Source organism: Sus scrofa, chromosome 2 (genome assembly GCF_000003025.6).
Source record: "Sus scrofa isolate TJ Tabasco breed Duroc chromosome 2, Sscrofa11.1, whole genome shotgun sequence".
Taxonomy (NCBI): domain Eukaryota; kingdom Metazoa; phylum Chordata; class Mammalia; order Artiodactyla; family Suidae; genus Sus; species Sus scrofa.
The window spans coordinates 9,565,763-9,705,928 of record NC_010444.4 but is presented as its reverse complement, the minus strand read 5'-3'; the positions used below and the strand labels follow the sequence as shown (position 1 = coordinate 9,705,928).

At 53.8% G+C, this 140,166-nt stretch overlaps 3 protein-coding genes and 3 long non-coding RNA genes across 8 annotated transcripts; 2 read left to right on the top strand and 4 right to left on the bottom strand.

Moving 5' to 3' along the window:
• On the bottom strand, nucleotides 34,137–42,038 carry LOC100739565. The gene is made up of 3 exons (XR_135127.4): nucleotides 39,357–42,038; nucleotides 35,937–36,073; nucleotides 34,137–35,268 (listed from the first exon to the last, which is right to left on the bottom strand). It is a non-coding gene; the product is annotated as an uncharacterized LOC100739565 (long non-coding RNA).
• FADS2 (fatty acid desaturase 2) lies at nucleotides 39,263–71,988 on the top strand. Its single transcript, NM_001171750.1, is given in 12 exon segments — nucleotides 39,263–39,504; nucleotides 48,798–48,908; nucleotides 50,846–51,043; nucleotides 51,160–51,261; nucleotides 58,557–58,682; nucleotides 63,874–63,934; nucleotides 64,300–64,376; nucleotides 70,133–70,230; nucleotides 70,452–70,548; nucleotides 70,885–70,964; nucleotides 71,412–71,537; nucleotides 71,818–71,988. Coding segments are annotated over 12 exon segments (1,335 nt in total). The 5' UTR covers nucleotides 39,263–39,297; the 3' UTR covers nucleotides 71,870–71,988.
• On the bottom strand, nucleotides 60,763–67,441 carry LOC106509334. Its single transcript, XR_001306776.2, has 3 exons — nucleotides 67,140–67,441; nucleotides 66,322–66,327; nucleotides 60,763–60,775 (listed from the first exon to the last, which is right to left on the bottom strand). It is a non-coding gene; the product is annotated as an uncharacterized LOC106509334 (long non-coding RNA).
• On the bottom strand, nucleotides 78,577–98,302 carry FADS3 (fatty acid desaturase 3). Of its 2 annotated transcripts, XM_021079073.1 has the most exons (13): nucleotides 97,872–98,302; nucleotides 84,885–84,995; nucleotides 84,034–84,231; nucleotides 83,653–83,754; nucleotides 83,420–83,542; nucleotides 83,105–83,165; nucleotides 82,770–82,991; nucleotides 81,943–82,019; nucleotides 81,385–81,482; nucleotides 80,940–81,036; nucleotides 80,739–80,818; nucleotides 80,445–80,570; nucleotides 78,602–78,904 (listed from the first exon to the last, which is right to left on the bottom strand). In XM_021079073.1, the coding sequence occupies exons 1-13, from the start codon at nucleotides 98,076–98,078 to the stop codon at nucleotides 78,853–78,855; spliced, it is 1,554 nt and encodes a 517-aa protein (XP_020934732.1). In that variant the 5' UTR covers nucleotides 98,079–98,302; the 3' UTR covers nucleotides 78,602–78,852.
• Nucleotides 79,886–85,315, top strand: LOC110259247. The gene is made up of 2 exons (XR_002341468.1): nucleotides 79,886–80,280; nucleotides 82,598–85,315. It is a non-coding gene; the product is annotated as an uncharacterized LOC110259247 (long non-coding RNA).
• Nucleotides 105,941–128,595, bottom strand: RAB3IL1 (RAB3A interacting protein like 1). Of its 2 annotated transcripts, none has more exons than XM_021082922.1 (11): nucleotides 128,370–128,595; nucleotides 114,070–114,304; nucleotides 113,203–113,298; nucleotides 113,028–113,105; nucleotides 112,148–112,366; nucleotides 110,898–111,026; nucleotides 110,654–110,766; nucleotides 110,354–110,377; nucleotides 109,223–109,322; nucleotides 107,663–107,729; nucleotides 105,941–107,010 (listed from the first exon to the last, which is right to left on the bottom strand). In XM_021082922.1, the coding sequence occupies exons 1-11, from the start codon at nucleotides 128,519–128,521 to the stop codon at nucleotides 106,928–106,930; spliced, it is 1,296 nt and encodes a 431-aa protein (XP_020938581.1). In that variant the 5' UTR covers nucleotides 128,522–128,595; the 3' UTR covers nucleotides 105,941–106,927. The 2 variants fall into 2 exon arrangements, with proteins under 2 accessions (XP_020938581.1, XP_020938582.1); XM_021082923.1 differs by lacking the exon at nucleotides 128,370–128,595 and adding an exon at nucleotides 125,650–125,878.

Sequence of the window (140,166 nt, the reverse complement as noted above, 5' to 3'; positions counted from 1 at the left end):
CGGCCTACGCCAGAGCCACAGCCACACCAGACCTGAGCCTTGTCTGCGACCCACACCACAGCTCACGGCAACGCCGGATCCTTAACCCACTGAATGAGGCCAGGGATCGAACCCACAACCTCATGGTTCCTGGTCGAGACTTTATTCTTTAGGGCAGTTTTAGATTCAGAGCAAACAAAAATGAGCAGGAAGTCTAGGGAGTTCCCACATGGCCCCCCATCAGGTCCACACACACAGAGCCTCCCCCAGTGGTACATTTGTTACAACTGATTAACCCATATTGACACACTGAGTGGGGCTAGGGATCGAACCCACATCCTCATGGATACTAGTCAGGTTCTTAGCCCACGAGCCACAACGGGAACTCCCAAGCAGTACTGTTAACTGTAGTCACCACATGTGTATGAGACCCCAGGACTTCCTCATCACTGGGTCACCATCTCTCTTCCCCCACCCTCACCACCTCTCTGGCCACCATCCCTTTCCTCCATTTCTATGAGGTCAGATTTTTAAATTTTTTTTTTTTAATTTAAAAAAAATTTTTTTCCCCAAGAAACAAAATGAATTTATTTCCATATAGAAGAAGCAAAATTAAGACATTAAGAATACTATTCAAATAGGAACAAATACATCAAACCGTTAAACGTCATTATAATTTACAAACAACTGCAGGAAGTCTCCAGTAAATCAGAAAATAATCTGAGAGCAATTTAAAGTAAAGAAGCACACAGATTGCTACAACATGTTCATGTAATAGAAAACTCAGTATTGAAAAGATGTCATTTTTTCCTGATATGAATGAATTCAATGAAATATAAATTCAATAAAATAGAATAAAATTCCATCAGTGTGAGACAGGGTGAGGTGGAGGCTGAGAAAGTGTGTGTGTTATGGAGGCAGATTCCCAAATTCCTGTAAAAATAAATAAAGTAATTATAGCCAAGGCACCCTTGAAGAAAAGGAAAGTGATAGAACCTGCTTTATAGACAACATGGCTCACTCTAAGAGTGCAAAATTCAAACAGTGAGATATAATGCAACAACCGATAGGGACATGAGTGCCTTATAGAGGTCAGATTTTTTAGATTCCACACATAAGTGAGATCATACAGTGTTTGTCTTTCCCTGACTGCCCTCGAGGTCCATCTGTATCACAAATGGCAAGATTTCCTGCCTTTTTTTATGACCGAACGGTATTACCTTGTGTCTATGGCCCACATTTTTCAAAATCCACGCATCCATCAGTGAACACGTAGCTGTTTCCATGTCTTGGCCGTTGTGAATAAAGCTGCTGTGAACGTGGAAGTGCAGATGTCTCTTTGACGGCGTGATTTCATTTCCTTGGGAGAAATACCCACAAGTGCGATGGCTGGACTGTTCCATTTGTAATTTTTTGAGGAACCGCCGTGGTGACTCTACCAATTTACATGCCTACCAGCTGTGCCCAGGGCTCACCATTCTCTACAACCCTACCCACATTTGTTATCTCTCATCATCTTTTTTTCTTTTTTTCCCTTTTGATGGCCTCCCTGAGGCATTTGGAGTTCCTGGGCCAGGGGTCATATCCCAGCCACAGCTGTGACCTATGCCACAGCTGTGGCAGCACTGGATCCTTAACCCATGGTGCCGGGGCCAGGAATCAAACTTGCAACTCAGATCTACAAAGATGCTGCCAATCCCATTGCGCCATAGCAGGAACTCCTGTTATTGCTCATCTTTTGGAACACACGCATCCTCTCATGTGCTCTCGCATGGCAGGTTTTGGTTTCATTTCCCTTGATGAAAGGTGTTTGGCAAATCTTCACCTGTTGGCCACTTGTATGCCTTCTCTGGAAAAATGTCTATTCAGGTCTGTATTTTATTTTATTTTATTTTTTTTTGTCTTTTTGCTGTTTCTTTGGGGCCGCTCCCGCGGCATATGGAGGTTCCCAGGCTAGGGGTCCAATCGGAGCTGTAGCCACCGGCCTACGCCAGAGCCACAGCAACGCGGGATCCGAGCTGCATCTGCAACCTACACCACAGCTCACGGCAACGCCGGATCCTTAACCCACTGAGCAAGGGCAGGGACCGAACCCGCAACCTCATGGTTCCCAGTCGGATTCGTTAACCATTGCGCCACGACGGGAACTCCAAGGTCTGTATTTTTAAAACCCAGGGGTCTTTTCTTCCGATGTGTCTCCTTTGTTTTTACATGGAACACTTGGCTTCTGACACTCTGGTCACCAAAGACGACAGGGGTTTCCCCACTCCGAGCAATTCTGTGCTGTCAGCAATTTAACTCAATTCTGATGCCACCTCCCTGGAGATAGTGTCGGATCCTAAATGTCAGGGGTTCAGCGTCACAAGACTGTCCCCTACCCCCGCCACCCCCATCACCACCTCACTTGACAATAGAAAGATCAGGCGGTTGCCTATGCTTCTGACCCAGTGGCTATAAATCACAGGTTCCCACAATGACTTCCTTGGATTCAGTTAATTTGCTAGAATGGTTCACAGGACGCAGGAGAACAGTTTCCTCACTGTATGCCAGTTTATAAAAGGATGGGACAAAGGATACTGATGAACATCCAGATGGAAGAGAAGTATAGGGCAGAGCATCTGTGCCCTGGCCAGGTGCCCCATACCACTCTGGAAGCTTTCCAAACCCTGTACTTTTAGGCTACTTATGGAGGCTTCTCACGTAGGCAAGATCAATCATTAACTCCATTTCCTGCTCCTCTCTCCTCTCTGGAGGATGGGGCAGTGGAGCTGAAAACTCCAAGCCTCTGATTACGGCTTGGTCGTTTGGGCGACCGGTCCCCATCCAGGAGCCCACCCAGTTAGAACAAAAGACACTCTCATCACCCAGGAAATGGCAAGGGTTTCAGAAACTAGGGAAAGAGACTAAGATATATTTTTCTTTTTTTTTTTAAATTTTCCCACTGTACAGCAAGGGGATCAAGTTATCCTTACATGTATACATTACAATTACATTTTTTCCCCCACCCTTTGTTCTGTGGCAACATGAGTATCTAGACAAAGTTCTCAATGCTATTCAGCAGGATCTCCTTGTTATTTTTCTATAATTTTACAATATACTTTGTCTATTTTCAAATTGGATTATTTGTGAGTTTTTTTTTTTTTTTTTTTTTTTTTTTGCTATTGAGTTGTATGAGTTCCTTATCAGATATATGCCTGGCAAATATTTTCTTCCATTTGTTTTCTTATTTTTGAGTTTTAAGTGTTCTCTGTATACTTTAGATAACTGTCCTGTATCAGATATGCCTTTTGCAAAATTTGCTTCCCAGTCTGTGCCTGGTTTTCTCACTCTTTTGACAAGATCTTTCACAGAGCATAAGTTTTTCTTTTGTTGTTGTTGTTGTTGTTGTCGTCTTTTTTGTTCTTTTTTTAGGGCCGCACCAGCGGCATATGGAGGTTCCCAGGCTAAGGGTCTAACTGGAGTTTCAGCTGCCAGCCCACACCACAGCCACAGCAACGTAAGATCCCAGCCATGTCTGTGACTTACACCACAGCTCATGGCAATGACGGATCCCTGACCCACTGATCGAGGCCAGGGATCAAACCCGAAACCTCATGATTCCTAGTTGGATTCGTTTCTGCTGTGCCACGACGGGAACACCCATAAGTTTTTCATTTTAATGAAGTCCAGCTTATCAATGATCTCTTTCATGGATCACGGCTTTAGTGTGGTATATAAAAAGCCAGTGATGGAGTTCCCGTTGTGGCTCAGCGCAAACGAATCTGACTAGTATCCATGAGGATGCAGGGTCGATCCCTGACCTTGCTCAGTAGGTTAACGATCCGTCATTGCCTTGAGCTGTGGTATAGGTCGCAGGTGCAGCTCATATCTGGTGTTGCTATGGCTGTGGTATAGGCAGGCAGCTACAGCTCTAATTCAACCCCTAGCCTGAGAACCTCCATGTGCCTAGGATACGGCCCTAAAAAGACCCAAAAAAAGCCATTGCTGAGGAGTTCTGTTGTGGCTCAGCAGGTTAAGAACTTGACTAGTATACATGAGAATGCGGGTTTGGTCCCTGGCCTCGCTCAGGGGATTAGGATCTGGCATTGCCACAGCTTTGAGCTGCGGTGTAGGTTGCAGATGTGGCTCAGATCTGTCTTTGCTGTATCTGTGGTATAGGGCAGCAGCTGCAGCTCTGAAAAAGGAACAAAAAAGTTATTGCTGAGTTCCCACTGTGGCAAAATGGGATTGGAGGCATCCTGGGAGCACTGGATCATAGGTTCAATCCGCAGCCTGGCACAGTGGATTAAGGGTCCCGTGTTGCTGTAGCTGCAGTTTAGGTAGCAACTACTGCTCAGGTCTGATCCCTGGCCAGGGGAACTCCATATACCTTGGGTAGGCCAAAAGAGAGGGAGAGGAAAAAAAAAAAAGCCATTGCCAAACTCAAGATCATCTAGATTTTCTCCCATGTTATTTTCTAGGAGTTTTATTGTTTTGTGTTTTACATTTAATTCTACAATTCATTTTAATTTTTTTTTTTTTTTTTTGTCTCTTTAGGACTGCACCCATAGCATATGGAGGTTCCCAACCTAGGGGTCTAATCAGAGCTGTAGCTACCGGCCTACACCACAGCTGCAGCAATGCAGGATCCGAGCCGTGTCTGTGACCTACACCACAGCTTGGGGCAATGCCAGATCCTTAACCCACTGAGCGAGGACAGGGATCGAACCCGCGTCCTCATGAATGTTAGTTGGGTTCGTTAACCGCTGAGCCACGACAGGATACTCCGTTTTAAGTTAATATTTGTGAGGGGTCTAGAGTCTGTGTCTAGGTCATTCTCTTGCATATGGCTCTCAGGTTTTACCAACGTCACGTGTTGAAAACACTCTCTTTTCTCCATTCGACTGCCCCTGCTCCTCTGTCAAATTTCAGTTGACTGTATCTGTGTGGGTCCGTCCCTAGACTCTACTCTGTTCCATTGATCTGTTTGTTCTTTTGTCACAACCACTCTGTTACGATTTCTTATAGCTTTATAATGTCTTGAACTTGTGTTATTGGCTGGAAACCAAAAGGCGAGAGTCTTCGTCCCAACGATGTTATCTGATGTTAGTCATGGGACGGAATGAGGTCAGCGAGAGGGTGAAAGGAGATTTAAGTGGGAGAAAGAGAACCCAGGACTGAGCCCTGGGGACCCTCCAACATTATGAAAGAATCCAGATTTTGGAGTTCCCGTCGTGGCTCAGTGGTTAAGGAATCTGACTAGGAACCATGAGGTTGCGGGTTCGATCCCTGGCCTTGCTCAGTGGGTTAAGGATCCTGCGGTGCCATGAGCTGTGGTGTAGGTCACAGACGTGGCTCGGGATCCCTTGTTGCTGTGGCTCTGGCGTAGGCCGGTGGCTACGGCTCCGATTCAACCCCTAGCCTGGGAACCTCCGTATGCCGCGGGAGCAGCCCAAGAAATGGCAAAAAGACAAAAAAAAAAAAAAAAAAAGAATCCAGGTTTTGTTCACCGATACATCTTAGACCGCAACAGGTGCTTCATATATATTCATTGATTCAATTATATAAAGCGGGTCGGGGGGGAGTCCAAGATGGAAAAGAGATTCAAAAATCATATCATGCATTGGGGAGGAATAATTATGGTACAGACTGAGTGTGTGCCTCCTTGAAAATTCGCCTGTTGAAGCCCTAACCCCCTTTGTTCCAGTCTTTGGAGATGGGGCTTTGGGGAGGTTACTAGGTCAAGAGAGTAGGGCCCTGGTCAATGAGCATAGCACCCTTTTCCTTCTTTGTTTTTTTGGCCGCCCTGAGGCATATGGAATTCCCAGGCCAGGGATGAGATGCAAGCCACAGTTGCAACCTATGCCACAGCTATGGCAGTATTGGATCCCTAACCCACTGTACCAGGCCAGGGATCAAACTTGCATTCCAGCCCTCCAGAGACACTGATCCCATTGCATCCCAGTGGGAACTCTAAGAATACTGCCCCTTTAAGACACACTGGAGTTCCCATCGTGCAGCAGCAGAAACAATCCAACTAGGAACCATGAAGTTGCGGGTTTGGTCCCTGGCCTCGCTCAGTGGGTTAAGGATCTGGCGTTGCCGTGAGCTGTGGTGTAGGTTGCAGATGGGGTTTGAATCTGGTGTTGCTGTGGCTGTGGTGTAGGCCGGCAGCTGTAGGTCCGATTCAACCTCTAGCCTGGCAATTTCATACACCGCAGGTGCAGCCCTTAAAAAAAAAAGAAAGAAAGAAAGAAAAAGGAAAAGAAGACACACCAGAGGAGTTCCTGCTCTGTGGTGCAATGGGATTGGCCGGGCGTGTCTCTGGAGCTCTGGGATGCAGGTTCTATCCCCAGCCAGGTACAGTGGGTTAAGGATCTGGCATTGCCACAGCTGCAGCACAGGTTGCAACTACAGCTCGGGTCTGATCTCTGGTTCAGGAACTCCATATGCTGAGGGGGAGCCAAAGAAAAAAAGAAGAAGTAGAAGAAGAAGATGAAGAAGAAGAAGAGACACCAGGGAGCTTATCCTCCTTCTCTCTGTGCACAAGCATCACCAAGGAAATGCCTAGTACAGAAGCACAGAGCAAGAAGGCAGCCCTCTGCAAGCTAGGAAGGGCATTATCACCAGAAGCCCACCGCACAGCTCACTGATCTCAGACTTCCAGTCCAGAACTGTGGGAAAACACATTTCTACTGTTTAAGCCACCCTGTCTATGGCATTTTGTTATGGCAGTCTAAGCTGATTAAATGTTCGGAAAGATGCCCTGGACTTCTGCCAAGAAAATCTCAGTAAGAAACACAAATAAAATTCTTAGCAACCAAGGGCATTCTTTTCTTTCTTTTTTTCTTTTTCTTTTTGGCCACACGTGTGGCATGAGAACGTTCCCAGGCCAGGGATCAAACCTGCACCATAGCAGAGACCCATTGCAGTGACAATGCCGTATCCTTAACCTGCTGCACCACAAGGGAACTTTTGGCCAGGTCTTGTCCAAAGAAAATAGCAAAGAACGAGACAAGGATGACCAGAGGGCTGATGACCAGCCCTGCTGTCATCTCAGGCAAAGCACCCCACCCTGGCCATACATTCACTTCCGACCAACTGAGAAAGTTGGACTGCAGGAGTTTTGTGATTATGTACTTTTATTATTTTTAAATATAGAGTAATTCACGTGCATTTAAAAACCTCAGAAATTCCTGTTACGGCTCAGTGGAAACCAATCAGACTAGCATCCATGAGGATTCGGGTTCGATCCCTGGCCTCGATCAGTGGGTTAAGGATCTGGCATGGCTGTGAGCTGCAGCATAAGTCACAGATGTGGCTTGGGTCCCAAGTTTCTGTGGCTGAGGTGTAGGCAGGCAGCTGCAGCCCCGATTTGACCCCCAGCCTGGGAATGCTTGTATCCTGCAGGTGTGACCCTAAAAAGAAAAAGGAAAAAAAAAAAAAAGATGGAATCACACAGAATGTTGTAGTTCATGTCTGCTTTCTTTCACTCATATATCTGTGAGAGTCTCAGTACTCAGCTTTTTCATAGCTGAGTAGTATTCCGTGGTGTGCCAACATCACAACTTCTTTTTCCTTTCCACTGTGGCCAGGCCTTTGGCTTGCTTCCAGTGAATAAAGCTGCCCTGATCATTCTTGTCTGTTTTCTCATGGTCTTCCACACTTGTGTGTGTATGTGTGTTTGTGTGTGTCTCTCTCTCTTTTTTTTTTTTCTTTTTTTAGGGCCACACTCGCAGCATACGGAGGTTCCCAGGCTAGAGGTCGAATCAGAGCAGCAGCTGCCAGCCTACACCACGGCCTCAGCAACGCTGGATCCAAGCCGTGTCTGCAACCTACACCACAGCTCACGGCAATGCTGAATCCTTAACCCACTGAGCGAGGCCAGGGATTGAACCTGCGTTCATTAGCGCTGAGCCATGACGGGAACTCCCCTCTTGTGTCTCTTGTGGCTCCATCTAGGAGTGTGTTTGCCAGCTCTCGACTTGCCGCTTAAGGGCATTTTAGACGGTTTTGCAGGGAGCCCTGGCCGTGAATGCTGAGGCCCCAGAAGGTGCTGTAAGACTATTTGTGACATGGTGAGACGAGCACGTGTCTGACAAGGTGGTCCCTCTCTGGAAGGGGAAGCTGCCAAGGAATGGCCTTCAAAGCCAGAGAATGAGCTTCAGAACCACAAGACTGCAGAGAGGTCATCATGCCCACTCCCTTCAGCCTGAAGCAAGGCTGAGCGGCTCTTTCCAAGGTCGGCATTTCGCTGACCTTCCTGGCTGTTTATCTGGGCCTGTGACTTGGCCCCGCAGCTTAATGAGTGACTTGGGGAGAAATTCACCTCCTCCGAGCTGCAGACCGGCTGGCTCACCTCAGGCCGTTTTGACCCAGAGGAGGACTTTGAGATTTTGGGCATCGGCCCCAAAGAACGGGAAGCCAAGGGACAAATCAGCAGGCCCACTCGCATTGGGACCAGAGCTCCAGAGGCACTCAGCTTGTGGCGCCACCGGGGCCGGCAAATCAGAGCCTGGAGGTGTAGGGGGCGGTGACGCCTGTGGAGTCCGGTGGGGACAGCCTTGCCCGCGGGATGCAGCTCAATTTCCACTGCACCTGAAGCCAGGGAGCCCTTTATATAACAGACACGCCACAGCATCATTGGAATCGGACTGAAATGATTCAGAGACCGTTTTCCTTGCTGTCATGGGTCTGATGGCACCCAGGCTGAGCAGCCCCGCTGTGCAGACAAAAGCAGCGGGCGCAGGTGGAAAACAATCACAACCAGCCATGCCCCCTAAGCCCCAACCCTACCAGTGGCTTCTTGGTGACATTTTTCCCTGGAACACAGTTTGCGCCTGAGTATCACAGGCTAACGGAACTGCTCCTGTGCGTACCACCCAGAGCGACTTAGAGAATCGCCTCATCCCTGCTCGCCACAAAGAGAAAACACAGCTCCGTAGAATATAAAACACTGTATTAGGGGAGTTCCCCTGGTGTCACTGCAGTAATGAACCCGACTAGCATCCATAAGGATTCGGGTTCCATCCTGGCCTCAGTCAATGGGTTAAGGATCAGGCATGGCTGTGAGCTGTGGTGAAGGTTGCAGATGTGGCTTGGATCCCGTGTTGCTGTGGCTGTGGGGTAGGCTGGCGGCTGCAGCTCTGATTTGACCCCTAACCTGGGGTCCTCCATATGCCGAGGGTGTGGCACACCTGACCCCCACCCTAAAAAAAGACAAAATACTGCCCAGCCAGAGCCAGTCCCTCCCTCGGGCCTCGTGTGTCACCCCCTCTTCCAGGCAGAGAGCAGAGGCCATGGCCCAGAGCACAGGTGGGATCAGAATTGTGGGGAATTAGCACAGGAAAGCATGTCTCTTTGGGGACCATGGAGTCAGTGGGTCACCAATTCCACCACTATTATTATCATCTTTATTTGTCGATGAAAGAGGTTCAGAGGTTAAGAAATGTACGCAGGGAGTTCCCTGGTGGCTCAGCAAGTTAAGGACCTGGCATCATCACAGCTGTGCCTCAAGTTCAATACCTGGCCATGTGCTGTAGGCATGGCCAAAAATTTTAAAACTTTTTTAAAAATAAAAAGAAATATACTCAGGATCATGCAGTGCTGGAGCCAGGACCCCACCACTCTCCCATGACGTCTGACCCCTGATGGAGGCTGACTTGGGCAGATCACTTGAGGCCTTGGGAATGGGGTCAGAGATCCCTGAGCCATTGTCGGCTGAAAGAGATTCTCAGCCTGGCCTACTAGCTCCCTGTTCCGGTCCAAGCCTTCCCTTGACCTGCTTCCATCCTCTATGCCAGCCCGTCTTCTCAACATTCACCCCCTTCTCAAATGCTGCCGCCTCCAAGATGTCCTCCTTTTTAGGGCTGTGTAATATTCCATTATATGTCATGTACTACCTTTTGCTTATCTGCTCATCTGTCCATGGACACTGGGTTGCTGCCATGTGTTAGCTACTGTGGACAATGCTACTATGAACCTGGGTATAAAATATATCTTCAAAACTCTGCTTTCAGTTCTTTTGGCTATAAACCCAGAAGTGGAATTTCTGGGTCATATAGGAATTCTGTTGTCATTTTTTTTTGGGGGGGGCCGCAATGCTCTATTCCACAGCAAAGGCACCTTTTTATATCCCCAGCAAGGATTTCAATTTTCCCACATCCTGGCCAACGCTTTGTTGGGTGTCTGCGTGTCATAGGCGGTGTAGGGGAAAGAGCAGGAAAGTGGAAATCTGGAGAGCTGAGTCTGTTCCTGGCTCTCCCACCAGCTGGGCGAGTCGCTTCACCTCTTGGTTTTTTTGGGGTTTTTTGAAAACAGGTATAAAGTTTATCATTAGAGTCACAGTACAATATGCTGGGTGGCACACTGAGAAGTAGTTTATTTAAGTCAGAAGCAAAAAAGAAAAGAGGAGTGCAGGTGTCGCTGTCCCCACCGCCCCCATCTTGTTTGTCCATGTTTAGAATGAGGGAAATCAGGCCAGGTCATCTGGAATTTTCCATCTAGAGATAAAACTCCATAATCCTCAATTACTTGTTTTCCCTTTATTTCCCTGCCAGACTGGAGAGACTAATTTATTCTTTGATCACCATCCCCCAGCGTCCACCCTAGAGCTTTCCATGTAGTGGGCACACGGGATGTGACCATGAAATAACTGATTTTTTCTTTCTTTCTTTTTTTTTAAAAAAATCTTAGGGCCACACCTGCAGCATATGGAAGTCCCCAGGCCAGGGGTCCAATGGGAGCTGCAGCTGCCAGCCTACACCAAAGCCATGGCAACACCAGATCGGAGCCATGCGACCAGATTGCTGCAGCGTGTGGCAATGCGGGAGCCTTAACCCACTGAGCGAGGCCAGGGATCAAACCCGAATGCTCATGGATACTAGTTGCCTTCTTAGCCCACTGAGCCACAACAGGAACCACACCGGTGAAAGAATTTTCTAAGGGATGTTCGCCTCCCTCAAGCCTCCCTCTGTGGGCCTCCTGATGTTTTCCTGTGCCTTGCTCACCACGTGCATGCCCTCTGCTTGGGATGGTGCCCTTCCTCCCACGTTTTGGCCAATAGACTCCTTGTCCTCAAAGGGTCAGCACATGTCATCTCGGAAGCCTCCTGCCCTCCTCTGATAGCGGGCCTTCCCTGAGCTCCTCCAGCTCCGTGGTGCTATCACTTTATGCCACAGTCGACAGCATTTTCTCTTCTTCGCTGGACCGTGAGAAGCACGGTCATCCCTTTCTTGTCGTTGTCACGGACACTCCAGTGCACTTGCCAGCTGTTTGCAGACAGGAAGTGGCGTCGGTGGGACAGAGCATAAGGGAAGCATCGTGTTGGTGGGGGGTTTGGGACGTCCCGCTTCTGTTCTGGCTTCGCAGGGTCTCAGGATGCAGCCTGGCAGAGCCCAGGCCCAGTATGGTCCATGCCCTCTCTCCTTGTTCTCCTGGACGAGGCTATGGCCCTCCAGGACCCCTGGGGGTTCCCAGCGAGGGTGGTAGCGGCCTTCCCTGTGCCTGGCCCTTGGAAGGGGCAGCAAATCAGAGTGGGTAAGGGCCAGCCAGCAGAGCGGAGCAGAGCCGCTGGCGCATTGATTCCTCCACTCAAGGGTCTGTACCACCCAGCGGAGCTTCCTCCCCCCCCCCCCCGCCCCGCGCCGCCCGGCCTCCTCCGGGGGCAGAGGGAACCAGGACCACCGACTGGATGACCTGGCTGTGCAAGCAGACATCCGAGAACAAGCAAAACCATTCAGCCTGCCACGGGAGGGTCCCGGGCTTCGGGAACGCGGAAAGCAGAAAGGGCGGGGCAGAGAGACACCAGGAGGGGCTTCGGGAACGCGGAAAGCAGAAAGGGCGGGGCAGAGAGACACCAGGAGGCCACGGGGAAGGAGGAGCTGGGGCAGGGGTCTGGGACCTGAGCTCCCGCATCAAACCATGGCACTCCGGGGCCTCCCTAAATAAAGAGCCCTACCTGAATGATACAGTTTATTAATCCCGATGAGCTCAGAGTGTGATGGATCTGGGCAGTACGGGCAAGACCGGGAGCCGCGATTGGAAGTGCGTTTGGGAAGAACCCCACGTCGGCGTCTCAGGAGACCACGGGGAGTGCAGCCTGCGGCGTAAGACTACCACGTGGGACCGAATTCAGCGGGAGTCCCCACTGATAATGGCCGAAGGAGGGGGCTGAGTATCGGGAGCAGAGTTCTGGGGCATCCTGCTGGAGGAGTAGAAGACAGAAGCCTTTGTTCGCTTCAACCACAGGCTCCTATGCTCTGGAATCAGCATCTCTGGAAGCATAGCCTTGATTCCTGCCTAGCCGACCCCTGGTGCAAATGCAAGTGTCCTCGAACACAGGGTTACACCCGGAGTGCTGATAGGGGATTAAGGGCTAAGCCGTGGGGCTACAGAGCACTAGCTGTGTGCTTAGTTCCTACTTCTCTCTCTCTCTGATTCTGCATGTGATCAAAATTGATACAATGACACCTCCTACAGAGGGCTTGTGTTTTGTTTTTTGGGTTTTTTTGTTTTTGTTTTTGTTTTTTGTCTTTCTTTAGGGCCCCACTCCTGGCATATGGAAGTTCCCAGGCTAGGGGTCCAATCAGAGCTATAGCTGCCGGCCTATACCTCAGCCACAGCAACACGGGATCTGAGCTGCATCTGTAACCCACACCCTTGCTCACAGCAAAGCCGGATCCTTAACTCACTAAGTGAGGCCAGGGACCGAACCCGCATCCTCATGGGTACGAGTGGGTTCATGACTGCTAAGCCACAACGGGAACTCCTCATATCGTGTTTTGATGGGGGGGGGGGTGAAGCGATTGTGGACGGGCTGCCCTTGGCATGTGGATGCTCTGAGAATCATTAGATCTCAGGGTGAGATTTGTGTCTTTGTGATTTGCAGGGTGTGAGGTGGTGGCCCAGGTCTTGAGGCCAGATGCCCAGGTGACGCTGGCCAAGTCCACCTGGTTTGGGTCCTCTGGGCCATCAGTTGCATGTCTGCTGCCCTCCCATGGTGTCTACAGGACAGAGGAAGAGGTATGAACGGCCAGGCACGGCCACAACCTTGCTGCAGGATGTGAGGAACTGACAGTTTCCAGGGCTCCAAGCCTGGCGGATGACCCCATGCTGGCTGCCCAGAAGCATGAAGCTGAAGCTTTGCAAAAGCGAAGAGGATGTTAGGGACCTCATTGCTCAGATAAGGACTAGAGGTTCATGGAGGGAAGGGCTCGCTCAAGGTCACACGGCAGGTGCATATCTGACTGTGGCCGCCAGAATCCCCTTTGCTGAACTCAGGTCTGGCTGAGGGTCTGCACAGGTTAGCATTGGGGAGAGGGAGAATACTCTTCCCTGGAGGCTCTGTGCCCCGAAGTAGAAGGGAGATGTCCCCAGAGATGGGAAATCTGTCACACCTTACCTCAGGAACCCTCAATCCCTTTAGTGCCACGAGGTAAATTGAGGGAACACTCAGACAAGCAAACAGTGGGGCCAGGAGGTGCTCTTTCCAGGTTGGCACTTTCTGTGCCAGGTAAGGGCAGGGACAAAGGCCCAGATACAGGGTTCATGCCCAGGGATGCGAGGGACATCTCAGGTCAAAGATTGTGTTTGTTTCCCTGGCATCATTCGGCCGCCCTCTGTGTTGTCCTCCTGGACCCCAGCGACCTTGGGAGAACCGATACGCTTGCTCTGTCTGCAGCTTTGCATTTCGAGCCACAGGAAACGGTCCAGATCTGACAGCAGCCTGGGGCCTCTCAGCAGAATCAACCACCACTGGCCTGGTCGAGAACACAGGTGGGTACCATGGAGACAAGAGACAGCCCAGCCAAGGCCTGGTTGTTGGCTCTGAAAGAGTCAACCAAGAAGCATCTGTGTCCAGAGGACTTTGACATTTTGTCTTTCCAAGGCCAAATACAACCTTGTTTATCTAGGAAACTTCCAGAATCGAAGAGGGTCTTCCTGCCCATTGTCGTCCCCTGGCCGCCCCCCAAAGCCCTAGTGCTCTGAATATTCCTGTACCAGTATTTGTTTGAATACCTATTTTCAATTATTTGGGACATATACCTAGGAGTGAATTGCTGGACCATATGGGAATTCTATGTTTAACTTAAAAAAAATTTTTTTTAACTGACATATAGTTTTTTTACAATGTTCTGTTAGTTTCAAGTGTACAGCAAAGTCATTTCACTAATTAATTGCTTTTTTTTTAAGGGCTGCACCTGCAGCATACGGAAGTTCCCAGACTAGGGGTCAAATTAGAGCTGCAGCTGCCAGCTTACACCACAGCCACAGTAACACGGGATCCAAGGCGAGTCTGTGACCTACCTTGCAGCTTATGGCCATGCTGGATCATTAACTCATTGAGCGAGGCCAGGGATGGAACCCGCATTCTCATGGATACGAGTCGGGTTTGTTGTCACTGAGCCACAGCAGGAACTCCAGTTTAGTTGTGTGTGTGTGTGTGTGTGTGTGTGTGTGTGTGTGTGTGCATGTACATATATTCTTTTTTCAGATTCTTTTCCACTATGGGTTATTAGAAGATATTTAATATAGTTCCCTGTGCTTTACAGTAGGTCCTTGTTGGTTATGTCTTATGTTTATTTATTTATTTTTTTTAGAGGTAGGAACAGGCTCGGGGAGTGAAATACAACACCCAGTGTCAAAGAGCGAGTACAGATCCTGGCCCTGGCCCCTCCTACTCTCCCATTCTCACCCACAGTGACTCCTGAGTCATTTGGACAGAATAGTGCATAAGCAGCCTGGAAGCTGGAAAATACCAGAGGCAGCGGAAAAATCATTCTGGTTCTGGTAGAGTCAGGGCTTGCTTTTTTTTTTGGCTGCCCCCAAGTCATATGGAAGTTCCTGAGCCAGAGATCAATACTGACCTATGCCACAGGTGCAAGAACGCCAGATCCTTAACCCACTGCACCAGGCTGGGGATTAAACCTCCACAGAGACAAGCTGGATCATTAACCTACTGCATCACAGCAGGAACTCCATATTTAACTTTTTAAAGAATCTCTCTCTCTCTCTTTTTTTTTTTTTTTTTTTTTTCTTTTATCTTTTTGTCTTTTCTAGGGCTGCACCTGCGGCATATGGAGGTTCCCAGGCTAGGGGTCGAATCGGAGCTGTAGCCACTGGCCTATGCCAGAGCCACAGCAACGCAGGATCCGAGCCGCGTCTGCAACGTACACCACAGCTCACGGCAATGCCAGATCGTTAACCCACTGAGCGAGGCCAGGGACCGAACCCGCAACCTCATGGTTCCTAGTGGAATTCGTTAACCGTTGATCCACAACGGGAGCTCCCCATTCATTTATTTTTGATGTTTTCCTTACTCCTAGATGTCTAGACCTACACCGCCCAATACAGTAGTCACCAACCCCACGTAGTTATTTAAATTTAGTTAAAATTAAGTAAAATTAAAGATGCCGATCCTCAGTCACATTAGCTACATTTCAAGCGCTTAGTAGCCACATGTGATGAGTAGCTCCTGTGTTTCCATCAGCCTAGGGTCCATGAGGGTGTTGGTTCCATCCCGTGCTACGGCATGGTGACACAGCCTCCTCTTCCCTCTTCTCCAGCCTTGGGGACATGTTCACTGAATCAGGCAGAAAAGGAATCACCCTTCCTATCAGCTCATTGACCCGGTCTCCAGGGAGGAGGCAAGAGTTTGACTTTTATCTCCTGGATTAATTATCAATAGGCTTTGTGGCCGAGCAACGAAGTGACATTCCCCAGGGTCACCTGGGTCCTATCCCTCGGAGAATATGGGGCAGCATCCTCTCTGGCTTCAGCCCCTTCTTGTCACCTGCCCGCTCCGATCCTTAATAGCAGTGCCGGGCTCGAATGTGGGTAAGGAGACAGTCTTTCAGTGCGGGGTCATTTGCATGTGTATTCATGCCAGCCTGCTCCTTCTTACAGGGAGGTGTTCGACCGTGCCTGCCTTTCCTCACGTAGCAAATGACCCCCAAAGCCTATTGCGCGCCAGGCACTCTGCTAAGAATAGGGTACGCAGGTGTGGGCAAAAGTTCCTGGTCCCTGCCCTCAGGAATTTTCCAGTCTATTGGGAAGTAAGGCAATGAGCCAGTAAACAAAGAGGAACAGCTGCTACGAAAGATAAAGGGCAGAAGAGGTGAAGGTGTAGCCGGAAGTGGTGGTGGTGATGGTTAGGGGAAAACTCCTCTGAGGTATGACTTTGGAAACAGACAGGGGCAGGGGGAGAGGAGGAAAATCTGGGAGCAAAGACAGCAGTTTGGGCAAAGGCCATGAAAGAGAAAAGAACTTGACTTTTCAGACTCAGAAAGCAGTCTTGGATCGAGGAGTTAGAACTATTCCAAGGGCACTGGCAAAGGTTTCAAGCAGGGGGCATGACAGGTGTATTTTTGCAGACGGCACACGCTGAGTGGAGCAGGGCGGGAGTGGGACCTGGGAGCCACCGGGAACCCTGCTGGGGTGGGAGAAGAAGCTTTTGTCCCGAAGCCGATCTAAAAGGGGGACTTGTCTTCTTAACGCGACTGTCTACACCAGACCTCTCAGATCATCTCATGCAGTGCCCGGGGTGAGTGGGTAGCTTCTCTTGCCAGCTCAGAGGTCACAGTGAGCCAAGGAGTGACAAGTGGTTAAATCAGGGCTTCCCAAGAGGCCAGCCTGCTGCTGAAGAGCGGTGGGGTTGGGTGGGAACAGAAAAGGGCTATTTGCCGGGTGCTCAGGAGTTTGGGGTTTGTCGTTACTACAACAACGTAACCTGGATTTAAGTGAATATAAGTGGCTCCCACTGGCTTATTGTGTCTACGTAATGGTAGGACTTGGGCCTTCTCGGTCAGCGCGTATAAACACATTTTTCATTCTCATGCCCCTACGGAGCCTTTTTTTTTTTAAGTTTAATCCCATAGACGACTCTTTACTTTATCATATGTATCTGTGTGTTGTTATGGGTTTAAAAAATTTTTTGTTTTGTTTTGGCCACACAAACAGCAAGCAGAAGTTCCTGGGCTAGGGATCGAACCTGAGCCACAGCAGCGACCCAAGCCACAGCAGTGATAATGCCAGATCCTTAACCAGCTGAGCCACCAGGAAACTCCTATATCTCTGTGTTTATATGTAGAGAAAGCAAGATTTTTTTTTTGCCCCCTGAGGAGCAGTTTTTGTCTCTGAGGATGATCCCGCCCTGCTGAGAACACAAGCTGTAGATCAAAGTCTCCCCACCTCCTATGGGGCTACCGACAGCATCTTGAATGTCTCCCCAACCTGCCCACATTTGCTTCCTAAAAGAATGTACCTTGGGAGCTCCTGTGGTGGCTCAGTGGTTAACGAATCCGACTAGGAACCATGAGGTTGTGGGTTCCATCCCTGGCCTTGCTCAGTAGGTTAAGGATCCGGTGTTGCTGTGAGCTGTGGTGTAGGTTGCAGACGCAGTTCAGATCTGGCTTGGCTGTGGCTGTGGTATAGGCCAGCGGCTACAGCTCCGATTAGACTCCTGGCCTGGGAACCTCCATATGCAGTAGGAATGGCCCTAAAAAGACTAAAGACAAAAAAAAAAGAAAAAAGAACGTACCTTGCAGCTGCCCCTGCTTCGCAAGCATGCAGGTGATCTTGGCTTTCCAAGGACACCTCCCCACGCTCCCAAAGAAGCAGGAGGCTTGAGGAGCTCCACACAGGGGGTTCCCTGCAGACCTGACCGCCCCAAACCCTGCTGATGTCTCGCAGAAAGGAGGCGTGTGCTTTTCCCCTCTGCATCCTTCTGTGATCTCCCCACCTGCCAGAGGCAGCACTTTCGCCCTTACCCAGAAACATCCTTGGCTGAGTGAGACCGGGCTGAGCAAGACACCCCCGTCTCCCCAGCTTCGAGTCTGCCCCAAAGCCTCCCAAAGGTGCTCCTTGATGAGCCCATTTTTCTTTTCTTTTTGTCTTTTTAGGGCCACACCCGTGGCATATGGAAGTTCCCAGGCTAGGGGTTGAATCGGAGCTGTAGCCGCTGGCCTACACCACAGCCACAGCCACAGCCACACGGGATCTGAGCAGCATCTGTGACCTACACCACAGCTCACGGCAACACCGGAGCCTTAACGCACTGAGCGAGGCCAGGGATCAAACCTGTGTCCTCATGGATGCTTGTCAGATTCCTTTCTGCTGAGCCACGATGGGAACTCTGAGGCTGGTTTTTTGTTTTTTTTTTTTTTTTTCAGATTTTTTTCCTGTTTTTTGGTCGCTCCTCAGCATATGGAGTTTCCAGGCTGGGGATCAGATCTGAGCTGATGTCAAGACCTAAGCCACAGCTGTGGCAACACCAGATCCTTAACCACTGTCCCCAGCCGGGGATCAAACCTGCATCCCAGTGCTCCCAAGATGCCACCAATCCCTTTGCACCACAGCAGGAACTCCTATGAGCCCTTCACAGAGCAAGAGCTGCAGCCCAATCCTGGCGTCACTGTTGGCCTTCCTGTGTCTGATAGGGCTCCATCCTCCTACAGGAAGCAGGGTCACCTAGTGAGTGTTTGGTCCTGAGCCCTTCTTTCCTTCTTTCTCTCTCTCCCTCCCTCCGTCTCTCTCTTTCTTACTTTTTCCATTTTAGGGCTGAACCCGCAGTATAAGGAGGTTCCCAGGCTAGGGCCTGAATCAGAGCTGCAGCTGCCGGCCTACGCCAGAGTCACAACACCGCCAGATCCAAGCTGCATCTTCCCCCTACACTGCAGCTTGTGGCAACGCCAGATCCTTAACCCACAGAGCAAAGCCAGGGATAGAACCCACATCCTCATGGATACTAGTTGGGTTTGTAACCCGCTGAGCCACCACGGGAACTTCCAGAGCTCTCCTTTCTGTGTTCTGCACCAGAAAAGCAAGCAGCCTCCCACCCCCGCCCCAGCCTCCTTATGGAGGAACTGGGGTCGGATCATGCGCCCCAGGTCGATCCAGCACAGCACAGTGGTCGGCTGCCTTTCCTGCTGAAGTAAGGACGGAAAACGACAGTAAATGTTTAGAAAGATATATACAGTCTTTTGTCTTTTTTTAGTGCGAGCCCTAGTCAGGCTCGTTAACCACTGAGCCACAATGGGAACTCCATATTTAGAAATATCTATAGCAATTGGATGGGAGAATTTTATGCCTACTACCTCTAATACTAAAACAATCTGGTCTTGGATATATATATATATATATATATATATATATATATATATATATATATTTAACTTTCTTTTTGTTGCTTTCATTTTTCTTTTTTAAAATTTCTTTTTATTCTTATTTATTTATTTATTGCTTTTTAGGGCTGCACCGGCATCACACGGAGGTTCCCAGGCTAAGGGTCCAATCGGAGCTACAGCTGCTGGCCTACACCACAGCCACAGCAACACGGGATCGGAGCCGTGTCTGCGACCTACACCATAGCTGACGGCAATGCTGGATCCTTAATCCTCTGAGCACGGCCAGGGGTCAAACCTGCAACCTCGTGGTTCCTAGTCAGATTCATTAACCACTGAGCCACGACGGGAACTCCTTTTTTTTTTTTTTTTTTTTTTCCTTTTTTTGTTTTTTAGGGCCATACACAACATATGGAGGTTCCCAAGCTAGGGGTCTAATCGGAGTTACAGCTGCCGGCCTATGCCACAGCCACAACAATGAGGGATCTGAGGTGCTCTGGAACCTATACCACAGCTCACAGCAATGCTGGATCCTTAACCCACTGAGTGAGGCCAGGGATCGAACCCGCATCCTCATGGATCCTAGTCAGGTTTGTTAATTGCTGAGCCACGAAGGGAACTCTATTGCTTTCATTTTTCTAATGATACTTTTATTTTTAAGGTGGCCAAGCTGGCAGCATGGAGAAGTTCCAGAGCCAGGGATCGAACTCATGCCACAGCAGTGACCCAAGCCAAAGCCACAGAAATAATGATGCTGTATACTTAACCTGCTAGGCCACCAGGGAATTTGTTGATTCATTTCTATTGTGTTTTATGCACACGTCGATCTGTGATGGATGGCACATTTCCTAAAACGCTGGCCCTTCCCACGGACAGTTTGAGAAGCACAGAGTAGAGGCGGTGGGCCTCCCACCTCCACCCACAGCGAGGAAGGTCTTTGACCTCAGGATTAAAGAAAGACACAAGAGTGGTGGATGGGCTGAGCTAACAGCTGGATGCAGCCCAAAGGTCTCTTTCAGCCCTGGGCAGGCCCACCCTGGGCCTCGTGAAGCCTGACTCCTGGGTTGATTCTCACCCCACCAAGCCCTGGGTCAAGGTGACGGCTCCCTGAGCCCAGGGGGTGTGCAGTGAGTAGCTCCCTGTGCCGTTGAAGGTCAATGAACTGCTGGTATGGAAAGAACTTGTACTTTAGAATTAGACCTAAAAGTCACATCACAGTATATGCCAGCGACATCACTGAGCTCTGATTATCCCAGACGTAAAGTGGGGACAATAAGGCCACGCCTACTTCTCCGCACCCTCACCCCTGTGGGTCACCCTGTGTTTGGCACAAGCATGAGAACAGGCTTTCTAAATAAAAAGTCTGGGGTGAGGGTGGCGGCTGGGGGCTGGCCTGCCAAGGCCTACACGCCCGAGCAGATCAGAGCCTCCTAATTCCTGGTCTCCCCACTTTGAAAGAGGGGGGACCCAGGCAAAGGGCAAGGCAGATGGAAGCTTCAGGCTCCAGGCCCCGAGACCCTCTGGAGCGCTGAGGCCCCATCAGCATCTTGCTCCAACACACGAACCGCTTTGGTGGTGCTGGGTCCTGTCTTGCAGCTTGTGTTTGTCTTGTCAATAACTAAAGCACAGGTGAAAGGGCGCTGCCCTTGAAGTCAGAAACCCTGAGTTGCTAGTCTTTGTTGTGTGTCAGTTTGCCACACAGCCTTGATCAAGCACTTTACCCCCCTGGCCTGAGCTGTCTTGGTGATGAGCAGGTCCTCCCAGTCCTAAAAACAATGACATTACGAAACAAGCAAACACCCTTGAACTTACTAAACTTGGCAGCTGGACCTCAGGTCCCCAGTGCAGCTCTTCCTGGAGGATGGCTCCATCCACTGGCTTTGGCCACCTTGTTCCCACTGAGCCTGGCAGGACGGGGCACTCACTCCATAGCTGTTGCATGAATGAATGGTTACAGGTTTTACCATTGACCGTGTAGCCATTACTCTCATCAAGGAGCGAGATTCCCAGGCTAGGGGTCGAATCGGAGCTGTAGCCACCTGCCTACGCCACAGCCACAACAACGCGGGATCCAAGCCGCGTCTGCGACCTACACCACAGCTCATGGCAACGCCGGATCGTTAACCCACTGAGCAAGGCCAGGGATCCAACCCGAATCCTCATGGATATTAGTCGGATTTGTTTCCACTGCATCACAATAGGAACTCCGATGACAATCTTACCTGACGTGAGATTGAAAGATAAGGATACTGGATCCCCAAGTATTCTAGAGGGAACATTAATAGTTAATTCTTTTTTTTTAATTTTTTGAAATATAGTTGATTATAATATTGTGTTGGTTTCAGGTGTATAGCACAGCAATTCAGACATAGATAGATAGATAGATAGATAGATAGATAGATAGATAATGTGTTTGTGTGTAACCAAATATATGTATGTTCTTTTTCAGAATCTCTTCCCTTATATTCACTAGAAAATATTAAGTACACGGACTCCCTGTCGTGGCACAGCGGTTCACGAACCCAACTAGGATCCATGGGGATTCGGGTTTGATCCCTGGCCTCGCTCAGTGGGTTAAGGATCTGGCGTTGCGTGAGCTGTGGTGTAGGTCACAGACGTGGCTTGGATCTGGCGTTGCTCTGGCTGTGGTGCAGACGGGCAGCTGTAGCTCGGGTTCAACCCCTAGCCTGGGAACCTCCATATGCCGAGGGTGCAGCCCTAAAAAGACTAAAGAAAAAAAAAAAAAAGAAAGAAAATATTAAGTACAGTGCCCAGCGCTACGTAGTAGGCCCCTGTCGGTCATTTATATTACATACGGTAGTGTGTATCTGTGACTCCCAAACTCCTAATTTAATCCCTCTCCCCAAACCCCACCTATTCATTCTTTCTTTCTTTTTTTTTCTTTTTTTTGTCTTTTTTTTGTCTTTTCTAGAGCCGCACTCGAGGCATATGGAGGTTCCCAGGCTAGGGGTCCAATCAGAGCTGTAGCCACCGGCCTAGGCCACAGGCACAGCAATGCAGGATCCAAGCCGCGTCTGCAACTTACACCCCAGCTCACGGCAACGCTGGATCCTTAACCCACTGAGCAAGGCCAGGGATGGAACCCGCAACCTCCTGGTTCCTAGTCGGATTCGTTAACCACTGGGCCATGACGGGAACTCCTGTTCATTCTTATACTGGTTCCCCACCAGATAAAGTCAGCCTTATTTTTATATGTGTTGTGTTTGTTCTCCTCTCCAGGTCTCCAGGAGGCTCCTCTGATTTCGGTATTCCAGGATTTAGGGATTTCCCCTTAGCCCATCCTTCATTATTTAAAAAAAAAAAAAAAATGGGGGGGTGCCGGGCCCTCTCAGCACGTGGAAGTTCCCAGGCCAGGGATCAAGCTCACACCACTGCAGGGACAAGGCTGGGTATTTCACCCACTGTGCTGCAAGAGAACTCCGTGGTGGTGGTGGTGCTTATTTTTTGTTCCTCTTTCAATCAGCAGGTGAATGAGGAGCATCGGACTGTAGTAAGACACCCATCTCCTCCGGGATCAGAACTACAGGGGACAGTGCCCTTCGACTTTGCACTGAGATAAGTAATGTCCCTTCCCTTCCCCACACCTCCCCCATCCTGCACCCCCCGCCCCCCCGCCATTCTTCCTGATGACATCATCTAGTTTTTTAGCCTTTTGAGTTGAGCTTCAGGCAATGCCAATATCTTCAGGGAACACGACTGACATTCAGCTCCGTTCCTGCCTTGCCTCACCCCTGCTTATTTCACTGGGCATCGTGAAACCACGGAAGGTGTGGGAACGGGAGTCCCAGTAAAAGCTGGGCCAGGAAAATGGCCCTGCAGCCCTGCCTGCAGTGGCCGAGTGTAGGGGACCCTCAATCAGGGCAGTAGCCGTGGCATCGGAGTAAAAGGGATTGGACTCCCCGTTGTGGCACAGCAGAAACAAATCTGACTAGTATCCAAGAGGATGCGGGTTCGATCTCTGGCCACACTCAGTGGGTTGGGGATGTGGCGTTGCCGAGAGCTGTGGTATAGGTCGCAGAGGCAGCTCAGCACCAGTTCTACTCCCAGCCTGGGAAGCTCCATACGCCCCGGATGTGGCACTAAAAACAGAAAGGGGGGCAGGGGACATGCTGGTGGGAAACACAGAGGAGGTTTAGTCTTTTAAACACAGCTTTTTTTTGCCCAGGTGGGAGGTAAGAGACACGAAAGTCACTCTGGAATTCTGAGATGTGGTGATAGGAGGGTGAGTGGTGCCATTAATAGAAAGAAAGAAGTTAAAAGGAGTGGCTTTTAGGAGCTTCTGTTGTGGTTCCGCAGGTTAAGTACCCAATGCTGTCTCTCTGAGGATTCGAGTTTGATCCTTGGCTTTGCTCAGTGGGTTAAGGATCTGGTGCTGTCACAAGCTGCAGGGTAGGTCGCAGACTCGGCTCGGTCCAGTGTAGCTGAGCCTGTGGTGTAAGCCTCAGCTGCGGCTCTGATTCGACTCCTAGCCTGGAACTTCCATATGCTATAGGTGTGGCCTTGAAAAGAAAACAGAGGAAAAGTTTTTTAAAAAAAGAAGAAGAGGAAGGAAAGAAAGAAAGAGAAAGAAAGAGAGAGAGAGAGAGAGAGAAAGAAAGAAAGAAAGAAAGAAAGAAAGAAAGAAAGAAGGAAGGAAGGAAGGAAGGAAGGAAGGAAGGAAGGAAGGAAGGAAGGAAGGAAGGAAAGAAAGAAAGAAGGAAAGAGAGGAGGGAGGGAGGGAGGGAGGAAGGAAAGAAAGAAAGGGCTTTTGGAAGAGACGATGACAAATTCAGTTGGATACCAGAAATTGTGAACGTTAGATCTGAAGATGCCCAGAGAACACATCTGACGAGCAATGTCCCTTGACTCAGGGAGGTGACACTGAGCTTGAGGTGCCAGTGGGACAGTTAGGTTTGCATGATTGGAGGTGGGTGGATGGAGATTCGAGAAGCAGAGTCAGCCTACATGTGGTTCCGGAAGGAGAAACTACTGAGTCAAGGCGCCAATAACACTCACGGAGAGGGAAGAGGAAGAGAAATAAATGGAGGTGGTAACAGAAGAGGTGGTCCAGCAGGAGAGTCGGGACTGCGTGTTGTCAAAGAGCCAAGGGACATGGCTAGAGGCAAGGGGCTCGGCCGGCCACCTGCCTCTCAGAGGCCTGAGAAGGGGCGACTGCACTCGCTGGTAACCTTTCAGATTGGGTTCCAGGAGGCTGGATGGGACCAGGGCTGGAGTTTGCCTTCCAGAATTCAGTCTCGTGTCTGCTGATGGAGGGGCCAGACCTGCATCTCCCTGAATATCGGCGTCTATCTGCACAGATGGAGTAATAATATCTACCTGAGGAATAAGATGAGGCGAGGGGGCTTTAGTCCCCTTGAGCGTCCTTTGCACAGCCTAACCTGATAGACCGAGGGGTGTGATTGTTCTCAGTACTCTGAGAATCAGAGAAGATTGTAACAATCCAAGAAATGAATGGGAGACAGCAAGTAGACCCAGAAAGGGGAGTTTCCGCAGTGGCTCAAGGGATTCAATCGGCAGCGCCTCTGCAGGGCCAGGATGCAGGCTGGATCCCTGGCCCCGCACCGTGGGCGGTCTAGGTTGCCATTGCAACCTCCTGGCCAGGAGGAGGTTCAGCCAGCTGGTCCTGTGCCTGTGAGGGTCCCTCGCTCCCATCGCCCCAGCACCTGCTCCCTCTGGATGTCTTTGACTGTCCCTCTTTCTCTGATGAGCCAGTCCCTTGGCCTCTGCGACCCCGCCAGCCTAAAGCAGGCAACAGAGGCTCCCTCCCTGTAAAGACAAGACAGAAAGCCCAGCTCATGGGTGCTGTGAGCGTCACCCTGCTGGGCTCCTTTTCCCGGGCCCCTCCCCCCTCTGCCCAGCCTTGTGCCCACTTGGCTGGCTGAGAGGACCTGGGCTTCAAGCCACCAGGCTGCTCTGTTTTGTTCCTGATAAAGTGCAAGGATCACGACGAGGTCCTGGCAGGATCCCCAGGAAACTGTGGTCCTTGCTCCTGGGGTGGGGGTGGGGTTCTGTGGGGCTGGAGGACACCATGGAAGCCACTTCTTTTCTGAGATCACCCCATTTCCTAGAGAGCTCTGGGGTCACTTGGAGCGTTTGGGGCTTTCTCTAAAGGAACCGTCTCGTCGGTCCATCCAAGTGGTGAGAGTGATAAGTAACAGAGCAGGAGGAGGGCAGGTGGGGACAAGCCAGTGCTGCTGCCCGCTCCAGCCTCCTATGGTTCTGCCTTGGTCCAGGCACCATCCCCTGCTCTCTCCTGGGGTGTGCTGTGCCTCTGAGTTGACCTTGCTGCTTCCAGGATCCCTCTCCTACCTTCCATCCCAGTTCCAATTTGCCCCCAGAGGTCTCTCTTTTTTTTAACTCAATAAATTTAATCATATTTATATATTACAACGATCATCACAATCCAGTTTTGTAGCATTTCCATCCCACAACCCGTCCCCCCAACTGGTCTCCTTTGGAAACCATAATTTTTTTCAAAGTCTATGAGTCAGTATCTGCTCTGCTAAGAAGTTCATTGTATAACTTTTTTTTACATTCCACAGATAAGCGATAGCATATGACATTGGTGTCTCACTGTCTGACTAACTTCACTTAGCATGATAATTTCTAGTTCCATCCATGTTGCTGCAAATGGTGTTATTTCTTTCCTTTTAATGGCTGAGTAATATTCCTTTGAGTGTATGTACCACATCTTCTTGATTCACTCCTCTGTCGATGGACATTTAGATTTGTTGCCAAATCTAAATGATTATTATTTTTAAGAAACTGCAGGAGAAGTTCCCACTGTGGCAAAACAGAATTGGTGGATTCTCTGCAGCACCAGGACACAGGTTCAGTCCCCAGTCAGACACAGTGGGTAAAGGATCCAGCTTTGCTGCAGCTGTGGGGTAGGTTACAACAGTGGTTTGGATCTGATTCCTGGCTTGGGAAGTCCATATGCCTCAGACCAGCCAAGAAAGGAAGGAAGGAAGGAAAGAAAGATAGAAAGAAAGAAAGGAAGGAAGAAAGGAAGGAAGAGAGAATGAAAGAAAGGAAGAAAGAGGAGTTCCTGTCATGGCTCAGTGGTTAATGAATCCAACTAGCATCCATGAGGACATGGGTTTGATCCCTGGCTTCACTCAGTAGTTTAAGGATCCGGTGTTGCCGTGAGCTGTGGTGTAGGTCACAGACTCAGCTCAGATGCCGCGTTGCTGTGGCTGTGGTGTAAGCTGGCGGCTACAGCTCCAATTAGACCCCTAACCTAACCTCCATATGCTGCAGGTGTGGCCCTAAAAGACATAACAAAATAGAAAAAAAAAAGAAAAAAGAAAAAATGAAAGAAAGAAAGGAAGACAGACAGACAGACTGCAGACACAGGAGATGCTCTGAAAACTAAATAGAAGTTACCCCTCTGGGAGTTCCCATAATGGCTCAGTGGTTAACGAATCTGACTAGGAACCATGAAGTTGCCGGTTCGATCCCAGACCTCGCTCAGCGGGTTAAGGATCCAGTGTTGCCATGAGCTGTGGTGTAGGTCACAGACGCAGCTTGGATCCCTCATTGCTGTGGCTGTGGTGTAGGCCGGTGGCTACAGCTCTGATGCGACCCCTAGCCTGGGGACCTCCATATGCCGCAGGTGCAGCCCTGGAAAAGACAAAAAGACAAAAAAAAAAAAAAGAAGAAGAAGAGGAAGTTACCCCTCTGTAAGTAACACTTAGAAGAGAAATCTCCACTTATAAGGGGAACTCCTTCCATCTACCAGGAAGAGAAGGATGACCTTACCTCTAGAAACTCCCATCAGTGCAAAAGGCAAAGGCTTAAATCTGGCTACAATCTTCACTTTGTTTACTGTGTTATTCTTGCTCAAATCTCCAAACTGATTATCTACACTCCCCACCATCTTTGGTCTTAAGGATGGTGTTGGGAGTTCCCGGTGTGGCTCAGTGGGTTAAGAATCTGACTAGTCTCTAAGAGGATTTGGGCTGATCCCTGGCCTCACTCAGTGGGTTAAGAACACAGCTTTGACGCAAGCTATGACCTAGGTCGAAGATGTGGCTTGGATCTGGCGTTGCTGTGGCTGTGGTGTAGGCCGGCAGCTGCAGCTCCACCTGGACTCCTAGCCTGGGAACTTCCATATGCTGCAGGTGTGGCCCTAAAAAGACAAAAAAAAAACAAAAAAAGAAAAAGAAAAAAATAAAAAAAAAAAAAGAAAAGAAAAAGAAGTAGAAAAAAAGATGGTGTTTAAGGTGAGGGCTTCTGCCATTTGTGGGAGTTTCTCTGTTTCTCATTTAATCCCCCTCCTCGCATTGTACAGATGGGGAACCCGAGACCCAGAAGGGGGCTGGCTTCTTTACATTCTTATCTCTGGGGCTCGGGAGGGAGCATGTCACAGAGGACCTGGCAGGGGGGAGAAGGCAGTACCCCAGGAGCTACAGAGAATTGGGGTTTGATCCCAGGGTCAGAGCTCCCAGGATGGTGGTTCTTACCCATTTATGGTATCCTCAATAGCTGAGTAATTCTTTTAAAATTCGTGTCCTGCCCCTTTCCCTCCTGTTTTATTAACATTCTCTTTTTCCAACTGTGCCAGCTCATAGGGGACTTTGTCATAGGAGATGCTTGCCCATAAGAGGCCACTGTCATCTCAGCTGTTACTGCTTTGTTAGTGTTGGGAAAAAATCCTATCCCAGTAGCACCGGCCTGGTTTAGCTGTTCTGTAGCTGCAGGCACCTTGCCTTCTATTGGGAAACTAGAGACACCATTTTTGCTACATCATTCTTACCACCTGTAGCAACAATGGGCTTTTCTTCTTAGACAATCTTTGAGAGAGAACTTTCTGGATTGTGTAAGGGCTGCATTCTTTCCCTCTCTTGTGGGATGCTTCTTGCATCCTTGTTTAAGCCATAAAAAGGCTTATTGGCTTCAGTTGCTATTTGAATTGGCACTATTAAAAAAAAATTGTTTTATCCTAAACAGTTGATTTACTAGTGCCTACGGAAAGACCAAGTTAAGAAGTTGATACAGAGTTCCCGTCGTGGCGCTGTGGAAACGAATCCGACTAGGAATCATGAGGTTTCTGGTTCGATCCCTGGCCTTGCTCAGTGGGTTAAGGATCCCGCATTGCTGTGGCTGTGGTGTAGGCCAGAAGCTGTAGCTCCAATTTAGCCCCCAGCTTGGAAACCTCCATATACCATAGGTGTGGCCCTGAAAAGCAAAAAAAAAAAAAAAAAAAAAAAGTTGATACAAAGAAGTAAAATGATGAGCCTTGTGACCCCCCCTTAACAAAATGAAAGAACAGAAATTAAACTTAGAGTAAAAATTAAATTCCACATCCAACATAAACTCCCCCTTCTTGGAAATCCAGAGTTAAGCACACCATCTTTTGGCACTTGTTTTGTGTCTAAAAACTGTGGCCCCAGAAGCTGTAGATATTTGTAAAAATGGTAAAATCTGGAGCTCCCATCGTGGCACAGTGGTTAACAAATCTGACTAGGAACCAGGAGGTGGTGGGTTCGATCCCTGGCCTTGCTCAGTGGGTTAAGGATCCGGCATTGCCGTGAGCTGTGGTGTAGGTTGCAGACATGGCTCAGATCCCCCGTTGCTGTGGCTCTGGCATAGGCCGGTGGCTGTGGCTCTGATTCGACCCCTAGCCTGGGACCCTCCATATGCTGCAGGTGCGGTCCTAGAAAAGGCAAAAAGACAAAAAAAAAAAAAAAGGTAAAATCTTTCTAGGCTTGTATGTATCCTGAGAAACTGGCCAACCATCAGGTTTGGGGTTCCAAAATATGGCTGGACAGAAATGTGGGTCACACCACATTTACAGTTAGATGTGGCTGGACAGAAAATGCGGGTTGAACCTACCAAACACCTGCCAGCCCTCAGAGAAGTTACAATCACAAATTACCACGGTCCTTATGTTCCCATTAGATAAGGTCACTCGGGAAGTGCTCTTAAAAGCAAGTACTTCCCAAATCAAACAGACAGAATGGGATATCTCTATTTCATTTATTATTTTGGCCACGCCCAAGGCATGTGGCAGTTCCCAGGCCAGGGATTGAACCTGTGCCACAGCAGCCACCTGAGCCAGATCCTTAACCTGCTGCACCAGAAGGGAATTCAAGGATACTCTTATGCTGATTGGTATGTAGAATCCTCCAGAAGGTTTCCAAATTCCAAAATAGCTTCATTGAAAGATTTGTTGTAAAAAGATAATGAAAAATTAGAGATAAGAGGTGTCTAAAGGAAAAGACTATGAGGAGTTCCCGTCCTGGCTCAGTGCTTAACGAATCCGACTAAGAACCATGAGGTTGCGGGTTCGATCCCTGGCCTTGCTCAGTGGGTTAAGGATCCGGTGTTGCCGTGAGCTGTGGTGTAGGTCGCGGATGCGGCTCGGATCCCGTGTTGCTGAGGCTCTGGTATAGGCTGGCGGCTACAGATCCGATTCGACCCCTAGCCTGGGAATCTCCATATGCCATGGGTGCGGCCCTAGAAGAGGCAAAAAGAAAAAAACAACAAAAAACAATGAGATTGACTTAGCTACCACTGCTTCTCTCTGTTCTCCTTTGAATACTTATTCTAGTAATCCTTTGTCTGAATCACCTTTCCATTCTGAAGAGACTCTTAAACAGTTATGGGTGGCTTTTTTTGTTTGTTTGTTTGTTTGAGGTCTGCACCCAGGCATATGGAGGTTCCCAGGCCAGGGGTCTAATCGGCGCTACAGCTACTGACCTACGCCTCAGCTACAGCAACGCCAGATCCGAGCTGTGTCTGTGACCTACACCACAGCTCACCGCAATGCTTCACCCACTGAGCGAGGCCAGGGATTGAACCTGAGACCTCATGGTTCCTAGTCAGATTCATTTCTGCTGCACCAGGGCAGGAACTCCCCAAACGGTTATGTTTTAAAATAAAACCACTTGAGGTTTCAGGCAGTATTCCTCGTATATCTTTCATTCCTTGATCAAATGCCAGATTGAGGTCCATAGTTAAAGAATTTCTTAAACTCAGGAAGGATTCCAAATCCAAATAGATGGATTACCTCTTGAGATTAGTGGTTAGATAAAAAGGCAGAAAGAAAATAAGATGAGAGGCCACCAGTTTGGCTGAACTCATAATGGTAGCTGATTTTCAGACCCTGATAGGTTTTTTTTTTTGTTTTTTTTTTTTTTAAGCCTTCTCTCCTAAGCTAAATTTACCCAGAGGAAAAAAAAACAACACTCCAACATAGATAGGCAGATGGATATAACAGCTCTTTGAAGAGTTCCCGTTGCGGCGCAGCAGAAACGAATCCGCCTAGGAACCATGAGGTTGTGGGTTCAATCCCTGGCCTCGCTCAGTGGGTGAAGAATCCAGCATTGTCATGAGCTGTGGTGTAGGTCACAGATGCAGCTTGGATCCTGCGTGGCTGTGGCTGTGGTGTAGGCCGGCAGCTATGGCTCCAATTTGACTCCTAGCCTGGGAACCTCCATATGCTGTGAATGTGAGTGCGGCCCTAAAAAGACAAAAGACAAAAAAAAAAAAAAAAAAAAAAAAAGAGTACTGCTAATAATAAAATAAACAAGGAAAAATCTACATCTAAATATGCTAAATATTAATTATGGGAGATTTACCTATTAAATCTGGTCATAGGTAAATATGGCCCCAAAACTCCATCTTGAAGAAAGCGTGCATCCTTTTTTGTGTGCCTTTGTGATGTAACTTCTACCTCCCACCCCCAAGTTCTCCTCAGATTTAAGAGAGCATAGTCTTTGAAATGCTAACTTTAAGGACGTGTTTCTCATCAAAAATTTAAAAAGAAAAGGTAGTATGTGGAAATTGAGCAAATGAAAAATTTTCCTCACAAAGATTCACAGCCATGAGAGCATTGCGTGTGTCTGCAGGTTTCTGTGTAAGTCTATATTTGTATGTTGTAGGTGTGTGCTGTGTTTCTCCCTCCAGAAGGCTTTGCCAGAATGAATGTCTAAAAGAGCTGTATTTCGTTGGCTCCAAGGCAAGTACTCAGGAGCACTGGGTATTCTAAAACTCTCCGAAGTATAGACACGAACCCAAATGAATTTCAGGTTCATGTGATTTGGGAAAACATCGGGTATTAAAGTAAATTTAATTGAACTTTGCAGAACAGATGCTGACTCAGACATTGAAAAACTTATGGTCTCCGGAGGTGACAGTTTGGGGGGTGGGGGAATGTGCTTGGGCTGTGGGATGAAAATCCTGTGAAATCAAATTGTTATGATCATTATACAACTACAGATGTGATCAATTCATCTGAGCAATAAAAGCAAATTAAATAAAGTAAATTTAAGTTTGCGATCTCATTAAAATAGGAAGGTCTTCAGAGTAATCAGATGAATTATAATGAAGATAAACAACCTGGGTTTTTTTGTCTTTTTGTCTTTTTAGGGCCGCACCTGTGGCATACGGAGATTCCCAGGCCAGGGGTCCACTCAGAACTGTAGCCACCAGCCTACACCGATGCTAGATCTGAGCTGTGTCTGCAACCTGTCTACACCATGGCTCAGGGCTACACCACAGCTCAGGGAAACACCGGATCCTTAACCCACTGGGCGAGGCAAGGGTTCAAACCCGTGTCCTCTTGGATGCTAGTCAGTTTCCTTAACCGCTGAGCCACAGCAGGAATGCTGAAGATAAACAACTTTTATTCTACCTGAGTTTATTAATTAGTCAAATAAATTTGGGGGTTTATGAGTGAATTAAGTTCATGTAATCTCTGTTACAAAATTTATCAGCAAGAAAAATAACTTGGGATGATAGCTCCTTTGGTCTAATGTCTCATGAAGTTTTCATCGTTCTTAAGAACAAGAACATCAATCAGATAAGGAATATACATATTATCCCTTATATTACTTATAGGGAACACGGTTCCTGGCTGGATTCGTTTCCCCTGTGCCACGATAGGAACGCCTCAGGCAAACTCTTTAGTGTTATATTTTATAGTATGTATATTTTCAAATGGCTTCCACAATCTCTTTGGTAATTTGAAATTTTAGAGTTTTGCTACGTGAAATAATGGAAATTTGTCAAATATCTAGATCATTTTAAAATAAGATAAAATACTGAACATTAATTAATAAACATGGGTTTACCTGCTTTGGTTTTCTGTTTTCAGAAAAGCTAAAAATATTTGGGTCCATTGGTAAAGATGTTTTGTGCCACAGTGAAAAATTATATTATGAGGAGAGTTCCCATCATGGCGCAGCGGTTAGCAAATCTGACTAGTATCCATGAGGATGCAGGTTCGATCCCTGGCCTCACTCAGTGGGTTAAGGATCCGGCGTTGCCGTGAGCTGTGGTGTGGGTCTCAGATGCGCCTCAGATCTGCTGCGGCTGTGGCTGTGCTGTAGGCCAGCAGCTGTAGCTCCGATTCGACCCCTAGCCTGGGAACTTCCATATGCTGTGGGTGTGGCCCTAAAAAAGCAAAACAAACAAACAAGTGAAATTTTGCTTAGAACTATTGTAACTCTATTTACCTGTGAAATCTTTATTTTTATTTACTCATTTATTTATTTGCTTTTTAGGGCTGCACCTGCGCCACATGAAAATTCCCAGGCTAGGAGTCAAATCGTAGCTATAGTTGCCGGCCTCACCACAGCCACCAAGCTGCGTCTGCGGCCTGCACTGCAGCTCATGGCCATGTCAGATCCTTAACCCAATGAGTGAGGCCAGGGACCAACCCACGTCCTCTTGGATGTTAATTAGTTTCATTACCACTGAGCCACAGTGGGAACTCCTTCCTGTGAACTCTTTGGCGCTCTGGTTCAGCAGATAACTAAGCATTGTTTCACAGTGACCAAGGATCCTCTTTGACCAAATATTTTAGAACATTTTTGATATTTTTGACAAACTTCCTCCAAATCAAAATATAAATAAAGTATAACTCTGAAAAATTTCGGAAGGCCCCTGGAACATCTCAAAAGATTTGTTCTCTTGATAATAAGGGAGATGTTAGCTTTGCTATGTTATGTTACATGTGAAACATTGCTGAGTAATACCAAGCCTTCTTTATGTTGTATTTATATAGGTATATACAATAAGTGTTCCAGAAATTATGCACAATTCCTGGAAATCTGACACGTCCTGGTATGTTATCAGCCATAATTGCAGTTGTTATCCTAAAATATTGTATGTTCAGAAATAACCAAATTTCTTTGTCAGTTCTATTATAATGAATTCTTATCAGATCTCTTTTTTTTGGCCAAGCCCAAGGCATGCAGAAAGAAGTTTCTGGGCCAGGGATCCTGAGCCACAGCGTAACCTGAGTCACAGCAGTGACAGCACTGAGTCCAGACCCTTTAGGCCATCAAGGAACTCCCAGATCTTTAATAATGGATATTAAGTCTTTTGTCATTTACAGAGTTATTTTTTTACCCAGATATTTTATTTTTGGTCTTTTTGTCTTTTTAGGGCCGCAGCATATGGAGGTTCCCAGGCTAGGGGTCCAATCAGAGCTGTAGCCACTGGGCCTTGCCACAGCCACAGCCACTCAGGATCCAAGCCGCATCTGCCACCTACACCACAGCTCAGGGCAGCACCAGATCCTTAACCCACTGAGCAAGGCCAGGGATCGAATCTGAGTCCTCATGGATGCTAGTCTGGTTTGCTAACCACTGAGCCACGATGGGAACTCCTTACCCAGATATTTTAATTAAAATGTTCCTTTAGAGCTACATTAACTTCAAGAAGATTCATGAAAAGGACTCTTGACAAAAACGAGTTTCTGATAAACTTAAGATCATAGAACTGAACGGGGTAAGAATTTACAGAACTGTAAGGAAAAACTGGATCCATAAAATTGATGATAAAACTGGATTAATAAAACCGCTAACAAAAGATCAAGACTGGAGTTCTCCTGTAGCACAACAGGTTAAGGATCTGGTGTTGTCACTGCAGTGGTGTGGGTCACTGCTGTGGCGTGGGTTTGATCCCTGGCCCAGGAATTTCCACATGCCGTGGGTGCAGCCAAAAAAAAAAAAAAATCGAGATCAACAGGAATGATAATGTGGAACTGAATGAACTGATAAGAATGATTATAATTGTTGTGACTTTGTTTTATTGCTAGTTCTTTAATGTTTTGTTTCTCCACATTTAAGGAAATTTTTTTCTCTTAAGCTATGACATATTGCAATTCAGTGAAATATAACTTTGTGAACAAAAATAAAATATTTGTCTTTTTCTCCCTACCAGATCCCTCCAGAATTCAGAAACTCTCAGTGAGTATTCTTATTTTCATGGCAATATATTTATTTGCATAAGTTCCATAAGAATCTGCTCTCCTTGTAACAGGACACAACTGGAAACGCTGGTTATTTTATCGAAGCTTTGAGAGAGATGTACAGAAACCCAGAGATGACCAGACAGCTTTAAGAAACTAAGGTTGACATTATGGAGCCAACAAAGCCCCTTGGAAAAATTGGCCTGGTATCTTGCTCACAAATTTACCAGCAACATTACCAGGTAAGGACAGTTACTTCCTGGCAAGTGCAGGAACTCAGGATGTTTTAGGAATCTTGAAAAGAGAGGAATTCACTCAAATCTATAGGCTTTGCAGGTACGTCTGATGGTGTTGACCTAACACCAACAGCCAGATATTTTACCAGCAAAATAGGTTTATATGGAAACAGCAAAGAATTTGCAATTTATTTATTTATTTTTTTGGTCTTTTTCGCTATTTCTTTGGGCCGCTCCCGCGACATATGGAGGTTCCCAGGCTAGGGGTCAAATCGGAGCTGCAGGTCCCCAGTCCCCGGCCTACGCCGGAGCCACAGCAACGCGGGATCCGAGCTGCGTCTGCAACCTACACCACACCTCACGGCAACGCTGGATCGTTAACCCACTGAGCAAGGCCAGGGATCGAACCCGCGACCTCATGGTTCCTAGTCGGATTCGTTCACCACTGCGCCACGACGGGAACTCCAGAATTTGCAATTTAGGACGTGCAACCTGTGGCAAACCACAAGCAAAACTGGAGAACCAAGGAGAGAACCATTCTTTTAGAGAAGAAGGGGGAGATGGGAGGAGCTCTTATAAACAGAGAGGCCATTGGAGTAAACCGGACATTTGAAGCACAGTGACTTGCCATTGGTTGAGTCGTGACAGTCTCTCATTGGCTGGGCTGTTGCCAGGCGAGGAGACATTCTTCCTTCCTCCTGCTGGGTAATGAGCCGGAATTTTCTTCCTGTTGAAGATGCGAAAGTACTTCTTGTCGGGTCTGCAATTGATGCTGGGGGGGGGGGGGGGGTGAGAGCTCCCTCTCCTGGTCTCCCAACTCTTTTTTTGTTTTGTTTTTGTTTTGTTTTGTTTTGTTCGGCCAAACCTGTGGCATATGGAAGTTCCCAGACTAGGTGTCAAATTGGAGCTGCAGCTGCCAGCCTACACCCCAGGACACAGTGCCGGATCCTTGACCCACTGAGCAAGGCCAGGGATGGAACCCACCTCCTCATGGATACTAGTTGGGTTCGTAACCTCCTGAACCACAATGGGAACTCCCCCAACTCCAGTTTAGATGAGGTTTCTGTTTATTAATTTTTACAACGGCAAGTCCTTGGTTTGGCTTCTTGAACTCGAGAGGCTGTTAAAAGTTCAATCTAAAGATTCCTTAAGAACAATTCCAGCAAAGCAGATTTTAAAGAGCCCATAGGATCATTTGCTATTCTTGCTGCACTAATGTAAAGTTTGATGAGAATAGACTTGTTTTGCAAACAACTTAGTCTTAATTTGTCTATCTTTGGTAGAAATTAGGGTGATTTTAGAGAGAAAAATTATGTTTCAATAGCACATCTTTGTGGAATTGGATTCTAGAGCTGTTCATTGTTTTGAGATTTTATTATTTACTTGTAAACTGACCTGGATCCTGAATTGTTCTGGTTTCCTCCAGTCTCTGGTTATGGCTCTCCAAACTGAAGTTTCCCGTTTTCTCTCCCTCCTTTTGACTCGGGATCACGAAGAACAAAAGCTGCGCTTTTCCCCCAAAGCCTCACAACCTGAATGTGAAGGACTTGATTATAAACTTCTGAGAACAATAGCTCATGCTTAGACAATCTTCTTTGTTGTTGCTGCTGTCTGGCCCTCTCAGAAACACTCAATGGGCTGTCACTATGCCTGATGACATCGGCAGACACATTCAAACTGCAAATCAGGAAAATCTGTCAGGTTGTTTCCACCTGCCCTCTTCCACCTGAAGATGCTTCCACCTGACATCTAGAAATGGTGTCAGCTCTCATTTAGACCCTGGTTTATAATTTGCTCCAAACCACATTTTTCTTTCTTCCTTCCTTTCTTCTCTTTCTTTTCTTTCATCTTTCTTTCTCCCCTTCCTTCCTTCCTCTCTTTCTTTCTCTTTTTCCCCCTCCCTCCCTCCCTTTCTTTGCAGGGCCACACCTGTGGCATATGGCAGTTCCTGGGCTAGGGGTAGAATCAGAGCTGCAGCTGCCTGTCTACACCACAGCCACAGCTACGCTGGATCTGAGCCACGTCTGTGTCCTATGTGGCAGCTTGTGGCAATGCTGGATCCTTAACCCACTGAGTGAGGCCAGGGATGGAACCTGCAACCTCGTGGACACAATGTCAGGTTCTTAACCTGCTGAGCCCCAACAGGAACTCCTATTTTTCTTGCTTCCATATACATTCCTCTTACTAAATACCTGATTTCTGGAGTTCCCCTGAGGCTCAGGGGGTTAAGGATCTGCCATTGTCACTGCTGTGCTCTAGTTGCAGATGTGGCAGGGGTTTGATCCCTGGCCCAGGAACTTCTGCATGCTGTGGCCATGGCCAAAAGAAGTGAATAAATACCTGATTTCCTGTACAATATAGGCTTAATTTGGGGGAGCCCAGCTGCATCGCCAGCCTCCAGAAATGGGACAGAACTGTTTAACTGAACTGACAGCTATCCTCACCATTGTGGAACTGGTTCAATGAGATATGGAGCATTTATCAATTTAGCTTCTGGATTGTGAAACAGCTTGAGGATTTTTCAAAGGCACAGGAGAGCAGAGTTCACCACCAAAAAATGTATCTCTTTGGCATAAGGGTTTTTTTTAAGGCTGATTATTTTTTAGAAACTGCAGTCTGTGAGAAGCTCTGAGAACTGATTAAAAGTACCCTATTTAAGAGATGTTCACTTGTAGAGGGGAACCTCCATTTGAAAGGGAATCTCCCTCAAAATAGAGGAAGAGGAGGGTGCCCTTATCTCTAGAAACTCTTACCTATATGCAGAAAACAAGGTCTGAAATCTTCACAGGGACCTAATTTTTGGTTTACTGTACTTTCCCTGGTGACCTCGCATAACCGACCCCCCACCCCCAACAACTTTTTTTTTGGTTCTGCTTTCGCTTTTTAGGGCCGCCCTCACAGCTAGGGGTTGAATCAGAGCTACAGCTGCCCACCTACACCACAGCCACAGCAATGCAGAATCCGAGCCGTCAGCGACCTGCACCACCGCTCACCGCAACGTCGGATCTCCACCCCACTGAGCTCTGCCAGGGATGGAACCAGGATCCTGGTCGGATTCGCTTCCCCTGCACTACAACGGGAGCTCCCCAACCCCAATAACTTTTGTTTTTCCCCAGGATGTTATTTAAGGTGAAGGGCTTCCCATTTGGCAATTTTCGGGTAGTTGAGTTGGTCCGAGTGTCTCCTATGTATACAGGAGAGAGAGATATATATATTATTGAATGTTTTTCTCCTGTTAATGCGTCATATCAATTTAATTATTGGACTCGCTAAAACCCTGGAAGAGTAGAGGATCCAGTCTTTTTTTGTCTTTTTTTTTGGGGCCGCACCCGTGGCATATGGAGGTTCCCGGGCAGCAACGCGGGGATCCAAGCTGTGTCTGTGACCTGCAGCGCCAGATCCTTAACTCACTGAGTGAGGCCAGGAATCGAAACCGCATCTTCATGGATCCTGGTTGGTTTCCTCAACCGCTGAGCCGCTAGGGCACCTCCCAAGGATCCAGCTTTCTCAAGCCTGGACTCCAGGCAGTCCTTTTGCTGGGGCGCTGATCCTGAGCAGTTCCATCCAGGTGGCATCTGGGGACCTGCACAGGCCTATCCTTTTGCTACCCCCACCTTTATTTCCTGGAGTCTCTACAGCATCACTGAACAATTGATGGTATGAGGTCCCGTATTGCTTCCATGTTCTCCCTCTCCCAACTAGGTTGTGAGATTCCTGAGTTCGGGGCTAGAACCAAGTCTTGTTCACCCTGGGCCCCCCCACTCTCCCCACCACGGCGCCCCCTCCTCCCACCACCATGGCGCCTAACACAGGAAAGCACATCAGAGGTTCTGCAATTTTCTCCTAAGATCCACTGATTACAGGCTTCAGAGTCTTGAGCCGTCGGGAGGAGGGCTCCTTTCCGAACCAGGGAGGCTGCAGGAGGGCGCCAATGGGGTAAGCGCGGACAATGCGGATCCTGAAGTCTCGATTCCAGCGGGTCAGGGACGGGCGCCACCTATCCAGGCCGGTCCAGAGTGGAACTCGCCAGCCCCCCAGCTCCGCGCTGCCCGAGCACCCGCCAGCCTGTCTTCCGGCCGGTCGCCACCGTAAAGCAAGCGGGGACCTCTGGGCGCCAGCATCAGGTGCAAACCCCGGAAGCGCGGGCGATGGGGGCGCGCGCACGCGCCCAGAACTCAGCCACCGCCCCCTCTCGCGGGCCGCGCTCCCCTGAGATCCCCTCCGCTGCGCGGCGCCGGAGCGGGGGCGGGAGGAGTTCGGACACGTAACCTGCCTCCCTGCCTGGCTCGACTCCGCGTGGGCGGGCAGGCGGGGGAGCCGGGGACCGCTGCTCCAGCCCGCTGGCCTTCGAAAGATCCTCCTGGGCCAATGGCAGGCGGGGCGACGCGCCCGGATTGGTGCAGAAGCTCTGCTGATCACTGTGGAAACCCAGGCGGAGGGGAACGCGGGAGGATGCAGAGCCCTGGGCGGGGGGAGTCGGAGGGGCGGGCACAGGAGGCCTGGAGGCCCTGAGCTACCGGGGAGTTTTAGCTGGAGGCAAAAGTCCATTGCGGGCTGGCGGGCGGAGGGAGGGCGGAGGGAGGGGACCGTTTGGGGCCACTGGGAAGCCTGGAGGAAAGGCAAGGATACTCCCGAGCGGAGGCGAGGAGGCTGGGGGAGGGGGCGCGGTGGGAGGAGGAGAAGACAAAAGCCGAAAGCAAGGAGGGCCCGAGCGGCACAGACCGCAGTGCACCGGGCAACCTGGTCAGCGGGCAGCATGGGGAAGGGGGGGAACCAGGGCGAGGGGGCCACCGAGCGCGAGGCGCAGATGCCTACCTTTAGCTGGGAGGAGATTCAGAAGCACAACCTGCGCACGGACAAGTGGCTCGTCATCGACCGCAAGGTCTACAACGTCACCAAATGGTCCAGCCGGCACCCCGGGGGCCACCGGGTCATCTCGCACTATGCAGGGGAAGATGCTACGGTAAGGGTCTGGGGCCTCTCCCGCCACCTTCCTCGGCTGCTGGAGGGAGTCCGGAGCCGTGGGTCCCAGGGCGCCAAACAAGACCTCCAGCGCTGTGTGGAGCTTGGGGCGTCCCGAAGGGAAGGAAAGTGTCTCCTGTGCTCTTCCCCCGCCCCGAATCCTCGTCCTCTAGGACAGCTGGGCCAACGAGCCCTGGGGGTCGGATTCTGGAACCCGGGAGGCAGATCTGAGCGGTGGAGAACCGTGCCGGATCTACCGCGCGCACTGGGAGCCTTGCATCCGTTACTTCCTCCGGGTTCACTGGGACTCGGGGACTCCCCAAAGGGGGCGCTGAGGCTTTGGCGCCCCCATCGTGAAAGATGGCCGCCCCTGGGCGCTCCGGAGAGGAGCGGGAGAGGAGCCAGCTGTGGGACTCTGCGCCCGTCCCTGCTCTCCCCCAGACCAGGGGGCGGGGAAGGAAAGCTCGCCCCCGGCCAGGGCTCGCTCCTGCTGGAATTCTAGCCTCCGAAGGTCTGCAATGGCTGCCTGGGAGACTCCGTCTGGTAGTTCCCGGTCCCACGGTCTCAGAGATAGCCAGCACCCACCGCAAGGGTGGGCCTTCTTGGGGGACCGGGGTGAGAAGTAGTAGAAAGAGAGAGGTTTGCAGTTTGCAAAGCCCAGGTGGAGAGGAGCTCTGAGACCCGACGATTTATTATCTGCACAAGGCTGGCTCGGCAACAGGTCCGGCTGCACCCGAGGTTACTGGGGACTTCAACTCAAAGGCCCTCTGTTTCTAAATCCTGCCAGGAATGCCCTTCCCTCATCTTGCACTGGTAAAGGTAGTGAGTCCCTAGGATCTCGCCGGTGCCAGGCTACCCGTCTTACCCGCACTTTCATGCAGGATGCCCATCTTCCTCTCCCCTTTATGTAATCGCTGCTCTGCGTTCCCCAGCCCCTCCACCACGCCCCCTAACCCCCAGACGGAAATCCTCCCTTTTCTCGAAGGTGCAGCCGGTTCCCCTGTGAGCTCAAGTGAATGAGAGAGAAAAGAACAGAGGCGGGGAGGAAGGAAGGGGGTCTCTCTTGGTGGCAGTGAGCTGGAGGCAGAGAAGGAGTCTGGTGACTAGGGAGGGATTAGCTTGAGTAGCTCATTCCACCTGGAGGTCCGGCATGCTGACCCGCCGGGGCTTTTGCTGTCCAAGCTGCGTGGCCCATTAGTTGGTGACACTCTTAATCTTGCTGCCTGGCTCATTGGGACAGGCCTCCTCCAGGGGTGGAGGCAGATCAGGCAGCTCTGATCTAAGCTCTTCTTCAGCTCGAAGCATCGGTGAGCAGCGATAGCGCCTGCAGCTTTTGGCCCCAGCCAGTTTGACCTGCTTGTGAACACAGCTTGAGTCCTCAGGGCTGTGCTACCGGTGTAAGATTTTCAAGCACCATCGGTGTGTTTATTATCCCCTGGGGACCTTTCCACAGCTCTGTAAGGAGGTGGATTTCCAGACCTCACTCCTGGTGAGCGGTCTTTCCAGCTAGTCCGTGCGGCTGGACTTGTGCCAGCCGGGGCATGGTTTTACAGATAGCGTCTAAAGGTTCCTGCCCTGGTTGAGTCTTCACCAAATAGTTGTCTAGAAGGAAAAGTCACATCTGATGGATTGGTCTGCTTATTCCGTCGTGTTAAATACATTTTTTTTTTTTTTTTGATGTGGCAAGGCACCCCGTAAACTGTAAGCTCTGGGATACATTCAGTGGAGTGTTATCGAACGTCAGAGTGAGGATTTCGTAATACCTAGAGTGTAAAGTGAGCAAAGAGGAATTTGGAGGAAGAATGTTTAAATCCATGCCAGCTCTCTTGGGTGTCGCCAGACATAAGGACCATCCCTAGACACAAAGCTTCCTACGGTCCAAGATAAGACTTTTGGGGCGTGAAAGGCACAACCAGGGATCTAGTTGCGTAACAGTGACACGAGCAATTGGATATTCATTCTCTCTTTGCTGTCTGGGACCAGGTTGGAAAAAAACTCTCGGAAGTCCAGGGTCTATGGAATGTGAGAGAGGCAGGGACTGGCTAGGAATCCAGAGGCTCCGCTTTCCGTGGTTGACCAGGTGGCTTTGCCCCTGGGGCTTGAGAGTTTTTTCCAGAGCTGGAGGAGTGAGTCTTTATTTACGCGTCATGTGAAGTTTGGGAAGGACTCATCAGCAGATAGAGGTCAGAGCCCCGGGGTCACTTGAATGCACTGTTAGGAACCAGTGGTGATGCAGTAATACCCTCCAAGAGGCTGGTGGCCGAGGAAACCAGATAATCCGGGGCCTCAATAGGGGATTTTCCTACCACGGAAGGAGAGAAGACCTCAGACGTCGGGACAGCCTTGGCCCCAGAAGGCTGGCCTAGTGAACGCCAAGGTCAATTGTCATTTGGACCTTCTGCCTGCAAGAATAAAAATTAAAACTAAATTTCTGCAGCTCGCCAAGCACATGTCTATGGGTCACCTCTTCTAGCCCTCCCATCAGCCCTTTAGACTTAAACTTGGGGTCTGCCTTCACAGGCACCTCCCAGCCTGCCTTACCTTCCCCCTCTCCTCCCCGCTTCCTTTTTCCACCTTGGGTCTCTTCCCTCTGGTCCTCTGGTCTTTCCCTTGCTGTTGCTGAAAGGAGCCCTCGCCTGTGTCCCGGGGGTGTCTTTCCTCTTTCAAGGCAGAGACCCCCCCCCCACTGCAGGACTTTTCATCTTTTGGGGGAGGAGGAGGCGTGGTGTGCAGCAGCTTGATGTGGGACCTGAGTTCCCAGCCTAGGGGTTGAACCTGGGCTGCAGTGATGAAAGCACTAATCCCCAGCAGGGAACTCCCAGAATTTTGACTCCTTAACAAAGACGCGTCACATGTGTATCCCAATGTCTCCGTGGCTCTGAGCTGTCCGCGGGCACAAAGATGAACAATTCACAGGTAGTGAATGCGTGAAGGCACCTGCCGGATTTGCTTGCCTATTTTCAAAATGGGACCTGAATCTGGACCCTCTGCCTCTAGACACCAGCTCCCCACCCCACCCCCCGCCCACTGCCCCCATTGGTGACTCACGACTATTCCTGCCCTGTCTGCATCGGCCACTTCTTAGGACCCAGGGATGATGAGAAGGCTTCTGCTGAGGACAGGAAGTCAGCATCCCTGTTTCCAGCTGAAAATGCAGGGTCCCTCCCCCTGCTTCTCCCTCACTAACCCTGTGCCCCACCAAGTCTCACTTCCCAAGGCTGCTGCCTACAGCACAGTCTGCTCTGCGTTTGTTTGCCCCTCCTGCATTTCCTGAGTCCCTGGGCGTGTGCCCGGATGTGGGAAGCTGGATTAGAGACTGGCTTGGCTTGGAGTTCCCATTGTGGCTCAGTGGGTTGAGAACCCGACTAGTATCCCTGAGGATGCAGGTTCAGTCCCTGGCTTTGCTCATTGGGTTAAGGATCCAGCATTGCTGCAAGCTGTGGTGTGGGTTGGAGAGAAGACTCAGATCCGGTGTGGCTGTGGCAGTGGCATAGGCTGGCCGCTATGGCTCTGATTCAACCCCTAACCTAGGAACTTGGGTATGCCATGGGTGCGGCCCTAAAAAGATAAGCCTTGTTCTGCAGAGAAGGTGGACACGGCACGGGAACAAGACATAGCACCTGCTGCTCAGTGCAGGATGAGCTGTGTGTTCTGCTCAGAGCTGGGGCACCGGGCAGGGAGGATGTGATGTCTTCATATGGAAGAGGCTGGCACGGGGTGGGGGGGGTTGCTGGGCAGGCACTGGTGAAGTTCTTTCACTAGGGAATCTGGATGTTGGGGCCCTCCATCCTCAGCCTGTCCTCTCCAGCCTCCAGCATGCACACCTACCCTCCTGGGGGGGCAGGTCCCCTCTACTCCCAACTGTCGGCCGCCTTCACCTGCATCCCAGGCCTTCTTCCTGAAAAGTCGTTGGCTCCAATCTCTCCGTCAGATAAGGCAGGAGCCTGCTTCCAATTCTCGTGCCAGAGTCAACATTTGGCTGGGCTGTGTCCTGCCTTGCCCCTTGGCCTCCCTTGCGCCAGCCGGACGCTTCTGTAACCGAGCACCTGTTGGGAACCTTTGGTAAGTTCGTGAGGCCTGTGTGAAATACCTGGACCCGGGAGACTCAGAACATGCTCAGCTCTTAGGAGCAGGAAGCTCATTTTGATCCACAGTGGAAAAACTCTCAAGTTAGGCGACCTGGAGTGTGACCGGGGACAGGTAGCTTGCCCTCCATCAGCCTCTTTCCTCATCGATAAAAAACTGGACCTGCCTCGCAGAGTTTGATAAAGATTCTGGCTCATGTGCACAAAGCCCGTGGCTCTGACCTGCCTAACCTCAGCTGCCAAGGTGTGGATGCCAGAGACGGTGATGATGTGGCAGAAGCCAGAAGCCTGGTTGTGCAAAACGGCCAATGGCGACATCACCTGGGCTGAGACAGGGCACAGCGGTGGGGTCCTGTGAGCCCGTTAGGCGTTGCTGGTGGCGCTGGGGTTATGACAGTGAATGAGCCAGGGCTGGCCCTTTGGTGGAGCTTATATTTCCTGTTGGGGAGACAGGCAATAAAGAAATGAGCAGGAGTTCCTGTTGTGGCTCAGCCGAAATGAATCCAACTAGTATCCATGAGGACGTGGGTTCGATCCCTGGCCTTGCCCAGTGGGTTATGGATCTGGTGTTGCCGTGAGCTGTGGTGTAGGTTACAGATTCTGGCTTGGATTCTGGGTTACTGTGGTGTAGGCTGGCAGCTCTAGCTCTGATTCGACCTCTAGCCTGGCAACCTCTATATGCTGTGGGTGTGGTTCCCCCCCGCAAAAAAAAGAAATGAGCAGATGATATAACTGGGGATTTTGATTACTGTTATGAAGAAGCTAAAACAAGGTGATGTTCCAGAAAGTGTGGGGCTGGAGGATGGCTCTTTCAGATTGGGGTGAGGGGGAGCCAGCCATGGGATGCTGCAGGAGCAGGACTCCAAGCAGAAGGAAGAGCCACAGGCCCTGGTGTGGGAACGTACTTTGTGGATTCAAGGGTGAGTTCCATCAGGCCTGCCGGCAAAGCTGCCAGACCTGCCATGGCCAATGAGACAATTCAAGAGCTTGGCTTTCTAGACGAGCGTGAGGCTTGTGGGGATGCAGCCTGGGTTGAGTTGATCGCAGAGAGAGAGCAGTGAGTGATGGCTTCAAGTGAGATCTTCATTCTCTGCTCAGGAATTGAACCTGGGCCATCTGAGTGAAAACCAAGCATCCCGGCCACGAGACGAGCTAGAGGCTGAGAGCATGATTGCCCTGGTTCTTGCCCTCTGCTGAAAGCAAGACTATTCCAAAGAGGCAAAGATTATAAAAACAAGTCTATTGTTAGAAACAGCACAACATGTGGGAAAACACATGGAGAAGTAGTCTGTTTCTCGAAGACAGAAGCAAAGCCGTAACGCACTTCCAAAAGAGGGGTGAGGTTGTGGGTGTCCTCTTGAATGAAGACCGTGCCAGAGAGGTGGTTTAAATCGCTTATATTGGACTCATGTTCTTCCAAATCTTTGTTTTCCTTTGGCCAATCATCTTCTTTTATTGCTCACAACTCCCCGGACCCAGTATGCTTCCACATCTTTTGGCCAAGACGGATTCCAGAGCAAAGGGTTCTGGGAAACTCTCAGGACTTATTGTGGCCTGGCGCCCCCTCCGTTTATGACCCCCAGGAGTCTTTCTGCGCGGGTGTAACTGGGGAGGTCTCTTTGACCGCAGGGGTGAGTGATGTGGTCATCGTACCTTTTTACTCCAGCAGAGCTCAGCTCCTGCCATTAACTTTCTCCTCGAAGGTATCAAAGAGAAGCCAGGCCTACTTGCCTCAGCCTAAGTCCCAGCGGTTCTCAGCCCAGGGGCCCATCGACCTCTTTCTTCAGGGTGAACCGGGCTTTGATCCTGGCCCTGCCCCTTGAACATGACCTTCCTGCATTCCAGGGCCTCCCTCTGTAACGTGGGGCTTGGAGGCTTCAGGGCAGATGTAGAAACAACTCTGGGCCCCCACTTGGCGCGTGACCCTTCTCCCTTGGCCTCGGGGAGAGGAGGCTGCCCAAGAGCCCTCTGGATGTGGCCCAGGGCTGGCCTCAGTCAGGACAGGAGATTGTCAGCTCCGTTCCTCAGCCCAGACGGAGGCTTGGAGGTGTTACCTGGCTGTGACCTGGAAGTGAGGTGAAAGCCCTTGCAGACTTCCTCCCAGTGTGGGGTAGAGAGTCAGTCTTATTATCAGTCCTGCCTCGGGAAACTGCCTTACCATGAACTTCCCCTTCGCCTCTCAAAAGCCATGGTGTCACGTGAGGAGGCCCAGTGAAAGGTCCCTTTTCCACTCTGACTTTGGAAGGCAGCTGTGGTTACCAGCTCTGGTTACCACCCTGCCACCCAGGCTTGGGCCCTGACTTTGGAGGGTCCTGATGGGCCCTCTCCCAGGGCTGGGGGTCCTCCCTCGTAGAGGAGTCTGAGGCCAGAGTGGACCCCAGGCGTCTCGCTGTCTGCTCAGGGTCCTGGAGCAGCAGCCCTCTCTCTTCTCTGAAAATAGACTTGTTTTCATCCCCTGCTGCCATCCAAATTTCCTCCTCGGTGAGGGGGGGGCCGCACTGACATGTTTTAAAGACTCTGGGCCCAGTTTGCCTCTGCATAAAAAGTGTTGCTTTGTCAGTCTGTTCTGGACACAAATAGAACAAAACCCGGGCAAAAGGGCTTGATGCCAGGGGACAAGAGAAGCTTGGCAGTTACCGTTGGGAGATACTTGGGTGGGAGCTGGAATGAGTTGTCAGCATCTTCCTCCTTTTTTTTTTTTTTTTAAATTTTGAGAATTCCAAGAGTTCCCGTCGTGGCACAGTGGTTATCAAATCCGACTAGGAACCATGAGGTTGTGGGTTCGATCCCTGGCCTTGCTCAGTGGGTTAAGGATCCGGCATTGCCGTGAGCTGTGGTGTAGGTTGCAGATGCAGCTCGGATCCTGCATTGCCAGCGGCGGCTTCAGCTCCGATTAGACCCCTAGCCTGGGAACCTCCATATGCCTGCGGGAAGCGGCCCTAGAAAAGGCAAAAAGACAAAAAAAAATTTTTTTTTTTGAGAATTCCCCAACCACAACAAGATTGACAGAATCAAGCACCTGTGTATCCTCAACCACCATTCATGTCTCTCAACATTTGCCTGTGTTTACCTTCCTCTTTACGCATATAAGCGTTGTCTTTGGCTGAATCATATGAAAATCACACGAAAATAAATTGCATATTCTGCCCCTTCACAATAGGCACATTCGGTGACATAATTACCTTAGTTACTTTGAAGAAAATTGGCAGTGATTCTTTAATACGATCAGATATCCAGACTCTATCCAAATTTTCTCATTCAACCCCCCAAAATGTCTTGGAAAACTGCTGAGTGGTTTTTGTTTTTTGTTTTTGTTTTTCCCTCTCCAAAGGGGAACCTTTCACATCAAGCCTTGCAGTTTTTAACACCTTGTTGTTGTATCTTTTTCGGGCCTTTTAAACCAAGACACATCCCCAAACACACCTGCCCTTCACGTTTTTTCCCCTATGTTGATTTTTCTGATCGCTTCTCATGGTGTGGTTAGACTTGTTCCTCTCTTCTATAAAGTCTCAAATCGGGTTTTTAAAAAATGTTCGTAAGTTGAAATATAGTTGAGGTACAATATTGCATTAGTTTCAGGGGTTCCTTGCCGCTTGGTTTGATACCAGGAAACATGGTTCATCCCTGGGACATCATCAGGCAGGCCTAATGTCAGCGCATCTCTAACGGAGATGCTGCATTTGTTCCATGTAATATAGAGAGCATGTATTAAAAACATGGGGAAAATATTCAGCAACATTAGCAACAGTCATTCTCCGGATGACACTTATTTTCCCCTTTATTCTTCTGTACATTTTCTTTCTTTTTTTCCTTTTTTTTTTTGGTCTTTTTCTCGGGCCGCACCTGCAGCACATGGAGGTTCCCAGGCTAGGGGTCCAATCAGAGCTGTAGCTGCCGGCCTACACCACAACCACAGCAATGCCAGATCCGAGCCGCTTCTGCGACCTACCCCACAGCTCACGGCAATGCCAGATCCTGACTAGGAACCATGAAGATGCGGGTTCAATCCCCAGCCTTGCTCAGTGGGTTAAGGATCCGGCATTGCCGTGAGCTGTGGTGTAGGAGCTCTAGCCCGGGAATTTCCAAATGCCACAGATGCAGCCCTATAAAAAGAGAAAAACGAATAAATAAAGATAGGAAAAAGCTTTTTCCCCCGGAAATGAGTTTTAAGTAATTCTGCATTAGCCTTTTTTTTTTATCATTTATTTATATATACATTTTTTTCTACTGTAGTGCATGGTGACCCAGTTACACATACATGTATACATTCTTTTTTCTCGCATTATCATGCTCCATCAGAAGTGACTAGACAGAGTTTCCAGTGCTACACAGCAGGATCCCATTGCTAATCCATTCCAAAGGCAATTGTCTGCATCTATTAACCCCAAGCTCCCAATCCATCCCACTCCCTCCCCCTCCCCCTGGGCAACCACAAGTCTATTCTCCAAGTCCATGAGTTTCTTTTTTTGGAAAGGTTCCTTTGTGCCATATATTAGATTCCAGATATAAGTGATATCATATGGGGTTTGTCTTTCTCTTTCTGACTTAATTCACTCAGGATGAGAGTCTCTAGTTCCACCCATGTTGCTGCACATGGCATTATTTTGTTCTTTTTTATGGCCGAGTAGTATTCCATTGGGTATATATCCCACACCTTCCTAATCCAATTATCTACCAGTGGACATGTGGGTTGATTCCATGTCATTAGCTTTTGGTTTAACATGGTCTAAGCACACTTTGCCTGCTGTGGCAGGCTCCAGCCCTGTTGGTTTCCTTGACAGTGGTGGCCTGGGAAGGCGGGGGGCGGGGAAGGCGTGGGAGGGGGGATGGTGGTGCAGTTGGCCCTGGAACCAGGCAGCCTGCAGAGGAGCCCTCGGAGACTCTGGAACCTGACCCTGCCCAGCCTGGTGCCCGTGGGCTGCATCTTCTTGGAAGGAGCCCAGCAGTAGCCGGCAGATCTCTGCAGTTTTCCTAAAACTTAGCGGCCCTTCCTCAGGGCGGAGCTCCAAGTAGGGTCTCCATCTGAGGGACCTTCCAGGATGAGGCTGAGCGCATGTGGGACTAGATCGCTGAGGCCTCGGATGGTGTCTTGGTGTCTGAGTGCCACAGCGCTTCCGCTGACGAGCCCTGCTCTCTCTGGGGCGAAGGCGCTGGCGGAGACTGGCGGAGTTGGGGTCTCCCGCTCACCACCTGCCCCCCTGCTCCCCAGGATGCCTTCTTCGCCTTCCACCGCGACCTTGATTTAGTGCGCAAGTTCATGAAGCCTCTGTTGATCGGAGAGCTGGCCCCGGAGGAGCCCAGCCAGGATCGCACCAAGAACGTGAGTCGGAGAAGGAGACCCGCAAGGAAGGGTGGGTGAGGGGGTCCCCAACCCAGACACGGAGAGGGCATGGCGGCGTGGGGCAAAGGAGCCTTTGTGCCAGTCCAGGGGGAGCCACTACGCATCGCCTGGGCTTCAGGGAGGATGCCAGCCTCTGTTGCCCCCCCCCACTTGGAGTCATTCATTCCCAGCTTCCCCACCTCTGGGGCCTCTGCGGTGCCAGGCTGGGCACAGGGTCTTTCCCTCTTGCCCAGCCCCCAATGTTGTATCTGGCCTTTCTCCCGCTCCTGCCCTGCCCCTCCCTACTAGCTGCCTTCTCTCTCCCATTGATGCTCTCATCTCCCTGACCACCCAGTCCTTTTCTGCCTAATAGAGTGCCCAGGACAAGTGGTGCATGTCAGGGAGTGGAAAATATAATTAAAAAAAAAAAAAATCGGAGTTCCCGTTGTGGTGCAGTGGTTAACAAATCCAAGTAGGAACCATGAGGTGGCAGGTTCGATCCCTGCCCTTGCTCAGTGGGTTCCGGATCCGGCGTTGCCGTGAGCTGTGGTGTAGGTTGCAGACTCTGCTCGGATCCTGTGTTGCTGTGGCTCTGGTGTAGGCCAGCGGCTACAGCTCCGATTCGACCCCTAGCCTGAGAACCTCTGTATGCTGAGGGAGCGGCCCTAGGAAAGGCAAAAAGACAAAAAAAAAAAAAAAAAATCGTAGTAAAAGAGACATAACATTTGCTATCTTAAGCATTTTTTAAGGGCACAGTTCAGTGACTTTGAGTTCGTTCACATTGTTATGCAACCATCACCACTATCCATCTCTGAAACTTTTTCATCATCTCAAACTGAGATTCTGTCCCCATTAAACATTAATCACCCAGCTGCCCCCTCCCCCCGCCCCTGCCCGCCCACCCCTGGTCAACACTATTCTTTCTGCTGATGAATTCGCCTATTCTAGGTCCCTCATAGAAAGGGGTTCAGAAGTATTTGTCTGTTCGTGTCTGGCTTAGTTTCACTTAGCTCAGGGTCTTGAGGGTTCCCTCATTTGTAGCACGTGTCAGAATTATCTTCTTTTTGAAGGCTGAATAATAGTCCACTGTATATAGAGACCTTTTTTTTTTTTTTTTTTTTTTTTGCTTTTTAGTGCTGGACACACGGCATATGGAGGTTCCCAGGCCAGGAGTCTCATCGGAGCTACAGCTGCTGGCCTACACCACAGCCACAGCCACGCCAGATCTACGTCTGCAACCTACACCACAGCTCGCGGCAAGGCTGGAGCCTTAACCCACTGAGCGAGGCCAGGGATGGAACCCCCAATCTCATGGTTCCTAGTTGGATTCGTTTCCGCTTCACCATGATGGGAACTCCTAGAGACCACGTTTTGCTTAGCTATCCATCCATCACTGGCTATTTGGGTTGTTTCTGCCTTTTGTCTATGGCAAATAATGCTGCTGTGAACGTGGGTGTGTAAAAATGCAAGCTTTTGAGTTGCAGCCTTTTTTTTTTTTTTTGCTTTTTAGCGACGCACCCGAGGCATATGGAGGTTCCCAGGCTAAGGGTCTAATCAGAGCTACAGCCGCCGGCCTACGCCAGAGCCACAGCAATGCCAGATCCGAGCCATGTCTACAACCTACACCAGAGCTCACAGCAGTGCTGGAGCCTTAACCCACTGAGCGAGGCCAGGGATCGAACCCTCAACCTCATGGTTCCTAGTCGGATTTGTTTCCCTGCGCCACGACGGGAACTCCTAGTTGCATCCTTTCTCTGTTACTGAACTGGCTGTGGACAAATGGGCAGTTCTAGGACAGCGCCAGGCCCAGGTAGGCACGTGGCGACAGCAGCCTTTACAGTGCATGGGGCCAGGCTCCTGCGGGGCTCAGGTGTGTGGACAGGTCCCCTCTGGAGCGGCTGGCCTGCTGACCCCTTCCCTATGTTCTGGCTCAACAGTCTGAGATCACCGAGGACTTCCGGGCCCTGAAGAAGACGGCCGAGGACATGAACCTGTTCGAGAGCAACCACCTGTTCTTCTTCCTCCTCCTGGCCCACATCATTGTCATGGAAATTATTGCCTTGTTCACCATCTCTTACTTTGGCAATGGCTGGATTCCAACCCTCATGACGGCCTTCATCCTTGCTACCTCTCAGGTGAGGTGTGACCCCTCACCTGCCATGCAAAGCCTCCCCATCCCCCCCCCCGCCCCCTGGCTCGAAGAGGCCTGGGTGCTGATGCTGGGCAAACCTCCCTGGCCCTCTCTCCCCAGGCCCAGGCTGGGTGGCTGCAGCACGATTACGGCCATCTCTCTGTTTACAAGAAATCCACGTGGAACCACATCGTCCACAAGTTCATCATTGGCCACTTAAAGGTAAATGTCAGCCGCCCTGGGCACCCTTCCCATCAGTTAGCAGTGGGGCACTGTCCCCTCGCTTCACTCAGACCAGTCAGGACAATGTCTGCTGGATTGGGCCACAGGACCTGCCAGTTCTCCACTTCTCTGAACTTCCAAGCCCTGCCTCCTGACCTTGTTAGATACACAAAACCAGTGTACTCATTATAAAAACAGGCACATGCCTTTTTTTTTTTAATGCTGTTTGGGGCTGCACTGGTGGCATATGGAGGTTCCCAGGCTAGGGGTCGAATCGGAGCTGCAGCTGGCGGCCAGATCTGCGTCTGCGAACTACACCACAGCTTACAGCAAGGCCGGACCCTTAACCCACTGATCAAGGCCGAATCCTGAACCCACTGAGCAAGGCCAGGGGTCGAACCCGAAACCTCATGGTTCCTAGTCGGATTTGTTAACCACTGAGCCACAACGGGAACTCCAGGCACATGCTTCTTAATTGAATAGTCCTTACCGAAGGACTTAATAATAAATTCCTTTTAGTTTGGGGCCGCTGAAAAGCAGTCTCTCGGGAGTTTCCTTGTGGCACAGTGGTTTCAGGATCTGGCATTGTCACTACAGCGGCTTGGGTGCCTTCTATGGTGTGGGTTCATCCCTGGCCCCTGGAACTTTGCCGTAGGCACAGCCAAAAAAAAAAAAAAAAAAACGCCTCTCTTTTTATAGAAAATTTATTTCACTGCAGTAAAGTTGGTTTACAATGTTGTGTTAATTTCTGCTGTACAGCAAAGTGATTCCGTTATACATATGTATACATTCTTTTCCATATTCTTTTCCATTATGGTTTAATTGAACACAGTTCCTGGGCTATACAGTAGGACCTTGTTTATCCATCTATATGTAATAGTTTGCATCTGAAAAAGCAGCCTCTCTTGATAAATCAGTGTGCTTCCCTCCACCAGGTAAGCTTGCTATTTAATATGTCCCGTTTCTCTTTTTTTCCCCCTCGGATGCCAGGAAACAGAGCAAAACAAGAAACAGCAACTATCCCAAACACACATCTTCCTTATGCATCCTCCCCTCCCACTGCCTGCCATTTACTTGCTTTTATCTTTATTTTAACCATTCTGTTACATATGAGTCCCTTCTCAGAAGCCGTCTCCACTGTGCTTTGGAAATAGATGGGGCACGAAAAAGAAATACTGTCATTGTTTAAGTCTTTAGATAAGGGACATCGAAAGTTAAATCAGGAGTTCCCACTGTGGCCAACGGGATTGGTGGTGTCTCCAGAGCTCTGGGCTGCAGGTTTGATCCCTGGCCCGGCACAGCAGGTTAAGGATGCAGCCACTGTGGCTTAGATCTGATCCCTGGCCTGGGAACTCCGTATGCTGGGGGGGCGGCCAAAAAAGAAAAAGATTGGTTTGTTTTCCTTTTTTGGTCACCCCAAGGCATATGGAATTCCTGGGCCAAGGATCAGATCTGAGCCAAGGCTGTTACCTAAGCCGCAGCTGTGGCAACGCCAGATCCCTAACCCGCTTTGCTGGCCAGGAATCAAACTTCATCCCAGCGGTCCCAAGACACTACTGATCCTGTTGCGCCACAGTGGAAACTCCAAAAAAGAAAACAGTTAATGATCAGCTAAGCCAAAGGACAAGAGGTGTTTCAAATTCAGAAGGTAAGGTTGGGAGTTCCTGTTGTGGCTCAGCGATAATGAATCCGATGAATATCCATAAGAATACAGGTTCAATCCCAGGCCCTGCTCAGTGGGTTAAGGAGCCAGCATTGCTGTAGGTTGCAGACTCTGCTGGGATCTGATGTTGCTGTGGCTGTGGAGTAGGTGGGCAGCTGCAGCTCCGATTCAACCCCTAGTCTGGGAACTTCGAGATGCCTCGGGTGTGGCCCTAAAAAAAAAAAACCTCCGGACCAGGAGGCAAACCTGCAAAAGCATTATTGCTCAGGCAAGTTCGAGCTGGACTTGCCCGTGACCTTGGGTTGATCTGATAAGCTGCTATCTCCTTGCCAACTCTCACTTTGAAACAGATCTCACCTTTCACCCCAGCCCCACTCCAACAGCATCCAGCTACTTCCTAAAAAAGACTGTGTCCTGGAGACGCCCATCCCTCCCCAGCTTGGCTTGGGAAGAGCTAGGAGTCTGGGTTGGGCTTATCCCCCTGCGACCCGACCCTCGCAATCCAGCCCTTGGTTTGCCGGCTCCAGTCTGGTGGGGGATGAACTATTTTGCTGAACTAGTAACCAACCAGTTCCTCGGCAAGCAGTTTGCCTGACCCTTGAGCCTGGAGCTGTCTGAGAACCTGGTTTCTTTCCAGAATTCTAGGGGTGAAGGATGCATAGAGTAGAACGCGTTGTTTCATTTTTATATCCTTTTCTGGTGGAGAAAACCCTCCTTTGTAGCAAAGTAACGTTTCACTCCCGACCCGCGTGATCCCCACACCGTTCCCAAAGATGGACTGTGTCCTGCTTCTAGATTCTGGGTGGGAGCCAGGAGGATCTGAGGCCCCTCCGTCCTTGAAGGGCCCCTGGAACACAGCTCTTGCGTCGGATGGAAGAGGAGGGCAGGACAGAGGACTGGCCTCCGTCTCAAACATGGGCTCCGGACGTCTCAACTCTGGGGTGACAGAGCGTGTGGGCTCGGAGACTACAGGAGGTCAGGGACGGGGGTTCCACGCGTCGTTTGCCAGCCCCCGGCCAGCTGTGGCCGAGCTAGCCATGCGGTCCATCAGCTCAGCCAGGGGGTGCGCTGGAGCGAGGAGCATTGGAGCGCTCCTGGAAGCGCTCCGGCTCCCAGTGGCTGCACAGCTGCAGACAAGACTCAGCTGTTTTTCTGATCCCTTGGCTCGGACAAAAAGATCTGGCTGCAGGGAGGTCCTCAGGTGCCCTGCCAACTGGGATGTTGTATTTATTTATTTTTTGTCTTTTTGCCTTTTCTAGGGCCACACCCACGGCATATGGAGGTTCCCAGGCTAGGGGTCTAATCGGAGCTGTAGCCACCGGCCTACGCCACAGCCACAGCAATGCGGGATCTGAGCCGCGTCTGCAACCTACACCACAGCTCACGGTAATGTCAGATCCTTAATCCACTGAGCAAGGCCAGGGATCGAACCCGCAACGTCATGGTTCCTAGTCGGATTCCTTAACCACTGTGCCACGATGGGAACTCCCAACTGGGATATTTTAGCCCAGTGTGGTGAGGGCACTGAACAGGGTGTGGGAGCCTTGAGCTGCTGGAGGATTCCACGTGTGAGCCTGTGCTGCTTCTTTTTTTTTTTTAACTGTCAGCCTGTGCTGCTGGAGGATTCCACACGTGAGCCCTCCATCTCCCGTCACCCCCTCTTCCTTCAGCCCATGTCCACGTCCCTTCCAGTGGACATTTCCTCCCGAGGGTGACTTTTTTTTATGACCCCACCCGAGGCATATGGAAGATCTCAGGCCAGAGACTGAATCCGAGCCATAGCTCAAGCTGTGACCTAAGCCGCAGCTGTGGCAACGCTGGATCCTTTCACCCACTGCGCTGGGGAAGCGAACCTGCACCCCCACTGCAGTTTGATTCTTAACCCACTGTGCCATGGCGGGAACTCCCCCAAGGGAGATCTTGTACAATGAAAGTTCTGAGAGGTCGCACCTCTGTTCGGCCTTGCACTTCGGATACAATGCAAACCCCCAGGCCTGGCACCATCTAGACTCTGCATCTGGAGATGGAAATCTTTGAACCCCGCAATCTTATCTTGGGCCCCCAGAGTCAGGACTAGGGTGAGGCAAGTGAGGCACTTCACAGGGGCACAGAATTTAAAGGGACACCAAAAAGTCAGCAATTGAGATAAGTAACAGTTCAATGCAGTACTGTTTTAGAAAGCAAAATTAATGCAAAAAAAAAATCCACCGTGAACAGAATACCAACATTTTAAATAGAGTAGGACTCTGTGGGGCCATTTTGGAATCTGAAGCGAAAGAAAAACTTGTACCTTATATACATGTTTGTGTGTATCTTTCTCTCTCTCTCTCTCTGTTTTTTTTTTTTTTTTTGTATTTTTTTCCATTTTCTTGGGCCGCTCCCGTGGCATAGGGAGGTTCCCAGGTTCGGGGTCGAATTGGAGCTGTAGCTGCCGGCCTACACCACAGCCACAGCAACGCGGGATCCAAGCCATGTCTGTGACCTACACCACAGCTCACGGCAACGCCGGATCCTTAACCCACTGATCAAGGCCAGGGATCGAACCCTCAACCACATGGTTCCTAGTTGGATTTGTTAACCACTGAGCCACGACAGGAACTCCTCTTTTTCTTTTTTTCAACAAACTTCTCCTTCTCTCTCTCTCTCTCTTTTTTTTTTTCTTTCTTTCTTTTTTTTTTTTTTTTTTTTTTTAGAGCCACACCCTTGGCACATGGACATTCCCAGGCTATGGGTCGAATTGGAGCTGCAGCTGCTGGCCTCCGCCACAGCCACAAACTCTGGATCCAAGCTGCATCTGCAACCTACACCATAGCTCACGCCAACACTGGATCCTTAACCCACTGAGCAAGGCCAGGGATTGAACCCGAGTGCTCATGGATCCTAATCGGGTTCGTCATCACTGAGCCACAGCAGGAACTCCCAGCAAACTTCTCTAGTTGCTGTGTTCTGAATATCGTGCTTAAATGCTCTGCCCCTTAATTTCTTTGTACCAGAGACTCCATTGCGCTCGTCCCAGGAATTTTGTTCCCTTTGGCTGGAAAGGCAAGTGTGTCATTTGATTTCTTGATCCTCTGAGCTCATTTGATGACTTTTTTTTTGTTTGTTTGTTTTTCCTTCTCTGTTGCGTTTTGAGGCCCTCCTGCCTACAGGGGTTATGCAAGTTCACTGCAAAGGTCACAGCTGCTCAGAGCTGTTCCTGTCCCGGACCGAGAGTGTCCAGAAACTGTGTTTGTGCCAAAACACCTCCCAAGTTAAATGTTTGTTTTTACAGTTAGGCCTTTTTGTAGTTGGCCAGACCCTTGGCCAGAGCATTGATTGACCCGGCAAATGTTCACTAGTGAAGTCCTGGAGCTGAAGGGTCAGGAAAGTTGCTCTTTGCGTCACTGGGTGACTGTGGAAGGACATGCCCTCAATGTGTCTGGAGCTCCAGCTGATGAGACAGAAATTCATTGGATGTTCCCTCCATGGCGCAGTGGGTTACGAATCCCAACTGCAGCAGCTCAGGTCACTGCTGAGGTGTGGGTTCGATCTCAGGCCCGGGGCATTTGGTTAAAGGATCTGGGGTTGGGGCAGTTTGGTTCTAATCCCTGGCCCGGATCTTCTGTATGCTGCGGGTGTGGCCAGAAGGAAGGAAGGAAGGAAGGGGAGTTCCCGTTGTGGCTCAGTGGTAATGAACCCAACTCATATCCCTGAGGACTCAGGTTCGATCCCTGACCTCACCCAGTGGATTAAAGATCCGGCGGTGTCGTGAGCTGTGGTGTAGGTTGCAGACATGGCTCAGAACCCATGTTGCTGTGGCTGTGGTGTAGGCTGGCAGTTCCAGGTCCGATTCAACCCCTAGCCTGGGAACCTCCATATGCTGAGGGTGCACCCCTAAAAAGACCAAATGAAAAAGAGAGAGAGACAGAGAGGAAGAAGGTAATTTGTGGCACTGACGGAAATTCTTACGTAATTCTTCTTGTCTGCTGGAATCCAAGCTCTTAGCTGTTTGTGTTAGAAATTGCTTATTAATTCCTTCCTGAGATGTCTGGGTATCACATGCCTCAGCTGTCATGCCTCAGTGCAGTGGCATGTCTCGCTGTTGGGCTGTCTCTTGCCAGCTACTCTGCAGGCCCTCTGAGAGCAAGGGCCACCTACGGTCTTCGTTTTTGTTTGTTTTTTTTATTTTTATGTATTTATTTATTTATTTGGCCTCAGTGTACAGTGGTTTGACGTGGGATCTCAGTTCCCAGACCAGCGATTGAACCTGGGCTGCAGCAGTGAAAGTGTCAAATCCTAACCCCTAGACCACCAGGAAACTCCCCGCCCCCTTTTTTTTTTCTTAAAGCTTTTTTATTTTTTTTCTTTTAGAGCCTCACCCACAGCATATGGAAGTTCCCAGGCGAGGGGTCAAATTGGAACTGCAGCTGTTGGCCTACGATGTGATATGATGTCATTCACATGCTGTGCAATTTGCCCTTTAAAGTGTGTAAATTCACAGATCTGTGCAACCACCATCACTGTCAATTTTGGAACATCTTTCAAATGTCAGTCTGAAAAGAAATCCCATGCCACATAGTCCCCACCACCCAACTCATCCCAGCCCCAGCACTAGGCAACCACTCATCTGTGTCTATAGATTGCCCTGTTCTGGACCCTTCATCAAAAAGGAATCAAGTATAGGAGTTCCCGTCGTGGCGCAGTGGTTAACGAATCCGACTAGGAACCACGAGGTTGTGGGTTTGATCCCTGGCCTCGCTCAGTGGGTTAAGGATCCGGCGTTGCTGTGAGCTGTGGTGTAGGTCGAAGATGCGGCTTGGATCCTGCGTTGCTGTGGCTGTGGCTGTGGCTTTGGCTGGCAGCTGTAGCTCCGATTCGACCCCTAGCCTGGGAACCTCCATATGCTGTGAGTGTGGCCCTAAAAAGCAAAAACAAAAACAAAAACAAAATGTTGCTAGAAACATTCATGTACAAGGTTGTGTGTGGCCATGTTTTTCATTGCTCTTGGGTAGGTACCTACGAGTGAGATGCTCGGTCATATAATAGGGACCACTTCCTTTTTTTTTTTTTTGACTTTTTAGGGCCACACCAGTAGCATATGAGGTCCCCAGACTAGGGGTCAAATGGGAGCTGTAGCCGCCGGCCTACACCACAGCTCACAGCAACACCGGCTCCTTAACCCACTGAGTGGGGCCAGGGATCAAACCTGTGTCCTCATGGATACTAGTTGGGTTGGTTCACCACTGAGCCATGATGGGAATTCCCAGGGACCACTTCTTACAGTTCCCGAAACAGAAGTTCTCCTCTCTGGACAACATGAGGGGCGTGGAGGCTCACCCCTGGGGTTGGCAGAGTGAAGACTCCCCCACACCTGCTGAAACACCTGCCTCTTCCCAGCCATCACCAGCACCATCTTAGGACTGGGAAACAGGCCTGAAGGGATGGAGGGACCCGGCTCCATTCAGAAGTCCTGGCTGAGGAGCTGGCCAGCGCTCTGGCCTCAGGACTGGCAGGGCCAAGCTCAGGCGTTCAGTCAAAAGCCCTGTGTGTGATGGAGGAGTTGGCCGTGAATGCTGCAGGTGCCAGGAGTGGGGCCTGCTGTTTGTGGGTCCCCCAAGGGCTGCACAGCTCACCCCCCTCCCTTCCCCCACAGGGTGCCTCTGCCAACTGGTGGAACCATCGCCACTTCCAGCATCATGCCAAGCCCAACATCTTTAGCAAGGATCCAGATGTGAACATGCTGCATGTGTTTGTCCTGGGAGAAAGGCAGCCGGTTGAGGTAGGACTGGAGCGGACAGAAAGATCTGGGGAGTGTTTGGCCTGCGCAGGGCTCCGGGGAGGGATGGGGCGGGGGGAGCAAACAGACCCATCTGTGTCTGATGTTTACATGGAATCCTTTCCTGGGCACCCTGAATCATTCAAGCTGGAATTTCAGTGGCCTGGCCTCCTGCGTAAATAATGGATGAAGCTCTTTGTTAGCGTGTTAGCAGCCTCCCCGCCTCCCTTGGGCTGGGGAAGAACATTTTCTGGCTTGTTCCTTCCAGTGTAGCAGGAAAGCACAATTCCAGGGCTCAAGCTTGGTCCCCAAAGACCAGTACAAGGAAACCTTACTCGGAGAGTCGCAGTCCCCGAAGCAGCCAGGAGGATCCCGGCGGGTCTGGTCCCACCTGCTTCACCATAGATGCAAATGAGGCTCAGTGGAGGACTCATGGCACGAGCTCGGGGTCACAGAGTCACATCCTTTAGCCCCCAGTCGAGGCCAGATCTGACAGCCAGGCCATTTCCTCCCACTCTGTCGCACTGACTTGTTTCTGTCTTGGTTTACCTTTTATTTATTGATTGATTGATTTGTCTTTTTTTGTCTTTTGGGGGCTGCACCTGTGGCATATGGAGGGTCCCAGGCTAGGGGTCGAATCAGAGCTATACTGCCAGCCTATGCCAGCCACAGCAACGCCGGATCCCAGCCACATCTGCGACCTACACCACAGCTCACAGCCACGCCAGATCCTTAACCCACTGAGCGAGGCCAGGGATCGAACCCACAACCTCATGGTTCCTTGTCGGAGTCGTGTCCGCTGCGCCATGACGGGAACTCCTGGGTTTACCTTTTATTATAAGTAGAGAACATAGCTCTTATAAGCATTTTCTTTTTACCATGCCTGCGATGTGTGGAAGTTCCTGGACTGGGGATGGCACTTGAGCCACAGCAGCAGCCATGCCAGATTCTTAACTGCCGGGCCACCAGAGAACTTGTCATTGATATGTGGCATTCTCTGGTGGCCTAGCAGGTAAGGACTGGGCCTTGTCACTGCTGTGGCTCAGGTGCCATCCCTGGCACGGGGCACTTTCCCGTGCCTCGGGCCCACAAATAAAAAATGAAAATGAAAAACATAAAAACCCAAACTGCAGCTTCAACATCTTACATCTGGCTCGTGTCCACTTAGGTTTCCTTGCGATTCTGGTTGTTTTTCAGGGGATTCTTTTGAACTTCCTGGGAAGACCACCGGAACCTCGGAAATAATGAAAATAGAGATTCTTTGTAATAGCTCCACACTCATTTCTGGTTTGGGTTTTTTATAACCTTCCTGGAATTTCCAGAACAGAATTAAATAGGGGTGACGTCAGGGGGCAGCCTGGTTCTGCTCCCCTCCGCCACCCCCCGTCACCAAGGGGGACCATGAGGCCCTTATGCCCTTGGCTCTGGACAAGGGCTCTCAAAAGCTGTGAGGGTTGCTGCCGCCCCCTGTCCCCATCTGAGATCCTGCTTTTTCATCCTCTGGGAGGCTCCCCCCTGTCCCGAGGCCTGGCCACTCCTCACCCCCCCGGCTTCTTGCTTCACCTTGGGGAACAGGCCAAGTCCGTCCCTCGGAGAGGCCGTGGCCCTCCGCAGGGCCTTGGGGCTGGACTCCTGCCCGTCCTCGCATGCCTGCTGGCCTTGGTCCTTCTCATTTCTCTGCGGCTCCAGTTTGCAAGTTCCCAGAGGCGGGGCAGGGCTTGGCCTCTGCTCCCCTCCCCCAACCCTGACTGGACAAGGCTGGCCCTTGTCGGGCCTCAGACATTTTGTTCCGATGCTGAAAAGTCCCCTGCACATGCCCCTGGCACCCCCTCAGCTGGGCCTCGTGGTCCCTGAAACAGGCTGAACACAGGAGGGTTCAGGACTGGCTGGGGTCCAGGGTTGTGGGCCTCCGGGAAGCCAGGCCACCAGGGCTGGCCATGCTCCCCCTCCCACTGCCTTGGGCCTGCGTCCCCTTCAGCCTCGGCTAGAGGACACATCAAAGCAGGCCCTGCGTGTGCGGCCATCTCCTTGGGGTCTGGACCAGCCATCCAGACTCTCGCCCGCAGCTTGAGTGGAAGCTGTGTCTGCCTGGGTCTCTCTGGGGCCCCCACAGCCTGAGCTTTCTGCCTGTGGCTGGTGAGGCTTCTGTGGGAGGGGAGAGGAGTGCGGGTCCTCCAGGCTGGCAGCCCCCGGCGGGGTGGGGAAAGGAAGGCTGACTTTCACTGGACCCAGCACAGCCGAGCATGGCACGTGGGACGTCACTTCATCCTTGCTTAACCATGAGGCAGGAGCTGTCATCAAACCCATTTTACAGATGGAACAGCTAAGGCCAAGAGATGATATGATTTGCTCAAGGTTACAGCAAGAAAGGACAGGACCACCATCCAAAACCCAGACTGTCTGGCTCCCAGCCAGGGCAATCCCGGTCCTGCAGGGGCCCTGCCCAGGGCTACCACCTGCTGGACACTAGGTGTGTTTGTTAGCTCTCTCCAGCTTCCTGATGAATTATGAAGCCAGAAGCCCCTCCTCCTGGCTTGGTGCATTCTAAAACCCTTCTCCCCGTTCCCGTTGTGGCTCAGTGGTGACAAGCCTGACTAGGATCCATGAGGATGCAGGTTCGATCCCCGGCCTCCCTCAATGGGTTAAGTTAAGACTATTTCTGGGAAGTTCCCGTCGTGGCGCAGTGGTTAACGAATCCGACTAGGAACCGTGAGGTTGCGGGTTCAGTCCCTGCCCTTGCTCAGTGGGTTAACAATCCAGCATTGCCGTGAGCTGAGGTGTAGGTTGCAGACGCGGCTCAGATCCTGCATAGCTGTGGCTCTGGTGTAGGCTGGCAGCTACAGCTCCGATTCAACCCCTAGCCTGAGAACCTCCATATGCCACGGGAGCAGCCCCAGAAAGGGCAAAAAGACAAAAAAAAAAAAAAAAAAATTTAACTCCCCAGGTGCGCCCAGCCTGAGTCCTTCTATGGGGACTTCTGGTCTCTTCCAGCCCACCTGGGCTGCCCTGAGTGCTCACTCCCCCAAGAAGAGCTGGGCCAGCCCAAGAGGGTCCTATGGGCCCAGGCCTGTCCCGTGGGTTCACCTGCAGGGCAGAGACGTGGAGGGGAGCGCTCCCGTCTAGGGCCAGAACAGCCCGCAGACAAAGTCTGGGCCTATTTCCTGGTTTCTGGGAGGAGGTTAGAGCAGGACCCAGGAACCTGTTTTGTGGCCCACGAGCTCCCCAGAACCCCAGACCCAACTGGCCACTCAGGGGGCATCTCTAGTCCCTCCTCCTCTGGAAAGTTGTTCAAGAGTGTCTGGGGTCCCCCCGGCTGGGACCTCTCCAAGGCCAGCCTCAATCTTAATGACACCTTTGTGCAAAGAACAGACGACATTCTGGGGATGGGGAGACCCCTGCTGAGACACAGGAGGCCCCACAGAACAAAGGGATCGATTCTGATGGCTCTTGGGCCCTGTGGCCATGGCTGCTGATGCCAAGATGCATGTCCCGGGGATAGGCTTGGCTTTGCTCCCAGCCACCCGACTGCGGGCTCTCCCTGTGATTTTGGCAGTCACTCCTATCTCAGTGCTCTCGCCTGGAGAACGGGAGCACTGGCCCTGAGGACATCCGGGGTTTCTCCAGCCGTAACATGCTTTGATCTCCCAGCTGTAACAAGCAGAAACAGACATCACTGGATGAGAGTGGCTGACCTTCGGAGCCGGGGTGGGGTGGGTAAGGGGCCGTGTCCCAGGAGACAGCCCCTGGCATTTATGCCCATATTCTCATTGGCTCCTCCTTTTTTTTGCCACACCTGCGGCATATGGAGGTTCCCAGGCTAGGGGTCCAATTGGAGCTGTAGCCGCTGGCCTTCGCCATAGCCACAGCCACGCGGGATCTGAGCTGCGTCTTCGACCTACCTACACTACAGCTCATGGCAACGCCGGATCCTTAACCCACTGAGCAAGGCCAGGGATTGAACCCGCAACCTCATGGTTCCTGGTTGGATTCGTTAACCACTGAGCCATGATGGGAACTCCTCACTGGCAGCCCTTAACCACCAGTGATTTAGATGCCAAACAGGGCTCAGGCAGGCCAAGTGCCTCGTGCAGGGTCTCAGTGCTGGTGAGAGGGCAGAGCCCAGGCCTGGGCTCCCTGCCTGGCCCCCCAGCATCGCAGGTGAGAGCACTTGCTCCTCTGCAGGTGGCATTGTTTGTCCCCAAGGATCAGGGTGGGCTGGTCCCTAGGGGGCCGGATCCTGGAGTGAAGGGGCTGCAGGGACCCTATGGGGCCCGAGGCTGCCCCACCCCGACTCTTGCTCCTGCTTAGTGTGGCCTGAGCCACTTTGTATAGTGAGGATGCCCACATGCAGCCAGCCCTCCCAGCCCCCCTTGGTCTGGGGGCCCTGGCTGGGACCAGGTGACCAGGTGTGGCTGAAGCATCCATGCGGTGGCCTCCTCTGATCTGCTGGCATCCTCGAGTGAAAAGTCTCAGCCTGAGAGTCCACGTCATGGCTCAGTGGTTAACAAATCCGACTAGGAACCATAAGGTTGCGGGTTCGATCCCTGGCCTCGCTCAGGGGCTTAAGGATCCGGCGTTGCCGTGAGCTGTGGTGTAGGTTGCAGACATGGCTCAGATCTGGCGTTGCTGTGGCTCTGGTGTAGGCCAGTGGCTACAGCTCCGATTAGACCCCTAGCCTGAGAACCTCCACATGCCATGGGTGCTGCCCTAGAAAAGGCAAAAAGACCGAAAAAAAAAAAGGCTCAGCCTGGAAAGAGCAGGGGCCCCTGGGGAGGGGACCTCAGGGGGACCCAGGAGTTTTTCTCTCTCCTGAAGGGGTGGAGGCTGGCCAAGGAGCTCCCTCTGGGTGTCTTGAGGCCCCCACCCCATGTGCATTCTTGAACATTCACTCAGCAGACATTTATTTAGTGCCTGTTGCATGAGCTCTGAGTCTGCTTTCTTGGGTTCAGATCGCAGCCGGCCCGCTTCTCCAGTGGCCTTGGCAGTGACCTGACCCTGAGCTTCAGCTTTGGCAGCACCAGCTCACTCCGTGAGGGCTGAGAGCATGTTAGCCGGAGCGGCCAGGAGTGCAGAGGAACAGAGACCTCCTGAGCAGGAGGAAGGGACAGTGGCTGCAGAGTCGGAGGAGGAGGGCACAGGAGGCTTAGGGGGCCTGAGGGGGCCTGGAGGCTCATGATCTCTGCTCTCTTCTCAGTACGGCAAGAAGAAGCTGAAATACCTGCCTTACAACCACCAGCATGAGTACTTCTTCCTGAGTGAGTGCCGGGGCACCCCACAACCCCAGCGGGACCCCCTTCTCACCCCAGTGTGGCCATCTCTCTCCCCTCCTGACCTGTCAGAGGAGAAGGGACCACTGTGGCCATCCTGGGCGACCCCCACGCCCCGCCCCACTGCCCTGGCCCAGGATAGAAAAGGGACATAGGCCCAGAGGTAGGTGATCCCTGGGTGGGGTGCCAGTGGGTGCCGTCTGCTCCCAGCCCCCTGCTCCAGCCCCAGGGCCCCAGCCGCCTCCGCCTGGGAGGTGGCATCCCAGTGTTTTGCCCCTGGCTCCTGCCGTCCTTCACCCTGATCAGGTGGGGCGGGCCCCTCCAAGTGACTCTGCTTTCTTGCTGTCCTGCAGTTGGGCCACCGGTGCTTATCCCCTTGTACTTCCAGTACCAGATTATCATGACCATGATTGTTCGTAAAGACTGGGTGGTGAGTCCAGGTGGCCTGGGAGGGTGGGGAGGGGGTGCCTGGGGCGAGTGGACCTTTGGAACCTGCGGGGGTGGGGGGATGGGGTCTGGCCTCTCTCCCCTTATCCCTTGCTCTGAGAATGCCAGGAGCCAGAGAGGGCATAGCACCCAACCCTCAAGATCCCCCCAACTTGGGGCATCCACTGGCAGAGCCCCTCAGAAAGTTCCTGAAGGCGCCGGGATGAGTCCCAGGCAGCCCACCCAGCCAAGGCTCCGCTCCAGCCATTGCCCTCCCGTGTCCCCCGTGCAGCCCCTAAGACCCCGTGACTGGGTCACACTGGACTCCGGCTGGTCGGTGGAGAGCGGCCGGGCCCTTAGTCTGCTGAGGCTGCATAAGAAAGTGCCACAAACGGAGTGGCACTTCTGTTAAAAGTGCAGACTCACCATGCTGGGGCGTGAGTCCTAGGGCCCACGCTAATTCTCATCTAAATGAATCAATCCGCGGTGACCTTGTCTCCAGATAAGGTCACGCTGTGAGGTCCTGGGGGTTACAACTTCAATGTCCTCCTTTCAGAGGACAAGATCCAGCCCATAACACCTGGTTTTGTGGAATCCCTGGATTCTACCTCCAGAGAGAGAAAGGGACCCTGGAGAGGGCCACACAGGGGTCCTTGGCTTTATGTAGATTTGCCGGCGTGATTCTGCGGAGGAGGGTGGGCTACCCTGGATGAAGCCGTCCCCCTAGGCAGAGCCTGTTTGAGGGGTTCATGGGGACAGAGCCCAGGTTTCCACCCTTGGGACCAAGCAGGTGGTCGCTTAGTAGGTACCCCTAGTTTTTGTTTTTGTTTTTGTTTTTTTCTTTTTTCTTTTTAGGGCTGTACCTAACGCCTATGGAGGTTCCCAGGCTAGGGGTCGAATGGGCGCCACAGCTGACATCCTACACCACAGCCACAGCAACGCCAGATCCAAGCCACGTCTGCGACCTACACTGCAACTTCCGGCAGTGCTGGATCCTTAACCCACTGAGCAAGGCTAGGGATTGAACCCGCATCCTCATGGATACTAGTTGGGTTCTTAACCCGCTGAGCCACAACAGGAACTCCCTGTTTTTTTGTTTTGTTTTTTCTTTTTTTAAGCCCAGTTTCAGGAGTCCCCCGCATGGCACAGTGGGTTAAAAATCCAACTACAGCAGCCTGAGTCACTGCAGAGGTGCAGGTTCAATCCCCGGCCCAGTGCAGTGGGTTAAGGATCCGGCGTTGCTACAGCTGCAGCTCAAATTCGATCCCTAGCCTGGGGAACTTCCCTATGCCTCAGGTGTGGCTGACAAAGAAAAACAACAACAACAACAACAATGCAGTTTCATAAATGAAGATATTGAGACTCTGAGCGTTTGGGGCTTGCCCAAGGTGGCACTGAGCAGGCACTAGAACCAGGCGTCCCTATGCCACGGCCACCACTCTCAACTAACAGGACCTTGTGTTTGCATAGCATTTTAAGGACTTTGAAGTACTTTGTCTTACATATTTTTCTCGGCATAATGGGTAAAGGGGCCCATTGATTCTGCTGAGACAGCCAGGCCTGGGACTCAGGAGCAGGTGTTTGGGGAGGAGGCGGGATTCTGAAGTTGCTGCCAGCCCTGCACTGGTAAAACCTTTCCTATGCCCAGGACATGCTCTTGAATCGGTCCCTGCCGTGCTCTAAGAACAGTTAAGCACTGCCACCTGTCCTGTCTCATTTAACCCTGTTTGGCCAGCAAGGCCTCCTTCTGGACCGGAAGGAGGTTCTGGATCAGTTAAGTGCTGGGAATTTGAACCCAGATCTCCTGCCCCTGTGGTGACTGCTCTTTCCACCAGGGCTTACCTGGGCCCTGGAAGGAGTCACAGCTTTAAAAAAGGACCATGATGCTGCTGCTGGGGGGGCTTTCATTTGCTTCTCTGGCAAGAGGACTTCTGACATGAATATTTAACCCCCCCCTTTTGGGGGGGGGACCGTGTTTGTTCCCTAAGGAACAAAGCATTACCTGGGGACACCGGAAAAGGAATCGGACTCTGAGGCTGAATTGGATCAGGTGGCACAGCCAGGGAAATGTGATCGGGGATTAGGGTTCAAGCTTGGGCTCCTTCTACAGAACAGGAGCCACACTGCAACCAGGCTTGGCGCCGACCCAGCGCTCCGCCTAAGGGCCTGCAGGGGGCAGAGGCCTGCCCTGTGCTGTGGTTTTCTCAGCGAACACTGAGCGTAGTTGCCAAGGGCAGCGGTGACCCGGGCCAGTGGTCCTCCATAAGGGCAATTCTGATGGGCCATCTGGCCATACCTAGAGATGCTTCGTCTCCTTTTTTGGCTGCGCCCGTGGCATAGGGAAGTTCCGAGCCAGGGATTGAATCCGAGCCACATCCAGCTTTGCTGGATCCTTTAACCCACTGCACCCAGCCAGGGATCAAACCCATATCTCTGCAGCAACCTGAGCCATTGTGGCTGGATTCTTAACCCACTGCGCCACAGCGGGGACTCCACTGGAGACATTTTTGATTGTCACAACTTCGGACAGGGTGGGGATAGGGGATGAGGTGCTACTGGCATCTATTGGGCTTCTGTCTAGGGAGGCTGCCAAACATTCTATCACGCACAGGACAGCCCCCACCTCCGCTGAGAATTATCCAGCCAGCATTGCCAGTGGCTGCATCCTTGGGGTGTTTCCCAGGTCTTAACTTCTTGGGGGTCCGTCGTATCTGAGACCACTCACTGCTCCTTCTTGAAATTTTTGCTGTCAGCTTCCAAGTCCCACTTCTGCTGGGTCTCCTCCCCCTCTGCTGGGTCTCCTCCCCTTCTTTTTTCCTGCATCTCCTCCATCCCTTACCCCTGAAACCAGTGGTCCCATGGTCATGCTTCACTGGGCAAAAATAAGCAGACCCCTCCATTAACAGACAGGTGCATGCTGCTGCACCGCAGACACAAAAAGGGAATTAAAATGAAGATGATAAAAAGTTGGAGCAGGAGTTCCCATCATGGCTCAGTGGTTAATGAACCCAACTAGTATCCATGAGGATGAGGGTTTGATCCCTGGCCTTGCTCAGTGGGTTAAGGATCTGGCATTGCCGTGAGCTGTGGTGTGATTCGACCCCCAGCCCGGAAATGTCCATGTGCCACGGGTACAGCCCTAAAAAGACAAAAAGACCAAAAACAAAACAAAAAAGGAGAAGCAGAGGTGTTCCCGCTGTGGCACAACAGGATTGGCGGTGTCTTGGGAGCGTTGGGATGCAGGTTCAATCCTTGGTGCCAGCACAGTGTTTAAGGATCCAGTGTTGCCACAGCTGCAGATTGGGTCTCGATTGTAGCTCAGATCTGATTCCTGGCCCGGGAACTCCATATGCCGAGGAGTGGCCGAAAAAGAAAAAAAAAAAAAAAATGGAGAAAGAAAGAAAAGTAGGAGCAGAGCTTAAAATATTTGCTTCCCCCTTCCCCTTAGAGATCACCTTAGTTCCGAGGTCTTGCCCTCCGCCCGCTGCTGGCCCTTCTGACTCCCGTTCCCATGGCTCCACCAACCCCCTTCCTCCTCAAGGGATGGCAGTGACTCCAGGGACCAGCCAAGATTCCTCACGACTAGGCAGTCCTCAAATGGAGCTGCCTCTGCCTCCTAAATAGTTCTGGAATCTGTTACCCGCCCCCATCAGTGCTGCGGGTCTCTGGTTTGGGCTGCCCATCATTTCATTCCTGGGCCACTGGAATAACCCAATCCCACCTGCAGTTGGCAGAGGTCTATTTTAAGATCTAAATGGGGAGTTCCCTGGCGGCCTAGCAGTTAAGCATCTGGTGCTGTCACTGCTGTGGCACAGGCTCAGTCCCTGCCCCAGGAACTTCCCAGCAGAAGTGGGACTGTAATTAACGCCGGCAGCAGCCTGACCTGGAGCCTGTGCGCTAATCACTCACTCCAAGAGTCTCTGGGGAGAAATGATGGGGGAGAGGAAACAGTGCAACATAGTGGGACTATGTTCTTGTCATTTAAAGCCCTCCGTGGGTCTTCCTTGCCGGTGGAGGTAGAGGTCACTCTTCCAGGCAGACGTGACCTGGTGCCAGTCTCCCACCCCCACCTCCAGCCCTTGGGCTGGACTACAGGGAGCCTATAATCCGTATGCAAACACCACCCCTGCTCACTCGCGGCGCTGGGCTTTTCTTCCTATTGTCCCTCTGCAAACATCCATCCCGCTGTTCTTTGCTTGGCTGGTATCTGGTGTGTCCCAGCCCACCTCGGGCATCACTTTCTCGTGGAGGCTCTTCCTAAATCGGAATCATGTCAAGACCGCCCGACATGGGCCACGCTCCCATCACCCCTGTAACCCCCTGGGCCCTTCCATCTGTATCATATCAAAGGGGTCTCCGTAAGTCTATCCTTCCAGACGCCGGGCTTCTGAAGGACCTCCTTTTTAACCCCAGCACCTAACTCAGCCTCTGGCACAGGGAAGGCATTCACTGAATGTTTGTGGAGCTTAACTGAACAGAGTTCTTTTGAAGGATGAGGTCGCTGAGCAGATAAGGGACAGAGGAGCCTCCAGGTGGATACAGCCAGACACAGACATTGCAGCAGATTCTAGCCGGGGGGCGAACAGGGCGAGAGACTGGCTGCAGGTGAGGCCAGGTCAGTGCGCAGGCATGTGAGGTGTCCGTGTGTCCTACTGAGGGGCTGGATTTTATCCTCCATCCCTGGCAGGAAGGAGGCCCAAGATGGCTTTGAGCATGACAGTGGCACGATCCAATCTGCATCTTAGGAAGATCTCTAGGTAGCTAAGTGCTGCAGGGACCGGGATGGAGTCATTGGATCGCCTGCTTTCGGACCGTGCTTATTGTTGCCACACTTTGAAACCGTGGAGACCCCTGGGGGTGGTGGGGAGGGATATTCTTTTCCCACCCTGGAGATGGAGGAATTGAGGCACAGCTCAGAAAATTACCTACGGCTACACAGAACTGGATGGAGCTGTAATTAACGCCGGCAGCAGCCTGACCTGGAGCCTGCGCTCTAGTCACTCCCGCAAAGAGTCTCTGGGGAGAAATGATGGGGGAGAGGAAACCGTGCAAAGGCCCTGAGGTCAGAAGAAGCTGGGTCAGGCAGCTGAGCAGAGAGCGGTTCCCAATCCCGGAGGGCTACTCTGGGTGGGATGGGAGGGCTTCGCGGGGGAAGGTAGAATCTGCGAGGAGCTAAGCATGGTTGGCGCTCTGGTTGCCATGGATGCGGAGCAGTCGGGGGGGCCGGGGAGGGGGGCAGCTGGGGGAGGTGCTTGCCCAGGAAGGGAGGAAGGAGACTGGTGTGGGAAGAGGGCCAGCGGTGTCTGAAGCCACTGGGCGGGCTCTGAGATGGGCGATGGATGCTGGCCCTGGCCTTTGTGGTGCTGGAGGGAGGGTCCGGGTCGGAGACCCAGGTGCCCGTGAGCAGTTTGTGAGCCTGCAGGGGTCAGGGAGAACCTTCAGAATCCCTGGACCACCACAAATGAGCTGCTGACTCCCGGCCCCTCCTCATGGCTGGCATCTGCTGGTCCGCGTCCCTGTTTCCCTCCGCGCTGAGCATGCAGCCCCCTTCCTGCTGCTAAAACACCCAGCAGCTCCCTAGACAGTCAGCCGCGCACACCCTGCCCGGGCAGGTGTGTGCCTCCTCCCTGGGCCCAGTGCCCAGCTTCTGAGAGGCCCGCTAGGGTTTCTTGGCGGAAGGTGCTGTGCACACACCTGTGGCTGGGACGTGGTGCCAGGGAGGGTGGGGCACCCCCGCGTCTAACTGTCTCTCTCCCGCAGGACTTGGCCTGGGCCTTCAGCTACTATGCCCGTTTCTTCATCACCTTCAGCCCTTTCTACGGTGTCCTGGGAGCCATTCTTTTCCTCAACTTTATCAGGTGCCTGAGCTCTGCTGGTTCATAATCCCCGGGCCCTGGAGCCCTGGCTCTGATGGGGGCTTTGACGTGAGGGCCCCACGAGGAAAGGTTCAGGGGCTCTGCTTGCCCCCACGCCCGCCCTGGGCTGCTTGGGGTGGGGAGAGGCTCTGCCCGCACAGATGCCCAGGCCCCTCGGAGACTGAGCCCGCCAGGCTCCAGCACTGAGCCACACTCCCTTCCAGGTTCCTGGAGAGCCACTGGTTTGTGTGGGTCACACAGATGAACCACATTGTCATGGAGATTGACCGCGAGCCCTACCGCGACTGGTTCAGCACCCAGGTGAGGGTGGCCAGAATTGGCCACTGGGGCCCTGCGGGAGCCTGGACCCAAGGTCCATGTCTTCAGCCCCCCCACCTCCCCACCCCAGGGAACTTGGCTGCCCAGGGGGCCTGGTGCCATCCTGCGCTTCCCTGGGGCTGCCTGTGTCCTTCCACTGGGGGGCGCAGGGCTGGGCAAGAAAGGGTGGCAGGGACCTTTTGGAGGGACCAGTGGGGAACCTGAGCAGGCTGAGGACTCAGGGCAGAGCATGAGACCTGGGTCAGGCTGGGCCTTGTGGGAAGGAGGTGGGCCCTTTGTGCCTTTGCTCCCAGGCCATTCATCTTCTCTCCCCGACAGCTGGCAGCCACCTGCAACGTGGAGCAGTCCTTTTTCAATGACTGGTTCAGCGGGCACCTCAACTTCCAGATTGAGCACCAGTGAGTGCAGCGTGGCTGACAGGGTGTGGTGTGGTGAGGCAAGGGGGCAGGAGGGCATACAGTGGGAGGAAGATGGGCACTAACCAACCCCACCTGGGCAGAGGGCAGTAGGTGGGGGCTGCCTCATTCTCTCTTCTCCAGTGAGGTCCCCCCACTGGCCCTAGAGCTGCCCCAGTGCCTCTGAAATCAGGAGAGGGGCTCTTGTGCCCTGTGCCACATGGTCAAAGGGACAGCTACCCCCTCACATGCGGCTGGCCATCTCGCTTGATCCTGGGAGTCTAGCAAAGCAGGGGGATCCGTCCCTTTATTGCCAGCGAACCCAGGGCCCAGCTCTCCCCTCTCCACATGCCAGCCACCCCCGTGGGCACACAGGGAGAGGTGGGCAGGGCCTCCGTGTGGGCCTGGAGAAGAGGTGGACCCCCTCACGCTCAGCCCCCACCCCCCTAGCCTCTTCCCCACCATGCCCCGGCACAACTTGCACAAGATTGCCCCGCTGGTGAAGTCCCTGTGTGCCAAGCATGGCATTGAGTACCAGGAAAAGCCGCTGCTAAGGGCCCTGATGGACATCATCGGGTAAGGGGGGGTCATGGGCACTGGGGCACAGGGAGGGGACCACCCCTAGCAGAGAGTGGCACTGGTGCCCCGCCAGGCCCTCTGTCACTAGGAATTGCCTCTCTTGGTCCTTCTATGGGGGGCGGGGGTCCCCCGGGGAGCCCTGAGCTAGCAGCCCTGCAGACAGACCCCTGGTTGAGAGCTGAAAGGAGACCCCCCCACACTCCCAGCTCCCCACTCCCTCGGACTCCTGGCTCCTCTCGTCCTGTCGCTGACGGCCCCTAACCCCCTCTCTTCCCAGGTCCCTGAGGAAGTCAGGGCAGCTGTGGCTGGATGCCTACCTCCACAAATGAAGCTGCAGCCCTCGGGGCACCCACGGGGAAGGGGGAGCAGGAGGGGGTGACGGGCCGAAGGGAAGGGTGGGGTTTTGTCCTGAGGGGGGTCGTGGGGCTCCGGTACACGCTGGCTCCCAGACTCCTGTTTTGGTCTTTCCTGTTTGGCTCTCTGGTTTCACTGCCTTTCATGCCTTGCTCCTGGGGCCCTCCTGGCCCAGGAGCACAGAGCCAGGGACTCGCATCCCTGCCTCCACCCTCTGCCCCTAAGCATCCGCCAGAGCAGAGGAGCACAGGCGCAGCCTGTGACCAACCCCTCCACCCTCACCCCGGCCCCCATGCCTCCCACCACCCTCTCTTGAGGTCCATGGGGTGGGGTCCTGGCCTGCTCCCTGACCCTGCAGGCCTGGCTCCGCCCTCTCTGCCTGCGGCCCACCTGCGGGGTGGCCGTGCTCCATGCGGGGTCTCCCACCCCCAGGGATCTGTACTTGGGGTATCCCTGCAGGCCCCACTTTCTCTTCGGATGTCCAGGGCCCCTGGCCCTCACCCCAGGCTCCCTTTGCCTGCAGTGCAGCTAGCGCCGGCCTTGGCGCCCAGAGAAGTGTCCTCGCGGCCCTTCCGGAGCCCTCTGACCCAGGGCTTCGGGCTCGGGCCCTTCCATGCCGCTCTCTTCCCACCTCCAGAGCCTGTGACCTGGGGTCCAAGGGGGCGAGGACACAGAATGGCTCCGCAGAAGCCACAGCCAGGTCGGGGTCAGCCGGCCTGTAGGCTCGGCCCTATCCCCCCATCCAGGTTCAGACGTTTGTCCTGGTTGGGAGGGATGCCTAAGATTCTGTAACAATCGGACCCTTCCCCAAAGTGCCCCCCCACCTGCCAAACAGTGCCAGCCGGTCCCTGGCCGCTTGGCGCAGGCGGACTCGGGCCCTCCAGGCCGCAAGAGGGCGCTGGAGCCCAGGGGCTTCCACACAGCACCTGCTGGTGTTGGGGCTGCCCCTGTGGAAACGCTCTTCGACGGTCTTCCACGCTTTTGTGTCTTTTACTGGTATTTTAACCTTCTGCTGCAGATACGCTTGGGGGGGTGGGGGTGGCAGGGGCACTGGTCCTTGTGACAATCTGCCTGTTACCACCTGCCCCTCGCAGCCTCCCAGGCCCCCCAGGGGGCTGAGCGGGGCTCCCTCACTGAGACCACGCAGGTCCTGTCAGAAGCGCCCTGGGGCAGAGAGGGAAGGAATCCTGGAGGAGCTGGGGGTTTGGGGGGGACCTAGTGAGACCAGAAGGGGTTGGGGCCGGAGGCCGGGCAGCCGAGGGGACAGGAAGGTGAAAGGGGAGGGTGGGGAGCCTGGTGCTGCTGGGAGCTGCTGCGTTTGGAAATTAACCCACTAACCAGTATGTAGCTCCCGGGGAGGGGAGGGCGGGAACCAGCGCAGACCAGCCAGGAGGGACCGGACCATCGGGTCGCCATGGCAGCAAGGGCCCCCGCCTGAGGCCCTTGCTGAGAACACGCGGGCCCTGAGGGCCACTGTCCCTTCCCAGAGGCAGAAGGGATCCATAGGGAACGGATCTGAATTTTTATCATGTGGCTTCTCCTCCCCTACAATTTTGGAAATAAATGAAGTAATTTTATTCTCACTTCCTTGATCAGCCCCGGCCTCGTGCTTCTGCAGGCCCTGCACGCGGATGCTAGGTGTGGTGTCAGGTGGGGTCGGGACAGAGCTCTTTTCCTCTTGGCACCCACCTCAACCCTGCACCCGCCCCAACCCTGCACCTCTGCTTGGGAGACAACTTCCTCTTCTCTGAAGTGCCCAGCAGCCAGGAATTTTGTGCAACTGACCCAAATGAATGGGCCCTTCTTCCTCTTTCTGGGGACTTTCCGCAGCTCTAGGAAACCCAATGCCTCTAGAGCCGTAATGGAAGGTCTCTGGAGAACAAGGAGTTGGCTCAGGCCACCTTCCTGCCATTCTCATTCCCTGTGCCTCTCCTCCTCTTGGTCTGGCCACAAGCTCATGTCAGCTGGCTTCTGCCGGACTCCCCCTACCTGTGCCCGTGGCCGGTCAGTGCGCTACTGTTCCTGGACCCGGTCAGTGCCCCGAGTGCGCAGGGCAGAGTCTCAGAGGGTGCCGAGGGAAGCCCTGGAGACTTGTGTGGCTCGTGGCCTCTGCACCTGCCATCCAGCCCAGCATCACCAGCTCATAGACAATGGCACGGAGACTGGGTCCTAGGTCTGTCTGACCCCTCAAGCCTGCAGAGCATCCAAAGGAACATGCCAGGGGCACTTGTGCAGTTTGCCTCCCAGTGGTCCCCACCCTGCTGTCTGATCTCACCTGCCTGTGGGCTCACAGGTCAAGCTGGGTGTGCCATGGAAGGGCCAAGAGGTTCAGGGGGCCAGCACCTCAAGGGCTCCCCTCCTGACATTGCTGGGGCCGGGCAGGGCTCCAGAATTGCCCCTTGTCCTTCCCTCTTGCTTTGCCTGTGATCTCAGTATAGCTGGCATGGGACAGCCAGCTGATCCAAGGAAGAGCTGTGTGTGAGTCCCCAGTGGGCACAGGGACTCTGTAATAGGACCTAGGATTCCAGAAACCTTGAACCAGGAGACTCACTGAATGGCCTTGGGTGAGTCCTTCACCCTTCCCAGCCTTCTAGGCTCCAATCTCCCCATTTGTTTTTTTCTTTCGTTTTTTGTTTTTTTTTTTTTTTTGGCTTCCCCGTGGCACATGGAGTTTCCAGGCCAGGAATCAGATCTGAGCCACAGTTGCGATCTACACTGCAACTGTGGCAATGCCAGATCCTTAACCCATTGCGCTGGGCCGGGCATTGAACCTTCGTCCCAGCTCTGCAGAGATGCCACCAATCCCATGGCGCCAAGCGGGAACGCCTAGTCTCCCTATTTGTACAGTGAAGGGACTGGGCTACAGGGATCCAAAGATGCTGTCTCTCTCAACACCTGTGAGCCCTTGGCCTTGCTCTGCCTGGACACCCATTAGAGTCTGGAAGGACTTGGGTCTTCCATCCCTCTTACCTGTGCCTGTGTTCTGCCTCCTGCCTAGGCTGGCACCCTGACTCCCAGGATGGCACAGCCACACACACACACACACACACACCTCCATTCCTGCTAGCTGGAAATCTGGGGTCCATCACCAGTGACAACCGGGATCCCAGGATGGGGAGGGTGGCGGGGAGGACTGCAGCAGCTGTGAGGGCACCAAGTAAGACCTAGCCCAGGTTGATGGCCACCTGGATTTTCCCCACCTGAGTCCCCGCTTGCCCTGGAGTACTACCCTTGGGGCCAGAACCAGGGACCCCCCCCATACCTGCTCTCTGTCCCACTGCTCCTTCTGTCCCCATACTCTACTGAGGCTCTTGGTCAACACAGAATGGAGGGCACCTATGATTCCCACCCTCTGCCAATGTCATGACCCTAACCTGCAAGGCCCTGAGTGGTCACAGGACCAGAGCTCCATTCGCAGGTGAGGAAACAGGCCGGGTGGGGGGTGGGGGAGGACAGGCCTGAGGCCACTCAGTCCTTTGCAAGGGAAGCCTGTTTCCCAGACCCAGGGCTCCTCCCACCCCATCGTGTCAAAGGTCAGACCACTCCCCAGAGAGCCAGCAGCTGGGTGGTGGGAGCAGGGATGTGCCAGGAATTAGTCCCTATGGAGGGGACAAGAGCTCACCCCTGGTGAGGTGGCTGCCCTGATCACAGGGTGGCAGCTTTGTGGGTGGCATAGGGCATGTGCCAAATGCCAGGCCCAGAGGAGGGGCTGGCAGAGCAGCCTGGGCTGGGTGGCAACCCTGGCACCTCAGAGGTCATCAGTGGCCTGGCAAATTCCTTAGTCATCCAGCAGGACGCTCAGACCCTCTTGGCCCATTGGGAGGAGAGAGAGGCCTTTGGTGAGAGGGGCAGGGCTGAGGTGGCAGTTACCCGGGCCTGGATGCAGGCTGCCCTCTGGGTGACAGGTGATAGCTGTCAAGTGACACCACCTTGGGGCAGTCAGGACTCCAGCTGTCCCTGCCATGCCATCCAGGAGAGTTGTGCCTCTCTGGATAGGAGGCAGCTTCTCAAAGATGCCCTGGTCTGGGTTCAAGATGGGAATGATTAGCCGTGGATCTGGGGAGTGTCTACACCCATTTATGAAGAAACTGAATCCTGAAGCAGGAAGGCATGCCCCGGTCCAGAACTGTGTGCTTTTTTTTTTTTTTTTTAAGGGCCGCACCCACAGCTCATGGAGGTTCCCAGGTTAGGGACTGAATTGGAGCTACAGCTGCCGGCCTACACCACAGCCACAGCAACACCAGATCCAAGCCGCGTCAGACCTACACTGCAGCTCCGGGCAACGCCCGATCCTTAACCCACTAGGCCAGGGATCGAACCCGCAACCTCATGGTTCTAGTCGGATTGTATCTGCTGCGCCATGACAAAAACTCCACTCCTATGCTCTTTTGGATGGATTTTACATTTCTAGCCAGACTGGACCATGCAGAAACTGCACAAGCAGACACTCAGGATGCTAGGATTTAAAGATTATGTCTCTTGAGAGTTCCCTGGTAGTGCAACAGGTTAAGGATCTGATGTTGTCACTGCTGTGGCATGGGTTTGGTCCTTGGCTTGGGAACTTCCTCATACCATGGATGTGGCCAAGAAATAAAAATAATGTCTCAACAGTCCTTTGCTATTGTAAATGTTTCTTTGAATTCTGAAGGCATTGGGTCTTCCTTCCAAATCACCTGGTGCAAAGCAAGTATCCAGGAGAACTAGTGGCAGGAATGGGGTGGGGGGCTTGGAGACTGCAGGCTCTAGAGTGGGGGGCCTCCCCAATGATCCTCTAAGCAAGTTACTATCTAAACAAGTTAACCTATTTGCAATCGTGAGGGCGCATTGCCCTCGGCCACCACCAGGGGCAGCACGGAGCGCGGCCTGCCCCACATTGGTGCAGATACTCTATGCGCCCATAGGTGGCGCTGCAAGCTCAACATTCCCGCTGGGAGAGCCCCCGCTGCCCCTGAGTCCAGGGTGTTAATATTTCCCTAATAAGGGCATCCAGAGTCACTGCAGGAAAAGCACTGACCGTCTGCTCAGGGGGATGCCATCCCAGGGCCACAGACGCCAGGAGTCAGCAGGTAGCCACAGGAAGGGGGACTCCTGCAAAGAGAACTCCCTGTGCAGGGGCCTTGGAAGTGGGACTTGCTCTGGACATAAGGAGTTTGCTTTCAAGGCGGGGAGAAAGTTTCAAGGGCAAAACAGGCTCTGAGGCAGCCAGGTGCTGTCCCAGGTAAGAGGAGGTGATGGCCCCAGGGCAGTGGATTGTGTGCAAAATATTTTTAAATAAGCCTCTATGCCCTATTGCCCCTGGAGGCCCTGAGCAAAGAGCTTTTTCTTTTATCTTCCATCACCCTAAGAGGTCATACCACCACACAAAGAGGTTGCATAATTTCCAAGGTCACAGAGCCTGGAGTCCAGGCAGAGGCAGGACTTTCTCCCTGGGGAGGCCCAGATTCCAGAGAAAAGCAGGGTGGAAGTTGTGTGAGGTGGGGCTGGATGGTGTCCCCAGACAGACAGAACAGAACCTCAGTCTCTCCACCTCTTTCATCTCCAGTAGGGAACACAGGGCCCATGGGAGCCCTGATAACGAGTAGGGGGGCAGTGCTACAGCCTGTGGGTAGATTCAGGCTCCCACCAGCTCCACAAAGTCCCTAGGAGACATCCTAGCTCAGCATTTCTTTTTTTTTTTTTTTTTTTTTTTGCTTTTCAGTGTTGCACCTGAGGCATATGGAGGTTCCCAGGCTAGGGGTTGAATCGGAGCTGTAGCCACCAGCCTACACCAGAGCTGCTTCTGTGACCTACACCATAGCTCACGGCAACACCGGATCCTTAACCCACTGAATGAAGCCAGGGATCAAACCCGCAACCTCATGGTTCCTAGTTGGATTTGCTTCCACTGTGCCACACAGGGAACTTTTTTTTTTTTTTTTTAAGTGACTGATGTTTCTTCAATGAAGCCTTTCGCTCAGCTTGGAGCTGCTGAAGCGTGTGGGTACTGGGAGCAGAGGGGTCCAGCAGCCCAGCTCTCTCTTCTTCCCACCTTCAGGAGGCCCCGAGGAAACTCAGAGGTCTCCCCAGAAGTGTCCAAAGACCACAGGCCAATTTCCAGATGAGGAGCCCAAGGCTTAGTGAAGGACAGCGCCCTGCTCTCAGACTCCAGGGACAGAAACAGCCACTTCCCAGGCGTCCTGCTTGAATGCGTCACTGCAGCAACTGTAGGCAGGCACCTGGCCCCAGGCGGGCATAGGGGAGCTTGGTGCCACCTCCTGTGGGCCACCGAGCACAGGCAGGCTGGACCCCCCCACTGGTGCGATGCCAAGTGTGGTCCTGGGATCGGCAGGGGGGCACACTGCTGGTGGCCCTCTGAGGCCCCTTAGCACAGAGCCAGTCAGAGCCAGGATGTGGGGGCGGCCTCCTCCTGTGCTCCAGGGGCACCTGCAGACATGGCCCTCAGCCCTGGGCACCCGTCTGCCCCCAGCCCCCCTGTCCCGCTGTGCAAAGGAGTAAAGTAAGGTGAGCCTGGTACCATCTGCCACGGGTGCTGGTTTAGCACAGGAAGCCACCAGGCCCTCAGAGCACCTAAGCCCGTGGCAGATGCCAGTCCATGACCCAGAGCAGAGGGGAACTCGGAAAGCCACCCCTCACAACACCCCCAGCGCCCTTGCCCTAATGGCCCAAGGACGTGAACTCCGGCTCCACAATTCTTGCCAATTCAATACTCCATAACATATCTGGGTTTGTTTTTATATAAAAATAACATCTTCCCCTATTTTTTTTGCTCTAGGAAAACATGCCATGCTCACCACGTGGCTGTATACACCACCCCCCTAGCTCTGGGCCTCTTGGGTTGAGGGCGCTGGCCTTAGGGCTGTGGAGCAGACAGGGGAGGGCGTGCCGGGGTGTGTGTGGGGGGGTGCAGCTGGGGAGCATCCGGGCGGCTTGGTGGCTGCCAGGGTCCTGGGTGCTGCCTTCACTGGTGGAGGTAGGCTTCCAGCCACACGTTGCCAGACTTCTTCAGGGACCTGGGTGGAGAAGGTGTAGCAAGATATTAACCCCTTCCCCAGGATGCCAAGGGGGAGTAGAAATATTCTCAATTCCTTGGGGCAGGCAGCTGGGTGGGGCGGGAATCGGAGGACGGGAGAGAAGGCTACCCTCTCATTAACTGGAGTGGAATCTAGACCTCGGGTTGGGGGAGGGGGACAGCCAAGGCCAAGTCCTGGCAGGAGCCTGGGTGGGCCGGTCCCTCTTCACCCAGCTCTCTCTGTTACTTCCCTCTGCTGGGCTAGGTAACCCTGTGCCCAGGGTTCTAAAGGGGCCGGGCCAAGTGGCAGGGGCTCCGAGGATTGGGCTCAGAGGGGCCATGAAGGAGAAGCGGGAGTTCAAACACCTGTTTAGAAGGAAGGGCACCCAAATTAAGGGAATGGCATGTGCTAAGGCACAGAGGTGGAAGCGCCCTGGCCGGGAATCTGGCCTCTGTTCCCCACAGTCAAGGCTACGACCAGGGCCGAGCTGGATGGCTGCAGGAGCCCCGCTCTGCTCTTTCTGGCCCCCTCAGTGCATCCCCATGGTCAGAGCATCCTTCCAGAATCGCAGTCCTATGTGCCCCTCCTCTGCTCTGTGGCTTTCCCACACTCCTGCCTCAGGGCCTTTGCACGGCTGTTCCCCTACTCCCACCCCAAATATTCTTTCTCCAGATGTCTCCAAGGCCAACCCTCTCCCCTCTTCCCTGTCTCTGCTCACACATTGCCTTCTTTCTTTTTTTACTTTTTTTCTTTTTTTTCTGCTTTTTAGGGCCACACCCATGGCATATGGAGGTTCCCAGGCTAGGAGTCGAATCAGAGCTGTAGCCACTGGCCTCCACCACAGCCACAGCAATGCAGGATCCAAGCCGTGTCTGCAACCTACACCACAGCTCACAGCAACGCAGGATCCCTAACCCACTGAGCGAGGCCAGGGATCGAAACTGCAACCTCATGGTTCCCAGTCGGATTCCTTAACCACTGCACCACGACGGGAACTCCTCTTTTACCTTGTACCATGGCACCTGCGGCACATGGAAGTTCCCCAGGCCAGGGGTCGAGTCAGAAGCCTATGCTGCAGCCACCACGGGAACGCCACACACTCGCTGCCTTCTTACCACCGACCCTGCCACCCCACGAAACACTGCACCCCTGCCTGGCACTCCCCGTCCCCTCTCCTGCCCCCACCCTTAGGTTTTGTGGTTTGGTTCAGCTTTATTTTGCCAAAGCACTTCCCTTCTCACATTTCCTGTACTTTATGTATTTTAACTGTTTGTTTTGTTTCCCACGCTAAGATGTCAGTTGCAGGAAGCGAGGAATCTCGGGCTGTTTTGCTCACTGATGTCTCGGGAGCACCAGGGCCAGGGCCGGAGCCTATGGTAGGTGCTCCCTAAACCCTGGTGGTGTGAGTCAACGGAGGGAGGCCACAGGCTGTGGGTGGAAAGGCTGCTGAGAAAGGCTTTGCACGCCAGGTGGGGGCTGGCTGGGCGATGGTAGCCAGGGCCCCCAGGGGAGCCCCTGTGAGCTGGGGTGGGGGGCTTACCTAATGATGTCCACCAGGGCGGTGAGGAAGGGCTTCACCTCGTAGCTGAGGCCGTGCTTGGCACACAACGCCTTGACCAGCGGGGCCACCCTGCGGTAGTTGTGCCTTGGCATCGTGGGGAAGAGGCTGGGAGGAGAGAGCGTGTGCTGGCAGCCTGGCCAGGCCACCACCCCTCCCGGAGCCTCCAGGAAGTTCAGGGCTCAGGTCTTGGCCTCCCTGGGGGACGACTGGACAGAGGGGGTCAGGCCTCACCCCCCACCCCGACCCCCGGGGGCCCCCAGGGCCTGGGCTCACTGGTGCTCGATCTGGAAGTTGAGGTGTCCGCTGAACCAGTCGATGAAGAGGGAGGGCTCCACATTGCAGGTGGCTGCCAACTGCCAGGAGCGTGCGGGACACAGGTGTGGGGGGCTGGCCCGGAGCCCTGGCCCCACGGCAGCCCCATCAGGACGCCCCTCCCCCACCCCCGGGGATGGGCCCCGCCCCCCTGCCGCCCACCTGGGAGCTGGCCCAGTCCCGGTGCTTTTCGTGGCCGATCTCCTTGGGGATGTGGTTCATCTGTGTGATCCACACGAACCAGTGGCTCTCCAGGACCCTGGGAGGGGAGTCAGGCACTGCCCTGCGGCCACTGAGGGCCTCAGCTTCCTCGTCTGTATGATGGGATGGCAGCAAGCCCTCCCCCCGCCCCCGGTGTTTAAAGCGGCAGGGTGGGGCAGGGTCTGCGGCAGGGCAGCCCTCCTCGTGAGGGTGGGCACCTGTGGGGCCGCTTGTGGGCCACACCACGTCCCCGAGACCTGCCAAACCCGGGATCCCAGCACTCAGCCACCCAGGGAGGCAGTACTGCCGCAGCCCCCATTCTACCGATGAGGACGTGCAGGGCTGTGGTCAGGGTCCCCGGCTGCCCGAGCCCTGCCCCTTCCTGCCGTGCCCAACGGGGCCATACCTGACAGCCACGAAGAGGAGCAGCGCCCCGGGAACGCCATACAGGGGGATGTAGGATAAGAAGAAGCGGATGTAGAAGCTGGCAGCCCAGAGCAAGTCCTGCAGAGGAAGGGGGCAGGGCAGAGGCCGCGAGGCAGCCCGGAGAGGGCAGCTGGGGTCATCCACCCTGCTGCCTGATGTGTCTCTTCTGGGCTTGGGTTTCGCAGCCAGGTTAAGGGGACAGGGTCCTCGCCCTCCCGGCCTCGCAGGGCTGACAGTGGGAGGTGGAGGGGCGTGGGGTGGGGCGCAGCCCTCTCGGGGGTGGAATGCCTGGCACAGTGGGCCCAGAGGATCCCCACTCCCAGGGAGGACACCCTCCCGTGAGAGACCCACACCAGGCTCTGTGCCCCTGCTACTCTCCCCTGCAACCACACACATGCACACAGGCACAGGCACACTCGCTCCCCCGCACACGTGTCACCACACCATCGCCCGCAGGCCTGTGGGGACCGGTGGCCGGGGGCTGCCCCCTGATGCCCCACCCTGTATGCCCAGGGGACCTGGGGGGCGCCCCACTCACCGTCCACTGCAGGCACACCAGCATGTATGCCAGATTTTCCACTTCGAAGTTCACCAGCGTGAGCAGAGGCGGGCCGACTGCAAGGAGGGGCGTGAAGGGGCTCAGGAACAGGGTGGGGGCGCGAACAGGTGGCTGGGCAGCGGGAGCCTGGGGAGTGGGGGCTCGTTCCTCCAGGAATGCCCGGTGGGAGTTGGTGCAGGTCCCATCCGGCTGGGACAATTGTGCATCACCCACAAGCCTGGTCCTCACGCCTTCCCTCGTGTCTGAGCCTCTCCAGGCTGGTCTTGGCAGGCGGGGGCCACCTTATCCACCCGCACCCGTTTTTTTTCTTTTCTTCTCTGGCCACTCCATGGCATATGGAATTTCTGGGCCATGAGCTGCAGCTGCAACCTATGCCAAAGCTGCGGCAAGGCCGGATCCTGCCGGCTGGGGGTCAAACCTGCATCCCAGTACTTCAGCAACTCCGCCAATGCCACTGTGTCACAGCAGGAATTCCTACACCCCTACAGCAGGAATTCCTATACCCCTATCCTTTCATCTTCGCCTTGTGGCTCCAGCAATTGCCTGAGGGCTCTGGATCACCCTGCTGTGAGGGTGGGAAGGAACTCCTGGGGCTTTTTGGATGTTTTAAAAACTTTTTTCTTTGTCGTCCCAGGGCCACACCCGTGGCATACGGAGGTTCCCAGGCTAGGGATGGAATCGGAGCTGCAGATGCTGGCCTACACCACAGCCACAACCATGCCAGATCCGAACCGTGTCTGCAGTCTACACCACAGCTCACAGCAATGCCAGATTCTCAACCTACTGAGCGAGGCCAGGGAACGAACCTGTATCCTCGGGATATGAGTCACATTCATCTCCACTGAGCCACGAAGGGAAATCTGGCAGGAAGGAACTTGAAAGCTCTGGGCAAGGCTTGTCTGCCTTTGAGCCAGAAGGTACCCCGGGCAAAGGGGCAGGCTGGGGCAAAGGCCTGGCGGTGGGGGTTTGCTCAGGCTGCAGCGACCAGAGAGAGGCTGGGGGAGGCCTTGGCGCCATGCTGGGGGTGGCTGGAAGCCAGTCCAGTGTCAGTGGCTGTGGCATGGACAGTGCCAGCCCAGGTATGGTCCCCCCGCCCCGGCCATGTCCCCTTCCCACTCCAGGAGAACAAGCAGACACTCACTCAGGAAGAAGTAGAGGTGCTGGTGGTTGTAGGGTAAGTATCTCCGCTTCTTCTGGCCGTACTGTGGGGACAGGTGGCCGCTGAGGAGGGCAGCTCTCTGGGCCTCCTCGTCCCAGGCAGGGTCAGGGGGTCGGCTGGGGCCGAGGAGCCAAGGCAACTCTAGGTTCCAGCAACTGGGAGGTGGGGAGGGGGTAGCCGGGGGGGGGGGGGCAGAAGCTCATCCTGGAGCTAGAGCAGAGGGCCTGGGCCACAGGGGGGGGCTCGGGGGTCACCAGGTCCCCTCAGCTGCCCAGCCTGAGCGTGTCCCCCATGCACCTCGATGGATGACTCCCCCAGGAGGAAGACAGGCGCCACGGTCACGTCTGGGTCCTTGTGGAAGATGTTGGGCTTGGCGTGGTGCTGGAAGTGGCGGAAGTTCCACCAGTGGGCAGAGAAACCCTGCAGAGACAGGGGCTCTCAGGGGTGGGGCCAGGCTGGGTCCACTCTCCAGAGCCAGCGCGGGGACCCCGACTCAGCCCCAGGCTGCCCAGCCCCCAGCCCGCCCTCACCTTCAGCTGCCCCATCACGAACTGCTGGGCCAAGTGGTTCCACCAGGACTTCCTGAAGATGGAGATGTGGCCCAGGTCGTGTTGCAGACACCAGCTCTGGGCCTGGGGAGACGCAGGATCAGGGGCCTTGGCCGGGAGCCCCCAACGAGCCCTCCCAGCTCGCAGGGCACCCCCACAGCTGATGTTCCACTCTAGACCCTAGGGGGCCAGCTTCCTCTTTTATGCAGCTTGGCCCACCGATACCGGCCTCATGGGGCCTCTGGCTGGCCATTTGTTTGTTCATTCATTCATCTATTCAGCAAATAGGTCCTGAGTGTCCGTGTGTGCCAGGCCCTGTGTCTGTTGGACAGTTTAGGTGGCTGCAAGAAGTGCTGGGGTCACCTGGGAGATGGCCAGGATGAAGGCGGCGAGGGTGCTGGGCACCCAGCCGGGGCCGAGGAGGTAGATGATAAGCCAGGCGAGGACCTCCATGGCCAGGATGTGGCCCAGCAGGAGAGCAAAGAAGACGGGGTCGGCCTCAAAGAGTTTCATGTCCTCAACTGCCTGGCGCAGGGCTCGGAAGTCCTCGACCAGCTGGGCCTGGCAGGGAAGAACGGCTGATCAGCCAAGGAAGCCGGGGAGGCGCCAGTTATCCCCAGAAGCAACACCACAACCCCCAGCTACTCCTCCCAGCCTCAGGCCCAAGGGGTGTGGCCAAAGAGAATGGAGGGACCACGGGCAGCACTCAGCCTGGGGCGTGAGCTGGGTTGCTGGCTGGCTGCAAAGGCTGCCCCCCAGCAAAAGGTGTGGGATGCATGAGAAGCAGGAAAAACCCTTAGAACTCAGCTCCTCCAAATCCTCATTGTAGGAGTTCTCTTGTGGGCACAGCGGGTTAAGGATCCGGCATTGGTCACTGCAGCAGCCTGGGTCGCTGCCATGATGTGGGTTCAACCCCTGGCCTGGGAACGTCCACATGCGGCAGGGACAGCCAAAAAACAAACCAAAAAACCCAGCTCATCACAGATGGGGGAGGGGGGGCGCTAAAAGCAAGGAGAAGGCTTGCCTGGGGTCCCCCAGCAAATGCTGGTGCAGGTGCTACAGCTCTGCCTATAACTGTGCCCAGGAAGAGACCGCAAACCCAGCCCTGGCCCCGGAGCCCCTAAGGATGATTCGGATGGAGCTGCTACTGGCAATGCCCCCCATCCCCTCCAGCCCCTCTCTGGGGGCTTAGCCTCCACCAGGGCCCTGCTCACATTCTGAGGTCCATCCTGGCTGGGCTCCTCCGGGGCCAGCTCTCCAATCAGCAGGGGCTGCAGGAACTTGCGCACAAAACTGAGGTCCTGGTGGAAGGCGTGGAAGGCATCCTGAAGGAGAACAGACAGTCAGGGGGACAGACAGACAGACAGACCGTTGCAGCCTGAAGCAGCAGGCAAAGCAGACAGGCAGTCTGGCTGTTCAGCTGTCACAGAAAGAGGACCACTCGGGTCAGCCTGGCCCACGAGTGTCGCCCCGCCCTGCAGCCCTTCCCCAAACCCGGCTGGGCGTTTTGTTCTGTTTCTATTTATTTTTATTAAAGCATAGTTGATTTACAGTGTTGTGTCAATTTCTGCTGCAAAGCAACACGACCCAGTCATATATATATATATTCTCTTATTAATAAATCTTCCATCGTGTTCTACCGTAAGACACTGGATATATAGTTCCTTGCGCCATACGGAAGACCTCACTGCTTATCCATTCTAAATGTAACCATTTGGGAGATTCCATCGTGGTGTGGCAGAAATGAATCCGACTAGGAGCCATGAGGTTTCGGGCTTGATCTCTGCCCTTGCTCAGTGGGTTAGGGATCTGGCGTTGCTGTGAGCTGTGGTGTAGGTCACAGATGCGGCTCAGATCCCTTGTTGCTGTGGCTGTGGCATAGGCTGGCAGCTGTAGCTCTGATTGGACCCCTAGCCTGGGAACTTCCATATGTCGTGGGCGAGGTCCTAAAAAAAAAAAAAAAGCAATAATTTGCACCTACAAATCCCAAACTCCCAGTCCATCACACTCCCTCCCCCACCCGCTCTTGGCAACCACTGGTTGGGCGTTTTAATATCTGGACTTACAGAAAGTTCTCCCTGGAAGACTCTGATTCCCTTAAATGAAAGCGTTTGACTTTTCCAAAAAAATCTCTGGAGAGCTTTCTGGAAATCGTACACCAGCTTTTATTTTCTTTTGCTATTTTAGGGCCTCACCCGCAGCATATGGAAGTTCCGGGGCTAGGGGTCAAATTGGAGATGCAGCTGCTGGCCTACGCCACAGCCACAGCCAACTCAGGATCTGAGCCACCTCTGTGACCCACACCAAACCTCACGGCAACACTGGATCCTTAACCCACTGAGCAAGGCCAGGGATCGAACCCACAACCTCACGGTTCCTAGTCGGGTTCATTACTGATGAGCCACGACAGGAACGTCCATACACCAGTTTTCAGGACCGCAAGCAGTGGGTAAAGGGTGGGTGAGGAAACGTGTACCTGAGAACCCCTGGGCCACCTGGAGAAAAAAAAAATCAGTCGAGGACCCCACATCCTGATTTCTTGGGGGTTGTGCAAGGAAGATGCTCAAACAGTTAAACTCTTTTTTTTTTTTTTTTTTTTTTTCCTGTCGTTAGGGCTGCACCTGCAGCAGATGGACGTTCCCAGGCTAGGGGTTGAATCAGAGCTATAGCCACCAGCCTACATCGCAGCCACAGCAACGCAGGATCCAAGCCATGTCTGTGACCTACACCACAGCTTATGGCAACGCTGAATCCTTTAACCCTCGGAGCGAGGGAGGCCAGGGATTGAACCCGAGTCCTCATGGATACTAGTTGGGTTCGTTACCCCTGAACCGCAATGGGAACTTCTCATTTGATTTTAAAAGCAGAAGTGGAAAATAAAAGTTTTTTAAAAGTTAAATAAACAGTGTGTGGTTCTCTGTAGGAGGAGGGGGTGGGGTAGGGCACAAAGCGAAGAAAGCCTTAGAGGGAGACCCCCGGAGAGATAAAGTGCTGGGGAAAGAGGCCCGAATGGGAAGTGACACTTCCCCTACCCGCTCAGCAGAGAATAAACCTGAATGTCACACCTGGGGCTCACTCCCGACGGAGCCCTGGTGTCACCGGCTCATTATCTTTCGCAGCTCTCTGGCTGCCTTTTATCTTTGCGCTTTCAGAGGCTCTCCTCCAGGGAGCCAGCCCCAGCCCGCAAGCAGCAAGCAGCTGGAAGCGAGGAAGCAGGGCCTGGGTGGTGGTGTCCCCCGTGGGGAAGTTGACGGCAGGCTGCTCAAGGAAACACCTTTGTATTTCCCATTGTCCTCTGGCTAATGAGTCCACCAGCCTCCACTGCCTTGGGGACAGAAGCACCTCGGCCCCCACTCCCACCCCCCACTTAGCAGCCACATCTGCAGCATCCTCGCGAGGGCTCCCCTTTCCTGTTAGGGGTCCCCTTTCCTGTTGTCTGCTCTCTTACCTGCCCAGGGCAGTCTGAGGACCTGGGGGTCCAGAGGGTCCAGCTTCTGGAATAATCTAAGGCCCTTGGGAAGGCCGACAGGGGGGCCCTCCCTGGAGCTCGTAACAGGGGAAGGGGCTGTATAGGGACAGACCTCATTCTCTCCAGGGACAAACCCTGATGAGGGGGCAGCCCCGCTGCGGGGTGGGGGGGGGGAGGGCTGGCCCCACAGGAAGCTGCCCCAGCCCTGCCCCAGTGGGGAGTGGGGGAGGGTGGCACTGGCAGAACTGCTAAAAGGGAAGTCTGCTCTTGGACTCAGCTGACCCCGCTCACCTGAACCTCCAGCGGGTCAGTTCTCCTGCCTGGAACTAGGCAAATCCAGGAGGCAAATCAAAGTAGCAAGACTCTAGGGTTTTTCTGCTTCTGGACTGTAGAACAGGTTTTTTCTTCTTCTTAGTTGTATTTAAAAAAAATAATTTATCACAGGAGCTCCCATTGTGGCGCAGCGGGAACAAATCCCAGTAGGAAACATGAGGTTTCGGGTTCGATCCCTGGTCTTGCTCAGTGGGTTAAGGATCTGGCATTGCTGTGGCTCTGGATAGGCCAACGGCTACAGCTCTGATTGGGCCCCTAGCCTGGGAACCTCCATATGCCGAGGGTGCAGCTCTAAAAAGACCAAAAAAAAAAAAAAAAAAATTATTACAGTTGATTTGCAATGTTCTGTCAATTTCTGCTGTATTTCTTTTTTTTTTTGGCTTTTGTCCTTTTAGGGCCACACCTGCGGCATATGGAGGTTCCCAGGCTAGGGGTCTAATTGGAGCTGTAGCCGCCGGCCTACGCCAGAGCCACAGCCACAGCAATGCCAGATCGGAGCCATATCTGCGATCCACACCACGCTCATGGCCACGCTGGATCCTTAACCCACTGAGTGAGGCCAGAGATTGAACCTGCGTCCTCTTGGATACTAGTCAGATTCAGTTCCACTGAGCCAGGCCGGGAACTCCCATTTTCACCATTTTGAAGTGTGGAGTTTAGGGTATTAAGTGTATTCACATTATTGGTTAACCAGCACCAGCATCCGTCTCCACCACTACTCCATCTTCCCGAGCTGACACACTAGCTCCCCACTTCCACCGCCCCCAACTGGCAACCACTGGCTGCTTTCTGTCTCTATGAAGTGACTTCTCCAGGGACTCACAGAAGAAGAATGGCACAGTATCTGCCCTTCTGTGACTAATTGCACTTAGCATAATGTCTTCAAGGTCAGCCATGTGTGGCAAGTGTCAGAATTTTCTTCCTTAAAAAGGCCAGATAAGCATTAGTTCGGATCCCCTCTCACTTCCCTTGAAACCCCGCTGGTGGCACACGGAGCCCACACGAGCACAGGAGCCTCTTCAAAGAGAGTGTGACACCAGAGGCACACACGCGTGGTGTAATGTCCTGTGCACATGCCTCCACGCATACAGACACTGCCACCGAGGCTGAGACACACTCAGGAGCCCAAGCACGGGCAGAGCCACCCAAACTCCCAGACACAGCCTGGCACGCACACAAAGGCACAGCACACAAAGGCACAGAGCCGATGAGTGTACTGTGGCTATGGTCCCTCCTCTCATCCTCTGTGTTTGTTCTAGGGCCACCCCGGTGCCCAGCAGCCCCCGGATGCTCCACGGCCATGCCTGGAGCTGCTGGAGCAGGTCTGCTGCCCTTTGTCCAGATGCCCCCAAGAGCAGCCTGTACATGCCCCGAGGGAGGGGACAGAGCCAGACCCACCAGAGGGATCTCCAGCCTGGCAGTGAGGAGGGGAGGTGTGAGCCCCCACCTCCACCCCAGGGCTGGATGGGGACATCCCAGAGCTTGTGGACCAGGCTCTGGCTGGTGGGAGGGCATGGGCAGGGTTGCTCAGAAAGCAGCTCAGGGAGTTCCCGCCGTGGCGCAGTGGAAACAAATCTGACTAGTAACTATGAGGTTGTGGGTTCAATTCCTGGCCAAGCTCAGTGGGTTAAGGATCCAGCATTGCCGTGAGCTGTGGTGTAGGTTGCAGACATGGCTCGGATCTGGTGTTGTTGTGGCTGTGGTGTAGGATGACAGCTGTAGCTCCGATTCAATCCCTAGCCTGGGAACCTCCATAGGCCACAAGTGTTGCCCTAAAAAGCAAAAAAGAAAAAAGAAAGCAGCTCAGGCTCCCTGGGGCTCTCTGGGTGCTGCTGAGCCCAGACTTCTTGGGCTCTGAGAACCAACAAGGTGTGTCCAGGGCCTCAGACCAAACCTCAGCAAACAGTTTTTGTTTTTGTTTTTAATTTAATTTTTTTATTAGCTCCTAAAAAAAAAACCCTATAATTAAAAATTTGAGGAGTTTCTGTTATGGCTCAGTGGTAACGAACCCAACTAGTATCCTTGAAGATTCCATGAGGATGCAGGTTTGATCTCTGGCCCCACTCAGTGCGTTAAGGATCCAGCGTTGCCGTGGGCTATGCTATAGGTCGCAGATGTGGCTTGATCCCATGTTGCTGTGGCTGTGGCGGGTGTACACTGGCAGCTACAGATCCAATTCACCTCCTAGGCTGGAACTTCCATATGCCTCGGGTACAGCCCTGAAAAGAAAAAAAAAGAAAGAAAGAAAAGGTATTTGAGAAGAAGCATCATAACTTTAAAAAAGATAAAAGGCATTAGAAATAAATCCCCCAAAAGAAAATCAAAATTTCTCAAATCACATAGGATTTTTTTTCTTCTTTTTTTGGGTCTTATTAGGACTGAACCCACGGCATATAGAAGCTCCCAGCCTAGGGGTCAAATTGGAGCTGCAGCCTCCAGCCTATGCCACAACCACAGTAATGCAAGATCTGAGCTGCATCTGCCACCTACACCACAGCTCACGGCCACACCGGATCCTTAACCCACTGAACAAGGCCAGGGATCGAACCTACATCCTCATGGATTCTAGTTGGGTGGTGTTGCTGTGGCTCTGGCATAGGCCTGCAGCAACAGCTCCAATTAGGCCCCCTAGCCTGGGAACCTCCATATATGCTACAGGTGCGGCCCTAAAAAGAAAAAAACTAAAACATGGAGTTCCCGTCGTGGCGCAGTGGTTAACGAATCCGACTAAGAACCATGAGGTTGCGGGTTCGATCCCTGGCCTTGCTCAGTGGGTTAAGGATCTGGCGTTGCCGTGAGCTGTGGTGTAGGTTGCAGACATGACTCGGATCCTGCGTTGTTGTGGCTCTGGTGTAGGCCGGTGGCTACAGCTTCAATCGACCCCTAGCCTGGGAACCTCCATATGCCAAGGGAGCGGCACAAGAAATGGCAAAAGACAAAAAAAAAAAAGAAAAGAAAAGAAAAAAAAAAAGACTAAAACAAGGGTATACACTTTGTCACAGTAAATCCAACCCTGGAAGTTTTTTTTAAAGCATACTTGACTCACAACGTTGTGCCAATTTTTGCCGAACAGCAAAGTGACCCAGTCATACATGCATGTATATACACATTCTTTTTCTCATATTATGTTCCATCATGTTCAACCACAAGAGACTGGATCTAGTTCCCTGTGCTGTACAGCAGGACCTCACTGCTTATCCATTCTAAATATAATAGTTTGCATCTACTAACCCCAGGCTCCCGGTCCCTCCCACTCCCTCCCCTCTCCAGGCAAACAGCTTTTTCTGGACACTGGCTGAGGCCACGTGACCCTGTCTTCTTTGGGCCTCTGCTTAAGGATTCAGCAGCTGTGCAGAAGACTCAGAGAGGGTGAGCCACTTACCCAAGGTCACACAGCTCCATTTGATACAGGCTGGACCAGAACTTGGTCTGATTATCAAACTGCTTATGGCCATTCAGCCATAGCCCCAGGGGGGCCACTCCTGGTGGCGGTGGGGGTGGGGGGCAGTCGGTTTCCCAGGTGGGGCAAGGGTTCCTCATCATGAGACTCGTCTTGGTGTTTCTGGGGCTGCACTGACCAAGTTTCGGGGTACCACAGGAGGCCCCACCCTCCCCCATCCCTGATGCACCTGGAAATATCCTCCCAGGGGCATGGGTGCAAACCTTGTGACTCGCCCCCATGAAGGTGGCCGTTGAGGCCTCTCATTAATTCTTGGAACAGAGTTGGGTGAAGCTGCTGGAATTAGAAGCATCTCTAAACACAAGCTGCGGGTGGCAGGGACAGGCCCTGTTCACAATGGTGGCCTCGGAGCTCCACCCAGAGCAGGGGCAGGATGGCAGGTACAAATGAGGGGAAGGAACCAACTCTCCACAGCCCACGAGCCAGGGGTCTGAACCCTTTATGGGGGAGGGAACAGAGGCTCAGAGTGGCGGAGACACCTGCCCAGGTCAGAGTTTGTAGAGGCAGAGCTGGGATTCGAACCCAAGTCTATCTCCCGTGAGGCCCATGCCCTCCCCGGAGACAGCTCCCACCCAGGCGGCCTCAGTCCCTGGAAGCCTCAGAGTGGCTCCTGCCCTGCCCCCAGCCCTGCTTTGGGCTCTGGGTTGCTTCTGGTTAAGGGCAGCACTGGGCTGGGGCGGGGTGGGGGGTGGACACTCAGGAGCCAGCCTGCCGGGGATGGAATGGAATCTGAGCCGCCACTTATGAGACAAGCGGTGGAGCCACAGACAAGGTCGCACCGCAGCCCCCATTCTGTATTCTGTCATCGGTCAATCCAGAACCACAAATGCCCATCTCCTGGGGCTGCAAGGTGGATGGAGTCAGCCCAGGTGGAGCACTTAGAGGGGGCCTGGCATCCAACGAGCTCCGCAGCCGAGCTCCCATCTGAGCCCCCACTGGCCTCCTGTGTCCTTCTCCTGGGTCCACCCAGAGATGCGGGTCCACCCAGAGATGCCGGCCCACGGGCGGGAGGCAGGAGGGTGAAGGTGTGTCCGGCCGGTCAGGTCCTGGCCAGCCTGAGGCTGGGAAACAGGAGGGGCTGGTAGCCTCCTTCTACCCCCAGAGATGAAGTGGGGTCTGGGAACACTTCTGGTCACTCCCCCAAAGAATCTGGAATGTTCCAGATCAGGAAAGAGGAAGGAATCAGGGCTGCTGGGGGTGCTCAAGGGGTCTGAGTCTGCTCCTTAAGCCCCAGCTGTGGAGGCCGCAAGGGGCTGTGGGGATGGGGGTGAGGGTACATGCCTCAGAGGACACGGCCAGGAATTTGTCCTTCCCTCCCTCTCCCAGGAGGGAAGATAAAGCAGGATCTCCCGCCCAGGGGTCAGATGCTTTTTTTTTTTTTTTTTTTTTTTTGTCTTTCTTGGGCCGCTCCCGTAGCATATGGAGGTTCCCAGGCTAGGGGTGGAATCAGAGCTTCAGCTGCCGGCCTACACCAGAGCCACAGCAACGTGGAATCCGAGCCGCATCTGCGACCTACACCACAGCTCATGGCAATGCCGGATCCTTAACCCACTGAGCAAGGCCAGGGATCGAACCTGCAACCTCATGGTTCCTAGTCGGATTCATTAACCACTGAGCCACGATGGGAACTCCAGATGCTCTTTTCTGATCTCTCCCTGGTGCTGCTCCTCATGAGAGGCCAGCAGGGAGACACATCGATATCCCCATTTTATATATATATATATATGTGTGTGTGTGTGTGTGTGTGTGTGTGTGTGTGTATCCCCATTTTATTTCTATATATATCCCCATTTTATATATATATATATATATGTCTATCCCCATTTTATATATATATGTATCCCCATTTTATATATATACTTACATATTTTTATATATATAAGCAATATATGTATATTGCTTTTTTTAGGGCTACACCCGCAGTATATGGAGGTTCCCAGGCTCAGGGTCTAATCGGAGCTGCAGCTGCCCGCCTACACCACAGCCACAGCAACGCCAGATCCGAGCCACACCTGCGACCCACACCACAGCTCGAAGCAACGCCAGATCCTTAACCCACTGAGCGAGGCCAGGGATGGAACCCTCATCCTCATGGATACTAGTCGGGTTCATTACCGTTGAGCCACACGGGAACGCCCCCATTTTATGAATGAGGAGACTGAGGCCAAAGGGCACACAGATCTGAATGTGAGCATCCAAGCCCGCTGTGCTGCAGAGCCCAGGCGGATGCCCCCAGGAAGTGGTGCCCATCCTCCCAGCACCCCTGCCATTCCTCGTGACGAGCCAGGAGATGGGGTGGGAGTGGGTGCTCCTCCATCCAGTACCCTTGGCCTCATAGGTGTCACTGACCCAGCGGTGGCCCTCGGGCCCCGGGTCTTCTCTCCACCATGGAGCTCTGGCTCTTTCCTGCTGTCTCCTGAGAACCCCACAGGGCTTGGGCGCCCTTGGAAGGAAATGCGGGTGGTGCTTAGGCTGCAGGCCACCCCACCTCTGCTCCTGGAGTTCCTGCCCAGAGCCCCACATCCCAACGCCTCCCCCAGGGCACTGCACTCTCCCCCCCAGGGAGTCTGGGTGGGCGGGGACATTGCAGAAAACACCCACAGAGCCCAGAGAGGTCGCACTTCATGGGGAGAGGCCATCAGGCGGCTTTCAAGGCAGCCAACGTGGTAGGTGGCAGCAGTGTGGGCTCTGGAGCCAGGTCGTCTGCGTCCAAGCCCAGCCCCTCTCTGCGGCCCCACCCTCACTCCAGGGCCTCTCTGCCCAGGCCTGCCCCTCCCCTACTCCTACCCAGACACAAGCCACACGCTCCAAGTCCAGGGATGAAGGCCCTGTGCTTTGGGGGCTCCAGGAGGGCCCCCTTAACATCACCCAGATGCAGCCTGTCTCCTCACCTGCAAGATGGGCGAAGACTAGGACGGCCTCTTAACTTTGACGTCTGAAGCCCACCCTGAGCTAAATCCTAGTGGCTCCGCTGGTGTCCGAGCCCTCGGCACCACCTTCTCTCTGCCCTGACCACACCCGCACTTCAGGGCCCAGGTAAATGGCCACCGCTTCCAAGCGGCCTCCCCAGGGGAGGACCAGTCCCCAGCATCTCTTCTTTTAGCCCTTCTGCCCTTCTCCCAGGAGGCTCAGCCTTATTCCCCGACCCTGTCCCCGGCATTTGGAATTTTTTTTTCTTTTTTGGCTGCCCTGCGGCATGTGGAAGTTCCCCAGCCAGGGATCGAACCTGCATTACCGCACTGACAATGCTGGATCCTTAACCTGCTGAACCACCAGGGATCCTTTTAAATGGAGATTCCCCTGGCTTCCCAGCTCTGCCCTCATGCTCCCCTTAGAATGAAACCAAAGTCCTGCCTCCCTGCCACCCCTGCACCTCACTGCCTGCCTCTCTCCTCACTCCTCCACTCCAGCCAGGCTGACAGCCTTGCTGCCCTCGAATGCATGGGGTACGGGACCCCCCTCTGGGCCTTTGCTCCAGCTGGCCCCCCTCCACCAATCAACATCCCCCCCAGCAGATTTTTTTTTTAAAAGCATTTTTATTTTATTTTATTTTTATTTTTTTGCATTTTAGAGCTGCACCTGTGGCATATGACAGTTCCCAGGCTAGGAGTCAAATTGGAGCCTGTGCCAGGCTGCCTGCCACAGCCACGGCAACACGGGATCCCAGCCGCATCTGCAACCTACACCACAGCTCACACAATGCCAGATCCCTAACCCACTAAGCAAGGCCAGGGATCGAACCCACAACCTCATGGTTCCTAGTTGGATTTGTTTCCACTGCGCCACGAAGGGAACTCCCAGATTTTCCTTTTTTTCTTTTCTTTCTTTTTTTTTTTTAGGGCCACACCCACAGCATATGGAGATTCCCAGGCTGGGGGTCGAATCCAAGCTATAGCTGCCAGCCTACACCACAGCCACAGCAACGCCAGATCTGAGCCTTGTCTGCAACCTACACCACAGCTCACGGCAACGCCGGATCCTTAACCCACTGAGAGAGCCCAGGGATCGAACCCGCAACCTCATGGATACGAGTCAGATTCGTTTCCTCTGAGCCACGACGGGAATTCCTCCTAACAGATTTTCTTTCACTCACAGCTTGTATGTATCTTCACTCACAGCCCTTGGATATCTGCTGATGGATTTAATGATCCAGTAGTTGAAGAATGAAGGAATGAAACAAACAGCCAAGTGACAGTGGAGCAGGCGTTTAAGAGCACGGGCTGTGGATTTTAATCTCAGACCCATCACTTAATTTCAAGTCCCTTAGCCTCTGAGTCGGTTTGCTCATCAGCAAAGTGGAAGTAGCAAGAATAGGGCCTGCCCCTTTGAGGAATCTTGAGGATTAAAAGAGAATCAAACACTGAATTTGGAGCCTGGCACGCAGTAGGTGCTTGGTGCCCTGCCTTGGTATATTGCTGACCTGTGGGGCTGGGCCCTGCTCCCCCGCTGGCTGGCTCCACTATTCTCAGGCCGCCTGTGACTCTTAAGACAAACCTGGCCCAAGGCCCAGAGCATTCTCCCCAGGGTACCCAGCTTTGTATCCCAGGATGGCCACAAGCTGACATCATGGCACGGGAACTCTGGGAATTTCCTGGCAGGAAGGCTTCTGTAGCCTGAACAGGAGAACAGCTGATGGGTGGCAGGGGCTGGTAAGACGTGGCTCCCCCACCCCCACCTGTGTTCCAGGCCCTGGACCTGGGGTGGACCAATCCGTGTCCTGCCCTGTGTGCCCGCCACAGACAAAGACTGGGGTCCCCCACCCCACAGCTTCCTCACAGCCCCTTTGGCCTGAGCAGACCAGTTATTTCTGGCAACGCCAGTGCCCAGTGTTTGGGGCTTTGGAGAAGCTAAGAGATGGTCTGTAACAGGCATGAATGAACCAGACAAGATCAACCAGCAAAGAGCCAGCCTTGGGGTAGCTGCTCTGGCTTTTTTTTTTTTTTTTTTTTTTTTTTGTCTTTTGTCTTTTCAGGGCTGCACCCGCCGCATATGGAGGTTCCCAGGCTAAGGGTCTAATCAGAGCTATTGATGCCAGCCACAGCCACAGCCACAGCAACTCCAGATCCGAGCCGCATCTTCGACCTACACCACAGCTCACGGGCATCGCCGGATCCTTAACCCACTGAGCGAGGTCAGGGATCAAACCCTCAACCTCATAGTTCCTAGTCGGATCCGTTTCCGCTGCGCCACGATGGGAACTCCTTTGGCCTTTTTTCAATCTCTGGCATACCATGGCTATCCACGGCACTCTACAGGCTGCAGGGCTCACCCACGCTTATCAGCTGGCAATATACATGGACCAGGAACAACGAGGCAGAGTTGAGAAGGCGCCTTTCGGCCCTCAGCTGGCTCTCTGTTGGGCCCAGCTGTCCCCACTTGACAGAGTGGGCTCAGAGGAGTGACAGGACTGTTTCAGTGTCACTCAGAGCCTCCGACGGCAGAGCCGGAACCTGGCCCCAGGGAGCAGACAGAGATTTTGAAATCAAATGGGAAAACAGACCTTTACTGATTACGAATCAATGAGGGCTTGAGGGCGAAAGGCATGATGGGGTTCGCCCACGGGAGGGCCCCCAGCACGGGCCTGGGCACCAAGCAGGAAAAAGCCGTGCCCTCCATCCATCTCCCCCTCGCCAGCCTCCACCCTGGCCTACAGGTCAGAGGTTGAAAAAAGAACAAAGGCCAGAGCAGCTACCCCCAGGCTCCTGGAGGGGTGGCTGGGGCTCGGCCAGGCCGAGGAGGATGGGGCCTTGGAACCTTATGCCCCCTACACCCTGGCAGCAATGCACACATGTATAGCCACGCACGCAGATATGCTTAGCATCTGCCACCCGTACAGGCCCGAACATGGTCACCAGCCCACGGTCCGCTCCGACTGCCTGGGCCCTGAGCTCCACGCACAAGGCTTTCTCTGTCAGGATCTAGAGCTTCGGGAGGCTTCTGACCCCAACCTTTCAGGCGCCAACTCATGGCAGAAGGTCCTGGTACCAGGGACACGGACCCTCCTGGGATGGGACCCAATTTCTTTTGCTTCCTACAGTTCCACCCGTTAGGGATTCATCCCCTGGAATCTCGAAGACCTTCTTCTTGGTACCCAGTGGGACCGACCTAGGATTCTGGATGGTCAAGGCCAGTGTATCCTGGCCCTGAGTCCTACTGTCTAGGTGGGGAACGGTGGGAAAAGGGGCTGATGAGGAGTCACGTCCTGAGAGCTGCTCTGCCAGATGTCCCCCTGGACAGGCCACATTCCTCCTTGACCATGACATGTCTAGACATGGCTGGAAAGGGGAAGTTGGGGTCTACAGGGGCCACCCTGTTCCTGGGATGACTGGGCCTTCCCAAAGAGGCCCACCCAGCCTGACTGGCAAAATTCTCCCACATGCAGCGGCCAGCCCAGGAGAGGTGAGTCACCGCCCCTCACGGCCATTTACAGCAGCTTTTGGGAAAGCCACAGACCTTGAGGCCCTGCCCAAGCTTTGCTGCCCAGCCTCTAGCCTCTGATGGCACATCCCTGCCAGCCTCCGGGGAACCCGCCCTACCTCTGGCATCCAGCAAGCATCCAGCATGAGGAACCTGGTCTGGGGGCACCCAGAACCGAGAGGAGGAACCTCAGAGCATCAGGGAAGACCCTCACCTGGGGCATCAAGCTCTTTCTGCCATGACACACCCACCTCCGAGAGCCCCTTCCTCCCACACAGATGTGCTCCAGCCCAGCCCTGGTCCACGGCCCGGCGTGCGGCTTCTCCATGCTGGGAAGTGGCCTCGTTACTCCCCATCAGGCCCCGGCTCGTCCATCCCACATCTGGGTCCCCGGCCGGGAGGTCAAAGGTCAGCGAGAGCAGGGGGGAATGCTAAGACCCCGCGGGTGGAGCAGGACACGGTGCCCACGACCAGGCCCCACCGAGCGCCAGACTCCGCCCCGCCCGCGGTGGGCGGCCTTACCGTGGCATCCTCCGCGCCGTGGTGACCGATGAGGCGGCTGCCCCCCGGATGCCGCTGTGCCCAGCGGCTGATGTCGTAGACGCGACGCTCGATGACCAGCCACTTGTCGCCCGGCAGGTTGTGCGGGCGGATCTGCTCCCAGCGGAAGGTGGGCAGCGGCGCCCCCAGCTGCGCGGGTCTCCCGCCGGGCTCCCCGACGCCGCCCATGGCTGCGTGCAAAAGTCCTGGCGATCCCGGGACCCCGCCGAGGCCCAAGCGAGACCCCGAGGGGAGCGAGGTCGCGTTCCGGGACTTCCTCCGCCGCCACCCGCTGCTCCGCGGCCCCGCCCTGCCGCTGCGGCCGCCGTACGAGCGTGCGCCTGCCCGGCTCTCCGCGGGCAACTTTTCCTGCCCTTATAACCGCGCTGACAGCGCTCGCCTCGCCCCCTCCCCGCGCCCCGGCCCCCGCGCCGCCGCCGCCGCCGCCGGCCGCGCGCCTGCCCCAATCCCCGCGCAGCGACTCGACCCCCATTGGCTGCGCCGCGTTCCGGCGGGGCGGGCGGGGAGGGCGGCGTCGAGGCGGGCGCTCCCCGCCCGCGAGGCACCGCGGCCACCACGCCCCGGCCGGTGGGGGGCACGGTCCGCAACCCGGCTCGCGCCCGGCGGGGCGGGGCGGGGTCAGAAGGATGAAAAGCCCACGCCGCTGTGCCGGTGCCGGCCGCGCCCGCCCGCTGCGGGCCCAGAGTCTGCAAATGATGGGCGTGCCGCCGCGCCTCCGACAACGTTACATTCTGAGCGCACGGGGGAGGTGGGGACACTACCTCGGGGTGACCGTCACCAGCTCTCAGACCATGCGTCCCCAGCATCGGCACAGCGAGCTTGCCCCGTCGGGGCTGAGGTTATTGGCCTGACCGCCCCCACCCCCGGGGGACTGTGTGGAGGTCGGTGGTCTTCCTGCGGTCAGGACTGCAGGGCTGAGGATGAGGCGGGGTGGCCCGTGGGGCGAAAGGGGAGCAGGGGCAGGGGAGTGGGGTGCCGCCGTTCACCAGATGACGATGCTGGGCTGGCTGGCTTGCTCCTGATAGTACCCTCCCCTATTTTGTCCTAAAATCCTTTTGAGAGTGTCGGTTGCTCCCCTACCCTTGTTTTTGAGACAAAGATACCTGTTCCTAAAAATTAAGAATTCACAGCCAACATGGAATGAAATCAGGCTATGGTTATGCTACAGGGCAGCAGGTGTCAAGCTGGATTGAACATCAGAATCAAGACTTTAGGGCCTGTGAGGACACAGACTACTAGACTCACGCCCAGATGGCACTCAGCCAGCAGGTTTGCTTTGGGGGGCATGAAGAATGGCGTTTTGTTTTTGTTTTGTTTTTTCCTGCACCCAGTGTCATGTGGAAGTTCCCAGGCCAGGGATAGTACTTGAGCCACGGCAGTGACAATGCCAGATCCTTTTGTCCCTAGGCCACCAGGGTACTCCAAGATTGCATTCTGGCAAGTTCCCAGGTGATGCTGATGGGGTGAGGCGGATGTGCCGGCCTGGGGAACACAATTTGAGAAACCTAAGTATCGTTTTCTGATGTGCTAACATTTGTATCTTGGTTTAACAACTTGCAGGACATCATTGTCACTAACATTCATGGGACAGGTGGGCTGGGGACCAAAGAACTGAGGGGGGCCTCTGGGTTCTCCTTGGTACCAGGAGTACCTGCATCCAATTGCCAGGACAACAAATAAGGCCTTGTCATCACAACTGTGGGCTGCCTGAGCCCCCTCCCTGAGCATGTGGGAGGGGGTAGAGGAGTGTGGCTGAGGTGACCACAGAGGCCCTGCCCTCACCCCATCTTCAGCAGCCCTCAGTGGTCAGCTGCTGACCTTTGACCCCTTCCCTGGGCCCTGGCCAGATCTCAGTTCACGGGAGATGGCGGGGAATTGGGGGGGTTAGAACCTCCACCTGCCCCAGCTGCCCCCAGAGAGATGAGGAAGATGAAGCCCCCCCACCCCCACCCCCCGGATCCCCTGGGAGGTAAAGCAAGGACAGGGCTCAGGAGCCGGCCACTGCCTCCAGCTCCTTCATCCCGACAGGCAGAGAGAGGTGGCTGAGCCCTCCTGCCACCTGGAGTTGAGTTGCTGTAAAACTGTCTCCCCAGAGCCCAACCAATAGCGCCTGCAGGTCTCTGCCAGTCTCAGGGCCTTTCGGCGCTCCTTCGGGCTTCAAACCAGTGGGTCTGGCAACTTTCCTGGAGTCAGAGGCCCTGGGGAACTGGCAATTCCACTGGCTCCAAACCCCAATCAGGGCAGGGAGGCCTCTCAGGCTATTTGGATAGAGAGAGGTACCACTTGACATTCCTGAGCTGCCATGAGGCCACTGTCAGGGCCTTGGGTTTAGGCAGGGGGAGGGGGAGAGAGTATCTAAAAGGCAAGGGAGGGTCTGGCCAGTTGGAGCATTTGGGGGGGGGCAAGAGGTTTAAGGAGAGCCCCCAGCCTCTGCTGGCTTCCCCGCCCCCCCTGAACTGCGACACAGGCCTCTCAGACACGTTGACGTTTCCACCCCCTTTGGTGCTGCCAGCCACTGTCCTGGAGCCAAATGATGCTGGTATAGGCCAGTGGGGCTTGGCTTAGTGGAGTGGGGGCAGCAGTGGCCCGGTCTGGCAAATCTCCGAAAAAGCTCTGGGCCTACCCAGAAAGAGCAATCACAAAGCCCAGACGGGGAGTTCCCACTGTGGCTCAGCGGTCACGAACCCGACTAGTATCCATGAGAATGCGGGTTTGATCCCTGGCCTTGCTCAGTGGGTTAAGGTTCCAGCATCGCTATGAGCTGAGGTGCAGGTCCTTGCAGACACAGCTCAGATCCCACATTGCTGTGGCTGTGGTGCAGGCTGGCAGCTGCAGCTCCGATTCGACGCCTAGCCTGGGAATCTCCATAGGCTGCAGGTACAGCCCTAAAAAACAAACAAAAAACAAAGCCTGGGAGTTTCCCGTGATGGCTCAGTGGAAACAAATCTGACTAGTATCCATGAGGGTGAAGGTTCGATCCCTTGCCTCGCTCAGTGGGTTAAGGATCCGGCCTTGCCCCCATGGTATAGATCATAGATGTGGCTCAGATCCCACGCTGCTGTGGCTGTGGTGTAGGCCGGCAGCTGCAGCTCCGATTTGACCCCTAGCTTGGGAACCTCCATATGCTTCGAGTGCAGCCCTAAAAAGACCAACAAAACAAAACAAAACAACAACAACAAAAACAAACAAAAAAAAAAAAAAACAAAGCCCAGACATTTGTTCTGAAGCAAACACACAAAGTGACCCAAGTCAGAGCATACTATTTGGCTTTGAGTTAAAACTCACCATACTTTGAGCTTGATTATTAGGTCCTGGATGCAACTCATCAGTGAGGAGTTATCTTTTTTTTTTTAACTTTTTGGGGCCGTACCTGTGGCATATGGAAGTTCCCAGGCTAGGGGCCGAATCCGAGCTGCGGCTGCCAGCCTTCGCCACAGCCATGGCAACATGGGATTCGAGCTGCGTCTGCAACCTACACCACAGCTCACGGCAACGCCGGATTCTTAACCCACTGAGCAAGGCCAAGGATCAAATCTGCATCCTTCTGGATACGAGTCAGCTTCTTAACCCGCTAAGCCACAACAGAACTCCAATGAAGAGTTATCTTATTCAAGAGAATTATTCAAGAGCTATGGCCCTACCATGTAGGATCTCCAGGTAAAATCAAGTAAGAGCTTATGTGATGTGGTCATATAAGATCTCCCTGGAGGCAGCGCTATGACGGACAGTTAGAGCTCCTTGGAATCTTCCTTAATTAAAAAAAAAAAAAAAAAAAAAAGAGCCTGGGTACACATGGCCAATGGGCCTATGAAAAGATATTCAACGTTACTGATCTCAGAGAACTGCAGATCAAAACCACAGTGAGATGTCACCTTACAGTCATTAGGATGGCTATTTATTAAAAAGCACCAATGAAACTAGTGTTGGCAAGGATGTGGAGATACTGGAACCCTTGCGCCCTGTTGGCTGGATTGTGAAATGGTGCTACTGCTAGGAAAGACAATACGGAGATTCCTCAAAAAATTCAAACTCGAACTGCCAGGAGTTCTCTTGAGGTTCCGTGGGTTAAGGATCTGCAGGGGCTTGGGTTCGATGCTGGCCCCAGGAACTTTTACATGCCGTGGGTGCAGCCAAAAAAAAAAAAAAAAAAAAAAAAGCAAATGAAAAACTAGAACTACTATAACACCCAACAATCCCACTTCTGGGTAAATATCCAAAATAAGAGCTCTCTGTCCTCCCGGGTTCATAGCAGCTTTATTCACAGTAGCCAAGAGGAGGAAGCAACTCTCAGCAGGTCCATCACGGCGGTAAACAAAATCTGGTCTATGCACACAATGGAATATTATTCCGGCTTTAAAAAGGAGGAGTTCCGGTTGTGGCACAGCGGAAATGAATCCGACCAGCATCCATGAAGATGTGGGTCTGATCCCTGGCCTCGCTCAGTGGGCTAAGGATCTGGCGTTGCCGTGAGCTGTGGTATAGGTCGCAGATGAGGCTTGGAACCTGCATGGTTGTGGCTGTGGCTGTGGCTGGCAGCTGTAGCTCTGATTAGACCCCCAGGCTGGGAACCTCCATATGCTGCAAGTGCGGCCCTAAAAAGCAAAAAAAAAAAAAAAGGAATCCTGTCCCAGGCTGCAACACAGATGAAATCTGAGCCAGTCATAACAACAAATACTGCATGATTCCACTCATATAAAATATGTAGGAGTTCCCATGGTGGTGCAATGGAAACACATCCGATGAGGAACCATGAGGTTGCGGGTTCGATCCCTGGCCTTACTTGGTGGGTTAAGGATCTGGCGTTGCTGTGAGCTGTGGTGTAGGTCAGACGCGACTCGGATCCTGCCTTGTTGTGGCTGTGGCGTAGGCTGGTAGCTGTAGCTCTGATTTGACCAGAGCCTGGGAACCTCCATATGCCGCAGGTGCATCCCTAAAAAGCAAAACAAATAAATAAAAAATAAATAAAACATATAAATTAGGAGTTCCCATTGCAAAGTAGGAGTTCAGTGGGTTAAGAACCCACATAGAATCCCTGAGGATTCAGGTTCGATCCCTGACCTTTCCCAGTGGCTTAAGGTACAGCACAGGTTGCAGATGCAACTCGGATCCCAAGATGCTATGGCTGTGGTGTAGGCTGGCAGCTGCAGTTATGATTTGACGCCTAACCTGGGAACTTCCATATGCCACAGGTGTGGGCTTTAAAAAATATATATGTAAAGTAGTCATAGAATGGGGGTGACCCGGGGGTGGGGGGTGGGCAGTGGTTTCATGGCTTTACAGTTTCAGATCTGCAAAATGAAAACGTTCTGGAGATCTGTTTCACAACAATGTGAATATAATTTCTTTTGGCGGGGGGTAGGCACCCCCTCACTAGGTGGAAGTTCCCTGGCCCGGGATCGAAACTTCGCCACAGTGGTGACCTGCGTGAATGTGTGTCAGTGCGGGATCCTTAACCTGCTGAGCCACGAGGGAACTCCACAACAACGTGAATAGAGTTTTACGGTTTTGTTTTTTTTTTTTTTTGCTTTTTAGGGCCACACCCTCAGCATATGGAGGTTCCGAGGATAGGGGTGGAATCAGAGCTACAGCTGCCAGCCTACACCGCAACCACAGCAACGCACACAGGATCTGAGCCGTGTCTGTGACTTACACCACAGCTCACGGCCACACTGGCTCCTTAACCCACAAGGATCAAACCTGGTGTCCTCACGGATGCTAGTCAGATTCGTTTCCCCTGAGCCATGACCAGAACTCCCAATGTGAATGTACTTAACACAACTGAACTGGACACTGAAAAATAGTGAAGAAAGTAAACTTTTATGTTTTTTTAACCACAATAAGATAAATGAAAAAAAAGAAGGGGGGCTGCAAAAGTCATTGAGTCCAATATTTCCAACCCCAAGACGAGAAAACTGAGGCCTGGAGAGGAAGGACTTGCTCAGGGACACAGCCCTGGCGGGGCCAAATCAGGACAGGCCTGGCAAACGGTAAAATTGGACAGAGCCGTGCAATGTGCAAGGCCTGGGCTGGGCTGAATGGTTGTGGTTGGTGCCGGCTTTTAAACGGTGGCACCAGTGCCAGCTGCACTTAAGAGAGACATGAGTGGATTATCTAGAAAATTCCGTGCAGAGAAACACCTCCTGATGTCAGCTAACCTTCCCCTCTCAACCAAGAGCCAAAACCCCAAACCCCCACCCACCTTCACCCTGAGAGCCCCACCCCACCCCCAGAAGCAGAGCAGGGGTGGGGGCAGCTGCCACGGAGTAAGAGGTGGGAAACAGATCACATTAAAATCCTGATCTGGGAGTTCCCGTCTGTGGCTCAGCGGATTAAGAACCTGACTAGTATCCATGAGGATGCGGGTTCGGGTTCGGATCCCTGGCCTTGCTCAGTGGATTGGCGTTGCTGCAGGCTGCGACATGGGTCACAGATGTGGCTGGAGTTGGTGTTGCTGTGGCTGTGGTGTAAACTGGCAGCTGTGGCTGATTCAACCCCGGGCCCGGGAACTTCCATATGCTGCAGGTGCAGCCCTAAAAAGCAAAAAAATAAAAAATTAAAAAACCCACAAAATCCTCCTCTGCCCCTGCCTAAAGCTCAGTTTCCACATCTCTGAAAAATAGGGAAGGGCCTAATGTAGCATCAGGAACATGGCAGGTGGTTCATTTAGAGTCTAGGAGGCTGGCTAATACCGTAGGCTCAAGCTGGGCTCATTCATTCCTATGCTGGGGCCACCACTTCCTGTGTGACATCCTGGTGCCTGTGGGGAGGGAATGGGGACCCCCTGCCAGGGCTCAAACATTGCCTGGTGTCTCCTTAGTGCTGGGTGTGGCTGGGCCAACGGTCCAGAAGCCCAAGGCAGGGACAGGCAGCCCAGGGCCCAGACCTTAATCCTCCTTCGGCCCCTAGTTGACTCAGGATTGAGCCAGAATAGGACAGAAAGAGACTGGTGTGCAGGAGAGGACACAGGTGACAGCGTCCATCGCCTCCTTTGCTTTACTTTCTCCATCTGACACCCTGAATATGTTACCTGTGCATTTTTATTGCCAGTCTCCCCAAGATTCTCAGCTCAAGCAAGGTACCCCCAGCACCAGGAGCAGTGAGCTGCCCACTGTTTGCAGTATAAATGAATGAATGAATGAACAGGAAGCCTAACCAGTGAACACCCAAAGAGCTGGGGAGACAGTGGGGATTCAGATCACAGGTGGAGTGCAGAGAGGGGTGGAAAGGAGAATCTGGGATGCGGGAGAGCAAGAAGGAAAAGGCTGGAGAGGTCGATGGGGGGGGGGGACCCTGACACAGTCCTGGCCAGCCCACCACCTGCCTGACCTACTACCTTCTGAGTGGCCCCAAGACCTCCGGTAAATATCGCCTCGAGGTATCGCCACCCCCAGTAAATACTGACCTAGAAGCTGCTACATTCCACCCACCGCAAGGAAAGACACCCACCGGCCTGAGCCCGCACCCCTACATGTGGAGAGGGGATCGATCGGGTCTCACCAAACACCCCCCAAGGCTCACTCTGGGTCCTCAGAGGCCCGGGCCACCCCTACCGTCTTCCACCTGTGACTACTGTCCCTTGACCAGGGTGGCGAAAACCGGAGCTACCACAGACCCTGCCTGTGCTGCTGGCAGATGTCACCAATCAATCCTGCCTTCGTTCCCACATGCGCCAGGCAGCCTTGATGCCTGACTCCGGGCTCCCATGAGACTGGGCAGAGAGACCAGAAGGGGATCTGACCAAGGTCCCCCATGATGCAGCAGCAGAGCCCCCATCCTCCTGACAGCAGGCCATGCTGCACAAGGAGAGGAAGCTGGCTCCCGCCACCCCCACCCCCCGCCCCCGGCCCAATAACCTACAGCCCCGCGGAAAACTGGGGAGGACTTGAGTGGTGCTCCCTACCGCAATCCCTCCAGGATTTGGGTTTAATCCCAAGCACGAGGGCGAGCAAGGAAAGGATTTCGTTTCATTCCTTCAGATGCCCAAGCCTTGGCTGGAGCCCCAGGGCGCAGGAGTGAAGGCGTCGCGTGGCTGCCCAGCCTCTACCAACAAAGCCGTCCTTTATTAAATAGAGATCGTGTTACATTCCATTCAGAGGAGGAAATCGGCCGTGGTGAGGGATGTGTCCAGGTTGGACCCGGGTCCCGAGCAGACTGAGGGGTGCGGAGGGGCCCAGGTCCTGCCCGCCACGCCCCAGTCCTGCGTGCAGGGCTGGGGGAGCTCGGCCCCCGGTTGTCTGAATGGCTGTCTACAGCTGCAAACAGGCCTGGGCATCCCGAGGCCCGTCTGGGTTTTACTCTGGGAGAAAAGTGCCCCTGATCCTTCCAGCGGTGGTGGGGGCAGGGCTCCCTGCAGCATAAGGCTCAGCTGGTGGGGCGGAGGAGGTCAAGAGAGAGGGCTGGGACCCTGATACATCTTAAGAACGTTCGGGGGCCTTTCTCAGGCACATACAGGATGGAATGGAAAACACCGGGGAGGCCATGCCAGCCTCTCCTGGCTCTGCTGCCCCATGGGCACCTGGGACAGCCACACGCTCTCTGGGTCTTTCAGATGGAAAAGCCACCTGGGAATGGGCTGAAGTATGGCCACCAGGGGGAGCTGGTACCCAGGGCTTGGAAACTGGCCGGGGGGCGGGGTGGAGGGGGTACCCTGGAGATCCAGCCAATGAGGCACCGGCAGGCAGCCGCTCCAGGGACCGGCAAGGGGGTGCTGACTGCCCTAAGGGTCCCCTTCCAAGGGCTGAGCCTCTTTGCACGGCTCCAAGCCCTTTGGTCTTTGGTGCTTTCTTAAAAGTCTCCTGGTGGCTGGTAGTGCCACGAGGGAAGAGAGAAGGTCACCTTTCGAGGTCTTGTCCTGGGCTGGACGTTTGGTGCCGGCTCAGGTCTGCCTCCAAGGCCTGGCCATTTGTCCCTCTGTTCAGCTTCTGGCTCAGGGCCGGCTCCAGGACCCCATCTGTTTGTCTGTCCTGGCGCGGGCATTGGCTTCAGCTCAGAGCCCCCCTCCAGGCCTGGGCCGGGCCCTAGGCCTCCTGGGGGAAGAAACCGAGCTTGGCCAGCGACATCTCCTTCCGCAGCCTCGTGATCTCCCAGAACATGGGCTCCGCTGCAGGCAGAGAGGGTGGACAGCTCGGTGACCACTCAGGGTCACTTCAAGCAGATGGCCTGGCCCCTCCCCCAGCTTTGGGTAGGGCAGCTAACTGGGCACCCTAGGGCTCCCCAGTCCCCCAGGACAGATGACCTCAGCGAGTGGCTGGACCTCTTTGAGGTTCCACTGAGGCCTTGCAAACTGCTGAGGGCTGAACACCTGGAAGGGTCGGAGGTGACAGTCACCTCCACAGCCTGTCACGGACATGCATGTACACAGTGCCACACACTTGACAGGCTGCAAATCCTCTCCCACCCCATCTCCCTGGGCTCTCCAGTGACCCTGAGCAGAGAGGGCAGGGCACAGCAGTCAGTCCAGGGCCCTCAGAGCCCATTCCATGGCCTGGCATAATGGGGACAGAAGGACAATGGGTGGACAGAGGCCACCTGGAGGCCACTCTGAGAGGGGGGGGAGATTTACAGGATAGGCCCCGTCAGGTCAGGTCTTGAATGCCAGAAACAAGAACGCTGGCTCCACGGGCCCCCAGGCTGAGGTTTCTGAGCAGGAAAAAGTAACTGGGTCCAGGTGTGGGCGGCCAAGCCCGGGGGTTGGCCCCGCCCCGCCCCGCCCCCCCGCGCGCCACCCCCGATGGCCACCAGGGGGCGCTCACCGTCCTGGCGCACCAGGCCTTGCTGAATGTAGCGGATGTAGGTGAAGAAGTTGCACACGGCTGTGATCTGCGGACAGAGAAGGCAGAGCGTGACCTCGGCTCTCCACTCCCCGCCCAAAAAGAGGTCAGGGCAGATGGGAGAGCAGCCCAGGAAGCCCCGCGTCCCATCTAAGTCAGATAACGCTGGGCTCTAAAGTTATATTAATAGCAGCAATATTACTACTCCTAATTAAACACCATAATTGAAGCATCAATTACAAAATCCTTTCCTTACCCCCAGGTGACATTAAAAAAAAAAAAAAAAAAAAAGCTAGGAGTTCCCATCGTGGCGCAATGGAAACGAATCTAACTAGGAACCATGAGGTTGTGGGTTCATCCCTGGCCTCGCACAGTGGGTTAAGGATCCGGCGTTGCTGTGGCTGTGGTGTAAGCCAGCAGCTGTAGCTCCGATTCGACCCCTAGCCTGGGACCCTCCATATGCCACGGGGGTGGCCCTAAGAAAAAAAATGAAAAGGTAGTGCTAACTAACTAAGCATATGATAATTAAGTACATGTATCAGATGAGGCAGACATGCCTAATCATTCCCATTCTACACGTGGGGAGAACAGAGGCTCCAAGAACGACCTGACAACTGCAGGAGGTCATGGAGCTAATAAGCAGCGGAGCTGGAAAGTGAAACCCGGCAGAGTGCCTGGAATCCACACTCCCCCAAAGGGCGGCTTGCTCTGGATGCTGGAGGCCGGGCCAGCCAGGACTCATCAGGTGTCACTTGTAATGCCAGGAAAGATGAGGGGATCAGAAGCTACTCTTCTGGCTGTCCTGAACCCTCATGCCTGAAGTCCCCAGCCTGGCCTGAGGCCTGCTCTGCGCCAGGTCCTTTGCAGGGCACTGAGGATACCAGTGCTTTGGTGCTCTGCCCAAGCCTCTTCCCCAGGCTGGGGCCCCATCTCCCCATGGCAGAGTGTTGGCAGCTAATGGCTCATAGGTGCCCCCCTGCACCCCCTCCCCCTGCAGACCTCAGCCAACGACTGACTGGCCTCTGGGGTATAGAACCCCTCTTGCCTCAGGTTGGGGTTCACCTGAACACTAGTGTCACTCCCTTGATTAGGTTACATCAAATGACAGAGGTGATGGCTGTCACTCCCGTGATTACTTTTCAACAAGCAAGAAAGTGGCTACCTCAGTCCTTCAACCGCAAGGAACCAACTTCTGCCAACAGGCAGGTGAGCTCCGAGGCAGACTCTGATCTCCAGAAAGGATGCAGCCCCTGACACCCTGACAGCAGCCCGGGAGACCCTGAGCAGAGGACCCATCTGAGTTATGCCAAGACTCCCGACCCAGGGAGACGGGAGATAAAGGGTGCCACTAAGGTTATGATAATTTGTTATACCTCAATAGTGATCAGATGAATACACCTGGCTGGGCTGTGGCCCAAGTCACTCTCTGCCCCTCTCTGGGCCTGTCTCTCTATAGATCGAGGCTGTGCTCTCAGGCCTGGGGCCCAGAGTCCCAGGCCAGCAGCCCTAGGAACCCGGTAACACTGCTACTGGATGACTCACCCTGGCCCGGGAGGATGGCGAGATGTAGTAGTGGCTCTCGGAGTCCCCAAGCCGGATTCGGTGGCGACAGGCACAGACCAGCCCACTCAGGGCACATGTACTAGGGGAAAGCAGAGGGGGCTGTAGGGGCTGGCTGGGGCTCGCCCACCCGGCTCATGCAGGGAAGATGCAGCAGCCAGAAGGAGGCTGGGGTGGGGGGGCAAAAAGACCTCACCGTGGGGGCTGGCATCCTCTCCCCTGGTCCCAGCTTCCCCAAAAGCCTGGAGCCAGACCAAGGAGGAGGAAGTCCCAGAAGTCCCTGGGAGAGGCCTTTAAGCCAAGCTGGATCCCATTCTAAACCTTTCACTTCACTCACGTTGGATAGGAGCTTGGCCAACCCCATGCCAGGTGTACCAAAGCTCCACCCTCTATAGCCCCTAAAAATGGACCCTCTCAGACCAGGTCCCCCCTTCCCCCATCTAAGCAGGAGTCTCTACCCTTCTTCTCCATATTATAGCCAAGGGCTCCTCCAAAAACTCACATCTAGCCCATTATCTTTCCATGCTGCTTTCCTACTGCCTAGGAAATAGTTACGGAGATTCCCAAATAAAATTAGGTTAAATAGGGCTCCTTGGCTGCAGGACTTATCAGAGCCTTTGCTGCCTCTAGGTTCACTGTGACTCCTTGATTCGACCAGGGGACCCTCTTTTCAGGGAATATTTATTTATCAATGATTTTCGAAGTGCCACCCTAGTGGGTTAAAGCCCAAACCGCATTTGAGGCCCTTTACACACACTGGCTCCAAAACCCTCTGTGGCCTGAGCCCCAACTCTGTGCCCACCCACACCACCGCTCTGCTCACCCATCCAGCAGTGTTTCCATTAAGACTGCTTGTCATACTTTCACTCATTCATTTGCCTCTGCCTGAAAGGCCCTTCCCTGCTTGGCAAACTTCTACTCGTCCTTCAAAACCCGGCTCAAATGTCCCCTTGTGACAAGGCTCCCTCCATGGGGCCACAAGCCCTAGTCCCTACCCTTGCTCCATGCAGGCAGGTTTGCTCTGCCTCTAGCCTTGCTCAGTGCCAGCAGCAGAAGCAGAAAGAGGACAAGATGCCAGCGCCAGAGGTGGAACCAATAACTGACATCACTTACGTGTCAATCGGGGCCCGGAACCCACTGTGGGAGAGAGGAGTGGGAGAAGGATGTAAGTCAGGCCAGCCAGGAGCAGGGAGACCCCTGCTGCACGACTAAAGGCAGCAGTTTCTGCCCAGGATGCCTCCTTGCCCTGCATGGGGGCAGCCACTGTCCCTCTCTGGTCAAGGGCCTCTCCCACCCTCGGGTCCCATTCCAGGACCCAGCAGGCAGGCCTGAGGTTCATTGCTCCCTGGCCACCCCTTGGCGGAACCCAAGGCTTTCCCAGGGGGCAGGAAGGGTGCAGGGCGCTAAGCTTACTTGGCTCGGCCACACTCGACGGCGGCCACCTTCACCGCGGGCAGTGTCTGCGAAGCCACGGGCTCGATGGTGAGCGTGTTGTCCTCCACAGCAGCCCGGACCAGGGCCGAGAGCTGCGGCAGAGCAGGGCGGCGGGTGGGGCGGTGAGGGGCTGGCCTCCGGCTGAGGGGCTGAGGGGCTGGGACCCCCCCTCCTTGCCTCCCCCATCCCCTCCGACCTTCTGGCCGCCCTCTGCCCTCCTCACCTCCTGCATGGTGAAGTCCAAGCAGGGGCCCACGTCCTCCCGGTACACCCGTTCCAGGAACGGGCAGGTCTTGTCCAGGGTGGGTGATTCCCTCCAAGCCTGGAACTCTGCAAACAGGGTGGCATCCACCTGGGGAGAGGGTGAGCCGGGCGGAGAGGTCAGGGTGCTGGGGGCCAGCACGGCAGAGACAGGCAGAGAGCCCAAGGAGTGGGGAGCCAGGGAGGCTGCGGGGCAGGCCCCAGCAGGCCAGCAGGCCTGTCCCCTGTGGCCATGCAGGGAGAGTCACGTCCCAAAAAGGAACTTTCTCTTCCCTTTACACCAAAGAATTTAGAACTCAAAAAGTTTCACTTCTGGGTGCGTTTTTCAGTTTCTTGGCTCTAGAGATGACAGACGTGGGCCCCGGGGCCTCCTCCTGAAGCCCCCTCACTGCCTCCTTGAGGACAGGGAGTTGAAGAGTGACACTGGAGGGACCCACAGATGCACGCAGGGACCCACAGGTACACGCAGCGACGGGCACACAGAAGGGAACACACACAGGCCACTCTGGGAGGCGACGCAGTGGCCGCCACTGGGCACATGCAGAGCGAGAGGCTGGGAGGGGGCGGAGGGGGCGGCCCCTCTCTGGAGCCATTACCTGTCGGGAAAAGGAGAGAGAGGTAGCAGAGGTGGGGCCCACGGGCAGCTCCCCAGGCGGGAGCTGCCAGGCCGGCTCGTAGGTGAGGTGGACCGCCTTGCTGGGGACCACGCAGAGGAGCAGGGAGAGAAGTGGGGGCAGCCCGGGCTGGGCCGGCAGGGCAGACAGACAGACAGGTGCACAGAGACAGACAGAGGAAGGTGACGTTAGTGTCCCAGTCGGAAGCTTAGAGCTCAGAAGAGACCCAGGAAGCTGAATCCCATCACAGCCCCCATGGGCGTTCACTGGGTGCAGCACCCATGTCTCAGGAGGCCCCGCTCATAGGAGGAGACTGATGTGCCAACAGGGGACTTTTCTTGCTCAAGAACCCATGGCCAAGGGCATCACAGCCCACTGTCCTGCCTGGACCAGGTACCCCATGGACCCTCCTGAGGGCCAAGCATCTCATATGACAAGGAACCTGCTCAGTGCTTGTCACAGCCAGAGGACACAGAGGCCCAGGGAGGGTAGGACAGGCTCCTGGTCACACAGCGGGGGCCAAGCCGGGTCCCCAGCGGGCACTGCTGCCTGGCTGACAGTGGCACTGTCTCCTTTTATAGTTCCCGCTGTCCCTCACCTCTTTGCCTTCCTTGTCGGGGGTGAGGGCGTGTCCTGCAGCCGGGCACACGGCGGGGCAGAGGGCGCTGCTGGTGCTCTTATGGCGCAAGTGACCCTTGCGGGGTCCAGCCTTGGTGGAGCTGAGCAGCTGCGGGTGGAGCTCGCGGTTGGGAGAGGCTGGTGTGGACGTGATGACCAGTGTCTTCAAGGCTGTCACCTCTGCCTGCAGCATGTCGATCTGGCCGGGACGAGACAGCCATCAAGGTTAGACCAAGGCTGGTGCTGCCACCAGCTGCCAATGCCAGCTCAGGGCAGCCCGCCCTGCACCTAACCCCACTTGTTACCCTTGGAACAGCCTTTGAGGTGGGGGGGTTGAGATACCCATTTTGCTGAGAGGGAAACTGAGGCTCGGAGACGAGCCATGGCCTGGCTGAGGTCGCCCGGGAAGCCAGGGCGCCCCAGGGAAGCCAGTGGCTGAGGGACCCCCAGAAACCAGGAACAGCCCAGCCTGCCCGTTTTGCAGATGGGCAGATGGGCTCCGAGAGGTAAGGCAACTTGCCCAGGCTCACACAGCCAGACTGAGGCTTCTGCTCTGGAAAGGGGGGTATGGCAAGGAGGAAAAGAAATTACAAGGGTCGCAGGATCCTCCTGGCCCCAGAAAGTCCCCAAAAAGGTCTCTATGGTGCAGGAGAGACACAACCGGAGTTCTAAGGAGCTGGGCTCCCACCCCCGAGGTCATCTCAGATACCTCTGCCCCTTGCTTCTGGCCTCGATCTGCCCATCCGCTGCCCCCCACCCCCATGCACTCCAGGCCATGCAAGCGCTGGCCTTGGGTAGCGAAGGCCAGCGCTTGAGGGGTCGGGACTGGGACTGGAGGTCAGGGCTGGCCAGGGCCTCACCTTGCCTCGCGCCTCCTTCAGCTGCTTCTCTGAAGCCGCCTGCTTCATGTTGGCTTCTCGCACCATCTTGTGGGCTTCCTGGGCAAAGAGTGGGCTCTTTGTGAGTGGGGAGGGGGGAGGAGACCACGGACACCCCGCAGCCCCAAGTTTCCCAGCCTGCCCTCGGCCCCCGCACCTCGAATAAGCTGGCCGTCAGCTCCTCCAGCTCCTGCTCCAGCTGCTCCCGCACCTTGGACAGCCGCTCACACTCCTCATCCTTCAGCTTCAGCTCCTGGGGGGCCCAAGGGAGGGGCCCATCAGCCTCCTGGGGACCCACAGCCCTGGCGCTGGGGGAACCAGGCCCACCTGAGCAGGTGCTGTTCTTGGGTCATCTTATGGGGGCCTCAGGGCCCAGCTTGCTTCCTCTGCAACCCTACAGTTTTAGGGTGCATTTTCCTTGGGCTCATAGCATGAGGTTGAACCCCAGCTGTCAGTCTGTTAGAACTCGGGTTTCAGAAATGTCAAGTTTTTTTTTTTGTGGGGTTTTATGGTGTTTTTTTTTTTTTTTTTTTTTTTTTGTCTTTTGTCTTTTTAGGGCCACATGGCATATGGAGGTTCCCAGGCTAGAGGTCTAATTGGAGCTGCAGCTGCCGCCTACACCACAGCCGCAGCAACACCAGATCCTTAACCCACTAAGCAAGGCCAGGGATTGAACCCGCAACGTCACGGTTCCTCATCAGATTGTTTTCACTGCGCCATGATGGGAACTCTGGGGTTTTCTGGTCTTGCTCATAGTATGCCGTTAAGTTCCTGGACCAGTGATCGAACCTATGCCACAGCAGTGACAATGCCGGATCCTTAACCTGCCGAGCCACCAGGAAACTCCAAGACTTCTAAAAGTCACTTAAAAGCACAAGGACTGTCTCTCTTTTGTTTGTGCTGCCCTCATGCCCAGCAGAGGCCTGGCATGCAGATGGCCTTGACAAGTGTGTGACATCTCTGGGCTTTGCGTGAGAGCCCTCGGCTCCCCAGGCAGACCCCTGTCCCCATCCCCCATGCCCACCTTCTGGGCTTTGTGCAGCTCCTCTCTGAGGAACTCTGAGCCCTTCTCGCGGATCTCCATGGAAGAGCTGCGCAGGCGCGACACGTCCAGCTGGGTGGCCGCAGGGCCCTCCTCGCCTTGGGCCTCCTCCCCTGCAGGGGTCTCTGCCAGGCCTCCCGGGGACTCCCTGTGGCTCTTCCAGGGGACCGGGACAGCTTCAAGGGGCGGCCGGTGGCCCTCGTCCGGGTGGGATTGGCTGCCAGGCAAAGAGTAGATACAGGGTGGGGTCCTGAGGCCTGGAGAGCTGAGCCCAGGGACCAGCCCTGGGCAATGCACCTGCCATTCCAGGCCTCAGTCTCCCCATCTGTAAAATGGGCTATCACCGAGGTTGTCCCAGGGCAGAACAACCAAGCACAGGGTCTCCTGGGGGCACAGACAGGACGTGTTCATCTTTATCAGCCACCCTCCAGGACCACAGTAGGTGCTCAGCACACCGCAGGTGTTTGCCCAGAAGATACTGTAAACGCATCAGGGCTGAGCGCCTGCTTCCCCGTCTCTAAAATGGGGACAATCCCAAAGGCTCCATCTCGGAACAAAATAAAGAAAAACAAAACTAAACAAAACGAGAAAAGGAAAAAAAAAAAATAGGGAATTCCCATTGTGATGCAGTGGAAATAAATCCGACTAGGAACCATGAGGTTCTGGGTTCAATCCCTGGCCTCACTTAGTGGGTTAAGGACCCGGCATTGCCCTGAGCTATGGTGTAGGTCGCAGATCTGGTGTGGCTGTGGCTGTGGTGTAGGCTGGCAGCAACAGCTCCGATTTGACCCCTAGCCTGGGAACCTCCTTATGCCACGGGTGCGGCCCTGAAAAGCAAAAAAATTAAAATAATCCATGGCTCAATCTCAAGGGTCACTGCACAGATCAGAGGTGTGCAGAGAACCTTGGCGGACCTCATAGCTTGTTTTTTTTTTTGTCGTTTGTCTTTTTAGGACCGCACTGGCAGCATATGGAGGTTCCCAGGTTAGGGGTCTAATCAGAGCTACAGCTGCCGGCCTACACCACAGCTCACTTCAACACCAGATCTCAGCCGGGTCTGCAACCTACACCACAGCTCATGGCCACGCTGGATCCTTAACCCACTGAGTGAGGCCAGGGATCGAACCTGCAACCTCATGGTTCCTAGTCGGATTCGTTAACCACCGCGCCATGAAGGGAACTCCCCCTTGTTGCTTCTTAATGCAAATTGTATGCAAATTCATGCCATTCAGGGTGGACCAGAGAGGAAGGACTTGGCCAGGGCGGCCAGGGCAACCAGGGCAGGCAGGAAGATTCTGCAAGCGGCCTGGGAAAGGCCGCCCCACTTCCTGCCCTCTGGACTGAGTGGCGGAGCGGTCCCAGCTCTCCGCTGGTCTGCCTTGTGACCTCAAACATCCACTTTGGGTCTCAGGCCTCTCCTCTTCCTGAAGCTGAAGACCCTAGAGATAGAGCGTGGGGTGGGGGTCACGAGCCTCGGCTCTCCCCACCCCCGCCTGACTCCACCCCCCCACCCCCCACTCCGCCCCCAGGACCCTGAAGAGGGAGGGAAGGAGAGGGCTGGGCAGTGGTGTTTGTGCCAAGACAGCACCTCTGGACTTGCGCACTCAGCAAAAGTTGGCGGCTCCTGAGCCAGCAGCTTCTGAGCTGCAGTGGCTGGGCTGAGGGTGGGGGGCTGGGCTGCCGAGAGCTGTGGGGCAGGGGAACAGAGGGGGCTCAGAGGGGCCCGCACAGGAGGGAGGAAAGACGAGGCCAGAGGGGTCAGGAAATTCAGGATTGCAGAGGGGACATGTGTACGACAAGGCTGGGGGCTGTCTTGTCCCTCCTCCCTGTGCTCTGGACCCTGGGGCAGTCACTGAGCAGCCCCCTGAGCCTCAGGGTCCCCTTTGGTTAAGACAAAAGGCACCCGGGACCCCAGCCATGGGCCCACTGCCAACCCGCCTCATGGCCCTGCCCGACTGCTGGGTCCTGCCTCGCTTTGGGGCTTTGATGAATAAAGTGGGAGCACACACCCGTCACTCTGTCAACAGCATTTAGACCAGACAGGGACCTTTCTTTCCTTTTTTTTTAAGGGCCACACCTGCAACATATGGAGGGTCCCAGGCTAGGGGTAGAATCGAGCCACAGCTGCCAGCCCATATCACAGCCACAGCCACGCCAGATCTGAACCGCATCTGCGACCTACACCAAAACTCATGGCAGTGCCAGATCCTTAACCCACTGAGCCAGGCCAGGGATCCAACCCATGGCCTCATGGATCCTAGTTGGGCTTGTGACCGCTGAGCTACAATGGGAGCCCCCAGAATTTTAAATAAGATAACATGGGACGGACACCCGTGTGTCCCCCGGATGCCATCGCCTCAGGCCCGTAAGCCTCAGGGACTCCCTCGCCAACAAGACCCCCCGAACAAAGTAACTTTCATAGGCTGCAGGTTTGTCCCTAAAAAAGACAAACAAACAAAACAAAACAAACTCTCGACAAGAGTTCCCTTGTGGCGCAGTAGGTTAAGGATCCAGCATGGACGTGGCTCAGGTTGCTACTGTGGCACAGGTTCAATCCCCGACCTAGGAACGTCCACATGCTGGGCGAGGCCAAAAAAATCAAAAATCAAAAATCAAACTCTCAACAGCATCCTTGGTATGGTCCCCGTCCTACAGATGAGGGATGGAATCTCAGAGAGGTGATGGGACTTGCCCAGGGTCACACAGCTAGTTGGTGGTGGCCGGGTCTTCAGCCCAGGCCCAAGTCTCCCCAGGTAGAATCTGCCTCGGGATCAAGGGCTGCTGGACCCAGGGACACCCAGGAGGCTCCTCCTTGGCTGTGCTAGGGACATGTGCCCCAATTCCAGCCCAAACTGGTTTCTCAGCCTCTGCCCAGGCCCAGAAACTGCCACCCAGAGAGGGAGGGCCAGGGCTGCAGGAGCTGTGGCTGAGAGCACAGCCACGTGGGCAGGGCCGGGTCCATGCCAGGCTCCCACCTGCGATCCACATGTGGCCCCTGGGAAGGTCACCAAAATTTTCTCAACCTGCTTCTGTACCTGCACCTGGGGGTAAAGCCCTAAAAATCAAAGAGTTGGAGTTCCCGTCCTGGCACAGTGGAAATGAAATGAATCCAACTAGGAACCATGAGGTTGGGAGTTTGATCCCTGGCCTTGCTCAGTGGGTTAAGGATTCACCGTTGCTGTGGCTGTGGTGTAGGCCAGAGGCTACAGCTCCGATTCAACCCCTAGCCTGGGAGCCTCCATAGGCTATGGGTGTGGCCCTAAAAAGGACAAAAAAAAAAGAATCAAGAAGTCGCTGGATAAGGAGTAGGGTAAAGAGGGGGCTATCCACAGCCACCCTCACCGTGCCTGCCCAGGCTGTGTCCTCCAACTGAAATGGGGGGCCCACGGGAGAGCCTAGAGGCCTAGCCCCATTTTTTTTTTTTTTTTTTTTTTTTTTTTTTAGGGTTGCACCCATGGCAAATGGAAGTTCCCAGGCCAGGGGTTGCATGGGAGCTGCAGCCGCCGGCCTACACCAAGTCACAGCCTCGCCAGATCTGAGCCTCATCTGCAACCTACACCACAGCCCACGACAACACCAGATCCTTAACCCACCGAGCGAGGGACCCAACCCAAGTCCTCCTGGATACTAGTTGGGTTCATTACCACTGAACCACGAAGGGAACTCTTTTTTTAAGGCAGCCCCACCTCCTCAGTTGAGAGGGAGTCCACGGTCACTCAAGCTTGGTGGGGACCCCACCTCGGCGCCACCCACTACAATAGAATGAGTAAGAACGGTGGCCAAGGGCAGGCAGGGGGAGACTCAGAGGCACAGCACAGGGCACAGGGCAGTATCCCAGGTCTCAGACATCTAGCTCCACAGCAGGGACCACCCGGGCGTTGCCTGGTGGGGATTGGGGGGCATAAGACTGCCGGCCACAGCGAAAGGCCACAGCAAAAGGCTAACTCTCCTGCCAGTCCCAGGGGCAGGGCTGGGGGTGTGGCCAGACAGCCCCCCATCACTTCCCCAGCAGGCTCTCACTTTAGCCCACTGCTGCGGCGGCGATGGGGCCCTATTGTGCAGCCAGAGGAAACGGTGGTCCAGGGTGGCCCGACAGTCTCCGATACCCTCCCCCTGATGCCAGTGGAAAAGCCCAAGGAGCAAATCCTCAGGGCAGAAAGCATGCAAACAGCAGGACCACCCCGTGGTCACCAGGGGAGCAGGCGCCAGAGAGAAAGGAGGTTCCACCAGGCACAGGGCGGGAAGCTGGGATCTGCGGACCCTCCCCAGAGGCCAGCTCCTGTGACTCAGTGTTCAGATGAAAGAGGGTCCCCAGGGCCCTCGGCCACCCAAGGCGAAAGCGGCTCTTTTCCACACGTTAGGCTTCCAGACCAGCACGCCTGTGGCGGTGAGGACTCAGCCCTTGGCAAGCACGGGTTACCACTCACGTTCAGCTCTGCCTCTCTCCCCACCCAGTCCAGGTCCGCGGCCCCCTGTGCAAACCTTTCCATCCCCAGTTCCCTGCAGAAACAGAGTTCGGTGTCCAGGACACCTGTAGGAGCCACTGGGAAGGGGTTTAACTCCAGGGGCAGGAGATGGAAAGAGGCAAGGTCAGAGGTCAATGGGAACAGCCAACATGCCCCATCCTGAAGCCAGCTCCACTGCCTAGAGCCCAGGGCAGTTCATACAGGAAGGGCCTTGCTGGGTCACTTCCCCAGGAAATGCACAAGGTGGGGGGAGGCAGGAACCGCAATCCTGGCTCCCCAGGCCTGCCTAGGAAGGCCAGCAGGGCTTTTCTCCCCATCCACAAAAACTGGCAAATGAGGGAGTTCCCGTTGTGGCTCAGTGGGTTAAGAACCTGACACAGAATCCCTGAGGATTCAGGTTCAATCTCAGATTTAAAAAGACTATTTCTGGGGAGTTCCTGTCGTGGCGCAGTGGTTAACAAATTCAACTAGGAACCATAAGGTTGCGGGTTCGATCCCTGCCCTTGCTCAGTGGGTTAACGATCCGGCATTGCCATGAGCTGTGGTGTAAGTTGCAGATGCGGCTTGGATCCCACGTTGCTGTGGCTCTGGTGTAGGCTGGTGGCTACAGCTCTGATTAGACCCCTAGCCTGGGAACCTCCCATATGCTGCGGGAGCGGTCCAAGAAATGGCAAAAAGACAAAAAAATAAATAAATAATAATTTAAAAATTAAAAAATAAAAAGGCTATTTCCGGAGCTTCCGTCATGGCTCAGTGGAAACGAATTTGACTTGTATCCATGAGGATGCAGGTTCGATCCCTGGCCTCGCTCAGTGGGTTAAGGATCCACGGTTGCCGTGAGCTGTGGTGTAGGTCGCAGACGCAGCTCGGATCCCACATTGCTGTAGCTGTGGTGTAGACCAGCAGCTATAGCTTCAATTTGACCCCTGGCCTGGAAACTTCCAGATGCCTCGAATGCAGCTCTAAAAAGAAAAAGAAAAAAAAAAAAAAAAAAAAGACAAAATGAGGGCCACCCCTGGATTCTAAGGTCCCCAGTCACCCAGTAACCCCCAGCAGGGCCAAGGTAGGGTCCCATATACCTCTTCCCAGCCCTGGCCCATCCCGCTTCCCACGGGGTCCTTCTGCCCTCAAACCCCCTCCCCTCCAGCCCACCACAGCCCAGGTCACTCTTTGACTTAAAGATCCCCCCTGCCCTCTGCGCACAGGCACAATGGGTTCGCTAAGCAAGCAGGGGAGGACTCAGCAAGTCAACACTGAAAACCAGGGAAAGGAGAGGGCTGGGGGCTCACACTGGACCCTCACCCTCAGCCTGGAGCCACCAAGCCCAAGCTCCGGGACTGCCGCAGCTGGTCGAGTCTGCAGGAACCCCGCCCGACCCAGAGCCTGGCTCCAGAATAGCCTCAGCACAGGGGCCCAGTTCAGCATTGCTCAGGGCTTCCTGGGCAGACCAGCAAGCCCTGAGGACACTGAGGCTGACGGCCAAGTGACTCTGGTCCCGGGGCCAAGGGGGTCCCAGGAAAGGTTTCATATATTGGCTCCCCGACCAACCTGCAAGCCCAGCCAGGCTCGGCCTACAGAGAATGGCCACGTCTTCGGCTCCACACCCACCAACACATCATTGATTCCCAAGCTCTGCTCACATCCCCGCCAGCCCACTGTTCCACAAACTCCACGGATGTCACGATGGACAGACAGGGAGATCCTCTGCCAGGATTTGTTTGTTTGTTTTTGTTTGTTTTTGTTTTTAGGGCCCCACCCACAGCATATGGAAGTTCCTAGGCTAGGGGCTGAATTGGAGCTGCAGCTGCCAGCCTAACACCACAGCTCACAGCAATGCCTGATCTTTAACCCACTGAGTGAGGCCAGGGATCAAACCCACATCCTCATGGATACTAGTCAGGTTCTTAACCTGCTGAGCCACACTGGAAACCCCCCCAGCCCAGTTTTGTTTGTTTGGCTTGGTTTGGTTTTGGCCATGCCTGCAGCATAGGGAAGTTCTAAAACCAGGGATCAAACCCGTGCCATAGCAGTGACAGCCATAGCGATGACAACACTGGGTCTTTCATCTGCTGAGACACCAAGGACTGATCTCCCAGCCCGGTATGAGGTACCCGAGGCTCAGAGAGGGATGGCAACCTGGCTGGAACATACAGCAGGGGAAGTGGGGGGGGGGGACTGAACCAGAGGCCAGGCACTAATGTGTCATGTGAACTGTCACCCAGAAAAGTCAGGCCCGGAGGAGAGGGGATGAATGGTGGTTTCGGAGAAGTGAAGCAGGATGCAGATGGGGTTTGAGGAAGTTTGAGACAGTGCCCAAGTGGTGGCGGGGGTGGTGGGGTTCCAGACAAGGTGGCTATTCTAGCCAGGCAGGCTCTGGGCTAGGAGGGGACATGCAGAGGGAACGCACGCAGAGGGAACACAGAGGGACAAAAGATGTGGGGGGGGGCGATTATGGGAGGACCATGGACTGTGCCACAAGAGAAGTTCCCGTTGTGGCACAGCGGAAACAAATCCGACTAGCAACCGTGAAGTTGCAGGTTCGATCCCTGGACTCGCTCAGTAGGTTAAGGATTGGCATTGCTGTAGCTGTGGTGTAAGGCAGCAGCTGTAGCTCCAATTTGACCCCTAGCCAGGGAACCTCCATATGCCTTGGGTGTGGCCCTAAAAAGCAAAAAAAAAAAAAAAAAGCAAAAAAAAAAAAAAGCAAAGAAAAGAAAAGAAAAAAAGGAGTTCCCATTGTGGCACAGTGGAAACGAATCTGACTAGGAACCGTGAAGTTTCGGGTTCGATCCCTGGCCTTGCTCAGTGGTTTAAGGATCTGGCGTTGCCATGAGCTGTGATGTAGGTCACAGATGGGGCTCAGATCTGGTGTTGCTGTGGCTCTGGTGTAGGCCGGCGGCTACAGCTCCGATTCGACCCCTAGCCTGGGAACCTCCATATGCTGCGTGTGCGGCCCTAAAAAGCAAAAAAACAAAAAAAAAACCCCAAGGACTGTAAGAACAGTGGTGCCCATGACAGGAATGAGGAACTGAGAGGGGGGTCTTTCAGGGACAGGAAGGCAGGAAGCTGAGGCATTTGGGAAGTGGTGGCTGAGGCAGGAGGCGCCAGCCCCAAGGGAGCAGCTGCGGCCTGGATGAGGGGAAGGACAGAGAGCCAGCCTGGAGACCTGAACAGAAGGGGTGGAGGGGAGGGTTCCAGAAGAATGGGACAATGGTGTCATACATGGCAAGAGAAGAATGCCAGAGACCCCAGGGGTAGGAGAGGGAGGGCCTGGACCACTCCAGGAAGGGGGAAGCAGGTGTGCGCAGGAGGGCAGCAGCCGTGCCTGGTAGAACGTGGGACAAGATGGGAAGGAGGGCAGGAGCAGCTTCGAGGATGCTAGGCAGCGAGGTCAGAACACCTGAGGCAGGTGGACCGGCCCAAGCCTCTCCCTGTCATAGCCCCAGGCCTGCCAGCCCAGCCCAGCTCTGATGAGAGAATCCAGCCCTGTGTCCATGTGTCCACTGGGAGCCTGCACAAGGGCTGAGGGGGTAGCAGGCTCCCTCCTCTACTGGGGCAGAGCAGGGCACACTTCACATGCCTCACGTCTGCCTGTTTAGTCCTAGAAGATTTTTTTTTTTTTTTTTTTGTCTTTTTAGGGCTGCACTTGCAGCTTATGGACGTTCCCAGGCGAGGCTAGTGGTTGAATCGGAGCTGCAGCTGCCGGCCTACACCACAGCCACAGCAACGTGGGATCTGAGCTGTGTCTGTGACCTACACCACAGCTCAGGGCAATGCCAGATTCTTCACCCACTGAGCGAGGCCAGGATCCAACCCGCACCCTCATGGATGCTAGCTGGGTTCTTAACCCGCTCAGCCACAATGGAAGATTCGGACACCCCAAGACCTCAAACATCCCTCACATACCCAGTGAGCACATGTCACGTGCCAGACACCCCACCCGTCCTGACTCACCCAATCTGCACAGATTCAGCAGGAATATCATTGAGCCCCCGACCTCACAGTATAATTCATTTTGCTTCCCCCCTCCTCTACCCTTTTGGGCACAAATCTTGTGCCAATGTCGGGACAGTCTAGGTCAAGCTGGACTCTCATGAGAATCTGAGCCCACAGAGAGATGTGCTGCTTAAGGAACAGCAGGAGCGCTATCTCCGCCCTTCAAGGTGGAGGGGAAGGTAGTTAAATCATGGAGGGCTTCCAAGCGGAGGAGGTGACAGTGAAAGTTGCACCACCCCTTTCCCCTGCTCTCTGATCCTGGATCTCCTAGGCCAGATTGCAGACGCCGGTTCAGAGCCTGTAGTTCACTGTGATTTAGACCTCACAGATCCAAGCCCCTTAGGGGTAGCCAAGGCCCAAGAGCAGTTGGTGACTTTCTCCAGATCACACAGCCCATCTGGAAGCCCTGGAGCTCCCCCGCATCCTGCCTGCAGCAAAGATACAGCTCCCCATCCCTGGGAGGTCAGGGTGGTCTCTCATTCCCCCACAATCCATCCATCAAACCTGTCCCTCCCTGAAGACAGGTATGGTCAGTCCCATCCATCAGAAGAGAAAACTGAGACAGAGAGACAGAGAGGTTACACCAATGTCACGTGGCCACTTCGTGGCAGAAAACTAGCCAAGAACCCAAACTCTGGCCTTTGCTGTCTAAGTCTCGAGTGCCCAGCACTGTGTTAGCAGCAGAAGTACCCAAGTCACCGTCCTTGCCCCATCACCTTGGAGCTGGCTTGGCACCCAAGACTATGGAACATGGGACCCGGTGGGAGATGGGGAGGAGAGCAGCCTGGTTTGGGGGGAGCCCCCTCTAGGTCCTGATTTCAGGGCCCACACTCAAGAGTCCCAAGGAAGAGCGTCCACCCAAGCGACTGCAGGGTCCTGCCACTGCCACCCACCCCAGGGAACAGCCCTGGGTCCAGGGCCAAGAAGGTGAACTGGCACCACGACCTGGGCCATTAACAGAGCAAGCACCCAAGAGACATCGCTCAGTTGTCTTCCAGATGAAGAAAGCAAGCCCCAGAGACATCCAAGGCTTAGCCAGGGTCACCCCCACCCCCCACCCCTCCTGGTCTAGGAGCCAGGATCCCAAGTATGCACTTGCCCAGAGCTGTCACAGCAGCTGTCAGTTACCTGGGCAAGTGTGACCCAAACAGCGTCCCTCCCAGATGCCGCTGGGGTCTGGGTATGCGCCTAGGACACCAGGCCCCAGTGGGTGCTGGCAGCTTGGCCCCTGATCCTTCAATCCCTGCCTCCAACAGCCAAGTGAGGGGTCCCTGAAAAGGCAGTGCTCAAGGTAACCCCCACACTCTGCCTCTCATTCCACGGATGTCCGGCTTCTCATGCTGCCCCTCGTGCTTTCCATCTGCATTTATGGAGCACCTACTGTGTGCGCTGCACCTAGTGAAGCCCCGCAGGATCCAATGAAGTCACAGTGAGGATCAAGTGGGGGTCGGCTTGGCAGCTGGGTCCATCCAGAAGGACCTCTCTGATCCTGTCCTTAAAGCGAGTATCTAGGAGTTCCCGTCGTGGCGCAGCGAAAACAAATCCCGCTAGGAACCATGAAGTTGCGGGTTCAATCCCTGGCCTCGCTCAGTGGGTTAAGGATCCGGTGTTGCCGTGAGCTCTGGTATAGGTCGCAGACGCAGCTCGGATCTGGCGTGGCTGTGGTGTAGGGTGGCAGCTGTAGCTCCGATTAGACCCCCAGCCTGGAAACCTCCATATGTCGCGGATGCGGCCCTAAAAAGCAAAAAAATAAAAACAAAAATAAAGTGCGTATCTATCTACCGGCAGCTCCCAGACCTGTCTGTCCGGCTCTGGCCTGGACCACTCCCACCACGCAATCTGGCACATTTTACCTAGAGGCCCAGAGAAGTGAGGCCGTACTCTCAAGATCACACAGCAACTCGGTGGCCGGGTTTTGCCCGGGTGCTCCCAACACCAGGAGTCACAAGCTTCCTGCGCAAGCTCCTCAGACACAGTTAACCCCAGGCAGGATGGCCCTAACCTCCCCAGGTGTCACGCACCCACTTCAACCACCTTCTCCCTACACTCACTCCCCTTGCCCCAGGGCGGTGATTCCAAGAGAATCCAAGCTCTGCTTAACTCTCTCCCTTCACACCTCGCCCCTACCGGGAGCCCATTCTCTCAGCAAGCAGCCCCTGATGGGGTGGGGTGGATCCCCCATCCCTCCCCTAGCGTCTCAGCTCAAGCTTCGCTAGGTGCCAAGAAGGAAAGTGGATCCAGCCTGCTGCAGAACTGCAGCGGGCCAGCCTCCCCACTGGGGCTTCTCTCATTCCCCCAGCTGGGGCTGGGAGGAGCCCAGTCCTGGGACCACCCATCTGGCCCAGTTCTTAAAGGAATACAATTCACCCCCACTCCGGCCACATCTCCAGGACCTGGTTTTTCCAGGGTTTACCCTGCTCGACTCCAGAAGACCGTATAGCTTTTCTGCACATTACAGGGGAAGGGTCCCACACCTGGTCCGCCAGGGACTGGGACGGCCCCCTGAGAATGAATAGCTACGGGTCCTGGAGCCACTAGCCCAGGGCCCAGAGTCTGCACTGACTGGCCCCCCTCCAGGCTGCGGGGAGCTCCCACCCCACATCTGTGAACCCAGCAGGCTCCAGGAGCCCTCAATCGAAGTTCTCCAACTTGCAAGCGAATCGGGCAGAAACCCAGCGCCCCTCCCCACTTCCCCAAAGGCACTGCTCTTCAAGGGTTCACCCAGTCTCGGGGTGGGGGTGTGGGGGGGGTCCCTCCTCTAAGTGAATGAATATCCCAGACTTACTCTGGCTTGCATGCCTCTCCCCGCCCCCTCAACCTCACTTGGGCTCCGGACGAGCGAGGAGTTGGCGCTGTCACCTCCGGACGGTCTGCAGTCCACCTTTTACACTCGCTGCCCCCGGAGAGACCCCCGAGCCCTCGGAGTGTCCTTCCAGCCCCAGGTGCGAATCAGTTCGTCAGTCTTCCCGCTAGAACGCGGGCAGGGATGGGGGCGCAGAGGCCCTCCTGGTGGGGGTACACACCCGGCAGGGAACCCGCCCCCCCCCCCCCCGCCAACGTCCCACCCCCGGAGGCAGCCGCAGACCCGGCGCCGACCTACCCGCTCCACATCCCGGCGCCTCGGGGCTCCCGGGCGTCGGTCCCCCGCGCTGCCGCCGCCACCGCCGCCGCCGCCGCCGCGATCTCCCCTCGCCGTCCCCGCCCGCAGCCGACTCCGCCCCGGGCCCGCCGGGCTGCCCCGCCGCCTGTCAGTCCGGCCCGCTCCCTGCCGGTCTGTGCGGCCCTGGCTTGCGCCCCGGTCCCGGGTCCGGCAGCGACCCTGCCCTCGGCGGGTCACGTGGCCGAGGGGTGGCCCGAGGACACGTGCCCGGCCCCGCCCCTCCGGCGGCCGACGCGGAGCTCGCGCGCGCTCCCGGCCCAGCCGGCTCCAGGCCGCCCGCCCGGGACGGTGCGGCGGCCCGCGTGGGGGAGGAGCCGGTCCCCATCCTGCCGCGACCCGCGCGACGCTCCGATGCTCCAGCTCCCTTCCAGGCACCCGCCCGCCCAGCGCAGGTCAGCGCAGCACCCTCCCAGGGCCACCCCTGCTCAAGAACCCACAATGGCTCCAGGCTCTCAGCTCCCTGATTCGTCGCGGACTGTCACTGAAGGCCGGCAGACACCCTACCACCCCCTGACCCGGCCCTCTGGCCATCACTCCTTCCCTGGGCTCCCTGCTCTGCGCCAGTCTCTGCGCCACATCCTTCCCCGTGAGAAGGGGGGCTGACCCCCAAACAAGTGTTCTCTCTCCTCCTGGGAGCTTATCCTGAGAGAGGCTCCACCTTTGGCCCAAGTCTCCAACCCCAGCCTTCCTTCCCCACCGTACCCCGCCAAATCAGGGCCTCCCCTCTTGCTCTGAGCAGACACCCCGCATCCCTGATTTGGGACATGCACTCTCCTGCCCCAACACACACACACACACACACACACACACACACACAGCCCTGTCAAGTCCCACAACTTCTACCAAATCACTCCCTGAATGGTCTTCTGTGTCCTTCAGCCGTTCTGTCCCTCTGTCACCTATCCTGAGCCCTGATCATTAGGGTCCGTTTCAACCTGGGAATGCTCCAGTGAGAGCATAATCCCACTTCTCTCCTGCCAGGGACCAGGGCTTCCACCGTCCAGGTCCAGAGGAAGCCTGGGAGGCTGGGAGGAGGTACTTCCTTCCCTTCCAGATGCTGCTAGAACTCAGGGCACTACCTACCCTCAGACTCAGGCTTGAGGTTGGGGTCTTCGTTTCAGCGCACATATTTCATTCAGGCATGCATTCAGCTACCCCTTCTGAGCGCACAATCTGGGGGCCCTATAGGCTGGCGAGCCAAAGGAAACTGCATAGACAGAGGCTCTGTCCTCCTGGGGCTCCAGCATGGTGGGGAGATGTGGCTGGGGGACTTACTCAAGGACCTCAACTTCCAGGGCCACTGCTTGCCCAGGGCACACACTGCTATGTGAATGGGGACTGTTCAAAATAGAGACCAGTGCTCCTTTTCTAGGTGGGCACGGCTCACGCTAAGCCACGGGGCTTGGTGAGTGGAGGGCAAGCCAGATTTGATGCCTTGCTCACATGCATGCTGCCTTGGCTGGCGCCTTGTGCAGTGAACAACCTGGGCAGCCCTCCATGAGGGCCTGTTCATTCTGCCCAGACCTCCAAACCTCCCATGCCCTTTCACTCTGCAGGGCAATCATTTCCACAACTGTGGTTTCCCAAGGGCAGGGACCAGCTCTTCCTTGGAGCTGAGTTTCTCCACCCACCGCAGTCCTGCCCAGGGTCTGGCCCAGAGAAGCTGTCATTACACGTTTGTTGACGAATCTGTCACCAAATAAGTCTTGAGCAACTGTGGTCTTCCTGGACCTTGCTCACTATTTAGGGGACTGTGGAACGGATGACACAAAAGCAGCTCGGGACAGGACGCTTACCCTCCAAGTCTTCACAAGCCCAGGCAGGTGATAAGACCTGGTCCAAGTCGTGGTAACCCCGACTGGTGAGAGATAAGGAGTGGAGGGAGTGTCAGCCCTGGAGGGCTGGTGGCCTGGGGAGGCCCTTGAGCAAGGCTTCGAAGGACAAGTGTGGGGTCACTGTCACCACCCCAGTGACTAGCCTGAAATACCCCATGATCTCAGCATCTGCTTCCTGTGGACTCCCAAGGCCTCACTAGCTCGTCTCATAGCCCCGTGAGCTCTGTTTCTGAGATGAAAAGGATGGGCTCCCGAGAGGTTAAGGAATCTGCCCAATGTCGCCCAGCCAAGGATGCTGAAGCTGAGACTCCTCACACCTGTTTTCTGAAACATCAGACAGCCCAGAAACCAGAGGGCTCTCCGGAAACAGGAGCTGCGTACTGTCAGGCAATAAGGGGAGACTACAAGGTGCCTGGCCTCCAGATGGGGAGGGAAAAATAAAATGTGTGCCCTCTGCCTCCCAACCAACCACTCTTCTCCCCAACCCCACCCCCACCCCCGCACCCTGCAGCTCCTATACCCAGCCTGGCAGCCTGGGCCACAGACCCATCCAGGAGACTGCCTGCTTGGATGACTCCTGATTCTGAACTTCAGTTCCCTGTGTGACCCGGGATGAGTGTCTTGCCCTCTCTGAGCCTCAGATGCTACATGCCTCTAAGTTGGGCAGGACAGCCAGGGCCACTCCTGGTGCTGGCCTTGGAGGAGGCTCGTGACACCCCTCCTAGCCAGTCCTCTCTGGAGCCCGGCTTCTCACCCTTCCCCCAGTGCCCCTGCAGAGTTGGCAAGGCTCCCAGTGCCACCCTGTTTCCCAGGTCCCTAGCTCACCTGTCTGTGTCCCAGAGCTGCTCTCCCAAGTTCCCCTCAAGTGCAGGGCCCAGACCTGATGGAGCGTAGCGGACAGTCCCTGAGCTCATTGCCAAGAACACAGGGCACTTTCCTCGGGCAGGGCACTCGGCATACTCCTTAGCCGGGTCCATGGCTGGAGGGCCGGACCGAGGGTCCCTCTGGAGACAGCCAGGCGGGGAAGTGGCAGGAGCCTTCTCTCCACCCCCTGGCTGAGACTCGCACTAACCTTTGCTATCTCTGAGGAGCAGCGGCCTGGGAGGGAGGCGCCTCCCAGACAGGCCTCTATCTCCTTCAACCAAGTAATTATTAACTCCAGTGGCTCAGCGGGCAGCAGAGATGCTGAGGCCCTCCTTCCTGGGCTCTGAGCCAGGGAAGGTGAGATAGACACCACGAGGGGAAGTGAGACACGTCCTCCGCTTGCCCAAGGCCCCCAGCTTTTACCAGGCCCATGGACGGGGCTGCCTGTCCCCTCCGGCCCAGGTCAGCCGGCTGGAAAAAGCCTGTCCAGCCCTGGCCCCTGTCACTGGCTGACTATGTGGCCTCGGGCAGGGCCTCCCTGTGGTCCTTGGCCTCAATATCCCCTTAAGGCTTTTAACCACCAACAAAAAGAGACCAGTCAGGAGTTTCCTGGTGGCTCAGTAGGTTAAGGATTTGGAATTGTCATTGCTAAGGGGCAGGTTTGACCCCTGGCCTGGGAACTTCTGCATGCAGCAGGTGAGGCCTCAGGGGGAAAAAAAAAGAGAGAGAGAGAGAGACCAGCTGGTGTAGCAGACTCCACGGACCTGGAGTTAGACAGGCTGGATCTGACCCCACTCCCAAACCGTGACCCTTTGGGCATGTTAACCTCTCTGGGCCTCCGTTTTCCCAACTGTAAAATGGAATCTCACCCTCTAAGGCACATCAGGCCAGCTGCTGATGCCCAGACATGCCCTCCATCCCTCCCCTTTCTCTTTCCTCACACTGCCCCCTCTCTGCAGCCTCCACCTCCCTCTGAGAACATTCATGCCACCTCCTCCAGGAAGCCCTCCCCCATGGACCGCTTCTTCCTCTGCAGGCACTGGGCTGGCGACAGACACGTGGTCCATCTTGGGTCATGAAGGTCACTGTCACGACAATGACAGTCCCCATGGCACCATCAGACCTGAGTGACCTGTGGGCCAGGGCTGGCCCCCACTCATCACCCCATCGTCGGTGCCTGGCCCGCGGGCCTCAACACAATGCACCCAAGGGGTGGTTTGAATGCTCCATTCTATCTCCTTTGGCCTGAATTCCAATCAAGTTCAGCCCTTCCCTGGCTTTGGGACCTTGGGCAAGTCACTTAACCTCTCTGGGCCTCAGTCCCCACCACTGTACCATGGGACCGATCTGGTACCATTCGGGAGGTAGCATCCATGGCAGACACCACGCTTCCTGTCCCCTTCTCCCTGGCCTTCTCTCTTCTTTCCTGTCCGCCTCTGAGTTCCCGCTGGGAGAAGCTGCCAGTTCCTGACCAGGCGTCACACCCCGCCAGCCCTGCGGATAACAATATCTCCCACTCAGGCTTTGGGCTTCGAAGCTCTCAGCCTAATGCAAACCAGATGCTGGTCTCTTTCCTGGCAGTGAATTTTCCATGGCCTGCTCCCACCCTCTTCCTGTTTTTGCTCCTCACTGATCCCTCTGCTAAATCCTCCTGGTGCCTCTACCTTCCTCTGCAGGGCAACCTCTGGGCCCACCTGGAAACCATTTATGAAAAACAGGATGTGTGCGTGGGGGGGGTGGGTCCTCGCCCATCGCCCTGACACGGTGACAGGAGGGGAAGGGGCTCAGCCTGACTTGGATGACGGGAGTGTGCAGGCCACGGTCCCTCGGAGGGGACCTCTTGGAGGGGAAACTGAGTCAGAGTGGTTCCGGGGGCTGTCTAGAAATCCTTGCTCCGTTCTGGGCATTTAGGCACAGCTGGGACGGCATGGGGAGCTCTGAGAACCTTGTCCCTGGCTGCAACTGCGGAAAATCAGAACCAGAAGAGGCCCAGGCCCCTCCTGTTGCAGGTGAGGAAACTGAGGCTCATCCAGGATCACCAGTGAGTCAGCGCCAAGAGGCAGCCGGGTCTGGGGCCTCTTGCCAGCACCTCTCAGGCTGCAATCTCGGTGTCATTCCGGAGCCTGCCCTTCCCCCGCCACCACACGGAGCCCAGTCACGAGGGGATGCTCACAGGGCCGCCGGCACCCGCTGCCCAGCCACCGCCTGGCCCGCGGCAGCTGCCGCGCACATCTGGCCCAGCAGACCCGGATCCTTCCCATCAGGGGCCGGCACTCAGAAGGGACGTCTTGGGCAAGCCCAGGAGGGCAGGTTGGGGTGCCCCCTTCCTTTCTCCTCTGGCCACGTGAACCCCCTCTGGGCATGCAGGGCCGGCCCTCTGAGCAAGGAGGCAGCCATGTGCATGGAACCCACAGCGCAAGAGCTCCCAGAAAGCCTGGCCCCGGCCCCGCCCTCGGCCAGCTGTGCAGAGTGTTTGGACAACTGGATGGAATGTTTTGCAGGGAGAGTCGTCCCTGGATCCCTGAGCTCAGATTTCAAGAGGGAGGGAGGAGAGGATGCTGGCTTCTGGAAGAGGCTCAAGAGGTCATCGTGGGCTTGCAACCCCCCTTCCCTCCCCACCCCACTCCCCCAGGCCTGACCAGGACCACAGCCCACCCAGCCCTGGCCAGGTGGGGAGCTGGGTCAGACCCAGGCCCCTGGGGGAAGGACAGGACAGAGAGGGTGGAGGCAGCAGGATGGTGTCAGAGATTCGATTCGGCCAATCGAGTGAAGTCAGGCCCAGGGGACAGTCTGGGCTCAGGGAGGGACAGTCTGGGCTCAGGGAGGGGCCAGGCCCAGGACAGCATTTTGGTCTCAACAGCGGATTGGCCCATCTGCCACACCTCCCGTTTTACAGATGGTGAGTTTGAGGTCCAGAGGGGACTGGCGTTCGTCCCAGGTGACAGAGGGTGCTGGATGTAGTTTTGGGCTGGACCCCAGGGTTCCTGATCCTAAGCTTACTCTTCTCACTGTCCAGGCTCCCACCCTCACTCTCAGCCCCCAAAACACACCCCAGCCAGCGACCAGTGAATGAATCGTCTTTGTTATTCTTCCCCAAACAACACAAGCAAAGTAACCTAAGCTCATGACAAATGCATAGACGCCTAGCTCCCCGCCAGCTTCCCAGAGTGGCATTAACCCATTGTGGCCAAGCGGACCTTGAGAGCCTGGGTTTGTTTGTTTGTTTGTTGCCTTTGAGGGCCACACCCACAGCATATGGAGGTTCCCAGGCTAGGGGTCCAATCGGAGCTGTAGCCGCCGGCCATAGCAACACCAGATCTGAGCCGCATCTGTGACCTACACCACGGGTCAGGGCAACGCTGGATCCTTAACCCATGGAGTTAAACGTGCAGAGGCCAGAGGTCAAACGCGAATCCTCATGGATCCTAGTCGGGTTCATTACTGCTGAGCCACGATGGGGAACTTGACTTGGAGAGTCAAGGTTTTTTACCACCTCCCCCTCTGGGGCCAGAGCCCCCTGCCCAGGTTCCCCGCCACAACTGTCCAGGTCTCCCAGAGCCCCCTGAGTAAGGCTGTGAAGATACACAAGTTCTAGACCCAACTTCCTGGAAGATCACCCAGCCTCAGTTTACCTACCTTAAAGATGGGAGGACAATTCTTCCTCTACGTGACTCATCACCATGCTGGGTGCTGAAGCTTGCAAGGGACAGAGGGTGCTAATGGGCCTCTCTGGAGACTTAAATATTTCCCAGGGATAAAACCATTAAAACTCACATAAAAGGAAGGAGGGGACTCCTTAGCACCCAGATGGGTGTGGGAGTCCCACCAAAGTGCCCGGGGGCTTGGGCTGGATTCCTAGAGGTGGAACCTGTTGGCCCACTCCCTGCTCCAGAGCGGAAAGCTTGGCCACCTAATGGAATTAGAACCAGCCAAACCTTGAGGGACAAATATGATGAGGTGGAGGAGATGACCCCAGGGAGGCTGCCGACTCCCTTCCAGAATGGCAGCATGCCATTCCCGCTGTGGCACGATGGGATTGGCAGTGTCTCTGCTGCACCAGGAGGCAGATTTGATTCCCTGCGACACACAGTGGATTAAAGGATCTGGCATCCGTGACATAGACCACAACTGTGGCTATCGAATCCCTGGCCTGGGAACGCCACATGCCAAGGGTGGGCCAAAAAAGAAAAACAAAAACAAAAATGCCAAATGACAGCATGTAGGGCGGGGACCACCCGAGGATCTTGACGTTCAATAGTAAACTTCTCGTTCACCCTGGCAACCACCATGTGGTCCTTTCTTTTCTTTCTGTTCCCATTTTGCTTTTTGTTTTTGTCTTTTCTAGGGCCGCACCTGCAGCATATGGAGGTTCCCAGGCTAGGGGTCTAATCAGAGCTGCAGCCGCCAGCCTACGCCACAGCCACAGCCACGTCAGATCCAAGCCACATCTGCGACCTACACCACAACTCATGGCAACGTCAGGATCCTTAACCCACTGAGTGAAGCCAGGGATCGAACCCACATCCTCACAGGTCCTAGTCAAATTTGTTAACCGCTGAGCCACGAAGGGAACTCCTATGTAATAATTTCAATTGCATTTTACAGCTGCACCCATGGCATTGGAACTGCAGCTGCTGGCCTGCGTCACAGCCATGGAAATACCACATCTGAGCCGCATTTGCAAATTGAGCCGCTTGAGGCAGTGCCAGATCCTTAACCCCCTGACTGAAGCCAGGGACCGAATCTGCATCCACCCAGACACTATGTCAGTTTCTTAAGCCACTGAACCACAATGGGAACTCCAGTAATTATTAATATATAGAATATAATAATTATTAAGTATTAGATGTAGAGGATGGGCATTCTGTTTTAACTGCTTTATTTCTATGCCTTTATTTTTTATACAATGATTTTTATTTTTTTCATTATAGCTGGTTTACAGTGCTCTGTCAATTTTCTCCTGTACAACCTGGTGACACAGTTACACATACATGTATAGATTCTTTTTTCTCACGTTATCATGCTCCATCATAAGTGACCAGATATAGTTCCCAGGGCTACACAGCAGAATCTCATTGCTCTAACTGCTTTATTTCTATATGCTAGAGGCTTCCTCTGCCACAGACATTTTGGAATGGAAGAACAATAAATAATAACATTAACATAACGAGAGTTTCTCCCATCATAATTTATCAAGAAAAATCAAATTGGGAGTTCCCATTGTGGCTCAGTGGTAAGGAACCCGACTGTTATCCATGGATTCCTGGCCTCACTCAGTGGGTGTGGCTGTGCTATAGGCTGGCAGCTACAGCTCCAATTTGACCCCTAGCCTGGGAACTCCTATATGCCACAGGTGCGGCCATAGAAAGACAAAAAAAAAAAAAAAAAAAAAAAAAGAAAGAAAGAAAGAAAAAGAAAAGAAAAATCAAATTGGGCTAAATAGATACATGGTGTCAGCTGTGAGAACACTGAAGACTACTTGCTAGGTTTTAATTACTATGCCATGGGCCCAAGCCAAGAAAATAAATGCAAAAAAGAAGAGAAACATATAATTATCTATAAGGAGAAGTAATAGTATATGTAGAAAAATACAGGCTATGTTAAACAAAAGCCATTTAGTCCAAACTCAAAAATTCTACTGTTTACCTACTGATTTGAAGTAATTTTGACTGCATTCTGGCAGAGCAAATGAATTGTAAGACAGCAACATGATGGAGCATTTCTTTTCTTTCTTTTCTTTCTTTCTTTCTTTTTTTTTTTTTTTTAAGGCCACACCCACGGCGTATGGAGGTCCCCAGGCTAGGGGTCGAGTCAGAGCTACAGCTGCTGCCCTACATCACAGCCACAGCGACGCCAGATCCAAGCCATGTCTGTGACCCACACCACAGCTCGTGGCAATGCCAGATCCCTAACCCACTGAGCCAAGCCAGGGATCAAACCCACAACCTCATGGTTCCTCGTCGGATTCGTTTCCGCTGCGGCACAGCAGGAACTCCCTGATGTGGCATTTCTTGAGAACTGGACAGAGGATGGGCATTCTGTGCAGAGGAACAAAGGCTTGGCGGTGGGACAGGGCAGGGCCCAGAGGACAGGGATCCCTTCACTGCGCTAGGACTGGGCTGGGGGACAGTGAGGATGGGATGGGCAGGCTCAGAATGAATCACGAAATGACTTGGAGGCCAAGTTAAAGGGTTTGGAATTTATTCTAAAGGCGCCAAGGAGACAGTTAAACATTTTTTGACCAGGAGAGTGACATGATTGGAGCCCTGCTTTGGGAAGATGAAATCAACAGCAGCCTGCATAGAAAATAGAAGGGAACCCTTATCAACTATCCGGAGAGGGCAAGACTTTGTAAACGGAGAAGCATTTGAAGAGCCCTCAAAAGAAAATGTCGAGGAGTTCCCGTCGTGGCGCAGTGGTGAACGAATCCGATTAGGAACCATGAGGTTTCCGGTTCGATCCCTGGCCTCGCTCAGCGGGTTAAGGATCCAGCGTTGCCGTGAGCTGTGGTGTAGGTTGCAGGTGCAGCTCGGATGCCGCGTTGCTGTGGCTCTGGCGTAGGCCGGCGGCTACAGCTCCGATTCGACCCCTAGCTGGGAAACCCCATATGCCGTGGGAGCAGCCCTAGAAAAGGCCAAAAAAAAAAAAAAAAAAAAAGGAAAAAAGAAAGAAAATGTTGATACATCTGTTGACATTAAATTATAAAACTTCTCTAGGTTCTATATTCCTCCTCCCACCAAAAAATTACCAAAATTAAGATGCAAATAGCCTAGGGAAATACTCCCAAATGTTAACAGCTTTGAGATGAAAAATTCACAAAACCCATTAAGAAAGACCCTGGGAGCCCCATAAACGTGTTCATTCATTCAGTCAACAATATTTAATAAGCACCTGAGCAGATGCTGAGGAGATATTAGTGGACAAGACAAAGTTTCTGTGCTCACAAAGGGTACAGTTCGGGGAGGGTTGTGTAGAAGGATTCAACCATCGAATTACAACACGTGTGACAGGTCCAAGGATGAGAGAGACATCGAGGAACCCCTAACCTAGACTTGGGGTCTGGGAAAGAGTTTGGGAGTGGGAAGGGGAACTTTTTTTTTTTTAGGGCCGCACCCATGGCACATGGAGGTTCCCAGGCCAGGGGTCTAATCGGAGCGACAGCTGCCAGCCTAAGCCATAGCCACAGCAATACCAGATCTGAGCTGCATCTTCCACCTACACCCCAGCTCACGAAACACCAGATCCTTAACCCACTGAGCGAGGCCAGGGATCGAACCCGCAACCTCATGGTTCCTATTTGGATTCGTTAACCACTGAGCCACTACAGGAACTCCCAGGAAGGGCAGCTATTGAAAGAGGTGAATCTGGTAAGGGAGTTGGGGGCCAGGTCACACAGGGCCGTCGTAAGCTGGGCAAGGAGTTCAAAGTGTGCACTGAGGACAAAAGGGACTCACTGAAGGATTTAAGCAGGAGTGTGAGAGGGTCAGATCTAGCTGTCCCAAAGATGGATGCATGGGGAATGGATTGGAGGATGTCCTCTTGTCCTCAGATGGTGGACATGGAGCAGTGAGGAACGTTTTTGCTACAGAAAAAGAATATCCCGCAAAAAGAGGCCATGATTCCTTGAGGCCCTGTTGTCTTCCAATATCTCCAAAACCCACTTCCTGACCCCAAAAGGAAAGTTAGAATAAAGCTATGAGCTTGGCCAGAGGACATGGGGGAGCCGGATCTTAGGCAACTACATTAGGACAAGTCCCTAAAGGAGGACTGAAGTGCTCCATGTTGGTGGCATCTCTGGCTCCTGGCAGAAGCAGGTGCAAATCCCGTTTGGAGAAATACAGGGTAAAAAAAAAGGCAGTATATCTATATTAACAACCAAACAAAATACAGGGTAAAAAAAAAGGCAGTATATCTATATTAACAACCAAACAAAAGACAAAAGTATTATTAAGTATTATTAAGGGCAGAGATGCTCACTACGCAGTAATAATCAAGTGGTGACAACGTTAAGTAGAATAAAAGCTCAATTCATCAGAAAGCTGTAATAATTTTAATTAGTATGTGCCTCAACTGAACCTATCTACAGAAAAGACACAAACTCATGAACATGGAGAAGAGACCCTTGGTCACCAAGGGGGAGGGGGAGGGAGTGGGAGGGACTTGGGGTTGGGGGTTCGCAGATGCAAACTATTGCACGTAGAGTGAATAAGCAATGAGGTCCTGCTGTGCAGCACAGGGAACTGTATCCAATCACTTATGATGGAACAGGACGGAAGATGATATGTGAAAAAAATATATGTCTAACTGGGTCACTTTGCTATACAGTGGGAATGGGTGGAACATTGTAAATCAACTATAATAGATAAAAAAATTTTATAAAAAATTAGTATGTGCCTAATAAAAGAGCCTGAAAATATTTGTCTTTTTCAGGGGGAGTGCTGCATGTGTGGCATATGGAGGTTCCCAGGCTAGGGGTCCTATCAGAGCTACAGCTGCCAGCCTATACCACAGCCACAGCAACTCGGCATCTGAGCTGTGTCTGCAACCTACACCACAGCTCACGGCAACCCCAGATCCTTAACCCACTGAGCGAGGCCAGGGATCGAACCTGAACCTGCATCCTCACCGATGCTAGTCGGATTCATTTCCGCTGAGCCACGACCACAACTCTAGTCTGAAAATATTTGAAGAGAAAAACCCTTAAAGCCTCAGGGGGAAATTAGGCAAACCTGTCATTACAGTGAGGTATCAACAAATGCCTCTCAGTTATGAGTAAATTATAGAAGTACAATACCGGGAACGGGAAACACAGAGCCCTCTAGCATTGGTGACAAAGAATAAAACCTGAAGCTCTCGATGAAAGCTGACTAAGAAATAATTAGATCCCTATATCCCCTCCCTACTTCATGCCACTGAGCCACTGCTTCTTTCTGAGTTTAGCATAAGACTGGAAATTTGTTCTCTGGCAAGAGTGAAACAGAGCCTTTGGGTCGGTAGCTGACTAAGGAGATTAAGTGATTGCACGCAGGCTGAGAACTGAGATCCTGTCAACCCTCTTCCCTTACTTGGCAACCAGAGGACAGGCAGCCAGATTTTTTTTTAAATTTAAAAAATTTTTTTTGCCTTTTCTAGGGCCGCTCCCTCGGCATATGGAGGGTCCCAGGCTAGGGGTCCAATCAGAGCTGTAGCTGCTGGCCTACACCAGAGTCACAGCAATGTGGGATCCAAGCTGCGTCTGTGACCTGCACCACAGCTCGCGGCAATGCCAGATCCCTAACCCACTGAGCAAGGCCAGGGATCGAACCTGCAACCTCATGGTTCCTCGTCAGATTCATTAACCACTGTGCCACGAAGGGAACTTCTGGCAGCCAGATTTTAACCGTCAAGGCAGTGTGTTGGAAGAGCCTTCCCTGGGACTCAAGGTAACCCAAGAAGAGAGGAGAACCAAAGACCCTAAGACTAAGCATTACCTACAAAATGCCCAGCCAGAACCCCACAGAGTGAAGCTCAATGTTGCCATGCTTAGAGCTTCATATTAATTATTAAACTCCCATTCCCCCCCCCCTTTTTTTTTTGTCTTTTGAGGGCCGCACCTGTGGCATATGGAAGTTCCCAGGCTAAGGGTAGAATTGAAGCTGTAGCTGCCAGCCTACACCACAGCTCCCAGCAATGCTGGATCCTTAACCCATCGAGCAAGGCCAGGGATGGAACCTGCATCCTCATGGATACTAGTCTGGTTCGTTACCACTGAGCTAAGACAGGACCTCCAAATCTCCCATTTTTAAATGAGGAGACCACCAAAGGCTATTAGACAATAAAGAAGAGCCTCTAGCATGAAAAAAAAAAAAAAATCAAACCTAGTAAGCAGAAAAAAAAGCAACTCACAGACAACTCTGAGAAGAAGAAGAGGAAGAAGAAAAACCTACCAAAACCCTATCATAAATATTCCTCAGAGGAGAAAGAGGGTATGCTTTCATGAAACATAAATATGATTTTATAAACACAAACATTGAGAGAACAAAAAGAACTCTTGGAAATCAATATTTTAAAAAATAGTGGCAGAAGCAAAAAACCCGAAAGAAGGGTTGAGGAAATATCCCCCCAAAACAAAGAAATAAAAGAAAGAAAAAGGATTAGAAAATTCAAGGAGAAATTTAGGAAACTCGATATCTGCATTACAAGGATTCCAGAAAGTGAGAAGAAAATGGAGATAAAACATCAAAGCAATAATTCAAGATCATTTTCCAAAACTGAAGGGTGTGATTTTTCAACGAAAAAGGCCCACGTTGTACCCAGTAGAGTCATGAAAATACCAAGATACATCAGTGTACCTTTTCAGGAAACTAGGGACAAAGAGAAGACCTTACACGCTTCTAGAAACACAAAAATAGTCACAACAAAGGACCCGGAAACAAAATGGACTTGGACTTCTCAATAGCAACACCAGAAGCAAAAAAAAAAACAAAAAACAAACAAACAAAAAAAAAAAAAACAAAAAACAATGGGGGGAAAAAAAATGACTTCAAAATTCTGAAGGAAATTGATTTCCAACCTAGAATTCTGTGTCAACCAAACTATCATTCAAGCGTATACGTAAGGTCTCAAAAAAATGTAACTTTCACATCTTCTCTCTCAAGGACCTCTAAAGTGGGCCTTCCTGTTGTGGCACAGCGGAAACAAACCCAACGAGTATCCACGAGGATGGGGGTTCGATCCCTGGCCTCGCTCAGTGGGTTAGGGATCCGGCATAGCCGTGAGCTGTGGTGTAGGTCGCAGACGCAGCTCGGATGCCTCATGGCTGTGGCTGTGGCGAAGGCCGGCAGCTGCAGCTCTGATTTGACCCCTAGCCTGGGAACCTCCCTATGCTGCAGGTGCAGTGCTTAAGAAAACAAAAAGGAACCACTAAAGGATGCATTCCAAGAAAATGATGGCGGGGAGACCAAGAAGGGGAAAAAACTTGTAGGTTAGGAGACTGGAAAGGCAACCCAGGAACTAAAGGGAAGGGAATCTTCGAGATAATCAAGAGGGCAGTTGCTGGGATCCTGTGTAGGCAAAGATGGCAATCAGACCAAACTGTAGGAGAGACGATGAGGCTGGTATGTTAAGAGCAGGCGTCACCAGTGTTTTCTGTCATTGTGCCACTACTTTGTTTATTTTATTATTTTTATTTTTTTGTCTTTTTGCCTTTTCCAGGGCTGCTCCCGAGGCATATGGAGGTTCCCAGGCTAGGGGTCGAATCGGAGCTGTAGCCGCTGGCCTACACCAGAGCCACAGCAACTCGGGATCCAAGCCGCGTCTGCGACCTACACCACAGCTCACAGCCATGCTGGATCCTGAACCCACCAAGCAAGGCCAGGGATCGAACCCGCAACCTTGAGGTTCCTAGTCGGATTCGTTAACCACTGCACCACAACGGGAATTCCTGTGCCACAACTTTGAACTCAGGGTGTGTTCTACCAAAACAGAAGAGTAAACCATGAGAAAGGAAGATAAGGGGTACCAGTAAACAAGGACGCCAACCCAAGAAAATGGGAAAGATTATTCCAAGGACAGCAGGAAAGTCCTGGGACAATGGCCATATGTCAATAACCAGCCTAGACAGAGGAGAACAATGGCACTAGAAATAACGCCTCCCAGGAAAATCATTGGGACGGATGGATTAAGCGATGTGATTACGGATGTTGGAAGGTGTGGGAAGAATTAGCAATAAGTACAAAGAAACCTGAACTTTTTTTTTTTCTTTTTTGGCTGCCCCACA

Excerpts from the sequence above, each read along its gene's own strand:
- RAB3IL1 (XM_021082922.1), bottom strand. The coding sequence starts at position 128,521 with ATGGACCCGGCTAAGGAGTATGCCGAGTGCCCTGCCCGAGGAAAGTGC. Across the intron at positions 114,305-128,369 it reads CAGCTCTGGGACACAGACAG|CCAATCCCACCCGGACGAGG; the intron begins GTGAGCTAGGGA and ends TTTGCCTGGCAG. Across the intron at positions 112,367-113,027 it reads TGAAGGAGGCGCGAGGCAAG|ATCGACATGCTGCAGGCAGA; the intron begins GTGAGGCCCTGG and ends CGTCCCGGCCAG.
- FADS3 (XM_021079073.1), bottom strand. The coding sequence starts at position 98,078 with ATGGGCGGCGTCGGGGAGCCCGGCGGGAGACCCGCGCAGCTGGGGGCG. Across the intron at positions 84,996-97,871 it reads ACGGCGCGGAGGATGCCACG|GATGCCTTCCACGCCTTCCA; the intron begins GTAAGGCCGCCC and ends GTTCTCCTTCAG. Across the intron at positions 80,571-80,738 it reads AACTTCCAGATCGAGCACCA|CCTCTTCCCCACGATGCCAA; the intron begins GTGAGCCCAGGC and ends CTCTCCTCCCAG.